The sequence below is a fragment of the Phaenicophaeus curvirostris genome, chromosome 10 (assembly GCF_032191515.1).
Source record: "Phaenicophaeus curvirostris isolate KB17595 chromosome 10, BPBGC_Pcur_1.0, whole genome shotgun sequence".
Classification (NCBI taxonomy): domain Eukaryota; kingdom Metazoa; phylum Chordata; class Aves; order Cuculiformes; family Cuculidae; genus Phaenicophaeus; species Phaenicophaeus curvirostris.
Genome location: NC_091401.1, coordinates 21,710,168 through 21,854,346, shown reverse-complemented (window position 1 = coordinate 21,854,346; position 144,179 = coordinate 21,710,168). Strand labels below are relative to the sequence as shown.

Sequence of the window (144,179 nt, the reverse complement as noted above, 5' to 3'; positions counted from 1 at the left end):
TCCTTGTGCTGCTGAGCTGCATCTTCCAGTATTAACTCGGCCTAAGAAAAAGTCTTTTGAATGCAATGAGTGATGTTCAGTATAAGAAACTCAAAACGTCTAAACCTAGGGTATTGTAACAGTAATGCTATTTTCTCTGGAAAATATATTTTCTCTAGCGATCTTAATGAATATTTTTATTCCAATCACACACTAATTTGAAAGTTTGTGGTTTGGCTTTTTTTTAACTATTATTATTCCTTAGTTTCTTTATGCAAGACCATTGGCAATATAAATCCAAAGTAGTTTTTCTGGACATTTCTACTGACATTTTACTGACAAAGGATTTGCTCATTTGGGTAGCATGTTCTTGAGATAATCTTATCAGAGACAGATTTTTTATAACATTGATTTTCTAACTATCCATTTAATGGAGGCAGAAGACAGTTTTGAGTTAAATCTGTCAAACAGAGACAAAGAATGCATGATGAACAACTGTCACTTCAAGGGATGATAACAAACACAGCTGCAGGCATGAACTAAGAAATCAGTGACTATTTAAACTCTTTTGGTTGTCCCTACAGGGCACACGGCGTTTACAACACAGATATTCCTGCTCCAGAAATGCAGGTGAAAATCCTGATAAGCTGAACATTACGATTTAGTTTGGAGAAGAAAAGTCTGCTATTTTAATGAAAAGCATTTGGGGCATTTAGAAGAATGCTTACAGAAAAGAATAAGAAAGATGCCTGGGAATCCTTTAAAAAAGGAATATAGAAATTACATCATTAACATGCAATATTAATATGTTAAGCATTTTAAAATTCATTCTGAAAGAGGTCTTTCCAAGTTTAGTAACTGTATATAGCAGTATGACAGCTTTGTACTTGTACTATAGGTATATATCTTTAAATACTTCTCAGGTAAACTCTGCCTCACGATTAATGACATTTAGTCCTAAAGCTCAGCAATGACCATCCAACAAGGATGAAATCCATGGAGAGCTTTGGCATAAGCTAGAAGAGTGAGGAAAAGCGGACTGTTGGGCAATGTCCTCTGATAAAGGTCCTCTAACCTCACAAGCCTAATCAGAGCTTTAAGGGAAAATGCAGTTTTGGGCTTACAGTACTTTCTGTAGTGTGTTAATATTTATTACTAAGGATTAAAGAATTTGTGGCCAAACCCCACTGTATGATGGCAATGCAGTATAGAGGATTTTATTTTTTTCTTCTTTCTTTTAACCAAATTTCCCCTGCACAACACATTCAAAGCAGCGTTTTTCCTTCCTATATTCCAGAAATTCATTCCAATACCTTAAAATATAATTCAGGTGATTAACAACTAGAAAAAAAAATAGGCTGTACTAATTTTTGAAGTGTTTCCTATTTTAAATGTGTAGCCATTACAGTGAATTGTAACCCCTATGAGCCTCGGTTACCTTGTTTCCCCCCTCAGATCTCTAGCATTACAGATCGCAATGCAGCAAATCATTTAAGAACTCCCTTAGAAATAAAGGGAATTTTCTCCACAGATTATTAACAGCGTCTTCCGTCCCTGTGAAAGAAGCAGGTATGGATAATTACGGAGTAACAGCAAGTGCATTTTCAGACACTTCAGAAAAGGTGAACAGCTGGGGAAGAAGCATCTCCCACCACCCACACTTTGTGACTCCACTGACCACCTTCTTCTAGAGTCTATAACTGGCTGAATTTGTAGAACACTGACAACAATGTGGAAAATGTCCGACTGGATTAAAAAAGGAAACTCTGGTGAGTCTATGTGGAATGAAGATTAGTTGCTGTAATGGCTTGAATTGTGGCACTGAGGAATTTCCATCAAATGAACGTGGCAAATGGCACATGCAGATACAAATCAAGACTTACCCACAGACATATGACAAGCAAGAAAGAAAGGGGCTGTTTTGAAGAGACTGCTTAAAAGATTTTGCTCATGACAGAAAATAAAAGATGATAGGACTTATGTTACCTAAAAAATCAAGCAAATTTGCTGAACAGTGAAAAAATACATTGCATGCTATTTTCAAAGAGGAATCATAGGTTTCCACTTTTTTTTCTTCTTTTTTTTTCTTTTATTTTTAGCAAAATGCTCCCTAGAGAAATGATGGTCATTGTCTCTTGTGGAACTTAGATAAAAGAGGCTACTTTATTGATCTGTACTCCTTACTGCAAGGTTATAATTAAAAATAAGTTTTAAAATTGGTTACAGTGTAACCTGGCACTCTATAGCTGGCTGTGTACAATAAAAATCACATCATGTTCTCCTCGTCAGAAAGGCCATCACCAATCCAATTTCAAAGTTCTGCAGTGGTAATTGAAGGCTGCAGGAGGTTGTTCAGCAAAACTTAAGATTAGGACTTAGCTGAGAATATGTCAGCATGCAGCTACATCTCTGCTCCGTCTTGTGCAAATTCTATGTAGGCAGCTCTGCAGAATAGGGATTGATATTATGATGTGCTGAGAAGTCTATCACTCTGCATACTCAAGAATTAAGAATGTTTAATTTATATGTCAGGCAGTGGATACATCTATTTTTTTATTAGCAATCAGTTGTATTAAAGAGAATTAACCTTTTACAACTGCTAACTCATGTACCCTTACAACTCCGTTGGTTATTTTTGGCTAGGAAGAAGAACGGTGTCACTGACAGATGAATAGTCTGTGAAACTGGAAGTTCATTCTCTGAATATATATAAACAGCATGAATATATATGATATAAATATATTTATAAATACAGTCAGGATAGTATCTGTTTAAACAGTAAAGGTCAGGATCAAGCCCTCAAGAATCTCATTTCAGAGAAAGCGAACCCTACACTTCTGTAACTGTTTACACCCGCTCACTCACATTTCACAGTGGAAATTGCCTGCATTACAATTACCCTAGGACATCACTGTGCAAGGATGTTGCATCTCTGAAAATAATCTTAGTCCTTTTGCAGTCTGCACTCAGCCCCAGCACTATCCCAGAACCTCGAATTCATCAACTTTTGTGCATTTAAAAAAAAAATGAGCGAGTATTCCATGATCCTATCTAGCTACTGATTTGTGGTAGCTGCTGATCTTATATGCTGTGGTGGTAGATGAATGATCCAAGTTGTAAATTATTAAGGCAAAGAAAAGGGTAGCTCATGAGATTACTAATCAATGTTCTAAAGAATTATCTAGTAGAAAGGCCAGTTTTAAATTGTTTCATATTTCTTTTTAATTTAAACAAAGCCATTTAAGGGCACCTACTGGCATCTGTCTATGTTGACTTTCATGTTTTTTATTGGTCTTTTAACGTTGCTTCTACTGCTCATCAGTGACTCTGAATGTCTCTGTAAAGCTTCCCGAGGAAAATGAAGATGCTTACAGTGGAAATTATTTCCCTCATTTTGGGACACATTACATTTATTAATCTAATGCTGAATCTCTTTGTATTACTACTTTTGAAAGACTGAATGGCAATTTAGGTGCTCCTGTGCTAGGTTCTCTGCTTCTTAATGAGACATATACTGACACTTGATCTCATGGACTGAATGAAAACGATAAAACATGGAAGAAAAATTATCACTAGTCTTTTTCAGAGACAGAGAGTTGAGGTGCAGCAGGATTTGTTCAAGTTCATATAAAATAGGTTGTGGTATTTTCAGGTGCTGGACTTTGATACTGGGCTTTTCATCTCAATGCCAGGTACACATTCATCCATCCTCAGAGAAATAAGGATGAACCATTTGGGAAAAGTTAGCATGAATTAAGGAGAGAAAACAATAATCTGTTTAACTGTAAGTCTGAAAGTTACTGACAATAGGAGTAACATTACAGAAAGAGCTGTTTTTCACTTACATTTTTAACATATTTAATACCAAAGATGCTTTGATATTAGAGTGTAGGGAACTTTGTCATCTTTTCTAAAATGTGCTATGCCTCTCAGACAAGAATGGAAAAAGTCTTGAGTTTTAAAGACAATAATTGAAGTTGGCTAATTTGCAGCTCTTCACTTTTGCCTTCAAGTAATTGTAATGTAACAGCTAAAGAAGGATGTGTGATAGTTCCTGCAATAATGACACTTATAAGGAAATGATTTGGTTTAGCTATTAATTTATCTAAAGAAATCTCAGCATAGCTTTCATAAAAGCTTATTGGACTTTTATATCCATTTCTACAATCCAACATCCAATTATCCCCTTCGTTTTTTCCATTAGACACCAGCAGTATTTCATGTTATTTAAAAATAGAGGGCCTTTCTCAGCTGCTTGGAATGGGAAAGTTGCCTTGGCTAACAGTTTCTTGATTACAACCATCGAGAATCTTGTTCCTATTTTAAAAAATATAAACAATTTATGTCAGTAACAAGATGCCACATTTGTTTAAGCTGGTTCAATATTGGTAAAATACTACTTAAATGATTTTATTTTCTCTTTAGCGTCCAATATTCTTTCTTTCTGTTTGTAATTTTATAAGAAAAGAAAAATCCCAGATAGGACAAATGGTTTAAATATCTAGAGATTAAATGTGTTGTTGTAAATTTACTTAATTTGCAAAAGCCAAACAGTGAAATGATGAAGGGAATTAGCAGACACCGAAAAAACCCGAGGAACAAGGCTTGGATAATGCAGTGGTAGTAATGCCAAGAAGTAAAGCTTGGTACTGCACTCCTGCAACCAAAAGATCTGCAATGATTAGGAAGTTTGGTTCATTGAACAATGACACCAAAAGCTCAGGTGATTTATTTGTAAAGGCTTTGCGTATCTTTTAAGTCAAAGGGAATGTTCCCTTGGTAAGGGCTTCAGGATGAGACCCCAAGCGACAAAGGCAGCAGATCAAGAAGGATGTAATAAGTTTGTGAAATGTGGAATGTCACTTCCATACATTCAAAGTCATTTCCTAGTCCTTGTCCTAGGCTTTGTGCCAAGCAAAGGAGTACCTTTGTTAAGAATAAATTACATATTTTACAAAGTAAAGATAATCTTTACACACTAGATTTATGGAAGAAAAACTCCCACGTGACTAGACTTTAGCTAAATATTACAATATTTACAGAAACGGATGTAAATCTTGGCAATGAGGTGATACAACTGACACCAGCTCTTTCTTTTCCTTTTAAACTCCAACTGCATCAGCAAATCTTCACTTTTATTGGACTTCAAGTATCACTTTCAAGCCCTTGAAAAAGAAGAGGGCTAGAAGTTTATCACAACAGGATCATAATGAAGGATGTATGCTTTTTTTCTCCAAAGATCTTGTTAACTTAAGGAGCACTTCTTGGTGGTTTTTTTTTGTGTGCCTGCTGTGGTATATATAGGCAAGAGAAAATAAAACACAATTTTGCACCAAAGAAAGTTTTTTTTTCCTCTTTATTTTCAGTGTTGCTTTCAAGGACAATAGGTTATTAGTGGCCTTTAACTCTCCAGTGCAGGAACTTTTCAAGCTTCAGAAATTTTACCTTGTGGACTGAATGCAATCCATTGAATTTTTTTATTACTTTCATGTAGCTAAGGTCTGTTTCAATTTTGGATAAAATAATTAACTGCTACTCAAGACAGGAGAATGAAACTGGAAGTATAAGAGTAACAACAAAGAGCTCTAACACACGATTAAAAGTATGAACTGATTTTTTTGTTTAGCTACCAGTTCTGAAAAATCAAGGTAAATAATTTTGGACAGCCTTTAGCAAAAGCATTTTAAAAGCTTTTGAACTAAATGTAAAGCTAAAGGTTTTCTTGGGAAATTAAAACCTTTGCTTGTTCTGGACTTCTAAGAAGTTTGAGATTGTATAATATTAATCTTTTAAAAAGATGAATGCATTTCATTTAGTAAAACTTTGAAATTATTAGCTTTGCATTTTTTTCCCCAATTTCCTGATTTAAAAAAAAACAACATAATGGATCTGGCATAGTATTATAGTAGCGATATGAAAGGACTTGTCTGTATTTTTGGAAAAGCTGTAGGCAAAAAAATTTCCTAAGGACAATTCTGATTGACTGACTAGAAAAGCAATGACAATATGCACAAGAGAAAAAAAGTCACATTGTTTTTCATTAGGAGCTTTTAGGCCTCTCCCTTATCCAGAGACAACAATAAGAAACACATATTTAATTATGTTGTCCCTGAAAAGCATTTCTGCGTGCACTATGAAACAGAAGAGAAATAATTTCTTTAGCTGAAAGGGCTGATACAGGACTGTGCATGTCCTCTTATCTTTGTAGGGATGAATTAAGAAACAGCGAGCACATTTCCCTCAGATGAAGCAGTTAGCATAAGAGGCAACTGTAATGATTTCACAAAGGTGAAATAATTTTTTATTTGGAGCAGAGGAAAAGAATTACAGAAAAGCGCTGAAGATGCTTTTCCCAACATCTTTTGAACATCTCTGGGTTAGTGCGTGACTGGCTTTGTGTGCCATCCCCACTTACATTCACGTATCACAGTAAAAAGTTGAACAGGCAGCAAGGTCACAACTGGCATCTGATATTCAAAGGGATCACTTTTCCAAAAACTGTGGAAAGGAAAAGTTTTCACCTCATCTAAGTTAAAAAGAACCAATGCTGTTTTTATTACTGGCTAAAGCTCAGTAACTGAAACATGCAAATATAAAAAAGTAGAGAGTACAAAATCATCTGAATTAGTACTGCGATATTTATGTATACTTTATAATGTAAAAAGCACACTATGTGATATCGTATTCCAAGAAAACAAGAAAATAAACATTGTACCTAGAAATGCAACCCAGAGGACGCCATCAGCAACAATTTTCTGTGTAAGTACATCAGGCAAAACAACAAAATTTTAAACATTCTTTCAAAGTTCTTTATATTACAGTATCTGTGATGGTCTCTTAAGAAACTCTGGAGAAGTCAACAGCCCTGCAATGTGCAATAAAGTGCTATGTTACTGCAACAGCAGCTGCAAGAATTACACCATTGATACTTCATACTCACACCATGGTATAAGCCACTCAGGAAAAGGTGAAGTCCATAAATTGTAATGACATTTGAAATTATGTCATAGCAAATAGTACTTCACAAAGGTGTTTCTACCAGAAGATCATAACTTCCCTATAAACCATCAAAGAAGTCTGGCTGGGTTTTTTGGGTTTTTTTGTTTGTTTGTTTGTTTGTTTTCTATTACATAGGCAAGTTCCCAATTGCTCCTGTTAAAAATCTAATAACAATGGCTACATTTGTTGACTTTTTTTTTTGAAGTGGTGAAATCTCTTAAATTTTGCTACTTGTATTGCAAAGGTACCTTTGCGCTAAAATCCTGCAAGTCACCTTCAAGAAACAAGTAGCACATCTAGGGAAACTCAAGTGTTTTTTTTCCATCTTATTGAAAAGTTTCAAAATATGATACACTGGAACTTACTTAATCGTGAGAAAAAAAAATGGAAAAAAACCCTATCAAAGAATGGATAAAAAGAATAGAAGATGTGATGCATTTATTTGATCCATAACTAATGCAAGACAGGGTCACCTGTCCTGAAAGCATTACTGGTAGATATTTATTTAACCATGTTTGAAAGCCTTTACTTCACATAAAATCTATATTTTCTGCAATCTACTCTAGCTTTTAGCCATTTTTACTGTTAGAAAACTGAAAGATAGTTCTAATAAGCTCCCTTTGGGATTATTTTATCCACGCAATGCAAAACACTTTGCTAAGAAAATTATTCTGAAACAATTTATCCCTAATGCAATATTTCTAGCCCCATCCTGCAAAAGGCATGGGCAGGACCTGGCCAGATCCAACCTGCTAGGCATGCTAGATATATTTAAAAAAAAAAATAAAAAAGCTTAGTCATTCAAATTTCTACTCTGTCCAAGCAGCACCATTAAAGGAAATGCCACCCAGCTTTGGACTGAGAAATTAGGGCTCCTGCAGCATAAGAATAATAAAAGCTGGGCCAAAAGGAACTCAAGCTGGGGAGGTGGAGCAGGAGACAGGTCAGTGGTGCTTCTCAAGACTCGGGGGTTGGCTATTAGTCACCGAGCAGCTGCTGAGCCATCAAACCACTCTGAATTCTCCTGGGTGTCTGCATGTTTGTCCCTTTTTAGAGAAAGTCTGCAAATCTTGTGCGGGAAGGGACCCTGAGCCCTCCTGCTAAGGGAGGCTAATTGCTCTGCCAAGTATTTATATCTCCCAGGGACCATGATCCACTACCTCGTGGGCCTACAAGCTTACACTGTGTTTGATAGATGATGATCTGTGCTCAGAAACATGCACATAAAACTTCATTGGACTTTGGATTATCCTTGTATGTTTATAACACAAAGGGCAGCTTCTATTGAAAAGTTTTATTTCTTGGAATAAATTAAATCCAGGCATGTAGAATGTATTTAAACTTTGGAACAGAGTAGACCGTTTGTAAATAGAAGCAATCAAAGCAGACAGTGTTTAGACTGTACTGGAGACATCAAGGGACAGCATGAGAGATAATGTATTAGAATTATACAGCGATCATATCACTGGTGACCCAAGAGTGTTTACAAAAGTTCTTTGCTGAAACATTTTGAACTGAAGTGCTGTTCAAAATAACCTTGTCATAAAAAAGGCTAATCGACTATCACTAATTATGGTGATGTGCAAAGACAATATAGATTTTTTGCAAAATCACATTGTTTAAAAAAATCAAAATAAAGAATATTGCTATATCTGCAAACATGTTCCTTTTACCTTTTTCTCTGGGTGATTTAAGATAGTGTAATGAGGTTATTGTGTACAAAAAGAAAAGGTCAAGTCCTCAGCTGCATAAATCAGGGCTCAAATGTCAGCAGGTTACTAAAGTTTAACAACAGAACCACTGTGAATGACTGTGTGCAGTCATCTGCCTTAAATGTGATATGAAAAGTGTTAAAACCTCAGACACAGGTACAGCATGACATAAAATGCCTTGTTCTGACATGACGTAAGAGCTAAGCAGGAGCATCTGTTTTTGACATCAACGAAAAAAATATTTCATAGCAATGCAGATGTTACTCTAATTAGTACACTGAAAGATTTTTTTTCCTTAATCACAGTGTCATAGTGCTAAACTATTTCATTACAATAGCCAGAAATAATTTGATATAGAAAAGACAATGTTTAAAAACGCTAAGCTACACATTTTAATGAATTAAATAATAGCAGAAAGGTATCATGCTTTATAATAGATAAAGGGATGGCATGCTTGTGGTAGTGGACATTATTGTTTAAGCTGGTACAGATATCATGGAGGATAAAAGATGAAGTAAATTCCTCAAAAGAAATTGATTTTTTAATATATTTTAATATTATCATCTTTTTTTAAAAAAAGAAATCTATGTTTTGCTTGGATTAAAAAAGAAAATAGCATTAGAAATTTTTATCCAAAGAGGAATTCCAAAATTCATCGAAATTTTACCTTGGTATTACTTAGTAGCAGAACTTAGCAAGGCTTTATATTCAAGAGCAGAGCTGATTTTTTCTTGCTGTTACTTATTTCTTTCCTTACTATTCGACCAGTGTCAGCATCAACTAGATGCACAACTGGAATATCTCCTTATATTGTGTACTGTATAAGCAACGCAAGCTTTTCTGGAACCTGAACTTTTTATAGCTGAAACAATACATTTGCCTGTGAATATTCTGTCTTAGTTACTTTCTCTCTGCTCAACAAAAATTAGACCACCTGAAATCCTCTTATATTTTTTCTGAGAAGGGCCTTCATTTCCTCCTTAAACTCCACTGTAATTGCTAGATGCTTTCTGTAGTGTATGAACAGAGTCAGCTGTAGAAGCCATCAATCAACCACAATTTTTCTGGCCCAAATGTTTATCATGAAATTTTCCTCAGAACTCTTTCTATTGTCTGTCATATGACACGTAAAACCTGATTTTCATTTCACAGCAGCTTCCTGCAGCAAGGCACCAGCTTTCATCCTCCTAATTATTCCGGACTGACATGTACTTTGGACTTCTTGCAATTCAGTCCTCTTCCATTTAGTAACAACGTAGTAATGGCATTTAACTCCCAGGCATGATGGTAAATTCAGATCGCATTTTCCATCACCGCTGCAGCTTCACAGTCTGTTTTTAAATGGCTCACTCCATTTTGGAAATCAATAGCATGAGATATATATATAGTTTTTCAATTTTTCACAAAGTGGCACTTTAATATGCCCCACAGGACCGTCAGGTGACCTACATGCAATCTCAGCCTTGGCTTGGCTTGACCTGAAATTAATAATTACCTTTTCCTTTCTCCTTCTCAGAAATAATGAACTTTTTCTTTGCCTGGGATATATTTGCATACTTCCACTGACACCAGAGAAGGAAAGGGGAGAGTCTGGTTTAGATCAAACATAGCAAACCTTTGGAAAAAAAAATTTTTTTTTAAATATTTCTATCTCCACTCCTTATAAGAGGAAAATTCAGATAATCAGTAAGTAAAAGAAAATGAAGCAATGGTGATCTCTGCAAGATATGAACGAGACAAGAAAGTGATGTGTGTGAAAAAGATCCACGTGACTAGGAGAATACTAGGTAGGAGAAGAATAGTTCCCACCCAAAATAGACTTTTCTCAATTAAAAAAATATTAGTGGTATGCAGAGATGACTATCAATGTCTGTAATTCAGTATTTATTAGCTGTCAACACTGAAGAATGTATCACTACTTCAGAAGTTCATGAGAAACACAAAAAAATCCCCCTAGTGACAGTTTAGAGATCAATTTTTAGGTGAAAATTGTACCAGACAAAACTTGAATAGGCCAGTGATAATTGTAAAATACAATTAGCACTTGTCTCCTAATGTTGCAGTTTTCCTTTATTTCACTTTTGCTGTTCAGCTTTTATGTGTGTTTACTTAATGATGGTATTCCCAGGAATTATGGGAAATACCAAATTTTTTTCAGCTTGTTTATGAGGAACATATACAAAAGCTCTCATTCAGTATTCCTTACAGTTTCCAAACTGTGTCAGAATACTTGCCTTTTAAAAAAATAATAAATCAATCACACTTGCATGAGCTTTGACAACAGTTACAGTGTAAATGTCAAGCTCAGTCTATTCTTGTGCTGTAATAGTTCTTCTAAACACGTTACCAAGGTGCTGTAAGGTATGTGCCACATAGGACACAGTCAGGAGAAAAGTATATTATGAAAGCAACAGAACAGATTATTCCAATGTTCTTTTGCTCATAGGAAGCCTGTAGGAGATCAGGTACAAGCATGCACTTTTTGCTTGACAACTCCTTGGATTCACAGGTTCTGTGGTCGTGACAACATTGGAATAAAGATTTTTTGAAAATGTTTTATAGATATAAATTGTGGCATAGATGACACGAAATTATTTTCCTACACCTTTCAGGCATAAAGGGCAGAAGCTTTTCCTCTAAAGATTTAAGAATTTTACAACTGAATTTTACAAGTAAAAGAAGCAAGTGCCTTTGGTTCATTTTTCTACTTTTCTTTCTTTTTCCTAAATAATCAATATTTTTTACTACTTTTACTACTGAAACCAGATTTAAGAACGTGAATCTGCTCTCACCTGTGCAAGCTCACTTCATCCATACAGTATCTCAGTGGTCCAGCTGATGGCTCACCGATTGCCTGGAGTTTTGTCTATACGTTTCTATTTGTACCCAGGTAATTCTCCACCATCAAATAACATTTAAAAGTTCGTTGCACGTGAATTCTCTGAGTAGTTTGCTATGTTATAGTTTTCTTCCAGATATCGATCTAGGACACAGAACAGTTGAACCAAACTAGCATCTTGCTATGTATATTTTGATTCCCATCATTTCCACTGCACAGCTTTCTTTGTTGCATTAACTCTAGCAAGTGTGGCCTTTATACATTCTCTCATTACTTTTGCCTGGCTTTAATTTAGATACTAACTCTTCAAAGCTCTACAATTCTCTGTAAGAGCCTACCTAGCATAATAGGGCTCTGATTTTCTTGGCACCCTGGTGTACTACTATGTAGTGTTATGACTGCTATCCAATGCACTGATGAAATCAGCATAAAGCCTGTCTGAGCCCGCTCTGACTGTGACAAGGCTCAGAGCTAATAGAAACAGATAAAATACAGTTCTGGGAAAGTTCTATTTAACATGCCAGCTATTAGTATCTAGCAGTAGATAAATATCAAATATTAATATTTTTATTAACTGAGAATTCAGAAATTAATCTAATTAGCACCCTAATGAAGAAAAATGTTTGCCAAAGAATTAATCACACCTTACTAGAGTTTAGTCTATTAGTTTTGACATCTTCATCTTAAGGAATTGCCTCTGCATCTCATTCTGGGCACCATTAAATGCAACTAATTGGGAGGAACAGCTGTTGTTGTATCATTTAGTATGACCAAGACAGAAATGTGGTTATAAAGCTTTTTGTCATAAATATTGTCAAGACAGATTCTGGTAATTCTGGAAGTCAGCAGCCCTAGTGAGAAAGTGTCAGGAAATATATTATCCCCAGTACAGAGATAGGAAGGGATTTCTTCACTCCCAGCTCTCTGCTGGCTCTAAGCCACCCCTAGAGCTTGCTCAGGGCTTGAGGTCTTCACAGCAGCTGTAATGGGCTTCATGGGAGCTGGAAATAATGGTTGTAAAAAAGGAAAGATATTTTCCATGTCACTTATCTAGACCTCTGTTGCAAGAACTTGCATGGCCTTGTCTCAGAGAACAACACAGCAAACAACAGGGAAACAAAGTGATGAGTTTTTTCCAGCCCATCCTGTGTATGCTAGCAGGGTTGTTTCCTAGAATAGAAACTGAAGTCAGTTTTCCAGACTAGTTTTAAGTCTCCCAAGTGATGAGATACCCTGGGGGATTTTTTTTATGATACCTGCTGTCTTGGTGTTCAACCTTCATTTTTCGTTTTCTTACTTTTCATGAAATTACCCCAGGTTATGAAATTAAGCATATTATGTCATTTAATTGCTCTCCTCTCTGACTCTGCAGCATAAAATGTAGGAAGAAAATACTAGCTAAAGAGAACTAACAGATGTTGCAGTTGAAATAAAGCAATACTAATTATTTATACTTTATGGAAAAAAATCTCATTTTATATTTGTAAGTTTAATGCCACACCACACATAAATATTGATAATAATAGAATATAGAGCCTTCATATTCTGCAGGCACCATTGTTTTTGCTTTCATGTTCCCTTAATTTACATAAGCTGAAAATCAGTTGCAGATTTTAAATGAGTTGTTTGAGGTTGGCAGTCTTACCTCCTGCAGAATGAAGAGTCAGAAAGTCATTGTCTGCTGCCCATCCCTGTCACTTTGCTGTAATTCTCCTCTTTCTCTTGGTTAAGTTATATACATGTGCATATATGTCAAACACAACATATACCATGATATAAGATGTGATTGTGTTTTTGATTACAAAAGGAGGACAATAAAAGCTAAACAATTCTAAAACCCTAAGGCAAGAACATGGGAGTAAACAGTATTATATGAGTATAGGTTTAAACAAAAAGAAAATGTTTGTATGAGATGACAGGGAAGTCCAATGAATTATCTACCCTGCCATGCTATAAAATGAAGTGGAAAGGAGAAACCATAAAACACTAAGTAGGAAAGGTGGTTTCATTTCTGCACAAGTTTGTAGAGCTTTTAAGTTGCATACCTTTGTTCTATCCCTGCACAGCATGTATGCTTCCAAAGATAGAACATTATTTAAATTTTCTCTAGCCTCCCCATCCTTTAAGCATCACTGATAGGCAGTGAAACAGTAATCCTCACCTTCTGTTTCTTGCATTTTCTCTGAATCTCTTTAGTAGCTCATATTCATGTGTTTCCAATAATGAAAGCTTTCTGCTGATAAAACTCTTACTTATTTAAATAACATTTTCAAGTGAATGTAGTCTTCTCTTCTAAACTTCCAGTTAAGACAAGGAAAGAAAACCCCAATTTAAAGGAAAGAGGTTATCAACCAGATGGTTAAAAACATGTTCTCTCTGTGCCTGCACTAAAATGAGAGAAGTTATAAAGCAGGATTAATTGGTGTTCTAGAACACATTAATGTTGTCTCTCTGATGTCCTTTTTCTTTCATAATACCAGAAAAATGTTTTTTTCTTATAGTAAATAGCCATGCTGCAAATCAAGCCTCCCTTGAACCTCAGCTGGTGAGTCCTGGGAATTATGAGCGCAGCAGGACTGCAAAAGGTATTCTTGAGAAATTTTGTTTTCAAATTGCCAGATCCCCAGGACCAGCAAAACCAGGGGTTTGGAAAAGTGACTCACACAGTCAGAACTTTGTGTCTACATTCAAACATCTAAATAAAAAGTCTAATTGATTGTCATGCTGAGTAACCAATGTCCTCTTTTGGACTTAATGAAACTATTCAATGAGATGCCTCAGTGTAACTAAGAATATAAATTAAGGCAATAATTTTTCAAAAACTTTGTTCAAAAGCATTGATTGCTTAGTGGAACCATACAGCTCTGTAAAGTTTACTTGTTCTTAAGGCTGTAGGGACTGTATGTAGGAGCATATTATCCAGTCGAAGTTAGCGATGGCATTGTGATGGAGAACCCAAATCACAATTCATTCTTAGCAGGAGCTAGTTCTGAACAGTTTACCCTAGGAAAGCAAGTGCTTCAGTGCTGTTTGGTGTTTCAGACATATTACTTGTTGGAAATGATGTGGAGTAGTAACCTGCCCCAGAGGAATCCATGATAATTCAGTCAGTTCTTCAGGGTCTCTCTGAGACCTGGGCTCAACACATAAAAATACAGACATTATTAGCTGAGTCACAAAGAGAAAAGATGGAATGATTGGAGTCTCCTCCAAAATATTGTTGGTACAAATATCCAGTCAATAAAGGTTAAAAAGAAGTATTGAAGACTTTTTTTCCACCCGAAAGCACAAGAATACTCCTAGTACAAGAGACTAATATATTTTCTACAACAGATGAATGTGGATTGAAATAAATAATCCATTTAAATCTAATCAAGCCTTAATTTATACTGCAGAACTTTTCGTACATCCGTGGATATAAGGCAAATATGCTGAAAGGAGAATAAGCACATCAAAATCAAGATCCATGCACTGGTGTAAAAACAACATAAATGACAGGAGAATCAGGCCAAGTGAGAAATGAAAGAAAGGGCAAAGTACAAGTTGGCTCTAGGGAGCAGGGAAGGGAAAAGAAGCTCCAAAACAATACTGAAATGTGTTTTTTCCTTTCCTATCTCTACCTCTGAACACACCAAAAAAAGCCTCCCAAGGGGATGTCAGAGGAAGAGATCATTGTAGGAACTTCACAATAGTTTAAAATACACTCTTTTTTTCATCCAAATTCATCTGAGAGACTGGAAAAATGGACATAAGAAGAGGAGAGAAAATAGGATGAGGAATTAAATCTTAACATATACACAAAATGACAGAAGCACAAATAATTTAACATCTGATATTTTGACTCTTTCAAGGTTCATGGTTCCCCAGAAGTACTTCTAGGGACATTTGTTTTTGAATTAATGAATTAAATTTACATTAATATCTTTCACTTTGTTTATGTGTGATCTTAAGGCATTTTTATCAGCTTGGAAGAGGGGAATCACGAAGTAGTGTGAAAGGTAGCTTTCTCATCTTACATGCTTGTTCTGATATTTCACTATTTCTCACAACTCTGCCTGGAAAACAACAGTGCACAGGTAAAAGGTCTAATTCATGTAACAAAAATTTATGTGGGATGGAAGTTTCTCTGATGGATCTCATCGTACCGGCAGGGATTAAGTTCCTGATTTTATTGTGGCACTGGGTGTACCATCTCCCACTTCCCATCCTTGCTGAATGTGACAGTTTATCATTAAAAACAGTAGGAAAACATTCCATTGGAGTCCTGAAAATGCCATCACAACATGAGAAAATGTGTTTTCTGCTGTTGTCTTTTCTCTTTAAAAAGAATAACAATAAATAATAGTGCTAACTGAGAAAGACTATCAGCTTGCCTGGTGGAACAAGAAACTCTCCAGAGAACATATATTAATCTAACTTAAAATTTTAAATTTGCATGTGCTGTTCATTTCTACATGGTTTTTCATGTAGCAAGCTATGAAGCAATGAAATTCACTTTAATTTCCTACTTCTCTTGGATACAATGACAAGCTTAGTCTGATTCAGCAGAGTAGAAATAATTTTGACACTTGCAGTTACCAGATGAGGTTTAATATAGGGATTCAAGCTCTCATGGGAAATCTGCAAGTGCTTGCAGATTCATAAGTTTATTCATAAATGTTTAAGAATTTGCCAGTATTAGAGGCCCTTTTTCAAAGAAAAAAGAAAAAGAGAAAAAAGAAGAAGAAGGAAAAACTCTTTTAAGCATTTTGGTAATTTAACATAACACGAACAGCTAGCAAAAAAATCACCTCATTGATAGTGAAGCTGATCCACAGACACAATTGTTTTTTTAGATATAGTACTTGTTCTCTTGTTATGAATAATGATTACATCTTTCTGGGAAGCCTGCAGTATATCTGTGTGCAGATACACATCTCCCTCTCTGAACACAAAAGCAGCCTTGTTTGAAGGCTAAGGGATTAAATCCTCCCCTACAATGTTTTCCCAGGTGAATGTGTTCTGTTAAAGCCCTCCAGCAAATCCAGATTAGGGTTTTGGAGAAGGATCTGCCAAACAGGGCTGCGTCTGGGGAAACATGTTGATATCCCAGCTTTCCTCCAAAATTTGTGCTGCCGGTAGCCTGTGGCCATGGGTGCTGTCAGCTCCCTCATGATCACCAGCATGTAGGGCATGAGTAAATAAACCATGCAAGGGAAAAAATCCAGAGAAACATCACTGTACCACAGTACTCGCTGATCTGAGCATGAATACGCACAGCTGATTTCTTTTAGGGCTGTGACTACCTGAGTCTACTGTAACCTTTCATGTTTCCCCTTCTCCCTTTATTTTTTGCCCCAGCTGGATACTGTTGTTTTGACAGGCCAGCTATGGAGCGTGGAGACATTTTACAGAGAAGAAGGACTTGATGCTACAGGCCTAGTTGATACCGAGCAACTCTGAGAAGGCCTTGAAACAGAGACAGCCTTCTGATAAACACAAGCCAGCTGAAAGGAATACAAGAGCTAGTTTGGTGGGAACAATTACCAACAGAAAGAAAAACAAAGGAAGAGAAATATCAACCTAGTTAATTTTAGTGTAACTTGGTTTCTTAGCATGTATGGTAGTTTAGCCAATAATATGTTAGTAATAGCTTTATGAACAGTTACCTTTAGCCAATAATACACTGTAGATACCTTTGTGGGCACCCAGTTATGTAACTAAAAAGGGTATATAAAGAAAAAGCTAACTCAATAAAATGTCTTTGATCCACTGGATTGAAGTCCGTGATTTAATCCCCTCAATGGAGCAGCTCCATGGCCGTGGGTGCCGGGGGCTCCGTGGGAATGTGGCTTCAGGGACTGCGTGGAAATCACCCATTGTAGTTGCTGTTCGGTGGTTTAACAGCCTTCAGGAACCTGCTGGATTCAAACTACTGGCACTCTGCAGAGTGACCCAAGTCCCTGGGGATAACATCCTTCTTCTGGATTGGCTTTCACTCCCTCTCTTAAACAAACTGACCTTGCAAACGTTTCCTGCCATGTGAAAGCTAAAGTCGGCTTTGGCTGCATTGCAATGTCATGATAGTCCTCTGAATCTCACAAATTAGTTTGAAATTACTTTTCTGGAAGAAGGCTGCATTTGAGGGTGGTGTGTTGCAAGACCCTGTACTGGGAAAGCATTCACATCGTGTCTTGTTTGTTTGCCTAAAGAGAAATGTTAGTCGTCTTACTACAATTCAATTTCTGCAGAAGATGCTGACAGGGCCTGAAATTTTGCAGTTCTGCTGTATTATTTTTAATGTTATGTAGATTACAGAAAGGCTTGGCTGAACTGTACCCCTCGCCTCTTAACTTCTTTTAAGCACTTTAAAAACACGCTGCTGGAGCCAAGCTCTGCCCTACATGGAGTATCTGAATGTCCTCTATGTACTCCAGCAAGACTTCCAGGTGATATTACAACCTCCTCAGACACCTAAGCTACTCGTCATAAGATACTTGAGGTGAACAAGTATCAGAATCTTCCCCTCCCTTTGGTCTTAATGTTATTTGGCTTTATTCACTCTCACTTTTACTATTAATTTACTTTAATGAGAATGGACCAAATAATTTCTGTGTTTTCTTTGAAAACAGCTAGAAATTTCTACATGTTGCTGGTCGCAGCACCTAGAGATTAATATTTGGGGTGACAGTATGTGAATGTATAGTGAAAGAGAGCATCTATAAATGTTCAGAAATGGAGACAGGGAGGACATGAAATGTGTGGTTAAGGAATTACTACTATCACCTATCGTGCAGGTGTAAAATTTATACATAGGGAGTGAGATGATTTACCTAAAACTATACTGCAAGTCTGTGGCAAGGAGAATTAAATCTCAGTCTCCTAGCCTCAATATATTAACTGCAAGCTCATCTTTCCCAGCATGTAAATATTTGTAAGCAGAATTTTTCTGTTTAATGGCTTGATGTTTTGGATGCTAAGAGATTACTTCCTATCTGTGAATTTCTGAATCCTCGCCCCAGAGTCACAGGGTAGAGCATCTTATTATGAACAAGAAGTAGCAGGCAAGATATTGCTACTTTTATCTTCTGCAAGATTTTCTCCAGGATCCATCATCCATGCATTCACCTATTCCCCAGTGGGAGCAGGTGGCTGTTTCTCACACACATGCAATAAATGATATTACCAAAAGCCACATAAATAAAAAATAAAAATCACAAGAAATTTCATGGCATCTTGAGATATACTGAAGCAGGGAGGGATTTGTAATGGAAAGGGATGAGCTGGTTATACTTTAGCAGTGAATAAATTAAAGTATTAATGCCTGGGGTATTGTGGCAAGGGCTAAAAGTGTTTGTCTGCAGCCAGAGGAAATAGGCTCCAAGATCATTATATTCTCCCAAACACAATGATAAAACACATGCATTCAGTCTCTGGAGATGTTTCCTGCTCATAACATACCTCCATAAAATCTGCCTTAGGTTACTTTGTTGTGACTGCCATTTACTAGGTAGTTTCTCTAGAAAAAGACATCCAGTGTTCCTATTTTGCTGAGTGTGCAGCATATTTACATCCACATGCATGATCTGAAGCCTTGTTTAGAACAATCTGGTGAAGGTTAAAGAGTTTTTTTCTAACCTTTAGGAATGACTTTAAAATTAAAAAATAAATAAGTAACTTAAGGATCCTCATAACTGTATTATTCTCAAAATGAGATTATATATACAGCAATAAAGTCAAAAGGCTGGTTTTTTTCCCCCAAGTTAATTTCTTTTTAATCTAGTGTTTCAGGCAAAGGTGGTCTTAATGCACAGAAATCCTGTTTGCAATGTTTCACAAGTGGTACAAAATATAGAGGGTGTCTGACATAGGTTAAGGCAACAACACTTGCTCAGTGTTTTATATATCAACTAAATTTTCGTCTGTGTTTTTATAGTGCTACGACTTATACATTTAAAGGACTAAGTGCAAATCATTTATTCTCTAGCACTGACTGTTCCTACTTATCATCTGCATTACCTTCTCTTAAAGTGGTCAAGAAAATGTTTAAAACAATCTCACAACCATACTGAATTGCTACTTCTTAATGCTCTTGAAAAGAAGGAGGAAAATTGTTTTAATTATTCTTGGCAAAGGCAAAATAATTTTACAAGACTTTTTAATGACTTTTTTAATTAATTGAAGAATTTATATGAAGCACTTCAAACAATAGTGCACTTGATTAAATATGCACAGTGCAATTGGCAGCTGAGCACTAGAGCTGAAAACTGTGTCCAAAGCTGACACTTCCATACTTTCCCATGCATGCAGGAATTTTAAATATGTCATACACTTGTGCTTATAAATTTCACTTTCATAATGCTTTGCTGGATGCTTTCAGACCAAATTAAGTCTCTGATCCACTAATAAATTCTTGGAAACCTCTATATACCCATTACAGATGAGATTTTTCAGGAGCACCCAGCATTTGCCTTGGTGTCCTTCTATCCCAAAGGAACTACCTATTCCTTTTGATGGGAGCAGAATCAGGGCAATCAAGTGACTTCTGAAAATGTTGCCATCTTAAAAAAAGGATGGACTGACAACAAAGCCTTGTGGTGAGAAGTGTATTATGACAAAACCCCTACATCTTAGAATACGAAGCCCTAATTTTGAAGGTTTCTTGATCTTATTTAGGAACATTTCCTGTCCAGTGAACACAGCAGGATTTTAGTCATCAAGCAACTAAGTGTTTCATACAGATGAACCTATAGCTTGATATTGCAGGTGGAAGAGGCAAGAATACCATTCTGTATCTTTTTCACACAGAACGTACAGTTTTATTTTTCTCCATCACTGTCATCAGTGTGATTCTTTCCATTGACCTTATGTGAATATTTGTGCCTTTTTAGTAAAGTTTGTAACCGTTTGGAAATCAAGGCAAGATTGTTTTCTTTTTCCAGAATTGTAATATTTTTTCTTCCTACCAGAAGACTGTTAATTATAAAATATAGTGTTTTCTGTGTACAGCTGAAAATCATCAAGGTTTTAATCAGACACTAGCCAGGTTCATACTTATTGTTAGGTTCATACAACCTAATAATCCCCCCCTTCTAAACCAAAATACTCACTTTATTGGTGGTGATACAAAAGCAGAGAAAGGTAATTCTTTCTCAAGAGAGCTTAAAAGCTGTATATAAGTATTCTGATGGTTTCTATCCTCCTTCAAATAGTTGCATACTGTTTAAAAATAATGCTATTCAAAACCTCTAAAAAGATTGTAGAGTAAAACATTGCCTTGCAAGATGCTGCAGGGTACTGCAGGTTGTAAAGCTTGCAAGGAAGAGAGGACTTTGAGATCCTAGAAAAAAAATGTTGATACAAAATTTTGGGTTCTGAATGCTTAAGGTTGAATAGAGCAGAAAAGAATACACAAAGTAGAAATTAATTTAACAGCACATAGCCTAGAAGTATAAAATAGTGACAGATTTGGCATACTGTTTTAATTTTTGAAGCAGTGGTAGAAACTTTTATGGACTATTTTGGCCTTGTTTTCCTGGTAATAAAAGTTTTAAAACCAACACTCAGCACTAGAGGAGTATCTACCTTTCCATTTCATTGGTTTTATTTTCCTCTAATCATCAAGTTTAGTAGCATCCTTCCACTGCCCCCAAAATATAAAAAACATAAAAACCACTGAGTTCTGAAAAAGAACACGTTGGCTCCTCTGGACCTACACTGTCTGATAATTTGCTTTCTGCCCTCTAGCCTGCTTAATCCACAATCTAATCCCCCACTACACTGAGCACCACGTGTGGCACAGTGAGGTATGTGAGAAGGACTGTTCACTCAGACCACAGAGCCATCCCAGAGCTGCTGCGCCTGGCGGCTCAGCTGGGACCCCATAAAGGTGAAGGACTCCTATCTTCCCTCTCACCACTCAAAAGAGACCAAAGCAATCACACCTTTTGGGGTAGGGTCAAAGATTGTCAAAGAGTTTTTTTGGATGCATATTTTTTTTTATTTTTAATAGACAAACACACTTCATCAGCTGATTATGTACAAGAAACTTTGCAACAAATATTTAAATAAGTCAGACACCTCAAAATCTATTCATCTCCAGCAAAAAAAAAATCAAGAAAAATGCATAAAATTTAGGGGATGCATAAAAACCTATCTGAAATATCCAGTCCAACATTGGATATTCGTCCTCTTTTGATATGCCCCATTACTGGGCATGCAGTATTTGGTGACAGATTTTAAACTAGGTATAGTTCAGTGGAGAAGAGTTTTCAATTCTATCGGCAGCAGAACAAGTGAGTTTTCATACAGCTTTTATATTCCTTGCTGAATTGGAGTCCATTTGCTTTTGATCATCATTAAGAAATATAAACCAGCTGTAGCATTCTTTTTGATTATTTACCCTTTAACACAGAACCCTTATCTGGAAGCTACTTGTGTTTGCTCTTGGTTAATTTGCTGTTGTGTCTTTTAAAGGTGTGTGTTTCTTGCAGATGGTTGTAGCAGAGATAACAGTCCTTTTATGCTGAAATAGTGGACAAATCATATAATAACCTCTTATTAGTCCCATTTCAAGAAAGATGCAGACAAGCCATAAAACTACCAGATTTTAAACAAATGAGTTGGGAACTTGTGGATATGAGTGGGTTTTATAGAGCAGCTATTATTTCCTATTTCTACTGAAAAAAGCCTACATTAATTCCTCCACAGTGCCCATAGGCACTACTAGAGCAGGAATTACTTTAAGTTAGCCCATTGCACATTAATTAGAAATCACTTGCGTTAAGTAAGAATTTTCTGGAAACTTTTTGACATATGGAAAAAGACTCTTAAAAAATTCAGCTTCAGAGAAAAAGTACAGAAACAGTTGCCTCCTTCCTGCTTAATTTACAAAATCCTGTAAATCCTGGGTTTAAGGAAAAATCTTTCAAAATGAGAAATGCAGTATTGCATTATCAGGATGAGAAAGGCTCGGTCGCTTTTATGTATTATGAAACAAAGTGGATGAATGCAGATGGGGATGGGAATGAGTGACAGGATGCTCAACTAGGGGGCTACCCAGATCTCTGTATCTCAAGCCCTGAGGTCTGAAGGTGGAGGAGCTGAGGCCACCTAATACAGGAAATATGGTCTCCAAACGGCCAGCCCTCCTTGCCTTAAATGAGAAAGAAAGGCTGCATAGGAGAGAGAAAGAAGGGATTCTGCATCTCTTATACAGATCCAATAAAACCGCTAAGACCTGGAGCTAGACGCTATGTTTCTGTCCTAGATAGATGCACATGGTGCTCCTGCTTTTGGTGCAATAAGTTAGGAAAAACCTTTGGTTTTTCTTGTCTCAATCTAAAATTATACATGACTGAATATTGAGGAGGTTTTGTTTGGTTGCTTTTTTTACTCAGTGGTGGGCAGAGTGACCATGGCTTTGGGTAAGAACAAAGACTAGTTGACTTTGTAGGGGACAGCATGTGTCTGGGAACTTGGAGATGAGAGCGGATGCTGCATTTCACTGCTAATACCAGCCTCTGGCGTCTGGAAGAGATTATCCATTCAACAACATCTGCAAACTCATTGAGAGTGCATTTGATCTTGCTGTTTATATCATTGATGAAAATATTAGACTAAATATCCATATTGTTGACATAAAAAAGACTATTTTCAGGTATGATATTTATTTTGTGGGCATTGCCTGGAAATGTAGAAAATCCTCCTAGGTCCTGTCTAGGTCTCTAAGACTAGACTTTTCTTAGACATCAACAACTGCCCAAAATGTGGAATAGGCAGGTAGGATTTTGGCAGTCAACCGAAACACAAGGAATAGAGTTTTTTAAAGTCTATGTTCAGCCTGGCAGGGATGTCTCGAAACTCACTGGCAGATGCTCTCATTGACTTATGACAGAACTAACCCAGCCTGGTTATAGTACCTTCTGGAAAATGACTCCTTGGGTTTTTATTAAAAGATTATTTGAACTTTCAAATACTTAAGTCTGCAGAAATAGTCCAAAATCTCCTGAGAAATAGGATTTATTGTTCACAAAAGCAATCGTCGTACTTCTTGCATTTCATTATGACAGGAAAACCTCCAAACAAGGTTTTGTTTTGTTTTGATTTTTTTTTCTTCTTCAGGATTTCTACAGAGCTGCCTCTGATCCTCCTGTCCTGAAGGCACTTGAAGCCCCCACCCATGGAAACACCCACAGCCATGGCTGCTGGACCAGCACCACAGCCACCTGCGACACCTGCTTTTGGCTTCATAGCAAGCTTTCAAAAAGACCTGAAAGCCTGTACAGATTTTTGTATATGAATATAAATAAAGCAACACTGTACCAATGGCACCTATTCAAAACAGTATTTCTGTGGTCCCCTGGGAGATGTAGTACTGTCATGTTTAAGTCACCCCAAATATTTGCATATTAAGCAGAGAAGACTAAGGAACCTTTGTTATCTCATATTTTCCTGTCTTTTTTCAGGTAAGGGGTTGGATTTGAGACAATTTAAATTTTTTTAATGACTGGACCAACGATTGTCCAACTTGCCACTCATTTATTCCCTATGAATACTATATTTTTTTAAGTAAAACTAAACATAAGTTAGGAAGTATTGTAGGGATTTTAAGAAAGATTTCTGAATACAAGGATGTTGTTTGCTAGTAACTGTGTGTTTTGTGGGTCAGACATCTGCCTCCACCAGCAGTAAGAAGAAAATACTGCAAGGTCAAGCGGTAATGGTGGCTGTTGCTACTTTGCAATTTCTTAGTGACAGTGAAAGATTTTAAAACAAATTGGTGTTTAGATTCCAAGAGAAAATTCCCCAGCAGATGACAGCACTATCAACAGGGGACAGAGCCAGAGCCTGATCTCCCTGACAGTACCTCACTACCCTCTACCTGGTGCTGTTACACGGCATGGGACAATGCTTCACTCCTGCCCCTGCCCAAACAACACAGACTATTGTCCCAGTCCTCTCTTATAAACATTTTAGTACATTTTTTTGTGCTTTTCCCACATGCATGACATATAGGGAAAAGAAGTGAAGAGGAATCCTATCACACAGAGTTGTTTGTCCTGTCCCCACCAGCTATTTGTTATACCACAGGCCAAAACCAATAAAAAGGGAAATAGATATCTTTTCTTACCTAGACAAGACCAAAATTGTCAGAAAGGCCATCTTGTTGAAAAACAAATCCACTGAGGACATCCAGTCTTGCAACAGATTCACTGGCAACATTGGAATCTAAAGACATTTCACTGGGAAAGGTCTTCTACAGACGTTAATGAGTAATTTGTGACACAGTGAGGAAAAGAGTGAATTATTGGAAAGCTTGTTTTTTTATTACATACATCTAGAGCACTGAGCCAAGTTCTGCCTGTTTAGCCCCTGCTGTACATGTTCTTTTACATAGTGCTAGTCTATATGCAACTTTCTGATACAATTGTGAGTTATGAATTGGCCATCACAGAAATCTTCCAGACATTGGTGCAAAAAGCATCAAAGATTGAAGAAGACATCTGGAAATTCATGGACTAAGTGAAGGTATTGGCTGTACCATGGAGAGAGATACCTGTCTGAAATCATAAATCTGCCATCAATGAAAATGCAGAATGTACTATTGCTGAGTTATAGCAGGAACATTAGTTATAACAGAAAAATTAGACTAATTACCTTATTTCTATAGATCAGACAGCACTGACGATTGCTATACTTAGATGTAGCTATTCAGCTTCACTGCAGCAAAAAGATAAACAAAAAAAATACCCTAAAATCAAATACTGGAGAAACTGAAATGATCCTGAGATCCGGGCTTCTCTGACACTGGCTGTCCCATCACTTAACACAGAGAGCATCTGCTTTCAGGTTACCTGTGCTCCACCGTATTCATAGAAACCTAAAAAGCGACTGGTGAGAAAAAATTATTCTCAAGGACAGGGGGAAAGCATCTTGTCTTACAGGGTTTTGATTTTATCAGGAAACAAGACAATCTCAAAGTTTACATTTTTAACCTGCTTATAATGACTCCTAACCACTTTGATTTGAAACTACTGCAAGCATGCAACAGAAATTATACACTGGTTGCAAGAGGAGTTAGCACCATCGAGCATCTTGTTACTGTTAAGTTGCTGCAGAATCATACGATATCCTTGGGCTTCACCTGCCCATCTATTTAATCAGATCTACTGTCATTTGCTGTCATTTCTACAAGTACTATAGTCCTGAATTAGAGGCCAGGTCTCTTCACCATGTTATTAAGGAGCTGTGAAAGAGCAATGGCCATGGTGGATTGTGATTATTTTGACAAGGGGATCATACTAAACCTCTGCACTCTCCCAGAGCAAATCATGCTTGATCATTATAATTGAGAGCTACATTTCTTTAGACTGATGACTTCTACATTTGTAGCATTGCTTTTCAGTCTAGATTATTACTTGTTTCCTTCCTTCACTGCCACTAAGCACTACACTAGCAAGGGCAGAGTTTTATCCTTTGCCATCCCTATAATCTGCTGTTATTTCTGCAAGATAACCCTTTGAATAAGGTATTTCTGTTGCAGTGATTTGATTCCTTTACCAATGTTTACATAAATAAAACAGGCCGTAACAATCCAATTTGGAGCTTACGTGATTGCATTCACTTCCTTTGATCCCCAAACATTTGAAATGTGATTCCTGTCCTCAGCACAGATACTGTCAAATAGAAACATCTCTCAGCTGTATTCAGTCCAAACCTATCAATTTTAACAAACCTTCACTGAAAAAAAAATCCAACCTTATTATAAAATAATAACCTTATTCCTAGCAAAGTGATGAGTGGAACCATTTTTTGTGGCTTAAATTATTGATTGCCCTTAAGCATCTAATTTCAAACATTTTCAAAGGGGAAGCAAACAAGGATGTATTTAACAAATAAAAATCAGTTTAATGAAAAATTCCATAAGACAAATTGATTCTTGCTAGGTTTTGATTAACAACATTGTAAAATTATTTTGGAAACTATTTCTTTCTAGTGGCATTCCTGAACTCTTTGTTTACTGAACTTTTTAAGGTACATATGGATGAAAACTAAAAAGAGAAAGTTGATTAGAGAATGACAGAGATTTTCTAAAATGGGGATTTACTGAAACGGATCCTTACTTGCTAAGACTGCAGAATGTATTTAGATAAGTGATTCACCATACGGATGTGGGAAAATGTTCAAATATTTGTGTATCATGATTCAGACTTTTATAAATGTTTGCTACAGAAAGTAACACTGACTATAAAATATCTTTTGCTATAGAAAGTAACACTGACTATAAAATGTCTTTTGGCTTCAAATCATACATTTAATTCGGGAAACCCAAAATAACAGAATGAACTAAATGCATAAACAAAATATTACTACTCTTATAGTAAGTCCCCATCATGAAACAGCATTCATGATGTGACCTTATCTGTGCCACTCCGTATGTTTTTCAGACCTTGACATTATACATCCTTCGAGGACTTGGCCCAAAAGATAGTATCAACAGCAGCTTGTGAGTGTCGGTGTCTGCCACAAGCAATCCCTGAAGGTTTGCTGGCAATTCCCCAATTCACCCTTTCTGCACAAAGAAAAGGAGGAATCCTTCCATGGTTGTGTAGGACTAGCAGCGCAGAATCAGTGCAGAGTGCTGCTCTATCATGTTCCTAATAAATAAAGTCCAGGTTGGCAAAGTTGGAGGAGCTCCTAATGAAAAGATAGATCTTAAAAGTCTGTGTTTTAACAATAGATGCTAAAAAGTGGTCTGTAGGGTCACATCCAACAGCTGAAATCTGTCCAGGTAATTGAAATAGCAATGCCACTACCTACTACTCTTCTCCTTCAGCACAAAGAGAGACCTCCCCAGACTCCAAGTGAACAAAGAGACTGAATGAAGGAAAGACTGACAGAACATGACCAGAATTGTATTTACACTGATGAGTAAATCTTAGCCATGGCAAACACATGCATATAAAGTTATTTATTGTTAGTTTACTCTTTTACTCTGTTTTTACTTCCATTCTTCCTTCAATATAATGGATTGTTTTTCTCAAAGCAATGAAGTTGAATGAAAAGGAAGAAAGTTCATAGCTGTTCCTGTTCTTTGTAGTTTGGAAAACAAAACCTTGTGGAGGAAATGCAGTATGACATACCCATTGCTGAAAAAGCTATATACTAATTTAGATAATTGAACAATGCAAGAAGACATAATTATCTAACATAGTTCATAGAAATGGCTGTGACTGTAGTGCTAACTTAAAAAGTGAGTAAATGCAGGAATACTTTCATATCTACAGAGGACAAGGAAGGGTACTACCAGCTGAAAATACCATTCATAGGGCTGCAGTTCAGCTGGTGTAAAATATGATGCACTGTCATTTAACAGACCCACAAAAATCATAAAAATCCACTTGAATTGTGTAATCACAGGTACCTCTGGGACAGCCTCTTTGTCCTAAAGAAGAACAGCAGGTATTTTGGAAAGCACATCTATTTTATGTCTTCATCCAAGGAAACAACCACAAATCAATTAGATTAGAGCAGTGACTGGGTGATACAGGAGTTAAAGCTGTGCATGTCAGCATTTTTATTAGGCTGATAAGTAACCTGCTGTGAAAAATCTAAACAGCGGCGTAGATGGTCTCTGCAAATAAGTTGTCTTATTATTTTCTCTAAATTTTAAATCACTGGTAATTTTGTACTCCTGTCAGCTTCATTTTGCTGCTGCGTGCCTGCCAACTTCAAGAATATTCTTGTGTGGATATTAAGACCAGAAATACCATGGGTGACTTTACCTTATCTGGTAAGGTTTTCAAAATGAATGCTCAGTTAGTCTCCTCTGGTGGTAATGGAGGAGTTAAGGCTCCCAGCAATTTTGTGGAATGTACGCTTTAAAAATTTATTAATAAGTAATGATCTAGCAAGTTTAGTCATCTTAGGTTTCCTCAATGAGAATATATTTATATATTTAAATATATTAAGTAAATATTCAACCAAGAATGATCACAGATGCATATTTAAAGCTGCTGTGGCAGATCAGAATATAAATTCTAAAAAAACCTTGCCAGAATAAAGCGTGTGAATATTGAATTTTTGGTTTTAAGAATATGTGATATGTTCAGTAACAGAGATCCACCCATTTTTGCAATATAAAGATCTTAACTAGGCCAAATTAGCCTGGAAGCAAAAAAAAAGGGCAAAGCTACACATACTATCAGTGGAAATGGACAACATTTAATAATTCACAGTGTCATTTCTTCATCACAAAGGCTATGCATAATGTTGCTAAGACATACAGGTAAAAAGTAGGAATAACATGCCCCACAGTAGACCTCAAAATAATTTTCCAGCCACTCACCTGCAAATCAGAACACTTAAGGTGTTAATATTCTTTGTCACATTCAGGGTCACAGAGAGGCGGGGGTTGGAGGCACATCTGGAGATGATCTATCCCAACCCCTGCTTGAGGAAGGGCAGCCAGAGCAAGCTGGGCTTTGGTTCTCTCCAAGGATGGGGATTCCACATCCTCTCTGGGAAACTGATCCTGTGTTTGACAACTTTATCTTATGTTTAAGCAAAATCTCCTGTATTTCACTTTGTCCTTATTGACTCTTGACCATTCACAGGGTATCGCTAAGAAGAACCTTTGTCTGAACAATCTTAGCTCACTCAGCCTCTTGGTCTGTTCCTTAATCATCTTTGTGGCCCTGGACCTTCTTCAGTATGTCCTTGTCTTTCTTGTACTAAGGAGGTCAGCAGCAGACTTAACATTCAAGCTGTCTCCCAAGTGCTGAGCAGAGGGGGAAGATCACCTCCCTTGACCTGCTGGAAGCACTTTGTGGCATACACCCCAGGGTACCATTACCCTCTATGCTATAAAAACACATTGCTGGCTTATGGTCAGCTCGGTGTCCACTAGGATCCTCAACGCCTACTTTGCCAAGCAGCTTTCCGGCTGTTTGGTCCCATCATGTACTGTTGCACAAGGTTGGTCCTCCTCAGGCACAGGACTTTGCACTTACTTGTTGGACTTTGCATGATGAACCTCATGAGGTTCCAGTCAGCCCATTTCTCCAGCATGTCCAGGTCCCTCTAGATGGCAGCACTACCATCTGGCTTGTCAGTCACTCCTCCCAGTTTTGTGTCATCCACTTCTTGCTGAGGTTGTAGTCTATCTGAAGTTTTTAGTGAAGAGGTTAAACAGTGTCTATACCAAAGAAAGAACATGCTATACCCTCTACAGTACAGATTTCAACGTAAGATAAATGCTCACTGAATTAGTGTGATGCATACATTTATTTCCCATTTTCCCCTCACTAGCAGTACAGAAGAGGATATAAGTGCACCTTGGGGAATGAAATTACTATAGTCACATAAGATTTTCAGCATCTTGAAAACAAGCTCTAAGTATCTTTCATAACACATTCAACCTCTTTTTAAACTTTATGGCTGTACCATGAAGGAACATTCAATTTGTTAGACAACTAACCAAGCAAAAAAAGAATTTACATATAACTTTTTAGCAATGTGTTTTGAAATTAAATCTTAGTTGTGTTAACCTCTGTGTCTGAGCTAAGCCTAAGGACTAGATCTGTTTTTCAGTGGGCCTGTAACACACTGAATATCACTACCAAGAGCAACAGTGTTTTTGGCAAACCGTCTTTGAAAATGCCTTTTAAAACTGTAGGTACACGTTGAAAAATAAAAATTTAATTGCTTGGCTTTCATTTAACCCTGTGGAATATTCATAATAATATTTTATCTAAGATAGTTATAATTATTTTGCTTCAGGATGCCGCATTATAATCACATTAAGACACTTCAGGGTGTCTGCCCTAACAATAGTATCTCCTGCTCTGTCTTATTATTTAAATGAGCTTGCAATTTGCTCTCCCTGCCAACTATTCATTTGTCTTTTCTAGGCCTAGATTGATAGCAACTTTTACCAAGTTGTATTCATTTTACTAAGAAAAGTGTTGATCAATACCATATGAACTGAGACAATCATATAACTCATTTTTCTAATGATACTGTTTTTCCCAGGAGGCCAGATGAGATGTATTTATTTGTACCACACCTAACAATCAATCACTCTATACAGATGGTTAGTGACATAGCAACCGGATGATCAAACAATGACTATTTTTTCCCCATTTAGCAAGACTAGTTACTCTGCAGGAAATTTTGAGCAGTCCTGGGAAGTTAATGTGAATCCGGACTCATGAGTCCTCACTGTTCATCCCAGAAAGACAAACACGTCCAGTCTGGCTGTTTTGAAATTGCTCTGAGACACGTTGACTTGCTGGGAACAAGGTATTTGGGAATAGAATACAACACTGAATACTACAGATGGAAACCTGCTGCTTATTTCTCTGACGGTTCTATATCATAAGTAGATATGAATTTGTTAATGTGGAAAGGGGCATAAAACACTTTGTAGTGAAATATAGGCAGTCTATATTCTTCATTATAAAGGCATTTGAAAAGGCAACCAATAGATTCAAAAGTGCTCAAACCACATTTTTGACATTTTAGCATTGAAATAACATTGATTTAGTAATTTTACTTAAGATTATTCTCATGAAGGCAGTAAGTAGCCAAACATGATAAAGTGTGTAGAAGAGCTTTAAAGCGGCTTTCAGCTACTTCAGTTCAAACAAATTCCTCAGTAAGCCACTCTGACTCATATTTGACATCCCTTCTGACTGGTAATTTCCCTGGGGGGGGGAAGCCAAAGGTCTGCAGCAATACTCTGTGGTGGGTTCCCATTTAGTCCTGAACAAGGATGAACAGTGTGCATGCTCTGTACATTGGCTCTGCAGGTGTACAAGTGTTGGATTAGCTAAAGCCAAAGATTTATTACCCTCAATGAATATTAATTTGATTGTAACAAGGTCAGGCTAAAATATGTACTTCTTGATGTCAGGGAAGAGTACATGAGGAGCAGATGAGCTCATGAAGGTGGGCTTTTATACCCACTTGGGTTCTCTGATGTCTGATAAAGGGTGAACTTATCTTTATTCTCACTGCTGGCACTAATATTGTTTCTCTCCTCCCACTTCTGGCTTTTATGAAATCAGAGGAAATCTAATATCTCTGTGGACTCCATCTTTTTATTAAATTTTATTTTATATGCTTAATGGTTTAAAAAGGCATTAGTACAGATAGCTGGACAGGTAAGCAGACATTAGTGTGCCAGCTTATATATATCCCTTATGCATGTAGTTCATACATATCTACACATAAATTTTTACTTGGTCATATTAGCAATCTTTTCTACTTCCCCAGTAATATTAGAAAGAAAAGCCTTACTAGCAGCACATGCATTTGAAGATAATTTTGTCTTAGACTCATTCTCTAGAATGACAAAGCACAAAGACTGCATTTTATACAGATGAACTACTAACAGTTTGGAAATTACATGTTTAAGTAATGAATTCATTCCCTCTAGGTTTGGTAACTCAGGATGACCTAAATTAGTCAGTTACCTCTCTTGTATCTTGAGCCAGAAGCATATGTACCAAATACACAGTAGTCTGTAGAAACCTGTAGCAAGCAGTAGAAAATAATTCCTTATATTACACTGAAGCACTACTGCTCTTTTAAAATTATCATCCAATACAAACTGCATTGCCTTTAAAGCTAAAAAGAGAAAAAAAGCATACTAATACCAGAATAAACAGTATTGCTTCTGAAAGTCTTCTACGGAGAACACAAAACAGAAGCCACACCTAATTAATGACATTATCTGGGAGTTTCCTTAACATTGTAGGATCCAGGGATCCAAATTCCACATTAATATCTGTTTTATGATTCCCCCTGCCCTAGGATGAACCATAATTTCATTATCAATTCCAGACACCTATGTCTGAGATGTATTTTCAGTGTTTACAATGCTTTTCAAAACAGAACTAATGAACTGTGTGTTTTAAAGCATTCTTTGGGTTTTGTAGGCAGGTCTGTTATTAGAGATAGAAAGCAAATGGGAGCAATAAAGTTGAAATGATGCCTCGTGTACAAATAAAAGTTGTAAGCCGCAGGTTCAATATCTTTGCATAATCGTGACTCATCTACCTGAATTCTCTGCAACCCAGAATGTGAAATCATGCAATGCTATTTTGTGAGAGAAAGGAAGATCTCCACGCCAGGAATATACCTCTCACAAATTGATGTCTACATATAACCTGGCGTTGGAGGGAGACAGAGAGTCCCTCTACGGAAAGAGTGGCATGTTCAGATTGTAGAGTCACCCATCAACTATATCCTCAAAATCAAAATGCATGTAGCAGGAAAAAAGCTACAAGTTTTTGCAACTATTCTAAAGAGTTCTTTTCCATTGATTTTTCCTAGAAATTAATCTACTTTAGTCTGATTTCCTCCACCGCTGTTTGTTTGTGGTTTTTTTTATTCCCTTCCTGCTTGTTTGACTGAGCCAGCTCCTGCAGATCTACCTTCTCTTCCATTGCTCCTTTTCTTAGACATATTGCTTAGATTTGATCACAGCTAATAACAGAGATCCTGCTTTCTTATTTTTTTTTAAATTCTGGTCACCGTCAGGTCCCTTTCTATCCACATCATCTTTGCATGTCTTCGTGATCTGACATCTACATGTGCCTCTTTGAAATTTCATACTCAGAATTTTCTTTTCTGGTACAAGAACCTATTCTTTCCTCATCTTCTCTAGAACAGCAAATCATATCTTTTCTTACTTTAGCATTTTATTTACAATTCTTATACCGCTTACATCCTTTTGCAGATCTAATTATTTTTTAGATGCAGAAGTGTTCCTCACAGCTTTATAATAAGCTATTATTGTATTTAATATACAGAATAGTGTCTGGGCAGATTAGATTTTTATGGCAGCAAAATAATCTCTAGCACCCAGATGCAGAATGATGCAGAATGTAAATGCATATTAGGGAAGAACATGTACGTTCAAATCAACAAGGTAAAAGAAACTTACAGACAATGTGGTAAAATTCTGACCTTGAACTGTCTATGATCTGTAAGCCTTGCAACAAGGTTGTAAAGCTTTGGCTGTGCAGTATCACAGCATGTACTGCTATAAGCACTTTTAGAGTTGATAGAAAAAAATATAGTTTTCAGGAGCAGCTCAGTCATCCTAAACTGGACATTTAAAATAGGTCAAAGAACTGTAAGTGAGGCACTGCTTACTAGTTATGAATTTCAGTGATTAATTCAAATGTATATGTCTGCACTGTCAATGTATAAAGTTTGGTGAGATGGAGCCTTACTTAGTAGGACTCTGCTCTTAGAAGCTTTTGCTTCTTTTCGGCTCATCCGCTGAATTTATACTAATAATTTTCCTTGGCTTTATAGTAGAAAACTTTATCAAGACAGACAAAATTTGATATTTCTACACCAAAATAGGAAAAGTGATTGAAAGTGAAGTGAGATACCACACAGACTTTGCCAAAAAAACTCCTGTGTGTAACATTTTTTTTTCTTCTTTCAAGTTCAATCCTAGATCTTACACTTGAACAGAGGGGTATGCAAGGCTTGTCAAACAACTCTGCGCTGCAGTCAATGTTATCATCTTCAAAGCAGATTCAGTTTTGCCTGCACAAAACCAGCGCTCCTTTCCTGAAGGAGTTCTGGCTCACATTTTGTTTTAATGTATGGCAGTCTGATTTTTAACTTAGCTAAAACCTGTGAACATGGTCAGAATAATGTTCTGAAACGTGGTGGGTCTATTTTGCCAGTAATATATTAGCTATTTCCAGGGGAAATAATTTTTAGGTTCATGTGTTTTCCCTGCTTGCTTAGCTACATAACTTTTCCCTGGTGGGCAAAGTCTTTAAAGGTCACTATATGTGTGTATAGAACATAAAATTGCTCCAAGATCTCACTGCTTGGTTCTCTGATATCTTTGCAGTGGGGCATTCTCCTCCAGGTAAAGCGAAGTCTCATTATCGCTCTCATTATTCTAAGGAAGCCAATTTAGCAATGCTTTCCCATCTGCAGCACTCCTTACTAGCTAAAACACAAAATCAAGTCTGAGACAGGATCATTTTATCAGATTAGGGAGCAGCCTGAGAGTACTTGAGGGTCTTCTTCCCTCTGTGTGAGTTTTGCATGAGAAATGTATCTTCTTGTATGGCTGGGATAGGTTCTCTAAGGTTAGAAGCTTATCTGCTGTCTACTAAATGATTTTTATTTTGTATACTCAGGGGTCTAAGTAGGAAAAGAAGTATAAAAGAAGTAATGGAATCTAAAAGGTAATACTGAAAAAGCTGTGCATGAAGTGTAGGTTACCAGTGCCCATGCCAGAAACACTGCTGAGGGAGAGTTAGTGATGAGTCCACATTGGGGTCACTCTACACAGAAAAACATCTCCTAGAGAAATACTGACTTGCAATAAATATTTTGGAGTTGGTGTCTGTATATTTTTCTTAATCCTTTTTCTTCGAAGGAGATTACTAAATAATCGTATCACATTGTTCCCAATCCCACTAGATGCAACCCAACACCAAAACCAGAGGAAGACTCCAGGGTGAGAATATTTCAGCCTGTGTACACCAGGTACATTAGAAACAATGAAGACACAATGAAGAGTAACTAATCACCCTGTACAGCTCCATTAGTTTTTCTTGGCTTTAAGCACTGAAAGCCTTTTAAAAATCTTGAAAAACATGTTTTGAGCATGCTTTCTAAATACTCTTTCCTGTTGAAAACATTAGCATTCAGTGTGTATTTGAACTTTGTGATGAATAACACCTACAAGAAAAAAAAAAAAAAGTTGATGGCAAAACAGCTCTTCATTTTGAAAGAACTTGCCCTGAATTTACCAGAGTTTGGATTCACAGCTCTGCCTTGTGTCTCTTCAGAGGTAACAGGGATTGTCCTCAACCTCACAAGAGCCTGAGGAAAGCATTTTTCTTGCAGTGTCTTTAGCTAAGAAATCCCTTGTTGGATATCACCCTGAGCTCAAACATATTAAATCCACATAACCAGTAATTTCTGAACTAAAATAAGCAAACAGGGAGAACTGGTTTAAAGAAGGACTTTGACCCTGTGTGCATATGTTATTGCATACAGGCATGCAATTTATATCACCATTTTTAAACAATAGTCTGAATGTCTTCAGAATGAATTTCTGGACTGAGGATAATTTAAGTTCCTCCTGTCTGCATGATGATTGGGATGTTTCCTCTGCCAGACTTACAGAAATATGATTTATACTGAGAAATATTCCATGTACTAAAATTCTCAAAAGCACAAGTAAACATTTCATTATCTTGCTCCAAAACAAAAGCCTGAAAACAACAACAACTGAAAAAAACAACAAAATAACCAGCTGGATCCATAGAGATACTTGAGGGAAGGGCACACCAGTAGAAAAATGAAGATGTCACGTGTGATAAATAATATTCTGTATTATCCATTATGTTCTCCATGCATACATCACTTAGTGTCCATTTTGACTTAGATGCTTTATTACAGATATTAGTTTGTTAATATTGCCAGTTTCCCTGTGAATTCCACAGTCTGCACAATGTGCTGTTGTTGGCTTAGGTCATTTACTGTCCTCAATTCAGAAAACAGTCACACACGGTGCTGAAGGGAAGTATATAGCCCTGAGACAGAAGTCTGGCAGAACTGAAAAATAGCTTGTTAGGATTTTTTCCAAAATAGGTGTGTCTGACCTACTGCAGATTACAAAGGGAGCCTTAATGGAAGCTGGCTGCTGTGTTTACTTGAGAAATACATTTGATAATGTTCTCATTATAAAAATAGATACTTTAGCTTAGTTGACCTGTCTTAACTTAATTATTTTTGCTTTCCAGAGCCTTTCCCAGGCAGCCAGGTGTCCTTAGCAATCAATGTCAAGACAGGCAGCTATCGCTCTCCTTATGGCCTCCTCTGGCATTAAATGTGCCTCCAGGTTGAAGTGACCTCTGCGCCTCCATCCACACCTGCTGCCAAGGATGTGCAGGCAGGAGGGGAGATTCTGTGATGCTCTGCTTGAACTCCCCATAGCTGTCCTCAGGATGTGAGATGTGCCAGGGCTGCCCCTGCTCCACAAGCTGCTGAAAACTGCTCAGAGGAGAGCAGAGCAGGAGCACAAGTTTGTATTGACATAGGCCTTATGAGGAACGGCTGAGAGAGCTGGGGGTGTTTAGCCTGGAGAAGAGGAGGCTGAAGGGACACCTCATTGCTCTCTCCAACTACCTGAAAGGAGGTTGTGGAGAGGAGGGTGCTGGCCTCTTCTCCCAGGTGACAGGGGACAGGACGAGAGGGAATGGCCTCAAGCTCCGCCAGGGGAGGTTTAGGCTGGACATTAGGAAAAAAAAATTCACAGAAAGGGTCACTGGGCACTGGAACAGGCTGCCCAGGGAGGGGGTTGATTCACCTTCCCTGGAGGGGTTTAAGGCACGGGTGGACGAGATGCTAAGGGGCATGGTTTAGTGTTTGATAGGAATGGTTGGACTCGATGATCTGGTGGGTCTCTTCCAACCTGGTTATTCTATGATTCTATGATTCTAACTATAACTGTGCTTTTGTGCAAGCTTGGGGCATGCCCAAGCTGAGGATTTTTTTTGAGTAAATCTGGAAACTACAGGAGGGATGGGCAGAGCGAGCTTTGCTGGTTGTTGCCCTTGGGGTCCTGCATCAACCTGGCTGCGCAAGTGAGAGCCAGAGCCAACAGCTGCTCAATGAGTGCTGACACCCAAACCTACCCAGAGACAAGGCAAACGAACACTGGATTCCTGTCCTGCCCCAGGATTCGAACTCAGTATCAAGATATTCAACTCAGCTTCTCGCTTACCGCCTTTACATGTCTGTAATGGTTATTGGTGGCAAAATTTATTTGCACAGTACTTCTGTTTGCAAGGTAAAGGTAGCATTTAACTGAAACCCGAGGAGATTCAGAGATTTATTTTTCTTCCACTTGCTTTAAAGCTTATTTTATTTTGCATGAGGTCTTTGTGGCATCCCAACATTCTTAATCTGCTGACTGCAGGTCCTTTAAAACTGAGGAGCTTAAATCTAGTAATTTAATTTAGGCTAAAATTGAAGGTTTCTGTGTGATCTCCTTTTAATTAATTTTTAATTCCTTTGTACATTTTTAATTACATTATTAGAGTGCTTGTGTTGAAATTCACCTAGAGTGCTGCACAGTGATAATTATTAGTGTATAACGAGAAAGCCTGTTGTGTTTGGTACAGTTGAGGATTAGTGGAATTCAAAATATTCTGGCTTTTTAACTTTAAGATTTTACACTAATACAGTCTAAATGAAAATTTGCATACAAAATATTAACCTGGCTAATGTGAATGGGAAAGAACAAAAAGACAAGCAAACACCTACTTTCCCTGGTAGTCATGTAATGCTCATTATTAGACCTGAACCAGTAAAGACACTGTATCTGAATCTGGATTCAAAAATTAATTGCTGGCTAACTATTAAAAAAAAAAAAAAGAATAAAGCAAACAAGAAAAGGGACTTTTAAAGAGTTTGAATTATTGTAACACAATGAATTCACAAATCCAGCAGTGTAATACATATTCCAGCCTTAACAGTCATTTCCCACTCTAGTCCCAGAGAACAGGACAACAAAATCTGGTAATAACAACAGTACCAGGTACATTCCTATTGCAAACAGAAAGTGCTAATTTGTTCTTTATTTACATATGCATTGAAAGCAATAATGTTACATTTATGCTGTGGAACTGTAAATGTTAGCTTTACTGGTTTCTCTCTCTGAGTTTTAGGGTGGCTCTTATTGAACAGAAGACAAGTTTCGATTCTGCTTCATCCAAGGGAAAAATATTACCTGGAAAAGCTCAATTCCTTTTAAATTCTTTGTCATCGTGATGGCCATACCTCCTACCTACATTTGAGATCATAGTCCTGTTATGCTGGAAATTGTGCAGACACATAGATGCATTGAGGAGCAGGCAGTCCAAACAGCAAGTGTAGAGAAAAAATAGAAGTGGGCAAAGGGATGGTGTAACCTGCTTAGTAGCATAACCAGGAAATAAAAGCCAGATCCTGTTAGTATTAGCTCAAAGCATTGTTCATGAGAGAGAAGTAAAGAAAAATTTGTATTGTCGAAAGGACTTCAGAGAAAGAGTGGAGTTTATCTTGCTGAAAGGTGATATTGTGCCCAGTTAGAAACTTTAATCCCCCTTTTCTTCGCTGGGAAAGCAATTGATTTCACCACAGTGTGATCCAAACCTGGAAGGATGAAACAATGCTCGCTTCATGGTTAGTTGCATAAATGATAAATTCAAAAAAGAAAGAAAAAAAAAATTGTACTGGACTGTGTTCTGTACAAAATTCCTCAGATGCTGTAGGGAGGATAGAATTTCCCTTGGGGAGAAAAATGACAATACCTGAAACGGAAGATATGAAAAACTTAAAATCCCATGTAACTTGTTACTTACTTATGTGATAAAGCACTTCCACAAAATTAAAAGCATGTGAAATCCTAACAGCAGCTGAAAAGATTTTTGGAAATTCAGACTTTTAACAAAAATACAAAAACCTGACATTTTGTAATCAGAATCTAAACACTGATTAAAGGACGCAAAGATGTTCCTTTGAAATTACAGTTCAAGCATTTGTCAGTCCCTTGATCTTCAGTGAGGTTTCAGTGTGTACCTAATTTATGGTAATTATTGGTATTAGTGATGAGGTATGTATGAGGCGACTTAGCAATTGAGTGTCTCAGAACTGAATTCAAAGTCCTAATTTTCTACTGAAGCGGTCACTTTGCTCAGAAATTTGAGACTATCCATTCCCTTCCTGAATGCATTTCCCTTGAACTTGTGTTTCTGGTCCATTGGTTTTATTATCTAGGCAGGTAAAATGGTTCTGGTGAAGAACTTACAGGAAAGATGTTCCTCCTCTCTGGTACCACACACTTGCCAAGCATAAAGATCAAATCTGGCATAGAAGGAAATTCTCTTCTCCTCAGAGGGTGTGGGTAGCTGTATCCCATGCAAGGATCTCAAAAATCAATCCTCCTTTGGGCAGTAAAATATAAAGATATCCTTGGAGAATGCCTTTATTAAAGATTTAGTATTTGTTTTATGTAACAGTCAAAAAAAGGCCAAAGGTCCACCTTGAGGCATGAAGTACTCCAAGCCACTATGATTAAATCCCAGCAGTTTATAAATCAAAAGCTTACTAGGAAATTACGTGGGTGGTATCAAGTCTCTTTGTCTGTTGATCACACCTCCCATGGAACTCTTAATCCCATGTATCTTTAGATCAAGTGAAGCACGGTCCCTGGCTTCAACGTCGAATTCACAGAAAGAAACTTCAAAAGGTACCTTCACAGTTCTGCCTACATGGGGAGCTTGGCTGATCTTCATTTTTGAGGCTGTCTGCTGGATCATGCAGCTGTGACTCCAATCACTGGTTTGGGCTCGCTCGAGGAAAAGAAAATTTACCTGCTTTTTCTTTCTTCATTTTTCCTGAGGTAGTTCACTTGAGCTGTGCAGTGAAATGTCTTTTACAAGGACATTACGTACTTATAGAGCAGGAAAAAAACTACTTTGGGGGGATGAAGGAACATATCTAAGATGGCAGAAAATCTCCAGTTCCTGAAGGAGCTTTTTAGTTTCTAATAGCCTCGTCTTTCTGAAGGGAGAGAAGAGATGGCGCTGCTTCTGTGGCATCTGAGAAATTGCAGGGACATTTTTCAGTCTGTGCATGACAAATGCTGAAAGATAATAAAACCAAACTATATTTGTTGTTGATGCAGTAATAATTACTATTAAGTTTGAATTGGTGACTTGGGCCCTATTCAGAACCTTTTAATGCCTTTACAAGGCCTGCTGTTGCAGGAAGTTGGAGAAGGAGATTGCTTTTCTTTTTTGCACATGTTCTTTTTGAACAGCCTGCTTTAGTTTTTATGTTTGTGGTGAAATGAAATTTCAGAAAGTCTCCATCAGGTCATGAACACATTATAACAATCCAACATGCTCATGGGTATGCTTGCAAAAGCTTCTAACACAAACAACGCGTACGCATTGTGTGCTTAAGATATTTTAGTAATTTGGTAGTGAGTTAAAATAATTTCTGTAAAAGTGTGATTATAGCTGAGGTCTCTAACCAGTCTTTCCTTAAAACACCGGGTAAATGGAACTTCTCGAGTAATTTCTACATGATCAGTCCATGCCTTTCATTTCATACATTGGTATTTTATTGAAAGTATCATTCCTGCCTCCTTAGCAAATACACACTACAGTCTTTGATCATTCTCCGCATTTTTTTGACACAGACCTGCCTGGAGCACTGCTCTAACCTCTCATTAGATACCCCTGCCATGCACACATGGATGGGCTACAGAGCAGCACAGTTTCTTGAGCCTCAGCTCCCAACTTCAAATAACAACAGTTCAAAATTCTAACTCAGAAGTTTGTCATTTTGGGTGCTGGCCAAAAATGATGGTGTCAAGCTGATATAAACCATCTGCTATTGTATTTACCCTTTTTTTCTGGCTCTATATAACTCTCTGATTCGGAGACAAGTCCTTCAGCATAGCCCTTGAATACCAGATCTTTGATGGAAGGGACAATATGGTCATAAGCCATCAATTCAACTGAGCACAGAAAAAGTGCCATTAAAATAATGAAACACCTCTGCAGCCACCTGTGAGATCATGGGCCTGTTACAGACAGAGGAGATAGCAGCAGAATCTTGGTTACCAGGGACTTGGAAGGGAAATTGTTTTTGTGATAACAACAAAGGCACAAGCACGGATTTTGAGCTTTATCTTTTCCATACTGAAATTTATGTCAAAGCTTCCTTGACCAGATAAAAATGTTTCAAATGTTTATCCGTTTGGTTCAAAGCCATTTCAGTCACAGGATTTAATCAGAATACTAACGTTTCTACAAAAAGGAAGATAGAGAATATTTTTATCATAATATTTTTGCATGATTTTTTTCTCTAGTTGGGTGGAATCAGAAAGGGAGAACACAAGCAAAAAGTAATAATGATGCTACTTGCAAAACTAGCTTTTTTCGAACTGTATCTGTCTCAGCCTAGGTATGTAGGTTTTCTAAAGACGTCTTTGAGTAAATGGATTATCACATCTCACCTGCCTCTAAAAAGGCAGATAACATTAGTTTGTAATAACTAATTATTTTTTCATATATCCAGGATGACTTGAAAATGTGTAGGAGTCAAATCATGATACAATTTCATTCAGTTCATGAAGATAGAGAAAGAAATAATCTCTCTGTTTTGTATCTGTGCAGTGGTTGCAGAACTGCATCAATGGCCCAAAGACATGACCCAAACTTCTCCATTTTTCATAAGCATGAAGTTAGAGTAAAGTGGTAGTCTAAGAATTGAAAAACTTGTTTTATTCAGACAAGTCACCTGGCTATCAGTTTTTGCCAGTGTTGACAGAAGGGAAAGGACAGCAGATGCAAGATGATGATTCTGGAAAATCCAAATAATAATCAAAATCCACTAGAAGTAATAGTGGTTTAGGTAATCTACTTCACCAGACTTTAGAGCATGTCATTCTATAATCTCCACGAAAATAAAACATCAGTATTTATCTGTCAATGCTGCTTAATATATAGTCAGCAAAATCAGAAATAGGCCTACATAAAATAAAGTCTGGCAAAAGCACAGAGACTGCTTTCCATCCGGCACTTTTCAAAATGTCACTGAATGACGTATTATTGTATTTTGCAGCAGAAACCACTGCTGTCCAAGTACTGAGATTTAAACAGACATATTTATTTGGCTTTCCTGATCTTATCCATCAGCTAATTAATTGTCCTTTTATTTTATGTTACAAAACTTTGAAGAATGTTGACAAATTTGGGTTTTTTTATCCATGGACTGTACTATGCTTTAGGCTAAACAAAATTTCTGGCCTGTAATGAAGGTGATGAAAGAGAATACAGGCTTTTGAACTCCCAATCCTCTCCATGTCATGAGATTATGCATGAAGCACAGAAATTATTTCAAACCCAAACATTGTCTCTGTGTGTAATAGATGCAAAGCCAGAGCCCTTTGGCATCTATAGCACTCATCAGCATCGTGGCTAGAGACTGAAAATCCTTCCACAAAATTTTGACAAACCTGATTACTAAAATCTGTCAAATCTTTCCATGTCACATGCAACTCAGCAATCAAATATGAGCCAACAAAAGCTTATCTGATAAATCCTATTTTTCAACCTTATTACTAAAGGATGAACTGCTAAAACAAAATACTCACTCTTTTTTTTTTTTTCACTATTGCTCATAGGTTTTAGAATATGTATTTTATTTATATTTACCTGAAAATAAATCATAATAGTGAATGAGGAGAAAAGGGGAAAGAAACAGTTTTAAATCTGAAGTTTCTAGAAATTACTCTGGCTAAATATAAAGCTCAGTGTCTCTTCTATTTCTACCTAAGGTCTCTTCCTTCTTCAGTCTTTTCAGCTCCATCTGTGTCTGTTCTTGAATCTGTGGATTTGATTAAGGGCCCACTAGAGCTCCAGCATAATTTAATGTCATTAAATCACACATGCAGTAATGATGAGACACACCAAGACCCTTGAAAACAGGGCATTGTGAAAGTTCTGCTAAGTGTTGTATTTAAATAAGCTTGTGTTAGTATTGCTTATACCTCATCGCTAATTGTTTAGGACTGAGGCTATTGGTGTTTGAGCAGCATTTTACTAAGACAAATGTCAATGGAAGCAATTTTGAAACGATCAGTGTTCAGGAAACTTGTTTGCTGATAAAAAGAATGGTTGTCCAGGGACTAGAAGCATTTGTATGTTCATGCTAATCAGGGAAAAGGACACAGCTGTTAGAGAAAGGCAGAGATAAAGGTAAAAAACTCAAATAGTAATTTTATTCATGATGTTGCTTATAAAAAGGCCCAGGAAAGTTATTAAAGTTGTTATGAGAAATATTACATTATTTTACATTAAAGACATGATATTTTTGCACTGTATGTTATCACTAATCATTCATTTATACTCCTACCATAGCTGTATCTTTGTTTCTTGTACACAGAACCTCTCTCGTTATGGGTTGGTTTTTTTTGAAAGAAGGCAAAGGATAATACTTAAAAATCTCATCTCAGGAAAACATTTTTCATTCTCTAATCATGCTAGTTTTATCCCCAAACAGTGTGCAGTACACATGAAGTAGTAAATCAGATTCATTGCCTGCACAAGGCATAATATATTCACCACATTGCACTCAATAGATCAGTGCTGTAGTGATTGTTTTATTAATATTAACATCATATTGTTACTGTACATTATAAGCAGCTTCTTATGCTAATAATAATTAATTATACTTCCATTCTGGAAAACACCTTACCACCAGTGGTGCATTGGAATAATGTTTGATGATAGCATATCTTCTGCAAAGCTTACAAATATTTTGATAAAACAGGTAAGTATGTGATGAAGTCAATCATTCTTAGTAATTTTTTTTCAGATCTGATAAAACCATTATTTTTCTAGAAGTCAATCATCATATATATTTTTTTACTATTTTTCACTGAACAGACTGTCAGATGTCGCCATTTAAAATGTTATCCCAGGTCTACCTCAACAACTTCATTGGAGTTACACTACATTTCATTTAATGAAAACATTTCTGAAGTTCTAAAGTTCTGTGACTACATATTTTTCAAAGGAAAGAGTGTGCAGAAATTTGTTGTAAAAATAATATACATAATATGGAAATATTTTTAACAGAAATTTAATACTTTGTATGCAATCAAGCAGGTTTCAGCCCTATAAGCCCAAACACCAGAAATTTCATTTGGATTCTGTGAGATAGGCAGAGAGAGTTGAAATTGATTAAGAATTATTAAATGCTCATCATAGGATTGGTCCATGAAATGGTGGCAAAAGGTTCATAAAAATTGTTTCTGCTCTCAAAAGAATGCTTCCATATTAATTTTATTTCTAAAATAGGTCACTTTTTGTTATTAAATAACTATTCTTCACTTGATTTCTTTTCTTAGAGGAAAACTACAAGGTTGACATGAATCTTGGGAGGTATTTTTGACTCAAATGTGCTTTTAAATGAGACCTACTTCTAATGTTTCTAGTTCTTTTCTGCATCTTGTACTAGTTCATCTTGTGGAACATTCAACTACAGGATGAAATTATGCCCTAATTTATTTCCTCTTGTTCTGCGTTGGTTGCAGAGACATTTTTCCCACTCTTTTCTCTTTCATCACTTTTTCAAAAGGAGGTGGGATGAAAACAATATATTTATGGCAGTTCTTTTTTGATTTATTTTATAATTTTTGAAATGTATTGCACACCGTACCAGACCCATGGATGTACACCTACAGACAAATTCAGGAAAAAGAGAATACAAAGTTGGCAAGTGAACAACGACAACGTTCTGTAACACATTGAGAGCAGGGGTTGAAGAAAGTTCTTTTTTACCTAATATATTCACAAGTGATATAATAAAAATGGAATAAATATCAAAACATTGAATAGAATGCTATAAGACCTAAAAACTCACTGAGCTTATATGTGAAAACATCAAAAGACACTCAGATGGAGACTATTTATGTTGCGGGAAGAAAATAGTCAATTCCTTTCTAAGATGACCAACATGTCAGCCCACACAGTCCCCACACCTCAAACTGCTGCAGGCACTGTGACCCCCTAGCTCTGTCCCTTCACCCTGTTCTCCACGTCCTACACCCCTCAGATGAACATCTACCTGTTCCTTCACACGTGCTTGTAGACAGCCAGACTCTCATTAGATTTCCTGGTGAGGAGGGAATTTATTGCCATGGGCAGCGTGTCCCTCTTCTACTTGCCACAGTGTGAGAACATCCACTGTAAAGATGGCAACCATGGTAACTGTAGCTATATAGCTATACAGCTCGCATTTCTGACAAATTGGAGACAAAGTGTTTCCCATATCTCTTTAAAAAGAGCAATTATGGTATCTCCTGCATTTTATCTTGCAATAAAACACCTGATTTTAGAAGTTTTAGGAAATACGAATACACACTAGTTGCCACTTGTTGTTTGTTGGGCTCATAAACTCTGTCATTATTCATTTTGCTTTGCATAACTACATACCAATTAATTTTCTGTTAGATGAACTTACCTAAGCAGAAACACACAGTCTCCAATTGAGCAATACCTGTTCACTTCCCCTTCCCACTTTCCTTCCCAAATGAGCTGCAGCCATTTTAGATACCCACCGTAACTGTAAATCTCCAAAGATGTCTAGGAGAGGTGGACCGTAGATATGAGGATGCAATCCAAAATTTCACCTGAATACACTGAGATTAAGCCATGAAGACAAATTCTTGAAAAGCACTTGTGTTTGACAGGGAAGTTCAATTATATTGCCTTTAATGACTGTGTTTAATCTTCTAGCTTTTGTATTATTTCCTAGTGTTGTCAGGTCAACTTTGGAAAGAGGTAACATATCCAGATATGGACAAGAACACATTTTCCTAGATATCTACCAGGTAGAAGTGATGAGAATGTATACATATGGTAGCTTTTCTCTACTTGTTATAGCCTATATCTGAACAAAAATATTTATTCTATGCAGTATCTTAGGAATTATATGTCCCTTGAGAAAACTGAACTGGCATTAGTGCCAGAATAAGTTATTTCACAACTAAATAAAATTACAAACAAAAGAAGATGACTGTGGCACAAGAAGCAGTGGGAAAAGGTTTAAGGAGAACTTTTCTTTCCCAAAGGCTTTATGTTTCTTCACCACACAACTTTACAATCAAAAAGTCTAATCTCTATTATCTCAGCAATCTTTTTTTTAAGATTATGCAAGTTATTTGTGTGTGTTTTCGTTTTGGTGGCCTTTTTGTTCTTTGCTTTGTTTTATGTATATGCGAAGAATTAATAAAAGCTAGGCAATAAAATAAAAATATATAATTAAAAGAGTTTTTCAGACCTTTACTTTATTAACCACTAATACCACTTGTCAGGGGGAAAAATATCCTTCAAAGTCAGAATTCCTAAGTGCTCTTAGACAGCAAAGAAGGGTCGAAAACAGCTGCATTTAAAAATATGGAAAGTACCAATCTACTTCCTTCATTCCTTCATGATTATGTTACTTACATTTATCTGATGAAAACAAATATTTGCTATAAATGTAAACCAACATGATCTGAAGCAAAAGTATTGGTAGCCTGGCACACAATTAAACCATTCACATCAAATATATTGCAGTTATTGCTAACATACCCTGGTTTTCAGTCATATTTTGTATCTTTGTGGCTAACGATGCACTAAAGAACTGTACACAAATGCTTCATTTAGGAACTTCTTATTTTTCATGAATGCTCTATAGCCATCAAGTGAATTGCTGAATATTAAAAACTTCAGCTGCTTCATCTAAGTATGAAAAAGAATGCCACATTTTATAAGATCAAATAATTATGTCCCTCTTCCTATATTCCTCTGTTTGCAATTTAACAGCCTCTTTCACACTAAGAAATGTTCATCTAAATTTCCTGTTCTGCATTTGTCACATAATTTTTTATCATTATCATTTACATATACATAATATTTGGCACTAACATACAGGAAGACAAGAAGCCATCTTTCAACTAGTGATCCCTACAGTAAACTACTTTTGGGCAGTTACTGAGCTCATCTGAAGCCCTGCTGACGATTTGTAGCATAACATTCTCATACACACTTTATAACTCTCCTACAAAATCAGTCTTCTCCTTTTCACATCTACAGCGGAGCATTTTAAGGGTGTAGGGGAACTCTCAAAAATACTCATTAAGTATTCTTAAAAGGAAGGAAGGTTGCAAAGGTTTGATGGTTCCATCAGCCATGAGACATGTTTCCTGTGAGATTGTTAAAGTGCCAGAGTGACCTCATGTCTGTAGTTAGTCACATAAAGGCATAAATGGCCATGCTATTTTGGAGACATTGTTTCTAAAGAAAAAGAGCCCCAAGCTGGGTAGGTCTCAGACTTCAACTTGTGCTCCATCCTGAGGCGTAGGATTTGATTTTAGATGGACTGGGACTCCTACGAGACAGTTCTCCTTGTGGTTGTAGGTAATTTATGTTTCTAGTCTTGTTTGATGTGAAGAAACTTGGGAAAATATCATGGAGAAAAGCTTTTTCTGCTCAAAAATGATTATGTGATGCTCAAAAAGATGAAGCATTTGCACCAGAATTGATGTGTCTAAATTGATAAAAAGTCTAAATGCTTCACTCATCTCTGTTTTACAACAATTAAATACTAAGCAATATTATGAGCAATTAAAATGAGTACTGTTTGATTTCTCTTGATAGTTAGTATTTCTTAATAGAAGACATTAGATATCAATGATGATGTTCTCTGACCCTTTGTACAAAAGAAAAAAATATATATTACAATATTGTGCTTCAATAGAGTTACCGAGGTTTAATGCATACATTCTAGACACTTCACTTGTACAAAAGCAGGAACTGATTTTCCACTGAGATAATTTTCTAGGTCTCAGTGGAGACATTCTTTTTCATATAGCAGTGAAAAAGAAGGTCCATGGTGTTTGCAATAAACTTTCTTTCTTGCCTGAAGATAAAGCAATCAGAATTATATCTACAGCAGGAATAACCATGGCCTCCATCCTATTGATTTTCTATGCTATTGCAGATCTCATATATTGTCTGCTCCTGCCCAGCTGGAGGTCCTCTCTGAATTTCTGAAATTTAAATATTTATTGTTCTTCCAGTAATTTCTCTAAGTTTCTCTGAGTTTTTCGACTTGCTTAAACCTTAGACAATCTACACCTATGGGAAGTAAAATTCTTAAATCTTCTAGAAGTCAAAGTATATTTGGAGAAGACATGATGTATTGATTACTGCCAAATCTCAGTGGACAAAGACACTATGTTATTGTCAGCATTTTTATTGTTGCCATTGCTTTTTCTTTTTTCCTGTGAATAGTTACAAGTGTCTGTCATATATTTTAGACCACACTAACCTACTGGCTAGTAGGCACTGAGAACTTCTCATAAGAATCATATCTAGCTTTAAGAGACAGTAAAATGAGTATGTTGCTTCATTTCTGTTTCTATCACACATTGTCAGTCCACAAGCAAAAAAAAAATACAAACTATAAATGTTGTTTCTGGTTTGGGTTTTTTTGATGGGCAAAGAGAATAATCTCATCTTTTCTTGATCCAGCTATCCTTTTTCAGACTGTGGATATCTCATATATAATGTAAAAACGTTATACAAATTGAAATGTGTGATGGGTAGACAGAAATAAATATATCAAGATGCATAGAAACAGGAATTCATCGGGGAACTAGGCCAAGAACACACACCGATAATTTGTGACTGATGAAGATTCTGCCTATCTAGAAAATGTTAGGAGAAGTTCAATTTGATGCATTCTCTGAGAGACAAAGCTCTCCTCCTTTCTGTAATTCTCTGTCTGCATCTCCATAAGTATTTACCCTCTTAAAATAACCTTGCACATAGCGTGAAGTCAAAAAGAGAGGCTTTGGCTCTTAGTCCCATCATATTTATGGTCCTATTGGAGCTGACAGGAAAGAAGCAGAGCTGGTGATAACTGCTAACCACAGAAAAATTAACTAAATTAAAAATTCTGAGAACAGTCTACCTGTCCTGCACATAGTAATACACCTTTTTGGCTAGCAAAATTTTATTTTGATATTTATCCTTGATAAACAGCTTTCTCTCCTACTTTAGGTAATTCAAAAAGGAAATCCTTATGAAATTTCTTGTGACATAATTTGGCATACTCTCTGACATTTTGCAGGGATTATGCATTATTTTTTCAGATACTGATAGCACATTTCTGTTCTCAAACAGACCCAGATAACCAAGGTCAGGGAGACGCTTATCTGTGGTGTTTCTGTCAGAAAATAGGCAATGCAATACAGGTCATGTAAGACGGGGCTCGACTGACAAAAAGGGATAATTAACTGAAAATCCTAGCTTACAACATATCAAATAATGAACTTGTTCAACTACTTGTTCTCTCTGATTGTAATGTTCAGGAGGCTCAGGCTGACCCGAACCTGCTGTGTTCAAGCTGTGCATACTGTACTCCTCCCTGCAGGCATGCTAAATAATATTTTTATTGCTTCCTCTCCTCTCTTCTAGGTCATACTGAAATAGGAGTGGTGTCAGGGGAGAATGGTGTGACAGTTCAAAAAGGAACCTCAGGATCCCCAGATTTCCTCCTGCATTTCGAGTCGTGTCATTCCTGTGTCTCGGTATCCCTTGTAAAATATACTGGAATGGAGGAAAGGCACTGAAATTGTCCGCAGGAGAGACAGAGGAGAGCAGGAATGCTGCAGCTGGTTTCCACCGGCACGTGAAGGGAGCAGAAACCACTCCAGAAATGAGGTGTAGAGATAACTGATCTCCACTTGAAAGGACTTTGAGGAAACATGCGACTGCTCAAGTTACTGGGGTCAGTGGATGACAGAGAAGAGCCGTTCCATGTCCGCACAAGGTAAGCACTCAGGAAAATGGGTACAAACATTATTAACACCAGGATTTTTTTCTCCAGAAATGTTTCTTCTTCTCTTCTCTGGTGTTTCCTGTTGCTTAAGAGAGATGAAGCATGGAATGGGAGTCAGAGTTATACAAATTCCAAGGATGTTTCTGCTTTTTACAAGCCCATTTGCTTATCTTCACTTGCTCTGGAGAGCACCTTTCAAATGATGTCTACAAAGTCAAAACCTAACATTGACACCATGCTCATCCTTCAAAACAGTGCAGAATATTTAGCAAAACTCTAAGCAATACTTAAAGTCTTCAATAAATTCTAGATAACCATAGATAAGTTACAGAGCCAGTATTGGGATCATATTGAGAGTGACCTAGCTAAACTCCTCCTAATGTACAGCACAGGTCAGCAGAACAATTCTGCAGGGGATTAAAAGAGCAATTCTCCTTTCTGCATTTGTTGCACAAAACCACTTCTTTGTACAAATAACATTATTATAGTTTTTACTTTTGCTTGGGTTTTTTTCTGGTAGCTGACTTTTTAATGCCATTTTGCCCTTTCTTACAGGTTTCTCTGTACTAATAATTACACCAGTGACATATCCCCCCTTTTCAAATATACCTTTTCTGGCACTGAAAATATTGGGACTGCACGAAGAAAGGTAAAATAATTTTCACAGAATTGTTTCAATTACCTCAGAGACTGCACATGGTGTTTTTACAATCCTCCATAGATTTTCTTTCTCCCTGTACTTGCACGTATTTGGTAGATATTCAAACAGTAAGATGTTCTGATAATCACAACATAGAAAAAGAAACTGCTGTACCTATATCTCTTATGAGCATACAGTGCAGTCTACATAGATATTTTACATGAGACAAGTGGTTATTGTCAAAGAGACTGGTAATGTCTTGCTTCAACATTTTCAAGCTGGCTCTAGGACTTCATATGCACTGCTAGCAGTGATGGAGTAGGTGCAATATACAGTAGCGTTGTTCCCTGCAGACGTCAGTAGGTTTTATCAGGCACAAAGGGAATGCCTGACCATTTGTTGCCCTGGTAAAGTTTTCCTACTTTGAAGAGCTCAGAACAGATCAGGTTTTTAAAAAATACTGACTCTTTAATTTTACATTTTATGGCCTTTTTGCTAGGAGTGGGTCTGAAGGCTTTTGCAAATTTTTATCAGAAACAAACATGCAAAACATTTCCCAGATATTGCTATGCAATCCATAAACTTGTATAATTTCAGGTTTTAAATGTATAAACAACACAATTAGGCAACATGACAAATGATGGGATTGTGTGTACCCTCAGCAAGTTTGCTGATGATGCCAAGTTGAACGGTGAGGTTGACACCCCTGCGGGACAGGATGACATCCAGAGGGACCTTGACAAGCTGGAGGAGTGGGCTTGTGAAAACCTCATGAGGTTCAACAAAGCACAGTGCAAGGTCCTGCACCTGGGTCAGGGTGACCCTCAGTATCCATGCAGGCTGGGCTCTTCAAGAGATTAAGAACAGCCCTACAGAGGAGGACGTGGGGAGTCCTAGTGGATGAGAAGCTGAGTGTGAGGGATGTATTTTTTCCCCTCTACTCTTCTTTGGTAACACCACACCGAGAATACTGCATCCAACTCTGGATCCTGCAGCATAAGAAAGGCGTTGACCTGTTGGAGTGTATACAGATGAGGGCCACCAAAATAATCAAAAGACCTTGAACAACTCCCCTATGAAGAGAGGCTGAGAGAGTTGGGATCGTTCAGCTTGAAGAAGAGAAGACTCCAAGGAGAGCTTATTGCAGCCTTTCAAACCTAAAGGGGGCTTATAAGAAAGATGGGGAAAATCTTTTTAGCAGGACCTGTAGCAACAGGAGAAGAGGTAATGGTTTTAACCTAAAAGGCGAGAAGTTTCAACCTGATATTAGGAGTATTTTTTTTGAGGGTGGTGAAAGACTGAAGGAATTTGCACAGAGAAGTGGAAGATTCCCCATCCCTGGAAACACTGAAGGGCAGGTTGGATGGGGCTCTGAGCAAGCTGATCTGACTAAGGATGTCCCTGCTCGCTGCAGGTGGATTGGACTAGATGATCTTTATGGTCCCTTTCAATCCAAACTTTTCTATTATTCTATGACAATTACAGTATAATGTGTAACTCTAACACTAAGTTTCTAAAACCCTGAGCAGACTTTGTGACTGGGTAGTAAATAGTTAAGCATATATACTCCATCCCTCTTAAGATAAACAAAAGAAATCCACCAAGGCTGGCTGCATCGAGCTACTGGATGGATATGCAGACATATCTACTTTAAAATATTTGTTCATCAGTATGGGAGGCCAGCTCTCTTGCATTAGCTTGGAAGTCTCCCTCCAGCAAGGTTATAGAGTAGCATTATAACTTCATAATAAGATGTAGTGAGGCATAGGATGAGCACAGTCTTCCCGATGATATGTATAAGACTGTTCTGAACTGAAGGCACAAGGAGATGCCTCACATTAAACGACAGGAAATTACACAGCCCAGTTAAAATATTGACTTAGAACTTGATGCAGCAAAGTGCTTCAGTTCAAGTCCATCTTTTATCAGCAAAGCACTTATTTTTGTGGGTAGCTTTAAGCACCATCATAAGTCAGTTGATCTTAATAGGGCTTTGCTGCATAGGCATAGCTTGTTGAAACTAAAAACAGAAAAACAGTTTAGCAAGGGCCATCCAGTTTTCCTGACAGAGACCAGGAGACATTAACTCTTTACATTAGCTCCCCTCTCTTGAGATGCCAAAGCAGAGATTTTGCTCCCTGACAGCACAGCACCTTTGCCATTCTCCAAATGCTCAGCTCATTTGCTGGCCAGGGGACAGTTTTGTCACTGTGCTGGGCTGGGGAGGACATGCTTCTACCAGAACAGCTTCATACTGGTATGTGACCCAGAGCAATGGCATTTCTTCTATTCCCTTCCGTTTCCCGCTTGCACGTACCCTAACATAACTCTTCTCATCACTCCTCAGAGCATGGCAAAGATGGTAATCAGATATCTGACTCCATTTCCTTCCAGGCACCTGCTTGCTTGAAAACTATCAAGGGCAGCAAGTGCTGCGACAGGATTAGAAGGATAACAAGCTAAAACCTTAGCTTGCCAGATCTGCAAGGCTGGTTATGAAGGAACTAAGGGGATTTAAACTGCAGAAATTCTGTACAACATATGATCCAGGACTGCAGTAATCCCGTTGATGGCAATTTACTTACACACACACACAAAAAAAAAAAAAAAGAAGAAAAAAATCCATATTCTTAAGTCTACTGTTACACAGCTGTGACTTACCATCTCAGTATTCATCACAGTAATAAAGCCATGGTGAAGCAAATAACATCCATAGGATAATCAGCTAACACACTGGACTTTATAGTGCCATACATCACTGTTTGTGAGAAGGCAAGAAGCATGGAGGAGTGGGTGTACCACTCTGTGATGATGTCTCACACCATGTCACTGCTCCTTACACAGGAATGAGCTGAAGCTGCTGAGATCTCTTTGGATTATAAAGCCCTTGTGCAGCAGTTAATCTTGCCTTATAGTGTATTATTGATATTTCCCTAAAGGAGAGGGATTTACCCTTTCTACTTAGAAGAAGCTGCTAGCAAATAAATGAAACCAATTATTAATAAAAGACAGATCTCAAGAGTGTTGAATCCAGATTATCCATCGCAGATGTGAACTGAAGGCAGCTAATGGCTAAAGACTTTTGTTTCTAACTTCTCAGCTGAAATATTACGGCTGAGTTGGTGGCTGTATTATAATGCTGTTTACAGACACTGTGTGAAATAACAGGCATAATAAATCCAGAGAAAGTGCTGGTGAAATTGAGAGAGAAATTTGCACTTCATTGAATTCACTGTCAACTTCCATTAAATTCAAAGGGACTTGGGAGTCTTCATGTGGTTACTGAACATCTGTAAACATTTCCAAGTATGCCCCAAGTTACAGGTTTATTTTTCACTTCAAAGAAATTGGCCAGGCAAAAGCATGTTTATTTCTCATTACAGAAAAAGGAGAGCAAAGAATAATTAGAAAAGAAGCTGGATGACAGTGAAAAGACATTAAAGATCAAAATCTTATAATATTTGGGGTGCTATACAGATTGGAAACCCCATTGGACACTGGGAACATAATCTAATATAACTTCTGCTTTTATATTTACAGTTGGGTCTCTTCCAACCTGGTTATTCTGTGATTCTGTGATTCTGTGATAAGTATTGCACAGACACACTCACACAAAAATAAAGACTATTTGACTAGATGAAATGATATTTCTCCTCTTTGAAGACTTTCTTTGTTGGTAAGTTTCTTCATTTACTGTTTTACACATCAAGTTAGACACAAATCCAGGCCTGGAATTCAGTAGGTGTTGGTGATATTGCTCCTCTGGCTGGAGGACTTGACAGTACTGAGTTCCACTAAAGGAAGAAGCAAAAAGTTTTCCTTCATAATGCAGGTGGTAGTAAAGAAAAACAATATTGTCAGCAGTTCTGACCATGTTTCTGGTTATGTTTGGCAAATCTGAGATCTACAATTAATCACTGAACTGAGCTTCTCCATATAGTATTGAATTATAGTGTCTCTCAGAAGGAGCTAAGATATCTGGCTAGGGAACTGCAAAGTGCAGTCAAGCAGATAAGTCCTGATTTCAAACACTGAATGAGAAGTTCCATAATTCAAACAGAAATACCCTTGAAGCAGTACGTGTATTTATTGCGAACTACAATTCTTTTTTTTTTACATTTTATTTTACAAATTCTCCATTATTTGCTTCAGTTACAGTGAAATGGCCTACTGTATTTCAAGATATTTCAAGCAGATCTTATACTTCACTTTTCTGTGTCAAGAAATATTCAGACAATTGAACAATCGTATTACAGAAAAGCTGTTAAATGCTTTGTGATGCAAGGAATTGTGAGCTATTTAAGAACTAATGTGAAAAATGGCAATTTATATGCTATCACGTAGGTCTAAAGTGGAAATAAAGGAGGAATCAGTCAATATGATTAGACAGATCTGTATTGAATAAGTATACCTTTGTTTTGAAATTGTGAGAGAAGAATGTTATTCTTAGGAGATTTTTCTTTGGATTGCAGAGGAAGACATCTCTCCACTGTAACATATATTTTGCCTTTTCAATCCTTGTAGTTTGTAAGAGTAATCTGATTGAAAAGAATTGGATGCACAGAAATGAGATTATTTTCTTTTAAACTAGAGAAGCTAAAATGAACCCTCTGTATTAAAAATTGCAAAGATTATTTACACAAGAAAAGAGGTGTTCAAATAATCATTTTTAAAACAGAAACAAGCTCAGAAAGAAAAATGTTGCATTAATGATAGCTATTTGGCAACTTTGCAGAGGTTTCTCTGGAATGAGAAGTTGTTGAGTTCATTTGAGTGAACACCCTGCAGCCCCATTACTTTAAAAGGCTGGCAGTTTTGGCCAAAGGACAAAGTAGGCATTTGCAACTAAGTGCCACATAAAAACTGGATAAAACTTAGAATTGTAGAGCTTGTGTTTTGCTGTGCTTTATCGATTGAGATTTCCCAAGCCCTCAGTACTGAACTAAATCTGCTTGCTCTGATGTTAAAGAAGTAGGTAAATATTAATGGATGAATTCCCACAACACCAAGAGGCAAACTGAGACATGGGAGGTTTAAATAAGATTCTTTTGCATGAGCTTTGAAGATACCCAACTTGCCCTCATTTTCTTTCCTACATGAAGGAATATCCATTATGAGCTTGCATGCTTTTATCTACAAGGTTTACAAAACGGATTATTTAAAGTGGGGGCAAGGGGTGTAAGCAACTTCCCTGTAAAACCACAGCACTGCACGGAACAAGGTATATGTGAGTGAGCAGCTTCTAAACTGACCTACAACATGTCCCAATGGGAACAGAGGGTCTGGGTCAACCAGGAGCAGGAGGAAGGATTCTGACATGACCCCATTCCTCTTTACTCCCAGGATGGCCCAACTGCCTGACCTGCCCAAAGGGAGCTCATCCACCATTGATTCTCAAACAGCATCCGGGAACACTGGTTTGTATCCCAAACTGATGCATGTTGAGTGTGAACCAGAGATGAGTGCTCATTTCCATCAAAATTTAAGCCAATTACAAACTACAAAGACAATTTCATGAAGCCCAAAGGCTTGCAAGTGAAGTATGAACATACTTTTAATTATAGCATTTTATATCCATATATATTTTTTCAGAAATAGACATAAGTTGATGGCAAGTATTTGTATGATGAAAGGTGAAAAGGATCAGAAAAAATGCACGTTCTACAACAAAACAGGGAATATGGGTACTGTAATTAATCAATCAAATTGCCAAGGAATTACAAAGAGGATCAGAGGGTAAAAAGATAATTAATAGATCAAAGGGTAAGAAGCCAAGTGTTGAAATAAAGTGGTAGTAATATAGACAGCTAAAGAGGAATTATTGACCAATAATTATATTGCTTTAGGCAGTGTACGCTTTGCTAGAACTGTTATTAACAAGGTTTTTAATGGACTAGTCTATTTTTCTAAACATGGAGTTATGAATGTCAAATGCCAAGAATTCATTGTAAAGCCAGAGTGCATTAACAGTAACCTAGTTTGTAACAATAATATCAAGGGGAAATAGAGAGAATTCAGGCTGCAGTGGCTGTTTTCATGGACAAGGGATGTTCTTTTGAATATATAAAATAACAGAGTGTGATTTTCAGGGATTTGGCATAAGGCTTGTTCTTATTTCAACATAAATTGCAAAGTTTATTCTGGAGTGGGTGACACCCTGGGCTAAAGCCTCTGTGAATCCTCTCCATTGCTCTGAATGAGTTTTATTCCCTCTGTTATTCAAATAAGTCAAAGGTCTGCCAACAGAAGTCCATCAATTTTCATGCTGCACCACACCTCCCTCACCAGTAATGAGGTCTAGATTGAATGAGTAAAAAGCTAATGGGGATCAAGGGGTTTTCAACTATCTCCTGAAGTACTGTTTGTGGAAAGAGCTAGACCTCTGCTTAAGTGGAGATTTCAGTCCTGTTTTCATCAGCCCAGTGGGCTACAAGCATTGGGTCCTACTATGACCAAAAACACAGGACACAGTTAGCCAGAGGTTAACTAGGTAGAAAAAGCAGGCAAGAACCTATTTGTGCTGTATGCTTAGAGACTTCAGGACAAAGCATCGTAAGAAATCACAAACTATTGCTGCCTTATCACTGTTTGAGGTAGCTAAAGCCATCAATCTAACATTTTTGTGCCCATGGATAGGAAGGAAAATTCCATGAGGTTCTCTTTATTGCTTTCCTTGCTCTGAAGTGTTGTCAAATTTCATTGTTTAGACTCAATTCATCTATTTCTTGGAGTAAGGATAGAGACCTGTATAGGCTGAGTTTTGACTAAGACCCCTCTTTGCAGTTCTGGACGACAGAAGATAGTTACAGGCTTGGGAGCTCCTGTAGAGGTTGGTTGTCAATAGAGCCCTCTAGAAAGTAGTTCTTGGATACACCAATTTTCATATTTTTAGTAATACATGCACAATCTGAGTGTGGATAAGGATAGGAAATACTGCAGTGGATTAGATTTATGGTACAGTTAAACTAGCCTGTTGAGAGCCTTGATAGAGGTGCAAAGGACCCTCAGGTGAACTGAAAGCATCCTGCTAGTTTTGCCAGGGATTGGCAGAGGAAAATTTTGGTTTCTGCTTCCATTTTTTTCAGAGTATTTTCATTAGCAAAATAGTAGAAACCAGTAAAACGTAAAGTAGATGAATTGGTGGCATTCTTTGTTAGCATTTAATGGATTTTCCTCTGCAGAGTGGAGTATGTAAACAGGTTTTCCACAGCTTAACTCTCCCATAAAGCTTATGGTTAAGAGAAAACTGTGAAAAAGTTATGTTCTAAGGTGTGTAATGTTTTTCTTAATGAACACCTCCCAGATTACTAAGTGATAGAGAAGATTGAAAATGTCAGTCAAAGGCACTCTTGTGCTTCTGCTGAAGGCAATGACAAAACTTTAATCAACTGAAAGTCAGCCAGTGGTCTAAAACTGGGAGTGTTGATGTGATTGCCAAGGAGAGATGCAGTGTAAAAGTCTTACTGAACAGAGGCAACCACATGTACGTAAGTATAGACTTCCAGGTTTGGTTTGTAATAATAATTCCTAGAATCAGAATAATACCTGTAGTGAAAGCTACAAGATCAAACTCTTTTGGAGAGCAGAGATGGGGAAGACTGCAACATTCCAAGTTGCTGCAGCACTGAAAATGAAACCCGAAATGGGATGAATGTCTAGATAAAAAAAACATGCTGGAAAATTATGCTCAGCTACATTTTTCTGTAATTCTAACTCCTAATTAGGACAAAAAGTTAAATATATTTGCTTTAAGTCAGGAAAAATGAGGCATGGCTAATGTTATTTAATAACTGATGTGACTTCAGCTAGCAGTATCTATAAAATTTGTAGCTCTGTAATTAGTAAGTGGAAAAAGTTTAATATTTCAAAAGTATCATTTTGGATGTGTAACTCCAGCTGGTTCTCACAGTCCTAAATACAGTCTACGTGAATTACTTTCTAATAATTCTTGAGAAATGATTAGGCACATCTCTTAGCATTTTTTTCTGGGTTAACACCCTAATTGTCTCACATACAAGCTAATAAAATAAGATCAATCTAAAAACTCAGTTAGAATGTATCTATTTTGTAAGAAAAGGTACGGCATAGCCTGTAATAGGGAGAGGATGATGAGGTACCCTGAAGTGATTAGACACGCTACAAGAGTGAATTTAATTTGGAAGATTGAGAGGTGTGGAGATAACTGCTTTCTGCCTACACACTTTTACCACTATTCAGTGTAACTGAGGACTTATAAATACTTTATAAATTAAAGAAATTAACCACAGCACTCCCAAACTGTGAGAACCACCTACACCATTTGTACATTGTTCTATTAATAACGGCTAAAACATTAGCTCCTGCAACCATGGCATATATTAAAATGGAGCAGAATTTAAAAAATCAGAAGCTTGTGTTCTTTTTCTGGCAAATATGTGGATTTGGAGGGACTAGATATTTTACAATTTTAAACCAACAATAACTTCTTGGCTATCTCCAAATCCATGATCATAATGGACAGTATTTTTAAAAAGATGATAATATACGTAATGACCAGATTCAGTAAATCCCAAAAGACAGGCCCCACAGTCCCTGCATCTATCCTCAAGCTGCTGTGATACAGTCAGGAAGGAAACATTTTCATTATTCACTTTGTGGTACAGAAACAGTCCTGGAATTCATTTCTCCCTCTAATTCTCCCCAAACTAATTGAAATCATTATACAACTAAACCCCTCCTTACCCCCTATCCCAGCATTTCTGCTTGCAACATGCCTAGAAGCCTTATTTAATCTCACCTGCAATCCAATTAAAAGCCTCTCAAAAATTCACACCTGTGCTAATTCTAGATTCACATCACTGCTTTGTAGTCATTAAGTCTATGAGTTAGTTTTTATGAGTGTAACTAATCTAGTTTATCAACAAAATGCTGGAAGGTTTACGTGCTAAAACAAGATAATCAGTATTCATGCTTCAAGATTTCAGCAGAGGTCAGGAAGGAATTATCTTGTCTTATGAAGCATTTCAAAATGGTTAATTATGTTTGTTCATAAAATTTGGTCCTAAAACAATTGAAATCAGAGTAAAAGCTTTTGAACTTTTAACTGTGAATGACTAATTTGGCTGAGATGTTGATTTATATCAGAAAGTCCTGTGATAATTTTATTCTTCAGTGAAGACCAAAAAGATACAGTTTGAAAATACAAACCCAGTAACATGTTAGCCTCCATCTCCATGCTGTTTGCAGACATTGCAAATGTACTGTGGAGAGGCAGTTACTGATGAACCTAGATTTATATGTATGTGTGCGTGGATGCAGACTCTCTAAGACACATGATTTTAAAGCAATGGTCCTCTCTGCTCAAGGAATAGAGTCAAGTTTGTTAAATATTCTTTACAGAAAGGGTCATTGGGCACTGGAACAGGCTGCCCAGGGAGGTGGTTGAGTCACCTTCCCTGGAGGTGTTTAAGGCACGGGTGGACGAGGTGCTGAGGGACATGGTTTAGTGTTTGATAGGAATGGTTGGACTCGATGATCCGGTGGGTCTCTTCCAACCTGGTTATTCTGTGATTATGTGATATTAACCTTGTGCACATAGCTTCTAAATACTTCTTGTAGGTCCCAAAGATACAGTATTCAAAAGTCTCAAATTTTCTGGTTTGCTAGAGATATTTTTTAAAAATGCACTGTCTTCACCCTCATACAGCAGCAATCACCTGGCAATGGAAAACCCACTTGGAACCTTAAATGAGGACAGATGAAAACAGAGCAATGAAATATTAGTAATTCAGCCATGAACCTTTGTTTTCTGGTTTTGTTTTATTTTTTTTCTCCTAATGGATTCTTGCTCCCAGTCCACCCAGAATAAATCAACAGTGATGTGGCCTGTACTACATATAGATCAGCTGTGGTAAATATATACACATGCACATATCTGCTACACAGGTGCTTGGTTTTATATCCACTGTCTAGCCAAAAGCAGAGTTTTTGGTATATGCTCATAGGTCCATGTATTGGAAGAGAAAAGACAGTGATGAAGCGGTCAGCTGGCACAAGCACTTTTCACAGCAGCCCCTAAGCCTGAGCCAAACCTGCCGATCTCATTCCTCACCTCATATTCTGAATCCCTGTCAAATTCCTGAACTTATTTTGCAATTCAGGGGGAGGATTTTTGGCTGGAGCTATTGGAACAGAGATAGTTAGTACCTCTGTGTATTCAGTCCTGTAATCGCTGATCGTTCTGAGGCAAAAGTGTTTGCGGGTAGGACTAGGTCTTTTTACTTTTCCTTGGGTTCCTCCTCCCTGCCCTGGTGTTTGGTTTTTTTTTCCCCCTTGGTGTTTTTTTTTTTTCTCCCCTCTCCTCCCACCCCATCTCCTAACTGTAGTGGAAGGAAGGGCAAGAGCTCTCTCTGGGCAAGTTGGCACTTGGCCATGGCAGCACAGGCTGCTCTTTAGTAGCTGGTCATGCTGCAGGTGTCACTGAAGTACGGTGACATTTATTATGTCCCTCTAAATAGCTGCTGCTGATGTTGCAGAACTGGTGCTGAGCCAGTAGAAATGCATGAACCATAATCAGGCCTGAGAAGACAACATTATGATGTTGACAGAGACAAATATATATTTCTCCCCTGCCAATGTCACGTTCAGATTAATCTGCGTGATATCAACCTATGACAATGGGCCAAATCACTTGCTGATGATCTGTTGTGTTAAGAATGTTAGAGAGGCCTACAGAGGTCGTATCAAGCTTATATATTATGATATAGATATACATTTTTCTGACAGTTCCATTGGTTTTTCATAATCTAAGATAATTTTATGTCTGATGGTCTTCTTAGAATAATAAAAAAAAACACTTATATTCCTTATGTTACAAAGATAGCTTTCCAGCTACAAGCTGATAGAGATTTGCCTCCGTTCCTTGCTATTAGGACCTATGTATCAGTTGTCTATTCATGAAGATCTAAATTGGGCACATATATCTATGCATTTATAGAGCAGTAATCTCTCCTCTATAAATAGTCTGAGCCTCTAGTGACCAACGAGGGCCAAAAAGCCAGGCTACGACTTAGGCAGAAATATATCTTTATCATTATGATAAACCTAGAGCAACAACCGGGGCTTAGGAGAGCAAAGTCTGAGCACCCATCCCAAAAAATCCAAGCTGTGAGTGTAAAGTCTGCAATTGGGAGGAAGCCTGGAAACCTTGGGGGAACTGGGGGAGGCAGTTAGTTCTGCTGGAGACAGCTTCTGGGGTCTGAGACCCCTTATGGAAGGCCAGAAAGTTTCAAACTTTCAAATGGTTAGTCCGGCTATACAGATATATCCTAGACCTAGATCAGGGTGTCCTGCACCAATACCCTGAACATCACAACTCCTTTAGTTGTTGATGCTCCAGCAGGAGCATAAATATTATTTCACTCCAATAATGCTTAACTTTACTTAAAGCTTGTCCAACCCAAATTTCTCTAGACAAAACATTTAAATGCAAAACCTGGTGGTGTTAATTAAACAGAGTTTTCTGGGAAAGTTCTGACTTTGGTCCTCTATCATTATCTCTAAAATATGTGTGAAATGTGTGTAATTTAATCAGCATGTTGTTAGCTTATAAATTTAATGACAACTGGTTGCAGTTCATTTTGTTATAATCTTTCAGCAACTCTGGGACTAAATTCAGAGTACTTTCTTTGGATACCAAGAATGGTAAGAAAGAATCAACACATTTTCTCTGGTTTCACAGGGAAACCTTGGTTTCTTGCTTCTTTTCAGCCAAAAAGAAAACATTAACAATATCACCTCTTCACTAAGACCTGGGTGAGATATGCCTCTAATAAGTAATCATCGTTTTAAGCAATGACATAGTATCCTCAAACAATTCCCAGTCTATTTGTTTGACCTTTAGTTTAAAACTACCCACAGCTAGTATTTTTTTACTCTTCATTGATTTAGTCATTTCCATCCAAATACTTAAGTATTTCCTATTTTTGTGTGGGTGCGAGATGTGAATATATGATTACATGATATATGGATTTTATATGAGTGATAAATGAAGATATTATTTCCAAGCATATGAAAAAGCTAGCATTTTGTTCAGACCAAGAAAATCAGTAAAATCACACTTAAGAAGTGTTTTAACATTTGTTTTGTTCTGCTTTATTTCCTCTTCCCTCCTTCCTTGTTCCTTCATTAGAATGTCACATGCTTGGTATGCATACAGTAGAAAGTATATTAGTCTTCAAATAGACCTTATCCAGCCTCGCTCACAGCACATAAAGACAAAGGATACCTTCCCAGCAAAATATTTTATGAATTTGCTGCAATCTGCCCTTCCCAAAGGTTATTTGTGCATTTTAATTAGCTCCATTTTTTTTTTTCAGATTAGACTGGTTAGACAGATAGATAGTGAAATACATTAAAAAGAGGAGATCAAACCCAACAAATGCTGCTTCTAAATTTTCTCAGGTGTTGCTGGTGCTGGCAAGGCTAACAGTGGCAGATCATCTCCCAACACTTCTAGGAAGCAGACCAAGAAATAAAATAGAGAGTGCCAGAACTGGCTCCATGATGGACAGAAAGCTCAGTGGCTTTTCCAGTAGCCCATCACTGGCATTAGGAGTATCCTATAAATACCCAAAACACTGTAGACTGACAAAGCTCTCCATGCAACAATTAACAGCAGTAACCATTCTAATGTATGTAGTTAGCTAATTACCTGTGGTATAAACATGAAGAAGTGCATAAAGAGGGCTTCTTAATCCCGGATAATTTCAGGTTTAGTCAGCTTGCTCAAATATGACTAAGCTTTTTGACTGTGCAGATTCGATCGTAGTTTTTGGAATTACTGTGCTAAATGTAGTCCCCATAACTTAGGAAATAATTGTAGTCTCTTTGAAATAGCTGAAAAGATGATAAGCCATCATCTCTTGCAGAATTTGGCCTTTCTGCAAAAATAAGTCCTTTCAGTGTAAGGATCCTGTGTGGTCAAACTGATTGCCAGAAAGTGAACACTCTGTTCGTTATCTACATCTCTTCAGTCTACTCAATTCAAGAAGGAATATTACAAGTGCTCCCAATCACTAGAACAGAAAATAGATGCACTGAAATGCTATTACTTGCACATTTACAGAAAGCTTCAGTATGATTTATTTATGAGATGGGTTGTTGCTTTTAGATACTCCTTACGTTTATCAAATTTTTCGGTTTTATTCTTTCTAGCTGGGTTGGTAAAAAGCAGCCAATTAAGGTGTTGTTCAGGCATGCAACTTCCAGAAGCAGACCAGTAAGAGGAATTATTCAAGGCTTTTTTTAGAAGCTTCTAATGGATTCAACTAAAGCAGGTAGAAAGGGATCCAGGAGCTGTCCACTCGCAAGGCAACCAGAGCTGACCTGATCATGTCAAAGAATTGAGTCCTTCCCACCAAGGCCATGATGTTCCTCAGCAGTGACATCCTTCCCAGCCTTCCCCAAGAGGAGCAAGGGCTTTCTTGCCAGGTCCCACTCTCCTGTAGAGAGCTGCTGGCTGGGTGAGCAGGGTTTTCGTGGTTGATTTCTGATGAACCTGTTGACATGCAAATTGATGCTCTTCTGCAGGTATAAAAGCTTGTCCATAATGTTCTAATAAACGGAGGGCTGACCCTTGGCTAGGAGGCAAGTTGGTGGAAAGAAGAATATTCTAAATGGAGCTTACCTCTATAGCAGAGCCTTTTACTAGCTGAGGACATTGGGGAGGCTGAGCAGGGAATGCTGTGAGTTCATTACTTTGTGAATCTGTATGTATTTAGCCCTTGAAAAATGAGGATAGCAGAAGCAGAGGCATCAGATTTTCCTGGCTTGTTTTCCTATTGCACTTGCAGATAGAGTGCCAATGATTTAGACCTCCAATATATAGTATGAATATTCTCCTACCACAGCTTTGTCCTACAGATTTCGCCAAAAAGAGGCAATGATTTGGGCTTTAATAGCAGTCTTAAAACTTTTTGATCTAACAAGCAAATACCATTTTGTATGTCCAGCAAAGTTATTATCTCTTTATGTTTATGTCAATTAAATTATATCTGAAGCAAGGTTTAAGTGCACTGACATTGCGATTAAATATCAAAAACGATTGTGTTTTACATGGCAATACTATGAAACACAGCTATTTATATTTAAAATAAAAATCCATTTTTCTATAAGAGATTACATTGTTTCTTTGAAGTGTGAATTTAAGCAGCTCGTGTTTATAATAATATGTACCTCATTAATCTTCAGACATTAATCTCCATAGTCCTATTTAACACAGTGAAGCTTCAAAGGGTACAGATGCCTTATATTGTTTATTTAGATGTGAGGTAAAATATAAATGAAAGATCTGAGGAATCAAAATTATATCCATAACATTTTCTTAATTTGCATAACACATTTAATGCTAGACATGTTAGAAAGCTACCTGTATATTTGCCTTGAAGAACAGTGATACAGACATACTGGAAAGGGTAAACATATTAATTAGAGCTTGCACATCTCTCCCTCTTGCTAGTGTAATCATTAAATTGATTTTTCCAGTCTGACATGTAATTGTTCCAGCGATGGAATCCTGCTTTCCACTCTCGTTCTGCTTCATCAATATTTCCTGTAAAACATGAAATGGGTTACATTAATCTAAATTTAAATCTCTTTATATGCTAATTGAAAAATAGTTTTGATTATCAATGTCATTTGATGCAAATACATCATAGGATGGTCTTTTGTCTCTTTTCTTAAACCTGGAAGAACCGAAAATTCAGTGTTTAATACTTTATGTTTAAATCGGGAAAGAAGGACTGCAAAGTTACCTGGCATGCTGCAGGGCAATAAATAAACTTATGTATGATGGTTTTGCTTATGGATAGCACTTCTGTCCATCAAATTTTTTATTTTAAATCCACCTTTTGAAAAAGAAATCTTTAAAATATTACTTTGGTTCACTATACACTACAGTGAAACCCACATGCCCTGCAGGATACGATATGCAAACTGAGACAGTTGCATGTAAAGATACAGTGAAATCACAGCTTTGGTCAAGGCAACAACGATATCGCCATTAGTTTCGATGGATAGCCATGATTTCACCCTATTGTAGAATAAATCCACAAGTTTAATGTATAAGGGGAACGAGTTTGGAGAAAGATACTGTAAAATGTGCACTATGTCAATATTGAACAATCTTCTCTCTTACTTTCATTCTAGTCTATAAAGCATTTGCCAACTAATCCTGTGTCCCAAGGCAATATTTATTGCCAAATTTGCTAGAGGCATCAGAGCAGAGGGTGAGGATGAGAAGAGTAATAAAAATATATAATTTTACAAGGTTTCCAACAAATTTTACAGACAGGGATCACTTCCTCAAGCCCCAAAGGCAGTTAAAGTTGGGGAGAAATGCAGTGACCTTGCAGGAACAACCCATACAACAACTAAAGGAAAAATAACATACATACACTGTATCATATAGTGTGGCTTATTATTTTGGATCAGTTGTAGACTTTTTCTTAATATTTAAACACCATTTACGATCTATGAATGCCTTTATTTATTCTGAACCTAATTATCTCACAGAACCATATTGACATAGCTTGGTTCCAAAAAAAATTTGGTAATTATGTTCATGAGATAACAGTTGCATGGTTTCTTTATGCTCTTTTGACTTTATGTTCTGCTGCAGCAAAGCACAGGCCCTTTCCCTCCATAAAGATGCCCCTACCCCTTTTTTATGATTTGCCAGCACTATAAGTTTAACTGGTTATGTGAAAATGAAATACTTTTGTGTTTTACACATCAGTAGAGAAAATATTGTGGAAAGAGAGTTAACAGATTCAGAGATTTAGTCTGGAGAAGCATCCAGTAATTTGGTTGCTTATCTGCAGTTTAGCTCAACATTTCTAAACCTTTTTGGTCTGGAAATCCAGATGGCAATTTAATGAGACTTTGAAATGAGATTTACATTACTTCTTGGTTTCAGTGACACCAGAAATAAAACCAAGATACTTTTTCTTGGGGAAGTCCTCTACTTTAGCTTGCAGTCAAAAGGGAAATCGTGATGAACAAATATAGGAAAAAATATTAAAAATTTAACCACATTCCTCTCCCTTAATTCAAAGATGTAAATAAGCTAGGTTGCGTCAGAGATCAAAGAAAAGTTCAGATAATTTTTTAAATTTTTTTCTGCAGGCCACAGTTGCTATTAACTCAAAGAGGATTTGTACATATTGGCAACAATAAAACCATGTTTTGATTACCAAGCAAAGAAGACATGACTCACAGAACTGTAAGGAGAAGACATGCACAACATTTTATTTTCTGACTCTAACAACCTAAATTTGCACATTTACTAAAGATGTAGTTGCGATTTCAGGTAAGTCATATTTCCTTTGTATGTCAAATATTTTGATAATTTAGCATATGAACCTGGTATTACTTGGAGGAAAAAGATGCCTCAACTGTATTTCTTGTTTTTTTCCTGACTGTGGGTATCTAGTTTTATTTATAAAGGCAAAGTCTCCACTTATGGATTTAAAAAACCTTTTTCCTTCTTTAATCATTCTGGTTTAGATAGTTTTGAATTCTGCCCAAAGACGTTAGAAACTGGAATACCTTTACCATACAGACATCTTGAATTAAAAGTCATTCTTCTAGAGTATAAATCATGAGACATTTCAGTGCTTCTTAAAGGATACGGTGCAGAAATGAGTCAGCTAGAGAAAGCAAATAACTAGAAATTTAGAGTAGCCATCATTTTGAATCTAAAGACAAAAGAGGGAAGGAAAACACTGAAATAAGAATTTGGATCCCCATTTGTTTGCTTTTTTTCAGTGATAAGATCCAAATTAAAGTCACAAGTCAATGCATCCCATTATCACCAACATCATCAATCTCTCTGAAGCAACCACCCGTGACTTAGATGAGCTGACAGCTAGAAGGCAAAAAAAAAAAAAAGAGTAGAGAGTTTGACTTGACCAATAATTACAGCTCAGAGCACTGGGTTACTACGGTGCATTGCAGCACTGTGGAAGTCAGAGAACAATAAAGTGAGGTTATTTTGTTATATGCAGTCATTTAGACAACTGCAAACTTTATAGTAATACCAATTAGCTTAATGCAAAGCACAAGGGAGCTTACAATGAGTAAAGGGGAGGTGTCAGTAGGCAATGAATTATACCTTAGTGTTCAGAAAGGTCCTGTTCTAATGGACAAAAAAAATTAAAGTTTTATTTTGAGTCTTTGGCAGTGTCAGTGCAGACAGATGGCATTTCTTTTCTTTTTGCACAGGCATACAGCCCTTACTTTAATTGCATTACAGCAAAGTTAAATTTATCTCCATACCATCATTTGTTGAACTGCTAGATGTGTCAATAAAGTGCTAATCTTAAATGTATTTTTGTTGTATTAGGGTTGGGACAAAAGCCATATAGCTGTTATGATATAGTAAAATTAATAAGGGATGACAAGTTAGAATTAATTTTTCTCTCCTGAACAGCTCATAAATCTGGGTACCCAAAAACTTCTTGAATCATTATTATGGTAAATGCCACAAGTTCATTTATGCTGTAGATTCTCACGGTGATAATTTCTACACAAATGTTCAGAAAGGAGAAAACAAATAATATTGATCCTTCAGTATCTCTATTCCATGTTATTTAATCACACAGTTTGAATTTCAATCCTTTTTTAACCGTAACAGTGTATTTGTTTTCATTTATATTTTACAGGCATTTAATTTTAATTTCCTTCTTCCAAAAGTAAAGCTCTCTGGGACTTGAAATGTTGTAAACACTGTTATCTTTCCTATGGCTTGAAATGCAAGGTATTGGAGTTAGAAAGAAATCAGATTGTTAAGGTATGTTAAGGTGCAGTGACTACAATCTGACTTTGCTTGCAGGTGCAGTGGTATTGTTGAGGCTACTTTTGACTATTTCAGTTTTCTGCATGAATGATGACTGCAGAATCTAGCTCTGGAAATTGAAAACTAATTCTGATGGTTTGTTTTCTAATTAATCAGATTTTTCATATTCTTACTACCTTAAGCATTTGGTTCTACAGAGTCCAGATACTATTTGGAGGATCACAGCGAATACAACTGTTTTGTTTATTTACTGGTCAAGAGGCTGAACTTTTCTCTGTCTCCACATTCAAAACCTTTTTATTGCTGTTTTAAAATACAACAGATTTATATTAGCTACTTTGATGATTGATTTGTCTATAGATGATATATGATGCAGTAGTATCAAATAAAATAGAAAAATATATTATGTGTATTAGGCACATAAAAATAATAATGGAACACAAATGGAAATCTCGGCTGCTTGCTGTTTTCTATAATCAGGAGGAAACAGGCATATATAAATAGTTAGGGATCTAGATGCATTAAAGATTACATTAAGGAGGTAGAGTCTAGCATAGATGCTTTTATAATTAACATATGATTGCACTAAAAGCTACTTAAGAGTCACTTACAGTTTACTGTCCCTCTGGTGTGTTTCTTTTAGAAGCAGTCATCAGAAAAAGTTCCGGTGATTGGCCCAGTGATCACACCCTTGAATGAAATATTAAATGCTAAATGCTCCCAGCTTGTCTTAGGATGAGTAGAAATAGAAAGTATTTTCATTCCCTCTGCAATGGGGTTGAAATCTATGTAGAAATTGTGTGTAGTTGGAATGAAGAGCCCACATAAAGCTTATCTAACTCCATTTTACCTGGCTAGTGGTTATTATAGAACTAGATGTGAAACTATACATTTTGACTCATATTTTCAACTATACATTTTTATATTGAAATTGAAGGGGAAGATGTTGAGAAATATTCCCAATCATACAAAATACTCTAGAGATATGAAGGTCAGTATTTTATATATGGCTGTTACTGTTGTGTTAGTGACTGAGGCTCATTTTTTTCTCATTAGCTTTCTCAATCCATAACCATTATAATTTTTTTTAAATCTATCTGGTTGCTCGAGGACTAAATACTTTCCTCTCTCATATACTTAAGTGCCTCAAGGAACCTGTCTTGCCCAGCCTGCTATGGGAACAGGCTTGCTCAGATTCTAAACGCATTTATAGCTGGTCATCACCTGCCAAGAAGAACTCAAGGGAGTAGCAAGGCTTGTGTCGGGAGAGGACCAGTAACTAAACAAGTGGTCCTTTACCAAGCACATTTATGTGAAATTCTGACCACTTGGCACAAGGAGAAATCTTGCAATTTCTGCAACATTAGTCGGTCTGATTGTCCTCTTCAGGTTCTAAAGGATTTAATTCCATTTTGTCTATCTGAACCCTACTTCAATCATAATTTGCAATAATGATAACATAAAATTTCCTTACTACTTCTCTGTCATCTTATCTCATAATAAAGGAACCTTCTTTTTCAAAGAATATTTCAGTGGAAGAAGTACAGAAGACAGACCCTCATAAAACATGGAAATACAAGTACTTATAGCATGCACAGTCCTTTGGGCATAAAAGGAGATAGGAAATGCAAAATAATAGTTCAGTAAAGAGAATTGATACAACATAAAGTATTCTATCATGTTTGTAAGCAGAATCTTAAATGCTTCCTTGTCAGAATTGTATAGATTTTATGGGGAAAATAAACATAAAACCATAATATTTCGGTTGCAATATTTAAAGGACTGATAGATATGTTAAAGAAGCACTACTTCTTGACAATATTATTGTCTCATTTCTATGTTAGGATCCAGACATGATGATTCTTTCTTTTTTGCTAAAAATATACTCAGGAATTTATTTTGAGTCAATTATGTAAATTTGTGTTGTAAATTAATGAATATGGCAAAGTGTTCGATTTATTTCACCTGGCAGATTCAGAGTGTTGCTGCACCATCCCTCACACCACTGGACCATGCAAAGCAACTCTGCTGTCCTGCCAAGATGTGTTGAACTATGTTGGGTGATGTGCTCTTTTCTGTTCCACCACCAAGCACTTGGTTATGCACAGTCCATTTGTAAGACGCAGATTACTCAAAAGAAGTTCACAGCCAGGTTAAAGAAATATTTAAAATAGCTCATTTCTCCTGGCTCAGCATAAAGGGCTTGTCAGAATTTGAGAAACCTCCTTAAAATCCATCTGTAATTTGATATACTGTGATTTTAAAATCACAGAGTATGCTTTATAAATTATTCATTTTACATACTAGTTTTGCTTCTTTTGATTTAATTGAAAGGCATCTATTGAATTAAGAGGGGATAAAAGTTGAGCCATTATGCAGTTATAGTCTCAAATGAGGAAGGAATATGTTATTTCAGAAAGAATCATCTGTGCACCATGACAGTTTACATATTTTTAAGACTAACATTCAAACTGGATCTTACAGAAACCTTGTAAATTAATGTAAATTAAAGATTAACATTTAAAAAAAAGTATCTTATTTTTAACTTTTTTTTTTTAAATCTTTTCTCTAGTCAAACTGCAGTACACAGCTCCAGAGCTGCAAAATCACTTCATAAAATTCATTCCTTTCAAAGTTGAGAAGCGCAGAGGCTTGGTCTATTTAGTGGGCTTTGCAAAATCAGTGGCATGGGGCTTTTAAAGAAAATCTGAGTCCTTTGTGTTCAACTGAGGTTAAAGGTTCAAACAGTTTGGGTAGTGAAATTTCATAAACCCATTTTATACACAGTCAGGCACAAATAAGTTCTGTTTGGCATAGGCAAATCCTGAAACGTCTTAGTTGTCATCAATGACTGACACTCTAGAAATAAAACACAAGGCACTCTCATGTGAGATGTAGAACAGAATTCCCTTTTGACAGCAGCAACACACTTAATATTCTCTGTGGATTAGCTGCATAATAATACAATCACAAAAAAAATAGATGATATCATCCCTATATAACATCCCACAACATACCTTAGATATGTGAAGTTTATAGAGTCTTCAGAAATCTGACACCTGAACGCATCGTGGAAATTCAGTTACAAATAAGAATGTAAAGATTTAAAGCATCGTCTTAATATTGCAAGCAAAGCATTATTGCGTAAAAGCTATATAAAAGCATCTACAAAACCTTTTTTACCTGTCATTTCCAAGACTTTAGGAAAAAAAACATTCCAGAATCGACACGGTTGAGCACGTAACTTTGTCAGTATCTCTGAAGTGTTGGCATTCAACGTCAAATATTTTTGTTCAGTACTAGTGAAGACTGGCCATATTGTTCCATTAATCAAGGTCCCATTTGGAGTTCTAGATGAGAAAAGAAACATTTCATCTGGAATGAGTCGTTATCTCAGTACAATAAAGCATTGTTTGTTTTTATTTATAGTCAGTTCAGCTTCAGTATGTTAGTTTGGGACTACTGGAATACACTTTTATAAATAACAGGGGAAAAAAAGAAGAATATTTCGATTTAATTTCATTTGAAAAAAAAAAGAAGAAAATTATATTCCTCTTTGGGGTGTTCTGGGTTCACTTAAGGGGAAAAAGTTAATAAATGACCATATACAAACTACACTTCTTGAATTTGGAGTAATTTCTTAATGATGACTTAAGAACATACCAACCAACTAATTTGGAAGGTTGTGGGGATTACATTTTAATCTGAATGTTGCTGATCTCTTCAGCTAGATTGGACTAAATAGCTCAGATTGAAGTGCAAGTGAAGGCACAGGTAAGGTATAAACTTTGGATGATAACTGCATTGGGAGAGAAAATGATTATTCCTAATTAAGAAGGAACCTTTCCTCCTTGAAGTATATTGAGTCCTGTTAGTAGAGTGCCATACAAGAACACTCTCAAAGCTTCTGGAAACTGGGAAGAGGCTCTTTATATAACAAGCTCGGCATGTTAAAGAGTCATAGCTGTTAGTATTATCATAATTGTGACAAATATTTATAATAGAATACATAAAGGTCTAGGGACAGGCATCCAGGTTTTCACCTCCAAAAAGGACAATACGTAGTACCTAGGTGAATAGAAAAAAAAAAAAATTGGTTTAAATGTGACAAAAGAAGAATTGCATTCAGGAACAAACGAGACAGAATTTTTGGGAAAAGAAGTAGATTTATGCTTTAAACAGTCACAAATTAACATTAGCTCAGAATAGTTTAAGAATACAAATTACACACCTTATAGCAGTGCAAGCAGAAGGACTTATTTTCTCTTTTAGAAGCTGGAATCTGGGGTTTAGCATAGAACAACAGTATCTGATGATTGTAGGTAGGATAAATTTAGAAACCTTTTAGGTAAGTTAATTTGGTTTTCTCTACTTTCCTTTTCACCAGGACTCTTCCCAGAAGGCAATGTTCAGAGAGGAGTCCAGGGTGTGTGGACCCACTTGATTTCTGCCTGTTAAGAGTGAGAGTAAGGTACTGGATGTAGGTGGAAGCAATCAGAGCACAAGATTCAGCTGCTGAAATAATATCAACATCTTTTAGTTAATTTGGATTGAATCAAGTTTTTGGTCCATGTGTTAGTATTCTGAACTCTCTGGCATTGGCTGCTTACAGAAACAATGTTAGAGTAAGTGGTTCAGCATTTCATCTCCTGAATTGCTCACTTCTTTACTAATTTTTCTTGGCTAATTCAGGTCTGATTAACCTATGGCACCCTTTTTAACTTCAGATTTGTTTGTGGATCAGGAGAATGATGACTTAAGCAAAGCTGACTTGCGCTTCAGTTCAAGATCAGAACACTAATGGTGCTGTCAGTATTCATTTAACAGCTTTTATGCTATGAAATAAATCATGACATTCCACATTACAATTTACAGGTGAGGGGGATTACGAAAAGGCTACAGATGTATTTTACTAAAACTGATTGCAAGAACTGTCAGATGAACATAGCATTTTGAAAAATGTGAACCTGGTAATTATGGCATTCTCTCTGCATTTCTGGGAAGCATACCATTCAAAGAAATGTCCAGTAATTTCCTTCTTAGCTCCATTATAAAAAAAAAAAATCTCAGGTTAAAAATTAGCTCCTAGTCATGATTATAACCTTGTTGTCCTATCACAATTACTGATCATTCCTTCTTGCTAATAACTTCATGATGATAATTGTAGTGCCCAGAATAAGCTGTAAAACCCTGTTCCCTGCACTAAACTCAAAGTTTAGTAATATTCATACAGAAAATTAAAGTATTGTGAGAATATCCTTACTGAACAGAAAGGAATCCAGTACAGAGCACAACTTTATCTCTGTCTATCTACAGCTGAATGGACAATCTTTGCTTAGAGATTATAAGAACTCATTCCACTGAAAAAAAAGAAAGCTTAAAATTTTCATGGTAACCTTCAGCTTACCGCCTTTATAAATTCCTCAAACCTCTACTCTTCCATCTTCTGGTACTGCTCAATCACCTCCTCTTCAGCACATTTTTGTTCACCTCAATGCTGTCAATGGGACCTGAAGATGTGTCCTTAGAGGCTTGGGCCACTCATCTTCAGGATAAACCTCTATCATGCGCATTTCTCTTGCCAAATACTAATCACCTCCTTAGGTCTCTACTGATATCTATAAGCTTTAGAGAGGGAAGTCCTTAATTTTGTTTGGAGAAAATGTGGGTTTCTTCACTGAACATTTTAGAAAGAAGCTAGCTTCTTTTCTATGTATTTTTAACATTTGCAGGAGCAAGTCTGATGGCAATTAAATACAATTATTTAAATTGCTCCCAGAAGAGAAGTGCAAAAGAGAAAACCAGCAAACCACTTGTATTTGAACTTTGATATAAACAGGATTTGTTTCATCATTTCAGCTATTCTTTTTTCTTAGCATATAATGTGAAGTTTTAAGCTGGACTCTGTGTTCTTTGATAGAAGTACAGTAGCTCAATGATAGTTAATTATTTTGTTGAGATTTGTCTTTAAACCATACTTATTTTCTCAAAACAGATTATCTTTTTGAGCTCAGACTCCAGTAAAGACGCTCTCCTGTTCTGCCTTTATACGTGTACGGGCTCTCAGTGAAGTTCACAAACCTTTTCTAATCTTATCATAGAATCATAGTGTCCTGCATTGGAAACCAGCCACAAAGATCAAGTCCAACTCCTTTCCCTGTGTAGGATGACCCCGAAATTCTCACCATGTGACTGAGGGTGTTGTCCAAATGCTTATTGAATACAGTTAGACCTATTTACTGCTTTCCTGGGGAGCCTGTCCCAGTTCTCCACCATTTTCTGGGAGAAGAACCTTTTCCTAATATCCAAACTCAACTTCCCCTGGCACATCTTCGTGTCATTCCCTCAAGTCCTTTAACTGGTCACTAGAGAGAAGAGGTCAATACCTGCTCCTCCTCTCGTGTTCAGTGGACGTTGCTTGGTATTATTATTACTAAGATCAGGTTCTTTCCCTTTGGGGTATTATACATCCACAACTGTCAATAACATTTAATTCTCAAGATACATTTATAGTAAATACGCTAGATTTGACATGAGGGTCACAAATAGCATTTTGTCTACTCAATGAAAGTAGAAAGGAAAAGATAATTTGTTTTGGATGTAAAATGCAACAACTTGATCACAGTTCTGGTAATCATAATAAACATGCATTACCAGTCTCATTAATATGATAAATATCACCTGAAATACAATACTAGCTCACTGAATATTTATTTATTGTTACATAGTGTCACTTTTTACAGATGATTTATCATACACATACACAAAAAAGTTATTCATCATCTAAAATTTTTAGTAATCATCTATGAAATAAACTACCTGTAAAACATTCACTCTATTTCTGTGAGTGAACTCCGAAGAGCTTTCACTCCATACTGATATCACCATTTAAAAGAGAGAGGCTCTTTAATGTTGTTAGGTCATATTTTGATACAGTCCACAAGGAAATTTTTTCTCTCATAAGTCTCTTGAAAATAGTTTTAGGCATCACTTACCTTCTTAACAAGTGTTAGAAACGCTAACAGTACCACAAGCTAGGTTAGAGTGTCCCAAGTTTTCACTGTATTCCTATACAGCTGCTCTATTTGTAAATGCATCAGGTTAACATGTTGTTGGTTTCTCCAGAGAAAAAGAAAAACAACCCCCCCATCATTTTACCTGTCTAACACAGATGAATTATACCAACCCAAACTCACTAAAAGATTCAGAGGCTAAAACATAATTTTACCTCTGGTCCCTGGTAGCTCCTTCCTTTAGACAGACAAATATTTGTTCTGCCTGGCTGAAGCTGTTCACAGAGGTATTGCTCTCTGAGAGCAAGCATACACTAATTTCACCTTAGCAGTGTGTTATTGCTCTTAATTGTCTCTTCAGTTGCAGCTAGCTTCCCTCCGACCCACTCCTCTCAGAGTTCAGCAAGCTCATTTGCCTATAGTTCACTCCATGGAGGATTTCCCATTCCTCCCCATCGTGTGGAGCAGCAGGAAGGTGGCCTCTCCATACACAGCCTGCCTCCCTCCTGCCTTCTCCTCATCTCATCAGGGTAGCAGCAACCCCACCAGTCACAGATATTTAGCAAAGCAATTTCTTCCTCAGTGCCTTCTCTGGGTTATAACCAGACTGGCATTCTGCTGGCATGTGTCTCGTTAGCTGAATGAGTCGCCTACTGAGATTAATGAAAAGTTATGATAATGCTGCTGCACCCTCTGCTTCCCCCATGCAGCAGGAACCGAAATCAAATGGAGACCTGCTCCTCCTAGGTGCAGCCTTATTAACTTCACCCAGGTTGTAACCAGTGATGTTCATTTTCAATTTGGCCACCTTTTCTTTTTAACACCTGGTTTGAAGGGAAGAGAGGGTGAATATGAATAGTTTCTTTTAGCTTTCATGATTGTAGCTGTCAGGCAGAACTGGCAATCAGCTGTTTTTCATGGGATGATTTTTTACAGTGTGTTGCCTTGGGCACGAGATAACAGGGAGAGGGAGTGACCTTAGAATGCAACAACAACTATAACGCTGTCTCTTGCACATTTTCAACAGTTGCATTACAAAGCCTTTAAGAATTATGGAAATAGTAAATTCAGCATCAAACAAGAAGGATGCTGTAAATGTTTCACCCCAGGGGTAGCTTTGGGAATGAGAGACAGTTCTGCACATGTCTATGCTGCAATCAAAAGGAGCTGCTGGAATTCACAGAGTTGCACCTGGGGTGTGTTCGGAGCAGACACCTGAAGGGTATCAAGAGCACAGCATGGTTCCCACCCCTGCAAACACGTGTGCAGCACCCCAGTACATGTATGAAACCTGATAGGAGTGAACATAATTAATAATGTCTTTGTTCTTGTAGAACTACATAGTGAACTGCTTTTTCTGTGGTGTTGTAAACTTTGGTTTTGTTGTCTACTATATACATTTTCTGCCAAGTGAAAGAGTGAGAATGCACAGGGTAGAGAAACCCAAGAGTTAGGAAAAATGAACAAAAAGATGAGAAGACACCAACTGGGCTGTAGCATCAACAGTTAATCCCAGTGAGTAAGGTGCTGGAAGCACAGTCATGTGGTTTACAACAGAAGCAAAGATGCCAGACTAACAACTGGTACCACAGGTTAGGCTGTCCCTGTGCCACTGGTAAACATGCACGCTTGCTTTAATGAAGATACAGGTAAATAAATAAATTAAAAAAAAAATGATAGCATGATAAGGGCTCCTGGATAACATCAGCATGAGACAGGTCCCCACCAAAGCCCGGGCATCCAACTATTTACTCCTCTGAGGGACAGGCTATACCAGCCTCCTGTTCTTTCTGCAGTATGGCCAAAGTCTGAGTTCCTCCTGCTGACGCCTCAGTCAAGAAGAGATCCCATTGGCTTCAGAGGACTCCCAACGGGAATATCACACAAATTGAAGCAGGGCAACAAGATTTGTATCCTAAACATTTATTTCAGTTTTAGAATTGTTTATCAGTGGTTGTGTTGTGTAGAATACCTCCACTAATCATTTTGGCTCTAAACAATATACCAAATAAAATGTCTTTATTTATCTAATCTGAATGGATGTGATGTGGGGTTTTGTTTCCCCAGCCTGAAAGAAAACATTTCTTTCTTTTCCACTTGGACAAAAGGTCACTCCTAAGTAGCAAGAAAGCTGGCAAGGAGCGTCAGTCATGCCTGTGCTGCCTCAGACCTCTGAAGAGTCACTTGCTGCAGAGAGGCGGGAAGCGTTTGCAGGGTTAGTCAGGCAAATGTATCCAGATGTCTCACATAATTCCTAAAGGCCACAATACATGTTATTTATACCTACATTCATTTTCTTGTTGCAATACAACTGCCAGGTTAACAGCAGTTTTAGCCCGTGGTGTGGTTCCCAGGGGGAAGATGGAGTAGTGACAATGTGTGTTTGTGTAAGGCTTTGCTCAGATGGTACAACTGGGAGCTTAACAGATACTTTCCAGCCCAGTCCTATTAAAAAGAAGAGCAGATTTTACAGCTAAGTACTGGTTGAATCTTCTCAAACCTTTGAACAATTTGGCTTAATGCCAGTTGCTTCATACCAGGCTATTAGTTTCAGATGACTCACTGTTAAGTAGACACCAGAGAGGATCATGAAGTTGAAGACTCAAAGTCCTTAACCTGAATCCTAGGTATAGGAACAAAGGAAATGAACCTGTTCTGGAAACTTTCCTTAGAAAAGTTAGCAACTGAAGAAATATCTGTAACTCCTACCGAAAACTGTTAGCTGTACAAATATCCCCAGAAACACTAATTCCTCTATCAGTTTTCTGTTCAAAGATTGAGACCTGTATAATTCTGAAAGGCTCTCACTGCATGAATATGTGGATAGCATCTGATGCAGTATCAACATCAATTAGGTCCACCAATGTATGATTCAGTATAATGAATTTATTCTCAGATAGTTTTTAATTCAGTTACCCAGAACACATTCTTAAGTCAGCTAATAGTCTACCACCTACTAAAATGATTTCATGGACTCCCTGGATGAAATCTTTATATTATGCACAATATTTCACATTCAATCACAGACTTCAAGGCATTTCATTATTAGAAATTGTAAAAGTAAAGATAAGATGACTGGGGCACTTTTCCTTTATCCAAAATTTATGAATTGGCCCATCAAGAATAACAAAAGAAAGTGCCTCCCCTAAATAAATGAATGGGTAAGCTGACATACTATCACTTCACAAACACATATTTTACTTTTCATATCACTACTGCTACCAGCTGGTGTTCTTTTTACATTATACTGCATAACAAGTTATCTTGTAGTTTTTATTTAAATGAGAGTTTTTCAGTGTTCCTTAATATTAGCTAATCAGTAATCATTCTATCTATGGAACGGATAGACCCACAGTATAAATGCATTGTCACACTTAATATTTTATTTTAAAATATTCTTGCAAGGTCTTTATTGTCTTAGACTAATGGGAAAGACAGAAGCTATCTAATCTATCTCCTGAAAAGGGTGAGTGGTGCCATTTGTAATAACCAAGCTCTAAAAGCTACCATACTGAAAGGTGACAACTCAGGAAGGAGTATTGTCAATCTGTGCAACACAGGGTGAATGGAAAGCATCCATGATTAGCTGTATCATACACTGAGCACCCTTGCAGCCTGATGGTATCAACATTCTCAAGATACATGGCCTGTGCTCCTGTGGCACTATGAAGAACTGGGGAACTTAGGAAAAAAAGAATAGAAATCACCATTTTTATAAACAGTGTTTTATTTATTAGAATTTAATTATTGCAATAAAATAGCAACCAGTTGCTGCAAAACTGTAGTAATTAAAACTTCCTTATCTACTTATTCCTTAATATGATAAGATGAAAAAACCGTTGGTCCAGATTCTGTGACATTCAAGCCTTACACAGATTCCCATTGTAATGGGTGAAAGAACTAATGTGACTAAAAATCTGAGAAATGTTGCAGATTTGAATCCTTCAAATTCATTTTCTTAAGCAACTGTATGTGGGAAGTTAATTATATTCTGTTTTGCTTGGTTCTTACTCACTGATCACACACATGAGCTCATAATTTAGTGACTATAAAGCCACAGGAAAAGGAAACTGCCTTGCAAGATGTATCATAGGTAAATATTATTTTTTCTACTGATCCTTGAAGAAACCTGTAGGATCCAGCTGGCATACTTTTTAACTGACAGAAACTGGAGAAGGACTTTCGCAGCCAGGATTTCTTACACCTTCGCAGGCTAAATAAAGCACAGGATATTCCTTCCAGATTCCAGCTTGGTGACAGCAGTTGTGTGTTTAAATGACTTAAATGATAAATTATCGCAGTATGCTCTATTACAACTGATATCCGTTTCAGGAAATGAAGAAACAAGCTATTGCTTCTTTTTTTTGGTCTTATTGTGTTCTGCTGAAAAGGGCCTCATGAAGCACTCATCAAGTTGAAATTATTCTTGCTTGTTCATGTCTTAGTACTTATTTGTGAATTCTTGCTATATATAAGGGATTGACAAGGTTGGTTTTAAGGTATTGGCCATAAATAATATAGCATTTGAGACATTTATATGCAGGATGTTCTGCCTTAGCTCTTTGGTCATGCTTGAAATGCATTTAGGAATTCAGTGCCTCAAATCCCTGGCTCCTAGATTGGAATCTGCTCAGTATCAGGGGTAATAATGAGCCAGTTCATTCGAGCCAGAGCTAATGAGCCCTTTGGACTCTGACTTTGTGTTTCTAACCTCATGGGCTCACACTGGCACTTCTGCATATGGGTCTCCTCCTCTCTGAAAATGTTGCAGCAAAAAAAATCACAGTACTTGAATAGCAGATCCAGTAGAAAATATATCTTTCTGGTGTAAGTTTGAGGCAACACTCTTTTAAAAGAGTCTGTATAGTATGAAATTAGGAAGTAGTCTTATGCTTCCAGTAGAGAAAAGGTAGAGAACACAGATGGTGGCTAGAGATGTCTGGCAAAGCAGACGATAGCAACTTGTAATTTTACATCTGTGCTAAGATATAATTGTATGAGTGTAAGCATGAAATACCTGATTTGTCCTTATGCAGCTTCTAGATTTGTGGAGACAGAATCTCATATATCCAGTGACTTAACTGCTAACTACATTTACCCAAAAATGACTCCTGTTACAGCTGATTGAAAAAAAAAATTAACAGCATATTGAGCTACCTTCAAAAATATGGTGTGAGGTAACCTCTGTTGCTCCTCATTTCCTCTTTTCTCCCCTTTGCTACTCCCCTGAAACAAGCCAATCTCTTGCTTGGGGGAGTAAATTACAATGTGTACCAAACAGTTTCCATTCTTCATGTGACATTACTCAGTAGGACTTCCAATTATTGTTCCAGAACCACCTAGAAAAATGGGGTTTGCAGACCTTTAAACCTTCAATTTCTGGGTTTGGGTTTTTTTGGTTGGTTTTTTTTTTTTCATTGATGAAACAAGAACTAAGCTGCAGAAAACAGCATGGAAGAGTACCCCTAAAAAGAGGATTAACTGTGGGTGAACAATAATTAGAATGCCACTGTGACTTTTGAAACCATGTGTTCATATGCCTGCAAAAGTTATGACATGTGGAAAGTAATCCCTAATCCTAGATTATCTCTCAAGTCTATCACTCTTATATGTGTACCTGCCTTACTCATAACTCATAATAACTTCATGTATGCATGTACTATATACCACCATTCACAGATTCTTTCACCATCCAAAATTGTTAGTAACTGTCTCAGGGATTTTTTTCTTTTGTCTTTCCATCTCTTTTTGTTCTTACTCTCTTATTTATGTCCTTTCTTGGTCACTAAGCCCCTTGTACCAGCTAACACTTCCTTCTCTTTTTTTCCAGTCTTCCTTGCTCACGCACTTCCCATCAAATGCTAAACCATTTCCATCCAAGCTTCTAATTCCTACCCTCAAATCTGAGGGAGAAATCATACCATGATTTCACTTCAGCTGTTGGAACAGTTATATCTCTTCATTCCTCTCCTTTCCACGAAACATTTCCATGTAGGCTCTTTACCAGGTTCTGGGCACAGCAGGGAACTGTGTCCAGTACAAGCTCTTCTATGTATTTCTGTTTTAAGAAGAGGAAAAGACACATCCCAGACGTTCTGTCTCTTCTTTTACATTATCATCTAAAAGTAAAGCAGTTTTACAAAATCCAGCCTCAAATAGATCCTCTTTATCATTTCCTTTCTTGTGCCCTTGTGTGCATGTTTGCATGTCACTGTCTCTGCTGCAGACACAGAGTTCATCTTGCTCAGTCCCAGGACTCGTAGTTTTGATCCTGCTGGCTTTGACAGTTGAATTAGAGCCCACCTTTTTCTATAAGGCATTATCGGTGTTATATTCAAGGTAAACCTTTGCATTACAGTTTTAAGTTTTAGCTTTATTTCTCATTCAATTATTCCTACAATATTTGGACATTTCCTTAGGAGATGTTCTCATTTCATGTTTGAAAATAATAGTTTGACTCATCTGTTGTAGAGAAAAAAAAACTGTGTGGAAGGAATTGAATTTGCTGAACATACGGAAAAAAGCAAGACATCTTGTAATTTTGTTATATTTATAATAATATTAAGCCAATCTAAACAATTTGTATCACAAACCTATTTTCAAAAGATGACTGAATCAAATACTCCTGATTTCAATTTTGAAATTCGATGACAGCTTGTCAGCTTGCAAGCCAGAGAGAGATGACTGCCAAATGCAAGTCTCTGGTTACTGATTTTTTCCATGATGTACTATTTCCGAATAGATTGCTAAAAAGATGTTTCCATTACTACTTCTGAATATAACAATACCTGTGGGCCTTTGAAAGATGACGAGTCACTTTTAAGAACCCACAAACTGAAAGTAAAGGTGGGGAAATAGGAGTATATTTCCTAAAATTTGCCCTTTTCTGTTATTGACTATGATTTCCACTTTTTTTTTTCATGACTCAAAAATGATTCCTCTGAAGGAGAATAAGTGTGAAAATGTATGTGCCCTTGGGGCTCAAAAATAAAGCTTTTCCCTGTCATGGGAAATTATGTTTTCTTTCCATATATGCTTTTGTATTTTTTAGAAGCATTTTTCATGCCTTGTTTATATTCCTTTGTTTTTTACCTCACACCCAAAAATCTTCTGTTCTGATTTTTTTACCTGATCCAGTCAAATCACTAGTTGAAATGATGAAAGAGTTATACATGATAAAAATGAGACGCCAGAAGCAGAAGGCTCAGGGGGAGCCTCCTCTTGGTCCCTCACCTGTCCTCTTGACCCCAACAGTTCTGGTGCATTTGAAGACCCTGGGAGGACCAGCACTAGGTCTCAGGTGAGTAGGTCAAACCTAGGTTCCTGCCTCTGTCTCTGTGAACATGGTCTGTTCTCAGAAAGAAATACAATGCATAGTGAATTTCTTACCATGAAATGGCCGAGTGATACATAAAACTCCCTGGTTTCCAAAGAATTAGAAAATTAAGAGTGGTTGGAGATGTTTATTTTCTTTCTTTTTCCCCCAGTATATTCATTCCTTTCTATACACAGAGTATTTCAGTCCCCAGTTCAATCTGCTGTCTGGACTGTATATGAGGCTGTTGTTTTTATTCTCACTGTTCTGAAACTACTCTCTATAAACATGTTGTGATAAGTTGGTAACAAAAGCACTGAAATTTATTGTATGTCTACCAGTGGAACATCAGGAAAAGGCAATAATAACCAGGCAAAGTGCTTTAGAGCTTTGGTGGGACAATCAAAGCCTCACAAATTCCCCTAAAACGTAGGAGGAAATATTTCAAAGGCTTGACTTTATAGAAAAAGCTGCAAAGATTTGTTTCAGCGGTTGTAAAACTGGCAGTGAGACAAGTTTTGCCAGTTTCTTTTTATCCAAAACATTTTTCACAAAGCCTTAAAAATATTGTCTTTGTATGTTCCCCTGCATTCTTATTTGAGTGTTTGTCTCATGTGATTTGTCTGTCTCCTTGTCACTGTACCTCACTCATGTCTAAAGAATTCAGTTACCGAATCTAATGAATAAAGTAAAGCAAAAGGCATAACCTAGCAACCACTGATTTGGGATGCCATATATTTTTTCATAATAAATAAAACTTCCTCTTACTAGAGTTGGTAAAGCATTCTGCTGCTTATGATTGATAGTACCAGTTAGTGTCACTTGCTTACTTTCAAAAGATTTCTGAAGACTAATAAAAGTGCAGTGGAGGAATGAATTTTAAGAGTGTTTAAAAAGAGAAATTTAAATTCCTTCACCGTGGGTTTCATTTAAAATAAAGGGTGCTGGAAAGCATTCAGGAGAAGGCCACTGAAAACTTATTTTTAAACCAAAATTTACTTATACACAAATGTAATCATATTGAGACTGGTCCAGTCCTTTCCATATAATATCATGCTTTGGTTTCTTGCTGAACATAGTGTGGTCATGTCTGTTTGCCTATCTAATTTTGATGATGTCTGGAAATTTTTTTCAATTGATTTTAAGGCTAAAAATTGATATTCATATAATCATAGAATCACCAGGTTGGAAAAGACCCATCAGATCACTAAGTCCAACCATTCCTATCAAATACTTAACCATTCAACTGCCAGCATTCTTAAATGCAAGAATTATCTGAGGAGACCCTAGGTCAAGGTAAATGGTAATTTTCTGCTCGGATGTTTGTGCTTTTATCATGCAAGATTTTACTATAAAGTTTATGTCAAACGGGGTTTTGCCAGTTCTTTATAAATGTTTACTTCGTACTCAAAAATGGTGGGAAAATAAGGAACCTTTATTACTGTTGGAATTGTTAACAATTTTTGTTGTTCTCCCACAATGAAGTGTTAGAGAATATAAAGGATCTGTGTTCTGAATGATGACGAAAGTGTAACATAATGGGTTAATACTGATCTTATCTTTTACTAGTACATAAATTGCATGATTGTACTGTCTACTGTAATAGTGATGGTTTTGAAACTTGTGGTGGAAGCAGAGAGAGGGGTTATTTGTCATTTGCTGTAGAAACCACTTGAAATTTGATCTGCAGACTAATGTAATTATAGTACAAATGATAATCAGACTAGATGACAGGACTGTCTTCTATAAATTTAAATGTGAATGTACCTTGCATTGTCAAATTTTAGGTAGCTATAGTGACAGGGACAATGTACTCTATTTTGCACAGTAGGTTTTTGAGGTTATATATATGTATCAGAAATATATATATATCATGTAGACATTTAATGCAGAGGAAAATAATAGTTTAGAAAAATATAAATATTGTTCAGTAAAATCTAATATAGACCTGGATTTCTGTTTTCCTTTTGTTTTCTCTTTTCTAAGAAATAGTTCTGTTTAATTGAAAGATGCACTATCTTTGGTATAAGATCCTGACTGCAAACTCCTGTAGGGCAGACTGTAAAGCCGCAGTATGTAATAAAGAGCCTTCACTCAGTTTGCTCTTCAATAAGGGCTTAATGGGTGCAGCTTCAAAGCAATGTTGAATGTTGTCATAGCATGTCTTCATGATGCAGGAATAGTTACCAAGTTTTATCTGACTTCATTGTTTAGATTTCATGTTGGGAATATATCAGATGCATTTTTGGCATTGATAAACCAACTGCACAGCTCAATTCCAGAACTTGCAGCACCTCTGCTGAATGCTTTTGTCTGTGCTATGGCCTTTCACATCAAATTAATATGGAGTGGTGCCATCAGGCAAAAAGTAAAAAGGGAAGCAGGAAGATCTCATAGAATAAATTTTAGATTAAATTTTGCAAGAATAAAACTTGTATTAAAATATTATGTGTTAATATTGCTATCTGTAGTTATGTTATGAGTTTTAATATGCTCTTTGTGTACAGTAAAAAAATATTGTAGGCTCCAATATGTAAAAGGAATAGAATTTGTTAATGTAATTAATATTTCTATATATCAAGGCAAAAAACCAATCACACCTATCAATAAGCAAATTTGTTTTTAAAAAAAAAACTCCACATAAAGAAAAGCTGTTAGTCCACCTTGAAGTGTAATGTAAAGGGACTAAACAGGGCTTGGGCAGAACTCAGGCTGCCTGCAGGTTGGTGCCATCCACTAGATGCACTATTTTAGGACTAAAGCAGAGCAGAAGCAGGGAGCATAGGATTGGGGCTCATCACAGAGCTACTGTACACAATCAGGCACACAGCAATTCCTACTATAACACCATGGCCAAGGTCAATAGTACTTTCCTTAGATGAGTAAAATGGGAAATATCAGGTTGAAGTAAAGCGGATGGATGTCATCTGTAATGGGAACTCTTTGGGGATGATAGTGTTTAATTGCAACATGGAAAGTTCTAACAAGTTGTTGATGAATCACAGGTTTAGAGAAGATGCATAGTTATTATATAAGGACTGGGAAAAATGCATTATAGTGAAAGACTCAAGAGTATAACCTGTTTTATTTAACAAAATAGGAGAAAACGATTAAGGGTTTTTGAACAGAGCCTCGAATTATCTCTATATGGAACACGAATGATAATGCAAGGCTTAGAAATTGTCAAATACATATAGGGCTTGGAAAACATAGAAGAAGGATAAGCAAATTCAGACAAGGCACAAGACTTCCTTTTATAACTGTAACCCATTTTAAGTGGAATTAAGCTTTAGAACAACCTACCAACATTTGTTCGGTATTTTTCACTACTGGAAATGCTTAAGTCCTATCTTTGCTTAGCGTTATGTACAAGGTTGTATGAACAGTGGTCTCCTCTGATTTCTATTCTATTATGAAAAAATATTAGATCCCGTTCCAAAGTTGATTTCACCTTTTACAAATCTATGTGTCCTTCACAAATCAAAGGAATAGTTCACTATAGAAGTAAAATTAATGTAAGATTTAAAAAATTAACTTAATTAAACACATTTAAAGTGTAAGTGTTTGGTTGTATATTTTCACAGGTACAGATTTTTATATCTTATTTTCTCAGAAGGGAATGAAAATAAGGACCTCCTCATCCCATCAGGCTTGCAGCCTTGCAACTGACCATGCATGATTGTGGTATCAACTTTTTTATCTTACCGCACTGAAATGTTTTCACTTCAAACTGAATATTGCATTGGGAGCCCCGCAACCCTGCTGTGCAGAACAAGGGCTGTCTCACTTCTCTGGGACTCCAGCTAAACAGACTGAATGAGAAGTTGAATTTAATCCCTTTCGAACATCCAAATGAAATATGCTTATTTGCTTCTTATAGAGGCTAGGACATATTTCACTTAAAGACGAGTCTAATGGAAATAGCAAGTGATTTGTCATTGGCTTCAGTGAAACCCAGGATTACGCTTACAGTACACATGGGAAGACAGGCTTTCTGAAAAGTACATCTTGCAATTCCAATCTCTTTATCATGTGAACATAATATACCTAGATATTATACAGCTGCATATTCTGAGCAAATTATATTTTTGAGGAAATTAGGCTTTTTTGCTCCTACTTCTACTGAAGCGTCGAAGTCTTTTGCAGAATTTGAAATATTTTGTTTCTAAACCTTGAAAACATTACTTTCCTTTGTAACGACCACTGCCATTGAAAAAAAAAATGTTTTGTGTTTGTTTTCGTGGGTGGATATACATTTTTTCTTAAGATCATCCAATACAATGAGCTACACAGCAAGAGTTTGTTTTACTAAGGCGTTGTTTTTATCAGAACTAAAACAGGTATTCTGGATAGCTGAACAATTAATCCTTCCTCCACCACAGTCAAGATTTTTCCACCTCCTCTGAAACAACAAGCACCTGACCAATCAAACAAGCTTCCACAGTGAACTTACCCAGTTTTTGCAAACGTTGCCCAGTATCTCATCATGGACCGGCTTAAGATTTCTTCAGCTTTGGTGTAATTCACTCTTCTTTCTAGGGGCAATCCGAACACAAACTCAATCTCAGAAGCATGCATTACTCCCATCCACTCTGGCCAAGGGAGCTTTGAGGATCGATGTTCAAAGAAATAGAAGAATGCTTTATGTCCTACTTCTGCAAATTTTTTTGTGAATTCCATTGCAGGACATATTATATTGTAGTCACCAAGAATATCATCCATGGCATCCCGGTAACGTTCTGGCTTTTGGTCATTTTCCCAATCCGTGTATTGAAACATAATCGATTCTATTGCAAGTTGGCTTGCTTCTGGGAAGGACAGAGTTAAAGTGGCTTCAAATTCTGTTTCATTTATCAAGTTATCACTATCCTTACTGAAACCAGGGGATCCATATACTAGAAATTCTGTTCCTTCATCTTTGTTAACACCAACTAAGATCTGTGTTTGTTTGAAAAGACCATTCTGAATCAATGTTTCTGGCATGTCTGAGAGAAAATCACCATCCACAGTTGGACAAAAATATATTTGTAAAAGAGGCTTATATGTTACAGCAAAAACTTCATTCTCCAGTATATCCTTTGGGTCCTTGTCCTGGAGGCAGAGAATTAGCTCTGTCTCGTTGCTGGTGGGACAGTGTAGTTGTTTAGCTAAAGCCACTGTTCTGTTTCTGGCTTCAGATGCTGTTATGGCAGCCCAAGGGGCATTTGCAGATCCACTTTGCATGATGGCTCTTGTGAATAAAGGATGACTTTTAGGAGAAAGGATATGGTAGCTGACAGAAGCCGAGCCAGCGCTCTCTCCAAATATAGTCACACTTTTTGGATTGCCTCCAAACGCTGCTATGTTCTCCTGGACCCACTGAAGTGCCAATCTTTGATCAAATAAACCTGCATTTCCAGGAGCTTTCTTGTTTCCTGGCAAAGCTAAAAATCCTAATGCACCCGTCCTGTAGTTCATGGAAACTACAATGACCCTTTCTACCCTGGCCAGAAACTTGCCATCATACACAGGTAAGGAAGTCGACCCACTCTCAAAGCTACCACCATATATCCACACCATGACAGTTGCATTCTTAGGTTTGGGAGAAGGAATCCATACATTAAGGTACAGGCAGTCTTCACTTAGATTAGTTTTTGGATTCCACATCTCTGTCCCAGGAAATCCTGGGTAAGACGTATCTATAGGCTGGTAACAAGAGTTTGCATGTTTTGTGGCATCCCAAACATCTGACCACTTCTCACGAGGTTCTGGTTTCTGAAATCTCAGTTTACCAATGGGTGGTTGTCCATAAGGTATTCCAAGGAAGGCTGTCACAGTTCCCCCCAGTACCTGCAGGTTCATCCCTCTGACTCTGCCTTGCTTGGTTGTAATGATGTTATCTTCAGGCGTTACTTTCCTGATGAACATATACAGGAGAAGAAGCCACATAAGAAATCTGGTATAGAGACTTGTACCATCCATCCACATCATGATGCCTAAAACAAAGATTAAAAAAAAATTCAGACTTAGTATTGCAATGTGTTAGTATCTGAGACAAAACAGTTTATTCAAAAAGGGTGTAGGTCACCCTAAGGGTGCTGAAAATAAGGTGGCTCTGCTGCATAAAGCTCTGCAGCCTTTAACCATAAGTTCTTGTTAGTTAGTTTTGTTGCAAAGACTGAATCATAGAATCATAGAATAACCAGGTTGGAAGAGACCCACCGCATCATCGAGTCCAACCATTCCTATCAAACACTAATCCATGCCCCTTAGCACCTTGTCCACCCATGCCTTAAACACCTCCAGGGAAGGTGACTCAACCACCTCCCTGGGCAGCCTCTGCCAGTGCCCAATGACCCTTTCTGTGAAGAATTTTTTCCTAATGTCCAGCCTAAACCTCCCCTGTCGGAGCTTGAGGCCATTCCCTCTTGTCCTGTCCCCTGTCACTTGGGAGAAGAGGCCAACACCCTCCTCTCTACGACCTCCTTTCAGGTAGTTGTAGAGAGCAATGAGGTCTCCCCTCAGCCTCCTCTTCTCCAGGCTAAACACCCCCAGCTCTCTCAGCAGCTCCTCGTAAGACCTGCTCTCCAGCCCCCTCTGTGTTTAGTATTTAGTATTTGGCGCAGTGCTTCAGAAAAACACTGTTGCTAAAACACACAGAACTAAAGAAGCCAGACCAGAGAAGGCAATAAGTCATATAAGCAGACTCTGACTCCTTCAATTAGCAGACGACTTAACTACTCGCATTTCCACTGGCACGTTGAACAGGACATTTTACAACCCATTACTCTGTTAGAGGTTACTATGGCAATTTGTATTCTCAAATCATAAAAAGTGATAGCAAACATCGCTAGGCACATGCATCCCATGAACACTGAAAAGGAGCTTGAAGCCAAGTTTTAATCCAAGGATTTTCAGGTCCACATAACTTTTGAATTGTATTCTTATGTCTCAAGGGCTGAAACAAACCACTGAGATGTCACTGCTATAAACTCAAAACACTGGATGATTTCACTGTTCTACTCATATAACTTAAGATCTGAATGTGTTTTAACAAGTAAAGTACATGAAGTATCCCTGAACTGACTGGGAGTTCATCAGCTCCTCTGGGTTACTGCAGAGGTACACAAAAAACAAAATGAAACATTTCTTCCAAGAACTTTTTTCTCTAAAGCAATTTAACCAAGTTTACAATCGTCATAGTCAGAACAAGAAGTTCTGCTACTTAAAATAAACATTAAAATGCTAAAAAGCCAAGGATTTTTAATACATGTAGATGGCTCACAGCTATTTAAGCATGGCCTGGCCTTTGTCTTCCTGACAACTTTTCAAACAGATGATTAATATTACCTTAAAGATAAGGGTACCACATTTAAACACAGTAACAGTCATATTTACTAAAACTTTTTCAAAAGTTATAAACAACTTTGTATCTTCCCCTTGAAAGTGAAAAGCCAGAAAAAGATTATCTGCATAAACCCGTTTCTATGGCTTACGCATTTGAAAATGCCCAACAAAGCTTTCTTCTATTTTTTTTCTCGCTGCCCTGTTGTACACAATGTACTCTGTCCTGCCACTTTAAACAGGACATTCTTTGTTAATGGGAAGCACTTGTGTCCTTAAAAGGAAAGAGGCTAATTTCTATGGAAAGTACAGCTGTGGCCTAATCTGAGCTCCTCCTGCTCATTTGTGTACTCTTGGAAATCAGCTAAGAAAATACAGGGAGGAGAAAAAGACTTTTTTGTGCTAAGAGGTTCCTAAATTTGAGATAGCATCAAAAGAGTAGGGTAGAAGGAGCAGGAGACAATGTTTATAGCATTCATGTAAACAGATAGAAAACAGATAAATTTTAGAAAATGTGAACATTTACATTTATTAAAAAAAATAAATTAAAAAATGAGGGCAGTAGACTTCAGAGCTGGTCTAGCCCTCTACCTAGCCTTCAGCTTGGCTGCAAATGACTCTATGTGTGCTACCCTTTAGAGATATGAGTAGTTAATTTATATGACACGTGGTCCAGCAACTCCCAAGGAGTCTAGGTAAGCAGAGGCTCGCTCCATTGCCAGGTTTGGTTGGTTTTTTTTTTCCCCTGTATTCATTCCCATAACAAAATCTTTTAAAAGAAAAGCTATGTAAACATTAGCTTAGAATTAAAGTCTTTCACCCTGTCTCAGTCAAACAACTGGGGTGGCTGTGAGAAATGCTAATATTAGGAATCTAGTTGAGTATGTGTGCATCCAATGCACAGCACTGCAAGATGGCTCAAGTAATTTCTATAAGTCTGTTTTTCCACTGACACTGTCTTTTTTCCACAAACTCACTTCTAACACACCACTCAGGACCAAGCCACCACAATAAGCTAAAAATAATAAATTTCAAACATCATCATTATGAAGAAGAGAAAAGCAAGAGATGTTAAAGTTCCCAAACCTTTTAATATCTAAAGAGTAATTAAAATTAATTCCCCTCTGCACTTTCCTGTTAATTAAAAAGGAATGGGATGGGAGGAAAACATTGCAGCACTGCAAAACAGAGGCATAACTTTTGACCGTAAGAAGCTTTAGACAAGAATTTTACAACAAAAGAAAGCTAGCAAAAACTTCAGTTCTGTCCCTTTATAATTAGCTCTGCAAAGAACAGGTGGCATTTTAAAGAAAAAGTTTGAAATAAGTCAAGCTTGGAAAACACAGAAGGTTTGTATTAGTGAATGGGAGGATGTCTAGTCTCAAGTTACTCTACTAATATTAACAAAAGCAGCAAGTGACAGATTACGACTGTTACACCCTGAATGTGTGGCATATATTAATTTTAATAATTTTTTTAATGCTGCATTAAACTAAACTCAACAATGTGAAGCGCATTGAGCATAATTTGTTCATTACTATGAGAGTAACAGGGTCAGAAGATTGCTTTAGCTCATCAACCTTAACTGAGCAGAGATAAATCATATAATACATTTGCATACTTTAAAAAGCTGGTTCTATTGTAGTTTCTACCAGCAAAAGTTAAACAGCCTATACTTTTGTATTCTTATTCGGCAGGGGAACACAATTTATTTCAATGACTGTTTCTTCTCCTCGCAAATCTTTACCCAGCCAAAAAAATCTATACACAAGACTATATAATCACTATTTAAATAGAAAAGATGGTTGAATTAATAAGTTATTTCTAGCTCAGCTTAATTTACTTAGCCCAGGATCCCTTGAATAATACCAAGGTCTGATACACATGCCTGCTTACTCGTTCCATTTGCAGAACAGAGTGAGTTTTCCCGAGAGAGCAACAAATGGGCAGAGCGTAACATTTTAAAAGATCCCAATCCCCGTGCAAATCAAGCTGAACTGTAAATTATCCTGGCAGACAGAGACATGTAAATAGAGAATCACTTACCCCACTTCTATTACAAGAACTACAAAGTTTTTAAGTGTCAGGATCTTTGAATACTTCAGGGAAAATGCAGTATGCAGCTGCTGCTTTGAGCCCGTAAATTGGACAGTACTGACATTATAATCAACTGTTTCTGACACAAAGCTCGCGAGAGTTGGCAGCAGGAGCAACTTGATCTGCAGGCAGCCGTTCCTTACTATCTGACATCTGCTCAAAGGCTAATGGTATAGTTGTAGAAATGCTACAGAGAGAAACCCATTTTGGAGAAAATCAGGCATGAGCTTCTTATAGGAAAGGAAAGATTCAGGGGCTTGTTTTTAGCATGGGATGACAATTTTATAATGTAGAAAGATAAACAGAATTATAAGTGTAATAAAACTGGCTTCTTTTTTCTCCATCTTGCTTAGAGCACTGATGTCACCTGTACTTTTTCCTATTGCTCAGCTCAAGATTACAACAATTTTAAAGTACCTAAAACTTTTCACTGTAAGATAGTTATTTTTGGTTTTAAGCAACAGTGGCAGATAAAAAAGGAGTCCTCTGCACAGACATGTCAATAATTGGCAAGCATCAGTTTCTTTACTTGAGCTATGGCCATCTGCAGGTTTCTGGAGGAATCTGAGTTGTCCACTCCTTATTTCGGGGTTAAAAATGGTGCCATATGGTGTCACTCACTATTTTCTCCTTCTTCTTAGGCTTCAAATAGGAAATCATCCATGCTGCTTAGTACATCTGATAACCTCGTTTTGCCTGAACCTCTTAGGCATTTTTTCCATCAGAATTCAGCACTGCAGGTGGAAATCCATACTAAATCATAGGTCAGAGTCATCAGGGAACAGTGCAGCTGGGGACATATTCCACAATCCAAGGTGGATATTTAAATTACAAATAATTCAAGGTACAAATGAAGACAGAGAACAGAGGTGGAGAAGATAAATAAATTATATATACCTTCCTTTACAAAATTGCAAACCCACATGTCTAAGTGATTACATGAAACCAGAAGGCCATCATAGTACTCTTTACCTCTGCTCTGAAAAAAGCAACATTTCCACAATTTAAGATTTTCTTTTACTGAGCGACTTTGCTTCCCCTGTTAAAGCTGAAGACAATCAGTTTCCCTCTGCTTAATAATCAAACTACAGCTCTTGTTTCAATTACACAAAAGCAATATTTGGGAAAGCATAGAATAGGAATAAAGCAGAAATAAAACATTAACTATGAAGTTTATAGACCTTAACATGGAGACTACCAATGATTTTTAAAAGCTAGCATGTGAAATAGTATTTTAATAGAGAAAAGCTCAAGAAAGCAGTTTCTCCTGGTAATTTTACAGTCTACCTTTGGGATCAGACATTTGATAGGAATATTTTAGGGACATGTCCATAGGAGACAATATGTCCCAGGCTAAATCTAAACCAGGTTTTAAAACCCTAAGTTTTCAACATGGATGTCCAATATAATTGCTAGTTGAGTATTCAGAGTTCTTCGATAAAATCGTTAGCACACTAATGTAAATAAATCTATTTAATAACAAAATAGGATTGATTCAGAATCAATTCTAGTGGCAGCTCTTGTTGATCAAAATTTTCCATGTGCAGTTTCCTGCAGGAAATGCTAAGTTATGCTTTTTAAAATAAGGCAGTTTTCAGTGTTCTTTGCACATTTGCTTTTTCTCTAATGCTTCTTCAACCCGTTTGCAAATGTGGCCAGGTGACACAAATTTGCTTCATTTCCATCAGAGGAATGAATTATAAGCCCCAAATCTAGTTAGTGGCCATTTTTAAATAAAGTATTTCCGATGCTTATACCAAACCATTGTATTCTTAATTCTCATCACTGCCTTTAACAGTAAAGAAACAGCAGGAGACTCAAAACACTAAAAATGCTCTTACTGGCTTCATCCATTTTCCAGCATTGGCCAAGTTGCCCTATATCTGCTGTCACCATCACTTCTTTTCTCTCTCCTTGCTCTTCTCTACTTCGCTTTACAGTGATCAAGGCACCTGAAACAGCCTCCTGCTTTGAGGCAGACAGAATTATTAAATGCAAAATGTAGAGTTTCTATGGACTCTGACAAGGTGACCCTGGGATAAGTGAATCAACAGTCTCAGGCTGTTTCTCAGGTGGTAGGAAACACTGAGTTCAGTGTCGAGGCCACCTGGATATTTTCAGGGAAGCAGGGTATTAGGACAGACTCTTTAGACTGTTATACTTTGCAACTATTATCCTTTAGTCTAATGTTAAACTATTATGCTATACTTCTAAGAAAACTAAGCTCTCTTCTACTTTTTTCCTTTAATTAAAAAATTAACATATAAATTAAAGTTTCACAACTGTGTGCTGTGCGAGGAAACACCTATTTAAGTTATTACTTAGCTTACTAAAAGTACCTGTGAGAATATTAGAGATTAAATACATATAATGCCTTTAGTAATTCTGTGTGGAGTGGTCATTTTCTCAGTCTCTCTCTGGAATCTTGAAAGGAAAGGAGGTACAAACATGCAGATGTAACACCATATATATCAGTGTGTTTATAAGAGTTGTTACGCATACATATGTACACACATAGATATACTGGTACTTCTAAATATCCCTATCTTTGTAGCTAGCTATAATGTTCAGAGCTGGGGGGTGGGGGGGTGGGGTTGAGGTTATGTAAATTTCTATTTAAGGCAACGTTCTTAAAAGTTACCACCACAAAAGCATCTTTTCATTATTTAATGTGTACATACGAAAAGATGTCACTCTGCATAGAAATTAAGATAGAAGAGGTATCCAAGTCTCTTAAGAAATGAAAGCAAAGCCCGGCTCTAGGAAAGATTGACATTTAGTAGCTAAAAAGCTTAGAGAATTTAAACAATATGTTCTATAGAAATATCAAATATTTTTGTTATGATTTAGTTCATTATTATTCAGGATATTGCCTAAGCATATGCAGGTGTTTACTCTTATGAATATCCTAAATTATGTACATTCTGGGTTATATTCAGGACTTACCTAATAGGGCTGAGAAATCTATGAGAGATAAAACTGTTTGGGAAAAGACATAGCTCAGACATTCCTAATGGAAAACACATGCCTCTGTTCCAAGATGTCCTCTGAGTTTTCAAGGTCTAATTGCACTTTAAGAAGCCCATTCACCAGATTTGATCGTACCCTTACAAGCCCTCCACAGTCTCACATAGAGCACCTGGGCTCTTGTAAGGACAACTAGATGAAAAATTTTGCAAATGTCACTTCAAATTAAAGAATATCATCTATAAAGTGTGTGCACGTGCGAGGAACTATTTACATGCTAACAGAATGTAAAAATAACATAGCTTCTTATTCAGTTGCTGAGATGAAAAATCAAAAGTAAAATTATAGATGAACTGTATGAAATACTTTTTGTATGAAAATGTTGGGAGGTTTTATTTAAACTCCAGCCCAGGTAGGCTCCTTCGAGGTGGAAGGGAGGGGGGCTCTCATCTATCTCTGATCCCCAGCTGAGTTTTCGTATTGAGCACCTGTGTGACCTTGGCTCAAACCTCTGAGAAAACTGCTACATTGTGAGAAAAAGCTGTGAGGAAAACAACAAAACTCAAGCTGTACAAGATAGGAAAGGTGAAATTGCAGACAGGGTTAAGATTGCTGAGATGGGGACAGTTAGCAGCTCAAGGACTCACAGGGAAAATCACGAAAGCTGCACACTGTGAAATCTTCAGGTAAAAAAACCAGAAGACAGGAGCTCAGCAGCAGCAAGGAACTACTAATTCTCAGCTTTGGGGCTTGTATTCATGTCATTTTATTGTGTATATTAGGAAATTAATCACTGCCTTTACTTTTGAGTGGAGTATACCCTGCTTGCAGAGCATTTTTCCACAGTAGTTGCCCAAATACAGTGACCCTGAGAAGTTACACCTTTCTCCTCTTTATATAGTTCTTTTGCAAATCTCACACTTGGTACTGCATGGAACACCTCTGTATGTCCAGGAATGTAAAACAGGGTCAGCCTAAATAAACCTGGAGAGTGCTTAAATGTTGCTGCTGGTGATTGTTGCTGATGGTCAGACCCGTCTGAAATTCAGTAATTCAAAGAAACTCCAGAGGAGCTTCCAGGACTAGCTACCAATAACAGATCTGAAGGGTAATTTGATAATATTAGGGAAGGCATCTTAGATACATACCATGAAAATGGGTACCAATTTATTAAGTATGCAGAAGACACTAATACTCATATAAGCCATTAAACATGATTATATTGTCCTCTTAGTGGTTCAATTATGATCTGCTGTACCTTTTTCCTTATTACTCTGATTACAAGTTGGTATAATTTCCTCGTTATTAGCACAGTTATGGTCTGTACTTTTGTAAAATTCTTGGAGAAACCAGATTCAGTGAGAATATATAGCCAGTTAGAAGATAAAGTTATTATTATTAATTCCTTTGAATGTTCACTCACTCCTAATTACTTACGGTACTCTTATGTAACTCACTAGTTTTTCTCACATAGGATTCAGACTCAATAAAGAAAATAAAAATTATTAATGTATACACACTAAGTCTTGTATGATATTGTTATAACCTGGTGTTTAGCTTGTAAGAAAACAGGCAAAATGGAGTGTCAGCAAAAAGCTGAAATGACGTGTGAACAAGGTAAAGGTAATTAAATCATGAGTTAGGTTTTAGAGATTGCTGCAGAAGATTAATTAATTGACAATATAGCCATTTACCATTCCTGATTCCTTTTCTCTTTCCTATAGATAGTAAAATTCTAATTGTTTCAAATTGTGTAATGATATCTGAATAATCAAGTTCGGTTCCTGATAATCACCTACCAAAAGCCATGTTCACAATAATAATAACACGTCCTCTCATACACAAACTGTTTGAATAATTACATTGTTTGATGGATAAACAAGCTCATTTCAATCTGCTAAGTAGAATTTATATCTGGAAGGCAGGAACTCTTCTCAATTCCCAGTTTTCCCAATTCTTACTCTCTGTTATAGGCCTCCGCTAACAGGATCCTCCATCTTTCAGTTTCTGCATCCACAGGAGAGATACACATCTCTAATGAAAAATACCATAGAGATGTTCACAGGTTTAGCTTAACCCACTGCATTTTTTCAGATTTCGATTTGATCCAACATCTTGAAAATAGGAATGAAAGAATTAAGCCTTACATCAAGACCTGCTGAGACCTGCGGGTGGGATGTTATAGAGGAAACAAGTTCAGTGTGGCTTAGTCCACTCTCCAGTAAATGGGTCACAGCACCCGATCATGTCACAGCTATGGATTTTAGTGGAAATAATTAGGTGTTTGTCATGAGATAACATTTGAGATCCACTGGTGTTCTGCCATTGCTCTGCGTGGGTCTGAAGCCCATAAGACAGGAAGTTTGAGAGGTTGCTACAGCTCACGTGCAACAAAGAGTGATGGACCACACATTTCCAATAACTTCACTCAAGTAGGAGGAAAACACTATCAGCTGGTCAACATTAGGACACATTTTATCTTTCCTTGCTATGACTGCATTAGGGCAAGCCCCAAAATATTCCACAGCCATTTTTCCTTTATTTTCTATAACTCTCAGTTGATTTGATCTCTGTGCCTGTGTGTTTCATGAAAAAAAATATAACTTCTGGAAAAAGAGATGACCCTGGAAGAGGTTGTGCTTATTTTGTTACTACTGCAGCACAGTTCGCATAAGCACACACTGACCTCTGCCACAGGGTAATGCCCAGTGACCATTAGGCTTATGAAAGTACAGGCACTGCTGAGCACTGTTGTAGTCCCATCAGTGAAGCAAACTTCTCAGGCTGAGTGACTTATTGACAGAGGGCCCCTTCGTTCTGTGGGTGTGCGAGTGTTGTGTAATCATGAAAATCTTATTATAAACATCTGTACAATTTTTACAGGAAGATACTGTGATTGGTGAATATCGAGTAATTCATCACGGTGCCATCTGCTTGAAATACTGCGTTGTCAGAACAGGTGGCTTAGTGGTAAAGTACGGTAAATTCACTCGAATCTTGCTATGTGTCTGTATATTATGTATATCATAAAAGTAATATGGTGGTCAAAATATTATACTCAATGAGAAGTTCCATGATATGAATCAAAATATTAAAGGAATTTTGATTCCAACAGTATCCTTAAAACATTAATCAAAAATATTATTTTATATGTTGGAATTGTTCTTCGTCAGTAATCTTGGTCAGTTTATTAACAATACATTCTGCTCGTGATTATTCTGCCCCATGCAGATTCCTGATGGATTAATCCACCCTATAAACTTACCTTTTCTTCCTTTCACCTTTGTATGCACCAAGGAAATCATACAAGTCTGAAAAAAACACTGACTTTTCCCAGTCCCTTTCCCTCTCCAATGTAGCAGGGTTTGAACATCAAACTCAATCTTTAGGTCTGTTTTCCCTTGGCAGAGGTTGCAGCAGGTTGAAAGAGAAAAGGAAACCTTCAGTGCATTGATAGAGAACATGACACCATGGGCAGACCCCGCGGATCTTGGTTGGGGAGAAGAGGCATTTTTAGCAGTTGCAGGAATGTTACGATTCTCTGCTCATTCTCTCCCTTTTACCTGAAGTAAAAAATGCACAAAGATAGTCTGCAGTCTGAAAGACTTTCTATTTAAGTTATCAGACCCAAGGATATTGTGACATTAAAGATGTGCCCGAGGTCATAAGGAAGACTGAATTGCAGGGAAACACACAGAACATGACACTATCCTTCTTAGTTTGTTTTAGAGCTGCAGTGTGGTAGGATTTCTCTCAATCTATTGCTAAAAATTGAAGATATTTTTGATGGTAAACTTAAATAAAAGCAGCATTTCCATCCATTTTTCCACAATAAACAGAAGTCAGCCTTTGGGATTTAGAGTTTGTGTTTTCTAAAAGTCGCCATAGGCAATAATCAAGAGAAGTTACTGCAGAATACTCTTGGGCTTCAGAGCTGGTATACATACCATGGGGAAGGAAAGTCACTTCAGAGCAGTCTGCTCAGGAGCTGCCAGTGCCTCTTACTGGAGCCACTAGCACATCTGTGAATCTTCTGCTCACAATAATTAATCATAATAAAGGTTGCAGTGAGGATTTGGTTGGGAAATTTATTCAGAATGCACAGATGGAATATCATGGCACAAAACCATGTGCCTTCATTTTTGCCAAAGCAGTAACCCAAGCGCATTGAAGAAAACCCACAGGTAGTCAGGTAGGTGCTGCTGAATGAGTTTTACATGGTTTGCCTTTTTTATTTCCTATCCTGCAGGAACAGAGCTTTAATAAAATGTCAGCCTATTTCCCAGTGCCGCTGGAGGAATAAAGAGCAATGTCGAAGACTTGCTCAGTGAAAACATTCAAGTGATTTTAATTTTTATGTTCATGCAAAAAAATCCCATCACCATTTGATGAAAACATTGAAGATTTTAAATGTCGCACAAAGAAATGCAAGTGCCTATGGTGTTGCCTTTCTGATTAAACACACTTGTACTTACATCAAATATGAACTGTCTTCACCAGTGAAAGGGCATTTGCCAGTGTTTAGGATTAAACTAAGTGAAAACTGAAAAGCAGTTTGCTACCTCTCTTATACTGCCTTCTCTCTCCTCCGCTTTTTATTCCCCTCCTCCTGTTTTCAGTCAGCTAGTCTCAGTGCTGCCAAAAAGTGTGCAGCAATGTTCTTACATGCAGAGTATAAAAACCAGTTTTTCTAATAAATGTTAACAGCAGCCATAAAGCAGCAAAATAAAATAACACTAAGAAAAATAATCAATAAAAATCTGTACAAGAATTAAGTATTGGTTCATGTAATAGGAAGAGGGGCTGAATGAGATTGCTTTATAGAGGAACCTGGAAACTATTTCAAGGGAAGATTGGCAAGGGATAAAATTTATCAAATGCTGCTGAGATAATATTACCAGAGCAGACAGGAAACAAGATGTTTGACCAAAGGGAATGTAACTGAATGGATCCAGCTCTTTTCTGTGCTTCCAAAATCACTGTCCTTTTGGGCTTAAGTGACCCCAGTGTGTCAACATGCAAATGATTTTAAGCTAATGCTGAGAGAGATGTTTCAGCAATAGGTGTCTGGACACTAGGAATTTAGTTTGTGCTATGCAACTGGCGCATGGGCAATGGGGATTCAAGTTTATCAGATAGATTTAGAGCTTCTCCAAACTGCACTGAGGAAGGCAGGGAGGTGTTTGTCCGAGATAAGGTCACCAGAGATGAAACCTGGAGGTTTTGGCAGGACCTGGCATCTCAACAGCAGTAAAGATAAGTGTTAGGTTGAGCATAGGCAGTGAGGACAAGTCATTCAAACTTGTAGTTCAAGCATCTTCCTGCTAGCTCGTGTTGTCCCTGTGGTGCATCAAAGTTGCATGGAAAAAGCCTGATCTTGGCTCACATTAACTCATTTACTACAAATCTTTGACGTGGCATACAAAAAAAGTCAGTATGAATGGAGCTGTTAATGCATGGAGTGTTCTATACAATACTTCTGGAATTACTGTAGTGTTGTTAGTAGGAAGGACTGGCTCCTTCATGATGCAATGTGCCAATGCCTACTGCATTTATTAGCCTGTCTACCTTTTCCCACAAATCCAAACCCACACAGCCTGATATAAAAGGTTCTTTCTACCCAGTTAAACAGGACTGAGATGCCTGTGTTTTGGACGCAGCCTGAAGATGAAAAAGTCTTGCAGTCTCAGGATCAGCCCCCACGTTGGACAGGCACTGCCTTTCTCGATATCACTAGTGGCTTCTGTCCTGTTCTATATGATCAGTAAATGAACTGAATATGTAGTTTACAAGAATTTTGTTCAGCATCAACACCAATGCCAGCTGCATTGCTAGTAATAATACAGCCCGTTCTTCAGAATAAAGCAAAATAGAAAATGTAATTAATTTTATTCGAAAATTCTGTCTGAGCACATTTGGCACCCACTTAATTTCCCTGCCACATCAGAAAATATACTCTGACCAACGTCACATATCCTGAAGACATGGAAGAAAGGAACAAATATTATTATCGGTGTTTGAATATTCAGTCTATGTAAATGTATTATATACTTTGCCTGGCTTTGTCATAATAGAAAAACCAAGCAGGGCAAACTTGTATTTTTTCCGCACACACTTTTCTTTTATCTTTTTTTTTCAAATTTTGCACAGTGCATTTTGCAGGCTTTTCTTTTTAGTTATATGCCTCTAGCTATTAGCTTGGAACCAAATATTCAGACATATACAGCACAAAACCACATGAAATATCTCGTCACAACAGTGCCTTGAGGTTTGAGAATCGTAGATGCTGGAAAGAAAGAGACCTATTAATTTATCTTTTTGCATATGCCCTTGCAATCTATTTTTTTCTATTTATTTTGAAAACCTCCAGTAATATGGTATCTTACAAATGAATTAACGAAAAACAGCTTCAGTTTTCTACAGGCAATGAGTTGATTTCTAGGGAAGGGAAAGTCCTGTGTTTTCTCGTGCAGACACCTGATCTGATGCATTAGAATAACCATAAACCACCAGGTTGTGCTGTTGCCCTTAAGCAATATGCATGATCACAGAGCTGTGCTACTGTGCTCGCCTGATAGCTGTTATTCATCTGGGAAGACCCTAAACCCCCAGAAAATTAGAATGAAAACAAGTCTCCCAGATAACTTTCCTCTCGATTATACAGCCCACTATTTTTCATAGGACTTTGGCTCACTTTGTAAACAACTGGCAGTGTACATGAAAAAAAAAAAGAAAATCCATCTGCACAGGTTAGGATACAAACACTGCAAAGCTCATCTGAGAGCTGATGACACACTCAGTGCAATTTCCAATGAACAAGATGTTAACGATCATCACTGCAGCTTACATTCACTGCTGAACTTCCCACCCCAGCATAGACCATTTCAGTTCTTCAAAACCATATGCTATTTCAAAAATGAGGAGTGTACTGTGGAGAAACCTTGGAAAACACCTTAGAGTAAGTCTATTTGCAGTTGAAACCTCAATGCTAATGGCACTAGGCTAACCATTTCAATCTTAAGAGTGCCCCTGATATGCTGGACTAGGCTATAATTTCTTCAGAATGTTTTTCAGATTACACTTTTTGATAGTTTATACGTGAGATTTTCTTTCCTCACTGTATTCTAAACACACTAAATTGTTTCAGGTTCCCTATGACACAGTTTCTAAGTAAATCATCAGTAAACTGAGCAGGTTTTTTCTTACAGAACTAATCACCTCAGACGGTTGTGTGACTCAAAATTACTTTTCCACTATATATGACTGAAGAAATGTTAGCTGCAGAAAAGTATTAACATCTTCCATTAAGTAACAGAAAATTTACATAAGAAGAATGTGTAAAGATGTCCGTGCCAAATCTGACCAGAGGTAAATAAACAAGTGCCAGGGAAGTTTGCCAAAGCCAAGTAGAAGAGTGGCCTAAACAAGTAATGATACATGTAAAACCCAGCTAGCAAATAACTGAATCTCAAGAAGAGGTCATGTTTTTGTATCTTATTACCACCTAAAGATTTTCTTTCCTTGAGTTTGTCCAAGCACTTTTTGCAACCTTGTAAACATTTGGCCTTTCCAGCATCTGGAGACAAGATTCATTGCATAAGTATATGAGGTGTGAAAAACTGTTCCTTTAGGATAGTATAAAGAAAACTGGCATAATATACAAGGCTGGATCCATATACTTTCCCTCATAAAACTACATGATTAGATAAGGTCAGTTTTAGGTGTTTGTGAAACAAGAGACAAGACCATGCCACATCACAAAACTGTACCAGGATGCCAAATTTTTAACCTAAACAAAATAACTCAGAGCTGCATTTGGACATCATTTAGTTGAATTTTAACTTCCACATCACTAAATTTTTGACTGTGTATTCTCTTCTAAATACTCCTAAACCTTTTAGTACATTTCTTCAACTATGCTTTTGCTTGGTGCTGGAGTAGCTTTTCAGATTGTGTACATTCCTCCTCCACTGATGTAACACACAGTCTTCTATCTTCCCTTAAAGTACTCCAAGAGAAAATAGCTTTTAGCTCCACTTAAAAGTAAAAAGGGGAAAAAGTTCCTCTTCTTTCATGCACCTTGGTGGGAAAGCACCAGATCAGGAAAGCTCTAACACTTGGAACACAACTCAAGTTATTCAATTCCCAGTGGGGATCTGATACTGTCCTGGCTTGTGGATCACACTTTAGTTGCAGATGATATGTGATGCAGTTACTTTCTTTCCCGAAATAGTTTCCCAAAGAATACAACCAGATTTTTAGCAACTGATAATCATAGTAGCACTCAGAGCCTGCTTCTGTGCACCTATTTAGCTAACATCTAAATATGTCCCCTCAGAAAGAAGATAGACATTTTCAGATTTCCTTCTCTTTAAATTATTGAGAAGCAACACTGTCTAGTCCGGTGTTTTAGATGGAGTTAACTGCAGAACATTTACAGTCATAAAATAAGGCACCTACCACCCTCATTCCCCACCAAACACTCCCCATTTGAAAAAGCTGAAAACCTTGTCCCACAGATCTGTAAGGTAAGATGGAAATTTCTGCCATGGATTAAAAACTATTCATGAGACAGAGAAAACAAAGGAGAAGAAAAAGATCTAATTCTTGACATATAGAGAGGTTAATATGGAGTGCCCCAAGACTTGCTGCTGGGACTGATTTTTGTCACTTTCAATCCCCAGCATAATGCAAAAAGTACTAGCTTACTCAGCAAATAATCTAAACTTTTCTATAGCAATAAATACCCGTACTTGCTTTAGATCAAGCTCCAGAGTCCATATGCCGTTATTTGTAACAACATCCACAAGACTATCTGAGCACACAAAGAGGAAGCTAAATCTCGATATGGTTGAGGAAGCTAAATCTCGATATGGTTACACATCAGTAGAAATGTCCCTAAGGGAGAAGCTCTGTTGCTTTTGAGTGCTCATAAATCAGAACAAAGACAGCATTTCTGTTAAAACATTCAGTGAATCTGAAGCTCTGCAAGGAAGCTAGAACATATTTTTCCCTTGTATACTGGAGGAAAAAAAAAAGTGAACCATGCCGCAGCTCTGGAAAATGTTGCTATTACATCTGAATGAATGACATTCAATATCAAAAATATTCATTAAATCCCAAGTAAACTCTGTCTTAAAGGTTTAAGACATACCATAGATGTATGTAGGAGTTCAGCATGTAAGTAAATGGTATACAACTCATATCCCAGTAGGTAAGAAGCCAAAAATTGTCAAGGTGTTGCAAGCAACTGCTAGCAAATAGAAGAAGTCCAATTAAATAGCTTGTTGTTATTTCATATCCTCTTGGTTTTTAATTCAGTTTCAATCACGCTATAGAAAACATGAAAAACATTCAGAAGCACAACAGAAATGCCTTCTAAGCAATAGACTTTCGAAAGTGTAAAAGCAGTTTTACGCATGGTTCTGCTCCTCTATTTGACCAGCAAAATTGGCAAAAGTCTTTTAACTGTGCAGCAACTCAAAAGCTGAAAAGCTGCCATGGTCACACTGGTTAGAGAAATCTGACTCAATTATGCTCTACACATATATCAAGATAAAAATATTAAGTACAATGAATACTCATAATTCAGAACATAAATTGATTAACAGTCAGTTCAGCCAAAAAGTTGTCTTCATGGCATATTTCATAGTTAGGCATCATGGCAGAAGAAATTGGAAGAAAGCAAAGTTGAACATTTAAATTCCATTGTCAATTGATGAAGCAATGATCTCAGAAATTCAGTTGCCTTGTGCCAATGCATATTGATATATGTGGCTATTTTATATTTTCATTTGCATTATGAATAATGCTGCCTAGTGTAGGCCACCTAAAATATGTCATTTTTCTAAAAATGTGATTGGAAGCCTTCCCAGCTTACACAGTACATTTTCCCTTCTGAGAATAATGTAGAACTGAAGTCAATAATTGTATTTCATTTCAGGTTGTGTGTAGCACATGCAAAGCATTCTCCTTCTATTCACAATATGCAATTAGCAGACTTGAAATCTTGATGGTTCCTGTTGGAGAACTGATGGAAATCAAGAGTCAATATCCACCTAGAAAGGTATTTGGAAAATTTCCCTAATCTGCATTGATAAGGATATCTACAAAATTAAAACAATAAGGTCACAATATTTTAAATACATATAGATTTCACGGTATCACCTTTGCCTTTCTCTTTTTCTCAAATATGTCAATTAAGGTGAGGCTAAGGACACCGGTTTATTGTGTTAGAAATGAGGCATCTCAGTTTCTTTACATTCCTCAGCATAACTTAGGTGATAGGAACACAGTTTAATTAAGATAGAAGGCATACTAACCATAATAATCCCAAAAGCATCTGTTTTCTGGAGCAGGCTGATAGCTTCTGCCCACTTTCTTCCCTTCTGAACATGTTGTTTAACAAAAATAATTTTCTTTGCAGCAAAATTCCTGCTTATAATATCTAGACCTCTACTGTTTTAAGAAACCATTATATATAATTTCATTCATTGCTTGATTAAGCATGATCTTGTGGTTTCTTGCCCACTTTACTCCTAATGTAAGAACATTTAACAATCTCAATCAGTTATGATTAGAAATCTTACTCCCATTTCAAGCATAAATGTGTAAAAAACTAATTTTATTACAAATGTCACAATTTCCTATTACATTTCCCCCTCTTGGATATTTATGTTAAGGAAATATCTGCATCAGCTTCATAATTTTTCTAAGGTAAGTCAACCTGTTTTAGCCTCTCAGAATTCTAGGGAATAGCAAAGAATTTACTTTCTCCTTATCATTCAAGTAAACCTTGTCCACCCTGCCCCTATTTGAAAGCATCACTCTTGACACAGAGGGATTAGAAATATAGGCATCATTACTGGAAAGTACATAAATATTTTACACTTCGTGTCTTATTTCTAAACAGTTATTCCAATGAAACTACCCTAGATCAACCGCAGCAGTCAAATTCTACTGCATGTCTTCAAGTACACGACTTGGTTTGAAACTCTGTGAACATGGATAAAGAAGCAAAGGAAACAAAAGCAGAGCAGAGGGTGCAAAATAGGGCTGGGATGACCTGGAGTGAGTATCAAGAGCTAATTTGTCCATTATTTGTGAGGTGGGAATTCAGCACCATCACTAGTTGGTCTACAGATGCAGCTTCTTTGCGTGGCACTGGGACAGGAGGAATTAGATACCCACACTCTTTTTCTCTGGTTTCCTTCTCACTGCAGCTTTGCACCAGTATTCTCCTCTGCTAGGTGCAAAGTAAACTGCTTTGTCTCAAGGCAAGAGGCAACCACATTTGTTCCCTGTCCACAGCACACATCCATGCACACACATACACACATACATCTCTCAGTGGAAACCTCTTCACATAATTTTTCTCTTCAGAAAGCTGCTTTTGAGTGCTTCCACATTGACTGAAAGGATTTTCAGGGGAAAATATATCCAAATTAATATCAGTCACTTTAAAAACATGGAAGGAAATTGCTGTATAGCAGTCATAATTCTCCCAGAGAAAAATAGAACTAGAAAGGGAAGAAAAACCTTTCTGAAAGTTTTTACAGCTGGGAAAGCCTGGGGAGTTGATTTTTCAGAATTCTTAGAAGTGCAATGATTTAGCGCTGTTGCTCACTAAAACAAGCATGCAAGTTATGATAGAAGTGCAGAGATGTTTATGCAAAGTTTGTAGAAATGAGGAGCCTAGGGAGCTTGGGGCAGCCTAGCAGACCAGTCTGACACCTCCAGGATCCAAAGACCTGAATACACATGCAAACTGTCCAGAAGCAAATGTATAAAATGTATAAAAAGGTGATCTTGAGTGCTATCATGAAGCACATGCAAGAGAACCGAGTGATCAGGCCCAGTCAACACGGGTTTACAAAAGGCGGGTCTTGCCAGACTAACCTGATCGCCTTCTATGACAAAGTGACTCAGCTGCTGGATGAGGGAAAGGCTGTGGATCTGGTCTTCCTTCTTCAGTAAAGCCTTTGACACAGTTTCTCACAGCGTTCTGCTTCAGAAACTGTCACCTCTGGCCTGGACAGGCGCACACTCTCCTGGTGGAAAACTGGTTGGCTGGCCGGGCCCAGAGAGTGGTGGGAAATGGTGTGAAATCCAGCTGGAGGCCAGTGACAAGTGGGGTTCCCCAGGGCTCGGTGCTGGGTCCAGCCCTGTTCAATGTCTTCATCAATGACCTGGATGAAGGCATTGAGTGCACCCTTAGCAAGTTTGCGGACGACACTAAGCTGGGTGGAAGTGTCGATCTGCTGGAGGGTAGGGAGGCTCTGCAAAGGGATCTGAACAGGCTGGACCGCTGGGCAGAGTCCAATGGCATGAGGTTTAACAAGGCCAAATGCTGGGTCCTGCACTTGGGGCACAACAACCCTATGCAGTGCTACAGACTGGGAGAAGTCTGTCTAGAAAGCTGCCTGGAGGAGAGGGACCTGGGGGTGTTGGTTGACAGTGACTGAACATGAGCCAGCAGTGGCCCAGGTGGCCAAGAAGGCCAATGGCATCTTGGCTTGGATCAGAAACGGTGTGACCAGCAGGTCCAAGGAGGTTATTCTCCCTCTGTACTTGGCACTGGTGAGACCGCTCCTTGAATCCTGTGTTCAGTTCTGGGCCCCTCACCACAAGAAGGATGTTGAGGCTCTGGAGCGAGTCCAGAGAAGAGCAACAAAGCTGGTGAAGGGGCTGGAGAACAGGCCTTATGAGGAACTGCTGAGAGAGCTGGGGTTGATTAGCCTGGAGAGGAGGAGGCTGAGGGGAGACCTCATTGCTCTCTACAACTACCTGAAAGGAGGTTGTAGAGAGGAGGGTGATGGCCTCTTCTCCCAAGGGACAGGGCACAGGACAAGAGGGAATGGCCTCAAGCTCTGCCAGGGGAGGTTTAGGCTGGACATTAGGAAAAAATTCTTCACAGAAAGGGTCATTGGGCACTGGAACAGGCTGCCCAGGGAGGTGGGTTATTCACCTTCCCTGGAGGTGTTTAAGGGACGGGTGGACGAGGTGCTAAGGGGCATAGTTTAGTGTTTGATAGGAATGGTTGGACTCGATGATCCGGTGGGTCTCTTCCAACCTGGTGACTCTATGATTCTATGATTAACCTCAGGAGGAAGAATAAAAAGATTTAACCAAGAAGTACTGCAGGAGCACATGTGTGAATTAGCTTAGTTACCTACAGGATTGACCTCACTACTCTATCAGATAATTATTAACTTCACCAGTGCCCCAGCACTTCTCTTGTTCCTGCAGGTGGCCTTGGGATCAGCAGGGAAAGAAATGGGAGGGGGGCACAGCTCGTGTGTCATGTGGAAGCTGAAGAAGAAGGAGTAGCCACTCCTCAGTACTTGGCTGCCAGCAGCGAGCTGTCAGGCACATTACATTAATAACTGTAATTTGTAACTGTGAAAGCCCCAGGATATCAGCAGCGCCTTGACGAGCTGTGTCCAAGAATTTTCTGCAACCAGCCTCCTCATGCAGGAGGAGCTTCCCCAGCGCAGGAAGCACCCAGCTCGCCCAAGCAGAAGCAAACAGACCTTTGCAAAGGCACCATCAAGTGACGGTAAAGTTCAGTGACAGAGTTTTGCTAATCTCATGGCACAACTGCAGTGCAAAGAAAAATACATTTGAAGTATCAAGCTTGGTGCCAACAGTTACGTGCCAGTGGAGTAGCAGGAAATCAGCTGGGAAGCATTTACTCTATTTCTTCTGTTTATAACAAGCTTTGCACAAAAGCAAAAGAAATCTGACAGAATTATCAACCAGAGAGAAATAGCTACAAACTGTGGTGTAATTTCATGTGCATTTATTATGGCTGGATTTTGACAATTGGAATATTCCCATGGGGATCTAGGAGATGCAAGCAACTGACATTTAGAACACTTTAATTCCACCTCATTTTCCCACTAGCACTTAAAAGAGAAAAGACTACATGCAGTTTCATTCTTCACTGATGTATAATTTTATTTTACTCAGTTTGCTCAACCTAGTACTAATTCTCACTCCAGTATTAAGGTGCAATTTTAAGGATGATATTTGCTTCTTTGGCCATGATAGATTTAGATGGTGTTTTTTAACTCCTCCATAGAACTGCTAATTCCCACATCGGTCTCCTTTGCATAAGGGTGATACCACAAAAGCTGGGTACAAACCATCTCTTTATGTTGCATTCCCATGTGTCTGCACATATTGTAGAATCACCCAGTGCCTTTTCCCAGTGTGACACAGAGGTGTCTATATACTCTCTTTGTGGTTATTCAAGATGATATTATTTAGTAGTAAACTGTATAGTAAAGTAATGAAATATGTTTAACTGCTTATTTATTCTCCTAGAGCACATTTCGCATTTTCAGCAGTAAAGAGTACAGAAAGGACCAACAGCATGTCAATTTTAGCCATCAGCAATTAGTTAATTCTCTTTTGGGGCTCCCTTGGTGAAGGACACCCAGTTTCCTTCTCAGAATCTTTCATCCATTCTCTGTGCACAGCTCTAAGCACAGGACAAGATAGGTCTAGTAGTCTCTTCCAGGATCTGGGTGCAATCCAGTTTGTTTTCCCAGAACCACACTTCAGGATTTTCACAGCTGACTGGAGTTTTGAACACCCTGCAGCTGTTTTGGTCCCATGCCAGTGGCAATTGGTACATGACCGGTAGCCACAGAGTGGACAGTCTAGAGTTCCAGACTAAGGGACACCAGAGTGCCCAGAGCCCCTTACCACAGACCTGGTGGGTTCGGCTGGTGTGGGTCTCATCATCTGCCCATGAAATCATCAGATCCATGATGCTGGTAACAAGTTAACATGGAAATGGTGGAGGGAAAGCCGCAGAGATTTGTTTACCTATTCAAATTTCCCTGTCTGATCAAATCAGCACTTTCACCTCTTCTGGTTTTAACATTATTTTACCTGAAAAGGAAAGAGAAAAGACCAACCTTAAAAGCTGATTTTCCCGTTTTGCTGCTTCTTTCTTTGAATAAAAGAGCTTTCTTAGGTCAAGAACCGACTACCAAGTAGCCAAACTACTTATATCCACAATTACTGGTTTATTTACCATCAGATGAACATCAGATTAAGGAGCCAGGAATACCACATGACTCAAAAGATATGCTACTTTTCATATATAAATAATGTGCTGAAGTAATGACGCTTTGGCAGACAACTGAAGGAAATACACACATTTCTGCTGAGCTTTGTTTACACATCTGTGCATTTCCCACTTTGCTGAGACCTTTGCCTATTACAGTTTGTTTTTATAGTTGCTGATAGGACTAGAGGTATTTTTTTTGCTTTGAAACTCTTTCCAAGACCTAGAACAAGTACACTTAGATTTAGGTTTTTTTCTTTAACATTTTGCAGTTTTAACTCACAAGGTTGATTTATCATTTGAGCGCAGTGCACTAGATGCCACATTGCTTTCATTAGAAATAAAGAAACATTAAAGTCTAATGTAACATTAGGGTAGCAAACCAACTTAATTATCAAGTTTTCATATTTTATTTCACTGGGCTGTGGGAGTGTGGGATGTTAATTCAATGCTTGGGAGTGAGAAGGGGCTCTGCCTTCTGGTCAGCTAGCAGCTGTGGCATTGAACTGTTTTCTTTTCCACTGGCAATTTTCTGATGAAAAAAGAAAACAGTTGCTGGTAGGTTTTTGTGTGGGTTTTTTTCAAACAGTATTTTCTATTAATATTTTAATCAAATTTAAAAAAGTAATTTTTACTCCAGAAATGAAATGTCTGAAAAATAAGTCAAGTTGAAGAGACTTCAGTTTTTCAGTTCTTAACAAATCTGCAACATTGTCAGTCTTAAGTTATCACTTGTTTGTACCCTCAGTCCTGCATGTATTTGTCATCTGCATTATAAATGCTTCAATCTGAACTATTTATGTCCTGGGTTTTGGCCATTTGAAACTACATAAGGAAGTTAAGCTGCAGATAATATTTGACTTGCTCCAGCTACTCACATGAGTATTTCCAAGTTAAAGAGGATTCTATTATGGTCTCAAATCAATGAACTGAAACATTTAATATCTTAAAAGGTTCAAATGTGATCATGTCCTAAGCTGGAGAGACTGGAGCCACACTTCCATCAGTAGTAGACTACAAAGGGTTGTTTGCAGTAGAAGTAGGCACAGCCACACCATCACCACATTTAGCTAATTGGGGTTATACTAATGATTAATTGGTAACACCAGAAATTTTGGTGGTAAGAGGTAGTGTGGGTGATACAGACTATGAGCCTTTCGAAGGAGAAAGTTGTTGGCATCCAGGTGCTACCAATTTGTTTTCCAGTTTTAGATCTGTGCTGCTAGGTCTTAATTGATGCCTGCTCTTCTAGGATCCTTCACAGAGCACGGTGAAAGCAGATAAGTCTTTTCTCTGCATTGCAAGATTGTGCTTTGCTGTAGCAAGTAGAGCTGCATCCTAAACATAGTCGGTAGGACTACACAGAATCTGACCATGCCCACACATGAATTTTCCTGCTTGAGGACAACCTTGTTCAGTACCAGCACATCCAATCAGGGTGTTTTAATTAAAGGTATGTACGTTTAAGATGTAAAAATGCAGATTCATTTTTAGCTTTCAGTGATATTGTGCTAAAAAGAGCTAAGGGGCAAAAAAGGAGTCTCTCAGGAGCAGAGTCCTGGCTGAAGCTGATGGGTGCATGTGATTTCTAAGCAAAGAAATGAGCACGCTCTCAGAGAAAACCTAGACCAGGAAAAGGGGATTTATGTTGAGAAACTCATTAGATGACCCAACTGAAGTTTCTGAGTTGGGGATTCTGGTTTTTTTTACAGTATTTAAAAGAACATAACCTGGTTTATGTAACTTGTAAATATTATTACACCTAAGAAACACTTCACTATTTCCAATGGTGTTATTATTTCATAGAAGTAGACTGCTGCAGTTACTTACTTATTCATATTATTACTCTATGAGAAATGTTCACTGAGGCCATGATATTTCATCTATGGATATTAGACTTATTCTATACACATTAAGAGTGCCCTGGTTTTCAGTATTCTAACTTAGAAATACAGTCTACATGCACTTCAATAGATTTTGCTAGCACTTTTGATCCTGGACTAGTTTGTATGGTAATTATTAACTAGCTTAATTCTGAGAACTGTGTTCATGTTATGTTTTTACACAAGATGTGCTGGCATGCTAAAACATTGCCTAAACAAGTCAAGGTTGTTGTTGCTCAGCCAAAACAGTTACATTAATTGTAAATTCAGTGTAAACAAGAAACAGAATAAATGTTTTCCAAGTAGAATAACAAACCTGGCAAGGAATAAAACATATTCATGCTTTTAAGTGCATAATAAAAGTGTGCGAAATACAGAATTTCACTTTTGAAGAATGTCAAAACATTTTACAGTCTATGGTTTATGTATGTTTTCCATTTCATTTTTAGTTAATTCTTCATTTTAACCAGCCTTAATCCTTAATCTGATTCATTTCAGGCATTTATAATTCGTGCATGTATCCAAGCCTGAACTTCATTTGAGTGTGAATTGGGACCGATTCTGAATGTGTTTTCAGACAAGCATAAATCCAAGAAGTCACTGACTGAATTTACCTGAGGATAAACTAAAGGCACAGAAAGCGCCCCCCACTACTAACTTAATGTGACTCACATAACAGCAAAACTTCATTGGTGTCAATGATACTAGCTTAGTTTGTAAGCATCACAGGATTTGTTAGTTTGTTACTCTTTGCATTTCAATAGCTGGCGTTCACTCTGATTTTTAAAAGTCCCAAACCATATGACTTCCATCTCTTCTATTATTCAACAGTTTAATATGCTGCGTTTCCTGATATTTACATCAATTGTCTTTCATCTCTTATAATATATTCCCCTTACGGGTTAAAATTGTACTTAGGTATAATCATTTCATGCTTATTCCTTATTTAGTCAAATTCTAACGACTTAATTCTCTTCATTTTTCTTCCCACTTCATTTCTCGCAAACCCTTTAATTTTTTAGTCTACCTCTTCTCTGATCTCCTTCCAATTTACATCGTTCTGGGAGGGTGTTTCGTATAGTTGTATGCAATGGCCACAACAAGCTTCCAGAAAATCCTTGCTTTGTGACTGCCATCCATGTCCAAAATCCTTTGAAGCCCATGGCTGAGTATCCGTTGGGTGCAAAGGACACTGTATTGCAAAGCTGCCTTCTAATTTTTGTAATTCTTGTAACATTCTCTAACTTGCTTATTAATTACGGCTGTTCAGTTTCCTACACTGTTCATCTTCCTATTTGCTGTATGTTTTAGGGTTTCTCTTTACTTGGTGAATATTTTTTGGCCATGCTTCATCTATGTTTCTTTACAGTCCTTTTTTATTTCATTCTCCTTATTGGCATGTTGAATACTCTAGAATGAGCATAATCTGTGCATTTTATTAAGATTTTATTTATGTCTTTTTATCTTCCTGAATTATTTAGAAAAAAGTAAACCCAGACTAACAATCAGTTAGAGTTACCCCACTGGACATTTCCAACCATCTTGTTGAACAGCTGTTTATCATATTTTTTTTTTCACTTGTATTTTAGCCAATATTCAATCCACACAGAATTGTCTTCAGCCAAGCTGACCTGAATTATTTTTTCAATTAAGATTTCATGAGACAGTGTCAAATGCTTCACCAAAATCCAAATATTTCTCACCTCCTATACTGATTTTTCTTTCTTTTTTTTTCCTTTTTTTTCCTTTCCTTTTTTTTATTTTTCCCTCTTTTTGTTTAAAACTCATACTTTCAAGTCCTTCACACAAGGACATTAACAGCTATTCCATGTGTGGAGTGCTTTAAACTTATGTTTATTCACAGGTAAATTTGAATATTCTCTTTATCCAAGGATGTTTTGGCTCAGAGTTTGCAGACCATGGAGGAGACATCTTTCTCCTCAGCTCTTTGTAGTGTGATTGGTGTAAGCTGAAGGAGTTATAGGGTTGTTTTAACTAAAGCCACTGATTCCCAATTCCATTAATTTAGTTTACACAACTTGAAAATATCTTTTGTCTGTTCCTAGTCACCATACAAAACGCAGCAGATGAATTTGTAACTGCATGCACAGATTTTTATGTCAATGAGGGAAATTTGTTTCTTTCTACAGCAATCATCTGGTGTCTGTGGTATCCCCAAGGCAGCAAATGCAGGCTCCTTAAAGCCAAGGTGCTGTTCCCTAAAGAGTCCAAGTACTTGAATTTTGCCAACCTCATTCCTGTATTCTGGTATTTCTATTGCTTTCAGAGGGACTAATCATGCAATGAAGAGCTGGTTATTGTTTAAATAAATTTTAGACCCACTCTATTTTTCTTAAGTAAAGGATGGTATGGAGGTAATGGAAAGATAGTAGCCCAATGTATTTACATATTATTTAACATCAAGTTAATTGTTCTTGGTTATATTAATTCATTGTATCTTGGATCCTTGCACATTACAAAGGAAGTTTTCTGTCATGAGAGAGACAGTAGCTTTCTCTGAACTAGACATATCATTCATGTCTAAGCCAACAGAAACACAAATCAGTCACTAGGATGGACTTCAAATGAATTCATGGTGCCTAACTACGAGGTGTTTTTCTTTTCCTCGATACTAGAGGCTTATTTCCATAAAATCATTTTATAATCTAATCAAAATTCTACTGATATAAGGGAACAAATAAGCAATTTTATAAGGATTAAAATACCTTCTCCTTCAATGAGGAAAATGCAGAAGGACCATCAGTACCCTCTTTTGCAGTAGCCAGAAACTTAGATTAATTTCTGAAGGATTATGTGTTTCTTTTAAAAAAAATCACATCTGAATCTATGAAAGATTTAAAGAAGCCTTTGAATAATGAAGAAAACCATCGAAATTGAAGAAACCCAATGGCTTTTATTTTATTGCAAACATATTTTAAGACTTGACAACAGTTGCAGTGTTCCCCTAATTTTTGCTATAAAAGGGAAGTAAAACAACAATTTATTGTAGCAATACTTCATACTGCCCTACTTCTGTAAATTGTCTTTAAGCTCTAGGGTAAGGATGGAACATTCATGTTTTTAAATTGGATACAGAAGCAGTTTCTATGCTGTGGCTGCTGTAGCATAAATTGCTACACAGAGACTACCAGATATATCTAAACATACTGATGCTCAGCAAATTGTGAACATTTTTTTGCCTTGCTTTACCTGCAGTGCTTATACTTTGTGCTCCTTTTAAATGCCTTCTAATGTTTGGAAAGTATAACGCAGACCTTGAAAATGTTTCCTGCTTGTAGGAGGTTGCATAATTTTCCTTGAAACAGGCCCAAGACTAACTGAGCTGTCTTAAAGTTTTAAAATGTTTTAGCATAATGAATTTATAATATAAATTGGCTGACCAGTGTGAACTTGAATCTTACACTGCAATTTTTTTATGAGGACATAATGTTCTAGCCACAATAATGGAGAGAAAATAGTACTTATTAAACTTTCATTTGAGAGCAACGGTGGGTCATGCACCATGTCATGGGGGTGATGCACTCTCCAGACCTCATGGAGGACAGACTAAAGTGTTGCCTTGCCTCATACAGTCTTGGAAGGGTAATAACAAATTGATGTGTTTGGCATGCTAGCTAGGTGATGTGGTTTCCTCACAGTGACTCGGCAGGAGCAGAGTCAGTGTCTCAAAAAAGGTCCCAGGACTGCTAGGAAGACAACAAAACATTTTGCAGGTGGTAGGCGGCTGCTTATATCTGTTCAATATTCCAGATGGCATCTGTAATAATTACAGTTAGTGAGATGGCTAGGAAGGGAACTGTGCCATTAAGAAGCCCGTGCAAAAGCCATTTGAGCTGACTGCTGTATTTTGCAGACAAGTACATAATGTGATACTGAGCAATTAGACATTGAATTAGCAATTAGATATTGAATTGAGCAGATATCTGTTGTAGATACCAAATGTCTCTGGAAACTCCTTCCTTGCTTGTACCTTCATTACACTTCCTTTGCTGTTCATTACAGAATAGACTTTTACATTCTCTGTAGGAAGGAAAATACATTTTAAGGCTATTAAGTGTTAATGATCACTTTGTAAGGTCCTATTACATGTTTATTTATTTATTTTAAGATATTCAGTGAGTGAGAGCAAAATGGGCAGCACAACATTTACAGCAGTATCTTTGAGAAGTTTGGATGAGGTTAGCAGGAGGCTATTTGCAAGAACAGACGTGTGGCTTTTACATTCACTTTGGGTAGAAAGACCGGTTGTTACCTGCAAGATTAGTAATGCAATTGCCTGATATTTTAAATAATATGAGATCCGAAACATGAAAACAAATTAAGCCTTGCTATGGATGAGAAAACATTACCTAAAAATATGTATGTATTTAGAGCTTAGCTACAGCAACAGATGCTGCGTCTGAATAAAAGGTACTTACAATGATGTACAAAGCTGCCTCTGCACCTTACCTCCAAATTGCTATGAAACTCACAATAATTACAAATTAACTTTTAAGACAAGAAATGTGTGCATGCACAAATGAGCAATGTGAAACATCTTTTTCTTGTTTCTGAAATTAACAAATGTTTTGAGGTTTGATTGGCAATGTTTTATAAGGAGAATAATTTTGAAAGTAATATAGCGTGTTCCTAATTCATTTTAGTGCTTGGGTACTAGATTTCTTCTTTTTTATTATTTTAAACTGATGTTATGAAACCTTAAATTTTTTATAATAGGAGAAATGACAGTTTTCTTTATTGCTGTTTTCTTGCCTCAGAAAAAAAACTGACAAACACGTCTATCATCCTGTTCAGTTCATAAGACACAGCAAAATATGTGTGCAGGATGCAGTGGAAACTCATTATATTTTTTGAGGTAGCAAACGTAGTTTCCATATCTCCAGACTAGTACCTGGTTTATAAGTAAACATTAAATTTACAGTAAAATGTTCAGATTATGGTCTGGGTTATAATCAACTGCGCTTTTTGAGTCCTTTGAAGACAGCTCCAATTTCAGACCCGTGGGCAGAATTAGGCATGTACATTATTCATAATATTATGTATCATTTTAGTTGTTTTCCAAGCCATCTCCAACAATTCTTGAGTATCAACTTTTATTTTTGTCAGCCTCAAAATTTACCATTTCCTTAACTGGCTTGTAAGATGAAAATTAGAAGATCGTCAAAGTTAATGCTAAATGCAATCCATTGTCTTCTACACAGGACCTAATCTTCTTTAACCTATCTTTTCAGAATTGTATTTTGCTCTGTATAGAACACTTGGTTGTCCCTGGTAGTAATAATCTGCAAAAACTTATTTCCAATAGGACTGGAAAGACTTTAGATGTAAGCATGCAGTCATGATATCTGGTTAATAAGTGGATTGTGTCCTTGTCTCTCTCTTGGAAAACATGGAGGAGGAATTTCTGAATGAGACTTGAGAAACATTGAAACCTAAGACTAGGTCTGAAGAAAAGGCATCTGTGGTAGATGTAGCTTTTGTTATTGTCATAAAAGATAAGGTCATACAGGTAAGAACGTGTGAGAAGATGAGATATCTGCAAATAGGAATATAAGTATACCATCTCTTTAAAAAAACCTATTTCTTAAACTAAAGGAATAAGTTTCATCAAGTTATTTTTCTCTATATTTAAGTATATTTATGATGTACTTCATAAAACAACTTACCTAGACCTCCAAAGAAGTCTGACAAAACTGTGCTTTACTGTCATAGAAGTCCTTACAGGGTCCATTCATTTCTAATGCTATCAAAAATACTTGAATTATGGGCAGCACTATCAGCAGAATAGTCTTTCCCAAACAGTCAGAGTAGAAATGCAAGCATTGATACCTTATGTCTGCTTTGTGTTAAGAAAGTTTGGGCAGGTGTGTAGTGTTCTTTTTTTGGTCAGAGTTGGGGGGTTTTTATGTTATTAGAGTGATTTCCACTTGATTTTGGATGCACTGTAGAGAAATGTATTCATACAGAACAAACTAGGTACTCCACTCATCTAGAAGATGATAACAACAGCATAGGAGATGCTATTAGTTTGACACTTTGTCTTAGTTAAGACTTTTCACTAGACAGATGTCCTCATATCTTTGTGACGATCAGGAATCAAATAGATGTTGTTATCTAATCTTGGCTGCTTTGGGAAGATAAAATGGAAAGAATGCAGAGACATGAGGCTTCATTCACATTAAAAAAACTGGCTAAGCAATGTTATATCATCCCACACTTACCACAATACAGGCTTTTTTTGCAGTTTGCTGTAAAGAAAATGAAGATTTGTACTTAAAAATTTTATTCAGATGCAGATTCCAGGAGACGTTAAGTGAATATAACAAATGTGGCAGTTTTTCTCTTCATAAAATGATGATTCCAATCTATTTGTTCCTAACATAACAAGAATTCTCAGAGTCAGATGATGATATATTAAAGCTCATTCTTGAGTTATCAAAAGTTATTTTCCCAGTTCTGCATGATATCTAGATTGCAAGGTGTCCAATGAAATTGTGGTAAAATCAGAATTGCCCCTCTCTCTGGACTTCAGCAGGAGGCAAAGTGTTTTATGAATTCTATGCAGAATGGAAACTAAATATGGTAGTAGTGGCTTCCATAGTCCACAAGAAGATGAGGTACACATTTCCATGATGGTAGAAGGCACGTATGCGATACTCAGACTGTACCTGGTGTTGATCACCTGGAACTGCAGGTATGTGATGAATCTGTGAAATTTGTCTCCTTCATTGATATATTGTAGGCAGCTAGAAAATTCCTATACTGTTTTACTTCGTGCTTTCTAAATAATACCCAAGAAGCTGTTAGCCCATGAAGAGGTAATTTTGTGTTTAACTTTAATTGTGCAACAGTTTATATTTCTATTGTGACATCGACTTATGTATTATGTCCAAACCAGAAAGTCTGTATTGAAAGAACAGCAACTTTGCACACAAAAGCACTCAGTTCAAACATTACTTAGCTTGTAAGGTAAACAAATATTGAATTGCCTCATGTATTTTTTTTGCTTGTTGACAATACCTTTCATTACAATATAGTATTCTATTTTTTCCACCATATCCTGCCACCTTCAATTCATACAATTCTCACTGCTCTAACAAATATAATCATTAAATATTGCATCTAAGCCTTGCTTTTTAGTGCATGAATTGTCACTATTTACTGCATATTTTTCAAAATTACGTTGTTATTCCTAAGTAGATGAGCTAAATCTGAGTGCTGCCCCTGAGGGATCATGGCCTATCCTTTCTCCAAAGCAGAGATCTCTTGACTTGTAGAGCATGCAAACCCAGGTTCATCCCTCCAATAAGAGGATCATCCTCTAGAGGTTTTTGTCAATGCAAAGTACAGGCTCTTTCACACACACATGTGCACAGACACACAGGGAATAGTTTCCTAGCCTGGAGCACTTACATGTCTCCTTAGCAATAAGTGCAGAGTTGCTCAGACAGAGCTGGCTTGTGGTGGCCGGACATATGAGGAACCATAAATCAGTCGTTTCTGTCTCTGAGCCTGCAAGAAACTTAACCTGGTAAACAGTCACAGGATTCCTAGTAGATAAGGCTCTGTGCACAAGACAAAAATGAAATGAGGGAGTGCAGGCTCTCCTTTATAATCTAAAGAAGTACCTGCAGTATGCAAAAAAAGTTTAATTCCTCCCTTTAGCTTGTTTATAACCAGGTCCCTACATTCCCATTTAATACTCAAGTTACCAATCTATAACTTTAAGGAAGGGGAATAAAGAACAAAGCAATGCATGACTTGACAGGAGGCTGGAAAGGGAAGGTTGTGTGCTTTGCTGACAACTTAACATTAGAAAATTTAAGTGGAAAGCTGTTATCTTGTCTGTGAACCTGCTGGGAAGGATGACATGAATTGGCAGGCAGATCACAGCTATTTGCTAAACAAATAAGAGTGCTAAAACTCAGGAATAAGTTGCCCGGTTCTTGCGGAGCTGCATGTTGCAGTGACTAAATACCTTATGCTTCTCTACTCCAGTTGCTTCTACTAGCCCTAGATCCTGGGGGTCTTTTCCAACCTAGGGATTCTGTGATTGTGTGATTAATTTTGTGCAGGTGATTAATTCTGTGATTAATTTTGTGAAGGTTTGGTTTACCTTGTATACCTACAGATATTTTTCCTTAGTTTTTTTTGAAAGTGACTTTGAAGTTTTGATAATTATAACCCACTTGCTTCCCTTCTCCCTTTCTCCTTTCTGTCTTTACCTCCACAGACCCTCCATCCTTTCATGACCTTTAAGTTTCTATTTCTCTTTTTCATTTCCTTCTGCTCTTCCCAGCTTTTGTCATTCTTTGTTCCTGTTCACTATCTTTATTCTTGATCCCTCCCAGAATTTGCTATGCTTTTCAGGTGAGCAAGAAGATCAGTAAGAGCCCCTTGTTTTATTTTGTGCCCCTTACCACAACACACCTGCCAACAAGAAGTTACTAATGCAGGAAAAATCCTGGTCAAGTGTTGCAGTAGAGTGCTGATTTTGGTCACGAGCAGTGTAGGAGGTAAGAGAGGGACACCATGGAGAGTGGAAATGAACTATCAGATGTGTTAGTATCTTGTCTGTGTTTCTAACAGGCATCTGTGTGCACACTGGGATTTTAGAAGTTTGTTAAGAAGCCAAATTTGGATTTGGGAGATATTTTTTTTGAGGGTTTCCCAGCACTTAAAAAAAACTTATTACATTAAACAATCCCACGTTAGCTTTCCATGCTGGGAAACATTTAAATAAAAGGTCCTACATTTAACAATTAGCACTATTACTGACTAATACATTAACACAACGTGACTGATTTTGTTCTCTGCATCATAGTGCTACATGGCTTCTGATCAGGGACAGAGACCAGCTGAAATTGGCTGTACAAGTACCGAATCTTGCGCTGCAGGTATCTTTTTAACCATACAGTAATCTGCATCCATACTTATATTTACAACTCATTCCAATGCCTAAAAGTGAAATTTCTTCATAGTACAGCACCGAAAACAGTTTTTCCTTTAACTCACAAATATTTGAAATATGTCAAAAACAGATGCTTCCCTATAACCTCCAAGTTTCAGCCTGACATAGAATATAACCAATAATGATTTGGTTTGCAACATTAAAACCAGAAAAGTCAACACTTACGGTTAAAAATAAATAAATAAATGAAATTCCAGACAAGCACAACTACAAGGGACCCAGAAAAGAAAATGATAAAGTGCTTTTGAACTCTGTACTATCATCTGGTGTTTTATTACTACATGTTGCCTTAGATATTTTTCCCCATACTTAGTGTTGCAATTAATAAAAATCCCTATATAAAGGTAACTAGATGTCAGCTTCATTTCCAGTTAAGATTGTCTGTTGATTAAAAACTACTTTTCAATGACATTAAGCTGCAAAGAATAAGTCAAAAAAGCATGAGCCCAGGACATGCACTGTCAGTCCCCATGGATTTAAATTTAATTAAATGAGAAAACTGCAGGACTTCTTTTGTTCACACTGAAGATTCCCAGAGCTATCCCACAAATGGTATTCAGTTATTGCAAGCCATGAGCTCAGCTTGGAATATTGTTTTATCATTAATGCCGCCAATCATTCCCCATTAGGTCTAGTATCTAATATGCCATGCCACTGTGATGAAAATAAAAGGCCTTGGCCTCGTACTAAATGTGTCCTGAGGATGTAGCCTATGTAATCACACCAGTTTATCAATTTATTAACACAGTAAGCCAGCTGTTTCAGATGTGAAATTCAACACTGAAGTGGTGTTATTTTGAGAGCTGTTGACCACCTGCTCCTGGATGAAACTGAGCCTTCCATTTCATAACAACTATAGAATGATGTTATCGCCCTTTAAAACCAGAACTCCATGGCATGCACTGGACCCATGGCTATGTAAAGTAATGCTCCCTGTGTCAACCTGATCTTCCCCCTCTGCAGGTGTCTGTATTCCCCAGGCAACAAGGAAAAGTGCTACATGTACTCCTACTACATCTGATATTTTTCCCACAAACTATGAGAAAGAACTGGACATTTCTTCCTAACCCCTGCAAACAATTTGATGTCCTTTCAAGTGCAGAATTATTCGTCTGACATTTTATCTTGTCTGTCAGCACCATCAAGTCAGATGTAACATCTTTGAGACCAGTGTTCAGTTTTTTTAATTTTTGCTTTTGTATTTGTCGGTGTTCTGTTCATAAAGATAAATTAAGAAATAAATGAGCCCACAGACAAAGCTGAAAGCATACTATATGATAACAGTAACGTACAAAGATGAACATTAAAATGCTATTGACATCATTGCTGGATATATTCTTGTTAGTATCTTTTTCCAAAAGCTGGTTCATAGCATGGGGAAGAGAAATAAAAGAGGCTGGAGAGATAAGAACAGAGAAAAGTTAGGAGGCTGAGAGCTGTATAAACATATCTCCCCAGTGTGTCTTCCTTGCTCCGAAAAAAGGGCATTGTTGCCTTGGTAAATGCTGAGTTTTTTTTAAATTGGCCTTGTCTGTGTGTGAGAAGCTGTCCTTTCAGGAAAACATTGTGACTTTTTGAGATTAAAGGCCAAACCATGTGTTCATGAATTTTAATATAAACAAAATCAGCTTTTTTCCAGTTTTTAAGATCTCTCTTTACTTGCTGTGTAGGGTGAGAGGCAAAGGAGAAAAATGGCCAAAGGGTAAGCTGCAGCGTGCTGGTACATATGTTTTCATCTCCAGCTGAATCTTATCCTCCATGCTCTAAAGAGATCACATTCACTACAAAGAGACCTGAGAGACTGAGACCAAATGTGTACCTGGAGCATGGCTTTTCTAAACCACCACTAATATATGAAATGTGATTAGCCCTTCTACCTCTTCACAGGTTTCTCTGAGTTTGCTGAAGCACGTGTTTCTGCTGCAACAATAGTCATTAATAATACTCTTCATTTTCAAAGCATCTTGCAGATATTCTTTTTCTTCTGCAGGGAAGCAGCTAAACATTTCTGTCTTTATTTAGTTACTTGGGAAGAAGCATAGAGAAGGCAGAGCTCACTTCTTGCTCTGCAGCAATGCATTGACAGACCTTCAGCTAAAGCGTGGTAGTTCCAGCTCTGTACCAATTAGCCTCAGCAAATATTCAGGCCAAGGTGACCTGTCAGAGGAATTCAAAAAGGAGTTTTGCAATGTAGCACCTGCAGAAGTTTAGAACCCATATTGTCTTACATCTTTTCTGTCCTGTGGATTCCTCAGTCACAGAAGTGAATGTGTTCATAGCACAGACATTTTGAAGGGGAGCTGACTTTGCAGAGCACCTTCCATCCCCAATTTTTTTACTTTTGAAGCTCTGCTGCTAACTAATGACACTTACACACCAAAAATGCCATCTGCCATTTCTGAACTGACACCTGCCCTGCACATAGTTTTGAGCATCTCATATGGTAATGCCAAACAGACATAAAGGCTTTTAATCTTCATCCATTTTTCTCTCAATCTGACTCAAACATAGATCTCTCCTGGTTAGATATTTTTGTACATACATCTCTATATAGCTACAGCAACACCTAGAGATGCGTTCTGGGAATTAAAAATACAGACTCTATGACTATTTTTGGGAAGGAGCATAACTCCTATTACTTCACAACTTCACTTTGAAATCTGCAAGGCACGAAGTACATTCAATTTATTTTATCACTGTAATTTAAGGGTACATATATTTTTCTTATTTAAAATCAGAAGCCTGCATGAATAACTACACTTTAAGGTATATTTTCTCTAAAAGAAAGGAATCATGCGACTGGTTTTAATACCTGCAGTATAATGGTACTGAAACTCCTAAATTGTAATAAATATTGTACTTTCTTGTAATACATTGAAATAATGTTGCTATAATGAAAAATTGTGTTCATGCCTCCAAAAAGTTACTGAATTAATGTTTGACCCCTTTGAGCTGAAAATGCTCATTCCAGCCTGAAATTCTCCAATAAATGACAGTACTGTGAGAAGAGTTTTAAGTCCTTTTCACAATCTTCTACTTGCATCGCTTTAGATATTAGTGTTTTGGTCCAAATTCCACTTGACACAATCCTACAACTGAAATATGCCTATCTCCAGAAAAACACTGCCTTGGCTCAGCTTCCCACTGAAATAAAGCTTTTGTTTACAGCCACGTGTTACGTTGTTCAGCACTGCTCACTCCGCTGCATCTATCGTGTAGGAGCTGGAAAAGCCACTCGCATGATTTGTAACAAATTCAGTTGAATGCTTTTCTGCCAAGGATCAAGTTATACCATGCAGCACTGCAGTACAAATTCAGGCTCTTAGCAAAATGAAATGCAGCAGCACCATTTGATTACTCTTCTGCAAAGGTACCACTCGAGAACACAAAACTCTCTCCATGACTCAGTACCAGCACAACGGGACTGTTTCTTATGGTTTCTTTTTCAACCAGTGCTTGAAATTTCTGTGCTTTATCTCAACAGCTAAAAGTTAAGATTACTTGCACAGACTCCTATCTTTCACCTGTCATCTTCCTTTCATAATAGTAATAGAGGTTTTTGTTACCACACCTAATACAGACAAAAAAATATTATTTTTTTCTCCAAGCTCAGCCACGCTTGCTCACAGAAAGATGCCAGGCACACACACAAGAAGGAGGTGGTAGACTCCAAAATGTTTGGGCCATATGGGGGCACCAAGTGTGAGGATGCACAGGAAACTTGGTGCAGCTGGGAAGCAGCATCTGGAATATGCAACCTTCATTTTATTGTGTGGCTGCTCAGATGTGAAAGCTCAGCATGGGAGGAACCCAATTGGGGTGCTGCATTCAAAGCTTGCCTGCTATTTAAAGTTTCAGACCTGAAATATCTCCATGACTTTTTTTTGGTTTTGTTCTAAATAGGCTTAGAAGAGTGAATTTCAATTCCCATCTCTCTTCCCTTCCCTGAAGATCATTATTTTAGTTCTGTAAAACTGATACTTTTAAAGCGAGGGGGACAGGTGTTATCTGTTGTATTACACTTCTATACTCTGTTCATCAGAAATGTTACACAGAATGTAAATAAATATGATAAAAAGACATTGTAAACATACAATGTCTGTATGTAAACATACAGTGCCTGCTTTTAAATTACTTTTGCTCCTTGTTCCTGGCACAAATAATTGTCAAAACACAGTGCTTTTGCATAAATCATTTCCATTTCAATGAATCAGCTGTTGCCAACAGGAAATATTTACATCTTTTCTTGTTCTACCAGCTTCTAGATTGGATATATCATCTCAAAACAACAATTAAGCAAAAATCTTTTGTGTAGCTACAGAATGATAAAGATTTTCTTGGCCAAGAGGGAAAACTTGGAAGATGAGATACTTGAACTCTGACATCTCTCAGTTAGTGTGGCAGCGTGGCAACTGTGTAATGCTGAATTGACAAAAATTACTTCCATTCAGTTCAGCAATCCAAGCTATTTTGGTTCCAATTAAGCAAAAGAGAAAATGCAGAAAATTGACGTACAAAATTGACAAAAAATACAGATTAGCTCAACTAAAAAGGCCTATGTGAAAAAGCTCAGCTATGCTATTAATAGAAATTACACAAGCTATGGAGTAAAATGAGAGTTGGTTGTATTTATTTTGTTTTCCACTGTTCCATTTTAACTTAAAATGTTTTGATTGCAAAGTCTAGGAAAGATTACCAGCAAGAGGTTCTGTTTTACTTGCCAATTATTTAGTTCCCTTATAGGAAAAAAAAACACAAAACCCCACAAAAACCCTGGCCTTTGATCTCTCATTTTCTCTATTGGAAAAATATATAATCATTTTATAAAATGCACCAACTGTTCTTTTATCCCTTCATTATATCAGCTGATTCACTGTGCCAAGAAAGTGATGGAACCACAAGTTGAAATGCAGTGTAAATTAGGAAATTGGTCTATATTACAAAATCCCTTTGAGTATCTTGCTGAAGCTGTCTGGCAACAACCACCCAAGATATTCTGTCATGTTAGAACAGCCTAATCCGTTTCAGTATTGAATGTCTTTTCTGTTTGCTTTTCACTTCATTGATGCAGTTGTACCCGACAGAAAGTTGCCATGAAGCCTCCAGGAAGACATGAAGATGTGGTCTCAATGTTCCTTTAAGCGCAAAAGTCTTTTAAAAGGAAGAAGGAAAAGAAAAATGAAGAAACAGTTAGCTGGATCTATCAATCAATCTATGTATAGCACATCTATAAAATCCCAGATTTTGTTAGGAATTAGATAGTGGTATTTCAAGATGAGCCTTACCCAGGTGTCATTGATATTACATTCCTGTTATCTACTATGGAATCTGAATTCAATGCAAATATGCTGCTTGAAAATAAGTGTAAAATATTGCAAGAAGAAGACTGCCATTGGAAGTGTTATACTCTCTCTGCACCTGCTTTTTGCTGTGCATTTTTGTCTTGACCTTTTATTTTCTTACTGACATTTTGGGAATATGGGTTAGTGTTCAGCCACAGTGTTTTGTCACAGTGTGTGCAATGAATAAAATCCAGGCATAAAAATAGGAGTTATGAGCAGATGCATACACTATAACAAATCTAACTCCTTCCTGGTACTGACTACCCTTTGAAGAAAGTGGTTTTACTTGAAAATTGCTGGGATTTATACTAAAATATTCCAACTGATCACCTTAATCCGTTACGCTGATTGCTAATTTTGTGTGAGGCAAATGCTTCACAATCTCAGTTTCAAAGCAGAATGCATAGCCTGGCCACATATTTACAGGAATACAGAACTGAAAATTTATCCTTGTTCTCAAGCATTCGTGTTTCTACCTTTATTTATATGTTGTTATTCACATTTTTATAGTATGTTATTGATTTTGTATGATACCATAATCTTTCATTTCTTCAGCATTCCTGGCCTACGTGTTGCAAGACATTTGATGCCTCTAGCTTGCAAATAAGTATTGGCACTTGCATTGGAAATGAAAGTCTGGACCGGTTGCTGTGGCAAGAGTAGCATTTTTATTAGTTTATTTAATATGCCAAAGAAGTAGGTGCACTCTGATTGAATCATAGAATCATAGAATAACCAGGTTGGACGAGACCCACCGGATCATCGAGTCCAACCATTCCTATCAAACACTAAACCATGTCCCTTAGCAACTCGTCCACCCGTCCCTTAAACACCTCCAGGGAAGGTGACTCAACCTCCTCCCTGGGCAGCCTCTGCCAGTGCCCAATGACCCTTTCTGTGAAGAATTTTTCCTAATGTCCAGCCTAAACCTCCCCTGTCGGAGCCTGAGGCCATTCCCTCTTGTCCTGTGCCCTGTCACTTGGGAGAAGAGGCCATCACCCTCCTCTCCACAACCTCCTTTCAGGTAGTTGTAGAGAGCAATGAGGTCTCCCCTCAGCCTCCTCTTCTCCAGGCTAATCAACCCCAGCTCTCTCAGCCGTTCCTCATAAGGCCTGTTCTCCAGCCCCTTCACCAGCTTTGTTGCTCTTCTCTGGACTCACTCCAGAGCCTCAAAATCCTTCTTGTGGTGAGGGGCCCAGAACTGAACACAGGATTCGAGGAGCGGTCTCACCAGTGCCAAGTACAGAGGGAGAATAACCTCCTTGGACCTGCTGGTCACGCCGTTTCTGATCCAAGCCAAGATGCCATTGGCCTTCTTGGCCACCTGGGCCACTGCTGGCTCATTTTCAGTCAGCTGTCAACCAACACCCCCAGGTCCCTCTCCTCCAGGCAGCTTTCTAGACAGACTTCTCCCAGTCTGTAGCACTGCACAGGGTTGTTGTGCCCCAAGTGCAGGACCCGGCATTTGGCCTTGTTAAACCTCATGCCATTGGACTCTGCCCAGCGGTCCAGCCTGTTCAGATCCCTTTGCAGAGCCTCCCTACCCTCCAGCAGATCGACACTTCCACCCAGCTTAGTGTTGTCTGCAAACTTGCTAAGTTTGCTAAGATTGCTGCCATTCTGCTACCGTTACTCCCTGAGTGCGCTTCAACAGGGGTGAGGTATGGGAAGAGGTGTAAGGAGATTGATAACTACACACCCACAGACTTTCATCTCTAGATCGTTGTTCAATAGATGGGTTTTGACTAAAACCACAACAGTTTGACAGCTATTTTGTCATTTATACAAATTAAATTGGTGGCCTTCATCAGTGCAAGTGCAAGTAGGCACCTGCATACAAATATTTAGATTAAATTAGTATCTTTATCTGGAAATCTCAGCAAAGTTGTCAAGATTGGATGTCTTGGAGATAGGTCTCAAGAACCACACCACTGCCCTGCTAGTGCTTACCTGGGTCTTGCTGGGTTTCACAGATAACTTTCCAAATATTTCTAAGATATGGGATACACGTCTTCTCAAAAACTATCTGTTTGCCTGTTATGGAGAGAATATGACAGTGATCACAGCCAGAATGCTGGATGGACCAAAACATCAGCTTCTTGCTTTGCAACTCATTTAGGGGTTTTGTGCCTTCATCTTCTAGCTCTAAAATTCAAAAAAGATAGTAGCACTGAGGATAACATCAGTATCTCTCTATGCTGACACTATGTACGGTGTTTCTCATTTCAGCACCTTTTGCACCTCAAAAACCCCCTCTGATTTCACAGGCTGGTGTCTTGAGTATTTCACCATGGCAGCATCACCGGGCATGCATCAAAACCAGTGGCCCCACATATGTCGCTGTTTGCACTCTCGCTTAATTCCTGAACTACAACATTATTTTCCATACTGTGTGCAAGAATCCACACCAAATTTTATTTAATTAAACATTTATAGCATACTAATTTAATGGTGCTCTTGTAGCAACGGTCCTGGCAATGATCCAGTTCCTCCATTGAAATAAACTATGCAGCCATCGGCTTCATAGTTTATTCACATGGGGACTGTGTTACTGCCTCATAAAACAGCGCGATAGTACTATTATCATTTAATTATACAGCAAGCTTTCTCAGACTTTGGTGTCTGCCATCCTACATCAGCCACAGCGTATTTCTATGAACCCTAGAATGTGCAGGAAATGTAAATTGGTCTGTTCGAACATGCATAAATACATGTCAGAAAGCTGGTTTGTCAGTATGTGGAGAATTATTAATACATTATACTCAAATATGATAAATTACTGCTTTAGAACAAACCAATGAATATATTCCTAATAGAATTAATTCTAGCAGGTAGTTCTGAGTCATCACCTGTAATTCCTTACATAAAAAATCCCAGCAACAAAAATGGGCTGCTAATCTGGGTAATGAATATTCAGTGAGAAAAAAAAAAGACAGAAATGCTGAAATTTAAACTGCATGATTATTATCAGCATTTGCCAATATCTGCAATAGGTGTTTTTGGAGGTGATTTCAATAATAAAAATATCTAAATGTCACACATAGACACGACTTATTCCAGGAGGTGAAGATTCCTAGTGTTTTTTGTCTTTGATCACTAATAGACTTTTTCTGTGTTGAAACACTTGTTAAAGTGAGAAAATATTGCTAAAGAAGAAGAAAATACATAAGCTAAATTCAAATAATATCAACATTTACTAAATGGTTAGTATTTGAGGTAAGTTTAAGCCACAATTTCACATAAATTAAACAAGAGTAAAGCGTAGGATTACTTATTTTATTCCTTATTTCTATAATAGTTGCATTTATTAAACATAATCACTTAAGCTTTTTAAAAAAAAAATCTTCATACTGATTTAATTAATGCCCAGAATGAAATTTGAGCTAGGTTTATATTAAAATTAAAGGCTATTTTAAAAGGCTATTACAATGTAAGGATATTAGATAATCCATATCTGTCTCTGAATTAACAAAATTATTAGAAGCGCTGAATGCTTAATTTATCTTGAAAAAGGTTTGGAAATAAAAATGTTTGAGGTATGTAACTAAACAAAGATACACACACTTATTTTCAGAGATTTTAGATGAATTTTACTTGTGTTTTTTCTCAGATAATGGAACACATCGGGGAAACTTCTGTTTTGTATTTTGTTCTAACTGGCTTTTATAAGACACCTACATATGTGGTGGTGAAGCAAAATGGGACACCTACTCCAGATGTGACAGCTGCCTGGAAAAGAAATATTTATTTGAACATATGGGGCTTTATTTTTTATTTGATTTTGAAGTGTTTATTTGGATAACCCACACAGAATCCATGATAAAAACTTTACCATTTTAAACCTTATAATTATGAATGTCAATGAGTTAAAAGTTTTCTTGAAGAAAATCTAAGACAAAATGTATTTCATACTTTCTTTATCCAAAATACATAGAAAGCTTAACTCATATTTTTGTTTATCTCAGCCACTTACCAAATAATTGCATTTTATGTTGCATTAACTTCTATAATGATGTCTACGTCAATTAAAAGTAATGTCTAGAACATAAAATAATGTTGTTTATGTGTCATTAGGTATCTACTTAGCATTTAAATACCATCTTCAAGTGGATTTTTTAAAAAATAAGCACTGATGTCTTTTGAAGATTTGAAATGACAGTCTTTTCTTGGGTAACAGGAGAGAGATTAAGTGGAGGTGTCACACCAAAACCAATGACAAAGAAGTTCTCTTGCCTTTACTGATAGGGAAGGGATGTAAAGACTGCGTAATTTGTATCTACATGAGTAGAAATTCACTCCTGAGATATTGTAGGAACTGGTCTTCAGTGAACCTTGAACAACTAATATCCTATGAATCATAATCTTTCCTTTCCATCAATTTCTGTTATCCAGACTCCAGTTTTCTTATTCATTCACAGCTGAGAAATAAAGAGAAGATACTGGGACTCTCCACTGGAGTCTGTGACTTATCCAGGATTAACTGCAAAGCAAAGCCTCCATCTGTTTCCATCACAGTTGATGGCAGAGTCCCCATCCCTGCACCAGAACTGGGTAGATGCTCCTGACGCTTGTGCTTCCAGCCCCTGAAAAATATCACTGAAAGGAAATCCCCAAAGTAAATGGATGTCTCAGAGCACATCTCATTTCCTGATTTGTTTTTCTTCTGCTTATTTTTGCATGACCATGGAGTGTAAGCATCCTTTTTATACAGATGGTAATAACAAGTGGTTATTTTGTGTAGAATGAAATATTCATGACTCCTCCTGCGAGAAGTAGGGTAGAGGAGTACAGGTGGCTGTGCCAGCAGAAACAGCAAAAGAAGGGGCTATAAGATGCTTCTTATACAGTAAATTCTGCCATGCAGAGGAGCTGCAGGGCACTCACACAAGAGCACGGTGCACAGCATGTCACACGTGCACCACTGTGATACACCGAAATTTCTCAGCCCTGGTCTGTTAAGTAGGGAAAAGATCCAGCCTCATCTGTGCCCTGCTATGAAATCTAGGGCAAGAGCCTTTGAAGGTAACTGCTGATACTGAATCCAGCTGCTTTTTCATAACAGAAAACGTAAAAATAAAAATAAAAATGCTGAACTACAAACTTCAGCAAAGAGTAAAGTTCAGCTGCTTCATATTCATAGCCCATCTCTGAGTAAGCCTTCTTCCATTGACACATACCCTTCCTGCATACCAAATGCTAATGCATATTTATATATTCATAAACCATACCAAATATTTCAGCATTCACAATTATTTACTATGCACAGGTATGCAGTCAGAATTCAGGTGATGTCTAGTTTCCCATACTGTAAGTTTGTCTTCAGAACATATTATTATACTCTGTGCACCTGCAGAATCATAAGGTATTTCATCACTTGAAGATTTTATCTTCAACTATTCCTCAGCCTCCATATTGCAGCTCTTCTAGCATTATGCAATACGCAGCCAAATTTATCTCCAAGTACATATGATCTAATCTTATATGTTATAAGCATAAATAGCCTGTCATAATACTAGCACTGATATTAGAATATAGGCAGGAAACAGAACTCGCAAGATACAAGGAGGTTTGTGTTGGGTTTTGGTTTTGTTTTAACGCAGCAAAGAGTACAACTTCTTTGAGTATTTCTGAAGAACTTGGAAGGGGAGTTACTGGTCTTCAGATAAGCCAATATCAATAGCACACTTGGCAGAAATTATGAAGTATTTTCTAAATTCATCTTTCTACATAAATAGACATTTAGCTGTGAATGAAACAGCCCACACTGCTCACTACCATGATTTTTTTTTTTGATCTTTTACCCTTTCCAGCACTAAATATGGAAATGGTAATGCATGAAGTGCCTAATTTTTACACTTTATTTAAAGAAATAGAGGTATAAAAATAACTGAGAATAGCTAAAAGTTATTCTCTCGTGCACTCCTGTTAACTGAGTTCTCATCGCACATCACTGTCAGTACTAGTCTAATCTTAAAAATTGAAGCTATATAAATAAACATTGTTCTATTCTCTGAAAGTTAGCCTGCAAATCTAAATCCAAATCTAACAAACTACTATGTCATGGTTCCTAAATTGAATTGCTATTCTAGGCAAATTCTAATTTGAGTATTTGTTCTCATGATGGAAGAAAAAAAAAAGGCATTTGTTGCCAAATAGAACATGAGGATCTCGTTTTTCCTCTGTATCTGAGAATTTATTCAAAAAGAGAAATTCAGGCTGTAAAACAAGATTTTGAAGAAGTAACAACTTCAGGTTACTGTTAAGACTAGCATTGTTATACTGTAGAAAGGCACTTGTTTCATTCTAGGAGGGACACACATTTCTCATGAGAAAATTCAGTAATTGCTTTCAGATAAAACATCACAAAGGGAAAATAGAAAATGTTTAGTAAGAAAATACATAGATTAATATGGAGATGGAGTGAACTAATCTAAACAGAATCACTTCTGGAAGAAATAGATGCTGTTAAGGATGAATGCTCCATATATATCTTACCACTGAAGAGAATACATTAAAAAGATGTGTGGAAGATATGTACGTACTCAGGTACATTTGAACATATCTTCCTTTAAGATTAAAGTCAAAATACAGATACATTCCATTGTACTTGCTGAAGTTTTGTGACAAATGTGAGACTGAAAAAAATAATACAATGCTAAATCACAGTTTTGCAGTTTGAATATATAATCGTCTCCTCTTATCCACTGGAAATCTAAATAATTCCTTGCTGTTAATCCTATCCAGACAACAGGTAAGACGTTATCCTGTAAGCAGTCAAAGATGCTTAAGTTATTTATTTTGCAGTTATATATCATACTTAATCTTCAATTCCTTGAAATAAAACCCTTTTGTTTATTATAAGCGTTGGCAAAGCCATTGCTGTAGAGATTTGAAAGGATGCATGCCTTCCCTTTCATCTGTAATTGGAATATTTGTTTACTTTATGTTTTAACTCGAAAATAAACATTTAATGATGTCTATAAGGACTGAGATATATGCTTAATAACTTGTTACTCTTTAACACTATTTTAAAAGCTCTCATTGCATATGAATTAGTTATCTTTTTTTGTGGTATCTTATTTCCATAACTAGAAAAGCTAATTTATCAATGAGTTATGGTTACTTTTCCAGGTGGCAAATGATAATATTTTAATAATAAATATAATATTTCAGTCATGATTGTAGCACCTGGATCATGTAAAATGTGTACTACAAAAGTGTTAAAATGCAAGTCAACAAAATGCTTTATCTCTGAAAAATATTGTTTAAAAGTAAACTTCACTGAATAAAAATAGTTTACAATCTAAGGCTATCTCTACAGTATTCACAATATGGTGACTTTATATAAAGATCTTACTCATGTTCTTAGCTCAAACATTGTCATACTATTTCTGTACATTTCTGTAATTCCAAAATTTTCTCTGTCCAGTGTCAGGTGTTACAGTTGCTATTTTTGTTCTTTGAGCAAAGACTGTTCAAAATGAAGACAGTTGGGTGAAAGATATCTACAAAAGCAAATAGAAGCCAGAGTGCTGCTATAAATGTGTACTGAAGAAAATGGAGTTCTTTTCATTTGTACCTTGTAAAGACTTAGTATTTTGTACTCTGGCAAAACATCAAAAAAACCCTTTTCTGTGAATCATCTACAACCTGCAAGAAAACTGCCTGAGAAACATGTGTCTTCTTCCAGATATTCATGTCTCACTCATATAAATAAAACTTCCACTAAAAGAAGTTATAACTTGAGGAGTAATGAATATTTAAAGTAAATATATGTCTTGAAATTGCTTTAGAAAAGCAAAACTACCCAAATCACCAGTCTATAAGTTGTTGCAAGACTTAACCTTTTATTTAGGATTATGGACTTAGACCTACTGCCGTTACTCACATGAATAACTTCTCCTTTAAGTGAGTAGTACAACTGCATTTCAAGGGGTTTTCAATAAGTAAAAGAAGTTGGGCTGAAACCTAACTGTGAGAAACATGTTCTTTTAAATTAAAACATGTTTGCTTAGGAGAAGAACGGCCAATAAATTCCAGTTAAAATCAATTCTGTTAAAACCTTAAATGTCTGATATAATAAAGACTTCAGTGAAAATGAATAGAACCAAATACTTCACAGGAGGGTTCAAGTACTAGGTATATTTCCAGGTAACTAGACATGCTAGTTGCCTGGAAATATTTGCTTCGGGTAAAATGTTTTATAGGTTTTTACCTATTCTTGCAAGAAGCCCTTCCCAAAAAGGGCAAGACATTTGGATTCAAGCTGATTTGCCAAGTGTCCAAGCAGATTATCGGGAGCTTGCTTATGGAGATTTTCCCGGCCTCCAAGAAAATATTTATTCTTAAAAACATTTGTATATTACATGAGTATTCAGCCTTGGCTATGCATTTCATAGGAGTCTGGGAATGCAATGGACAGGGCAACATTATTTATATGCCTGCATCTAACAGTTCGATTTCACAATCTGTCCAGTTTACTGAAGGTTCCAGGATTTTTTTTTTCTTAAGACACTTTGGAGTCTTTTAACTGATTCTGATAATCATTAGGTTAGATTAGTGCCTTTTGTGTGACTTAAAATGAGGTATCTCAATCCTTGCTAGGAATTTGCTCACCCTAGAGTATTTAGAAAATACCCTACATGACAAGAGTGGTCAGAAAGAGAAATAGTCTTCCACTCAGTGGGTGATGATATTCAAAATGTATTTGTGCTGGGAAATCAGGGTGTTTCTCATCTGAAAACACAGCAGCACAACCCTTACTTCTACAGGTTTTTTTCTACAATATCTTTCTCCTGTGCAGACAGTTCAGGTTGCAGATGGATGTGGGAGAGTCAGACTGAGCAGGACAGCTGTTGCTTCTCATTGCTCTCACTATGATCCTGAGTGTTTGTCATTTTTATGTCAATGCATCTTCAGTTTGCTTGGTTTGAGGTTTTTTAAACACTTTGTTCATTGAAAAAACAAGGAGGAAGGAAGGGCTGGCCAGCTGGCAAAAAAGACTGAGCCCGAGAGAGACAGAGAAGAAGGAATCAGGGCAATGACATCTCTGCTGACTTTTAATATGGGGTTGGAGATTTTGTGGTTTTGTACTTGAGTACGTAGCAATAATCCAAGTAGGGTGATGCATGTAATGCAAAATTAAAGATAGCATTTCACAGTTACATTGCTTCCTTTCATCTTTTGAACTGTTTACCTATTTTCTGAGCACAGACTGAAGCAATCACTAAAACAATTACAGAGAACATGAAATCCAGATAATATCCTGATTTTGCAGAGAAGGGGGCACATACTTTTAAAAAGGAGGCTTTGGTGTTAGGAAGTTTTATTGCCGTAGTATGGTTCGGTTTTGAAAACCTTCTAGGGGAAATATTTAGCTTAAATTCCTAAACAATAAACAATATTTTAATGCCAATAGAGCGTACTTGACTAAAATAACTATAGGTACCAAAACTTGCTAAAATTGTTACATTTTATCTTGATTTTTTCAGTTCCCCTGACAAGGCAGGTTTTGACTGATACTGATAAGCTGGAATTGATCCTGGGCTTGTGCAACATAAACAAAAGTCAGTGCTAAGACTTTTGTCTGTGGTGTGGGAGAAAACAAAGAAGGACATAACACAAAATTCAAAGTCGTGGTTTTGAAACTTTTAGAGATTACATAATGAATACATACAAACCACATCCTTCAGTTACTAAAGAACAAATGAAAATAGCAAGAATATTTTCTACTTTATTCTTTCAATTATGATTTAGGCTAGTAGCTCATTTATTAACCATCATGAGTAGCTGCAATATGTCTGTTCTTTATGACACTGAGATTTGGTAGTGTTCTCCCTGATAAATGTAGGTAGTGAAGTTTTTAAGGCTCAGAATTAAAAGGCTGGATTTCCCTTATGTTTACTCTTGTGAAAAAAACATAATAATTTTGCCCAGGCTATGACTTTTGGGGAATCGTCAAAAACATTAGTCCTTATTTTTAAAGGCAACTTGAATTTACATTCACAATTAACTGCAAGCACAAATATTCAGCTAGTTACCTGCCTGCTTTTAGCTATCAAGCACAGTAAACAGATAACTAACCACGGTTTTTCACTCCTTGGATCCAACAGTGGCTGAAAAAATATGCAATCACTGCAATGATAAACCCATACACACATACATATTAGGATCAGGTTCTGCCTCCTTTCCATGATCAATAATAGGGTTTTTGTGGGGTATTTTGGCAATCAGTACCACTGATCTCAACGGGACCAGCAGGTAAAAGGAGTGCTAATACTGGTAGGGAAGTGAGATTCAAGAAGGCAATCCTATGTGTATAATAACCTAAGCACCCATTTAACTTTAAGCACTTCTTTATGGTCCTAGAAGTTAATAGCTTTATGCATTTGGTCAAAGTTAAGCATATGCTTAATGATTCCCTGAATTAGAAATTAGATCTTTGAACTATAGTTCTGCTTACACTGTGTATTATTTTGTTGGGAGATTCATTTTAGGAAGATAGGAAAATAGCAGTCATTGAAAATGATATCTTTTTGCAATTAAATGTTACCCATACAGTATATTCAGCACATCAGCAATTAACATTTTTCTTCTTAATGTATATTTGACTATATAATGGCCATTAAATGAAACTAGCTATACAATTGCTTCAATTAGATTTTCTAATGCTCTAATCCAAGTAAAACTGCTTAATGAGAAAAAAAAATAACCCACATCTTATTACTGACTTTAGTTTTCTATTAATTATATCAATGTTTATTGTTCAGCCTTAGTTTTTGCTTCATGTAACCTGACAACTCATTATCATTTCTTCATTTGACTTACACTTGCCAAGTCCTATGTAGCATGTGTGTGCCACCAGATCTTATACCTGTATAAAGCACTATCTATTAGAAGTGGAAAGGGACTGATTTACTTCATATACAGGTATAATCTGGACACCTTCACCAGCATTGTACTTACTGGTAATTATGGCAAGACACGTCTTTTTCAATAGTAAAAGACCATTCCACTTGTTCATAATTAATACCAGTTATATCAGTCTTCACACATCATTCTAAAAGTCTTCTCTATATAAGTAGTAAGATTGCGGAGCTCAGATCCCATCAGAAAGCCACGTTTAGACTTATCAAATAAACCAGAACATCATGTGCTGCTAGACAGCAGATATTTCTCACTCTATGAACACAGGAAACACAAGGTATCCAAAATTGCACAGGGGCAGCTGCATTCGAAGGCTTCAGTTCACCCAAACGTTCACTTGAGAATTACTATACACCAGTTTTCTGGTAGCACTAGATGCTCTGGTGAGTTAGGACTGTTGTTTTGTGGCAAGATCCTGTTCAGAGATCTGACAGCAGTGGATCTCTTAAGTGCTGCCAGCACAGCGGTGCGGAATACAGCATGCAGAAGCAGTTGTCATAGATACAGATGATTCATCCTCATTAATTTCAGTTAATTAAAGCAAAATCAGCAAATAAGCCTTGTAACCCTTCTACTCTTTTCAATGAAAGTTAGATCAAGTACAAAATATTTTAGTATTGGCAGTACTCTTAAGATTTTATGAAAGGTAGCTATGGAAGCAGCTGTTATATGGAGATATCGCGGAGGCCAATTTCTACGATAAAATCTGGTAAATCAGAATTTAGTTCATAAAATCAGAATTTAGTTCATAAAATTTATCAGTAGAGGAGTCTTGCAAAGCAAGCCTAAATATTAGCAGGAAAGCAGACTTCAATTTTCCTTAACTACAACATTTCCAAGTCTCTTTTCTTTTTCTTTTTCTATTCCTACCATAATGCTTGTGTTATCTCATATTAATATTAGATAAGTATTGTTATTCTAATAACTAATTATAGGACTCATAATGCTAATGACAGCAATTTAGTTTGTAATCCCATCTGCTTACTTTACCAGTGTTGTTTGTTTTCTTCCCTGCTTTCAAAATACCCTTGATTTGTAATTAATCGTGCATTTTTACTTTTTTAATTAGAGATTTTCAGTTGTGGTGTTTTGGTTTTTTTTTTTAAATATCAGAAGTAGTAAACAGGAACTGGCATGGCACTGCAAAGAGAAAATATTTCTATATTTTCAGTGACCAAAGAATTAAAAAAATATGGCTATCAATGACAGATGGAACAGCTGTGTAACTTCTATCATAAAGAATAAGTTGGTCCTTAGCTGTTGTAAAATATTCCTGGAGAAGCATGAACAAATGTTTCTCCTCTTTATGCACTCAATCCTAGAGCAGTCCTTGCATATGGTGTATGTTGCATTTTTAGTTCAGCGAAATTAGTATTCATGCTTATTCCTACTGCCTGATGTCTTGGCCCATTACTTTGGAGAAAGGACCTGTTGAAACACTGCACAGAGAAGTAATCTAGGAAAAGAAATATACAGTGTATCGAAGATCCTAAAGTGCTGCAATGTGCTTATATAAATGATCAGGGAAGGAATGTCTTTATATTTCTGTACTCTATGACTCTCATTCATGTTAGATCAGTAAGTATTTACTCATTTATTTATTTCTTAATTTGTGGAGTAGATTAGTATAACCATGAGACTCTGAAGACAATATTGTACAGACAAAAAAGGGGAATTGAAGAGCTTCCTGAAGTCCCATCTGAGTCAACTGAAAGTTTTGCTCATTTCAGTGTGAATTTTTAACCACAGTCTCAGTCCTTCCTGAAGGAAATTCAGCATTTGGTTCAGCATTCTGTGATGCATATATGTAAACACTTTCCTCTGCCATTAGTCTTGAAAGAAATCTTTGAATAACTGTAATCCTGATTTGTATGATATTGTCCTGAATTGCTCTAACACTTTCCTTTGCACTTAAATACTGATACAATGCCTGTCATTAATTTCTTTAAAATCTTCTCCCTTTCACTAGATGTATTTGAATTTAAAATTATGTGTTTTGGTGGCATATTTCTTGGTCTTCATTTGTCTGTCCAGACAGCAAAGGTGGTGAAAACAATTAGCACTCTGATGGAGAAAGTTTCCATTGATTTCTCAAAATAATTAGGTTATTTTACCTTGGATATCTTATATGAGCACTGAAATAAATTGAGGATAACAAAACCAATCATTATCTAATTGCTTTATATATTTAACTTAGATGTTATTTCTAAAATGATAATACAGTCTAGCAATCTTTTTTCTGATATTCTTCTTGCTCTTTACAATATTCTTTTTCTAACTTTTTAATAAGCAACAACTTAACCATGCTCAAGCTTAATCTTGTTTTTATTTTAAAAATGTTAATTTATTTTTTTATTTGTTCAGGGTTTTTTTTTTCTATCTGTAAGTTTTGCTTTGCTAAATTCTCTACACCTTTTATAAACTGTGGTTTGTTACAGTTATACTTTCTAAGGTGTGCAGCTATTACTGTAGAGACCAACATTTCCATCCAAATGGTTAAAAAACCCTCAATATGTATTTTTATTCTGTTGAATTTTAAGTGTATTGGGTTTTATCTGAATAATTGCAATCTGCAGGTTTTTGTTGCCTAGTCGTTGTGTTATGTTATTCTGATTTTGAGTGATTGTTTCTACAGTTGCTTTCTTGACAGCAGACTCTACATTGGTGATCATGATGTGAGAAAGTGATTACTTAAGAAAAAATGAATTCTTATAGTGTTTATTTTTATCAAACAAACACAAGATATAGACCTTTCCTTCAGCCAGTGTTATGATCAGAAATGTTTTCTTGTGTCTGAGAATTGGATTGAGACCTTAGTCTACATTCCCATGTCTCAACACAGGATCAAAGCAATAAGTTCGCTATTTGTTACAGATCTTTTAACAGTGGTGCAATGTGCAACATCAAACAAACTCCATTTGTTTTCTTTTAACACATACATAAAGAGACCAAGCCGTTGTAATTATATGCGCGTAACCCAAACTGAATTCATTTGGAGTTTCATCTGCACAAGTAAAGAGTATTCACACTTTCAATATTCCCAGCTAATGCACAGCCCTGTATACTGATGAATGCTGGCCGTGAGACATTAAACACCTTTACAGCTGATATTTTTATTTTATAAGCGTTTTTCAGTGCCAAATACCCAGCCCAAGTGGCTCCACTAAGAGACATGAAAGAAGTATGTTTTGTTTACTTAGCTTTCTTTGCTACAGTTTTCCACAAGCCTCCTCTGTGTTGTAGTTCTGCCCCTTCAGCTGTCTGTGTTGCTAATCAGGATTTCCAAATGCTAAGTGTTAACGCATAAAGCTTAGAGTTGAGAAATTCTGACTGTCATCACCAAGGGATTAAACAGAGATTTATTCAGGTACCTCAGAACAAATATTACTCTCAGAGGTCTAAAACAAGTCATGCATCTAAATTATTGAACTTTCCCTGCATAACAAAACACCCTGCTTGTGTACTGCCCTGTTGGCCAAAGGACTTTCTTATGTTGTATCCTCATTGTTTGTATCATTTAGAAGCCTGCCTGGAAATAATGATACTGACAAATTGAAAGCTTTATTTTAGCAAATTACTTAAATCAGGAGCATTCACAGGCAGACCTGTCATTCTGAGTTGTCTTCATAGCAGTCGGCACTTGAAAAGGGTTTTGAGTCTCTTGAGCAATGCAAGCAACATATAGTTACTTGGAAGTACTCCTCATATCTGCCTTGGCTATACATTCTATACATTCAAAGGGAAAAGTGTTTGCTCATTAGTAAATATGGGGTTTCCACAAGTACTACTCAATGGGAGCAAGCATGTGACAACAGTCTCAGCGCATGTGACAGTGAATGACAAAGTGAACATCAGAAATATCTGCATGCGTATTCACTAAAACCAGTGAAGACAGCAGTGAGAAAAAAGGGTAAACACCACACTGCTGACAGAAAAGCTGTCCATATTGCATCACATACAGTCTGTCCTTGCCTGGGTGACTTTCCTAATTTTGAAGCCTCAGTGCAAGAGGTCAGTGAACACTTTAATTGCGTGTAAGAGATGGTCAGATTTTGGCACAATTTATAGCTAAGGTAACTAGTTCAGAAATACATGGCTCATTTAATTTTAAAAAGAGGGTCTAGTTCAATTATTTATGCTGTATAAATAATGAGATTCCAATAGTCTGAGAAGTCGCTGAAACATTATGATTTTAAATCCTTGCAAAGAGACAGGAGGTGAAGGGAAAGACTCTTTTGTGTCTGTTATAAAGTGTGAGGATTAGCAAAGTGTGGATTAGTAAGGGTCTGTTGCATTCAATACAGAATTTAGGGTGAATTATTTATGGTTCGTATCACTTGCTTTCAGCTTATTAAAATTAACTCTATGAGTTGGTAAATAATAGAAAACGTCTTTGATGAAAGAAAGGCTATGTTTTTTTCTAAGAATGTTACTTGAAGTTATTTAACAAATTCTGTTTACTATTATCTTTTAATCAACAGTAGGAAATATTCAATGACTCTTGTTCAAACCTTGAAGCATTTTAAGCAGATGGATTATATCTTGGGTTTCATCATTAATTATTTTACATATCTATTCAGAGTTCTTTGGCATGAAACTCATGCAAGATAAAAGATGTGAGAGAGGAGAAATAGTTTTTGTCCTGGGCTTCTAAGCTGAGAACTCAGCATTTGGTTCACTCTGTTCATACTAAAATAAATTCCAGAGCGCTCTCCTAAAATAATATGTGGCTTATTATACAGAAAATTAGGGTGGAGTCTGACAGCCAAGGGAAAAACACATATCTATTCCCATTGCAATCAGAGAAAGTCCAGGAAAGCCCAGTGGGGATTGAGAGATCCATTGCTTTATGTTAGGGAAAGCACTACCAAGGTCCTTCACAATTACCAAGGAGCTATAAACCTATATACAATGTGACAGAGTACGGGGAAAAACGTGGGGGAAATAGGAACTGACTGCTTTGTTTTACAGGAGGCACACAAATTTAGCACCAGAGACAACCAGCTAACTATTATTGTTATGTCTAAATCTTGGACTCTTCCAGCAGAATTACTGAGTCAACATTTGTTCATATTTCATAAGTCCTGTTCTATGTTTTGTTACCTTGATCCTTTATTGCTTCCATTTAATTACAGCGTAATCAGTGCTGAAGTTTATGTTCCTGTCAGTTGTTTTTCTTCTGCAGGAATATCCATCAGCAGCACAGAAATCTCAGACACTCCACATGTCAGCTTACGCCTATTTTTCATTTTGACATGGTTTATAGAAAATGTCATTATGGGATTGCATTTAAGCTGCTAGTGACAGCATGTCGTTGTTCAATTAAGTTTTTAGACACCTCTTCTAATTGTATATTTCAGCACTTCATATTCCCATGATTGCTGCTGTTTCTTACTTTCCCCAGTTGTTTAATAGGCAGTAAAATCTCTCTCCTTACCTCAAAATGTGAAGATTGTTTTGACTTTATTTTGTAAATGTGACATTAGAATTGCACTCACAAAATTTACAGGCTGACAGGCTTGCTCAATGCAAACCTTTATCGTGAATCCAAGGGATGGGGTAATTCACCCATTGCCGGAAAACTGTAGCAGCATCTAGAAATTTCTTCACAAATGCTATTTTGGGGCAATTCCTATATGGATAAGGGCATGTTTCAAACATCATTACAATGATGTCCTTGACTGCTCTGCTGAAGTACTTATAAACCATTCTGATTTCAAGGTGTTGCTCATCCACAAAAGAGATGTCAATTGTTAACAAAGTGTGTATGTATATATAAGTGAAAAGATGCGGAATCCAGAATCCGCTTGAATTCTCTTGCTGAACAGCTGAACTGAAGTGGTTGGCTGTTTTCAACATAGCTATAAAAGAAAAAGAAAAGAAAAAAAAATAAAAAGCCTGGTTTGGCTTTGTGTGTATATGTAGGTTTGTGTTTAGATCTTTTTATTATTTTAGAAAAAGCTCAGATTTTCACAGAGTATCTCTTAAAATGCACCAGAACAAGTCATTTTGGATTCCAGAAGAGGAAATCTTTTAGTGCTGAACTTCCGTGGGATGACAGACCTTGAATTACAGTGATTGTGAATCAGCTGGAAAACAAAGTGAACAGTTTTAATGACTGAAAAGTTGGTTTGTGGATGTCCTTGAAGGATCCTTTATTTTGACACCTATCTTCTGGATTTGCTAGGCAGGAGTCAGACATGATTTTGGGGATCACAATGAAAATGCTGATCTTCTCTTTTAGGTTTTGCTAGATGTATGCAGGCAGTTACACTCTCCTTAGAACTGAAACAGATGGTCCTTCCTTGAACAAGAGAAATGAAACTAGCTGTATGTAAGAAATGTAAATCCATTGTAACTGTGAATGTACATTTCACAACCATCACAAAAAATATCTTTCAAAAAACTAGAAAACATGTAGAAATTTTTTTTTTCTGTATGCCAGAACTCCATTTAATACCTAAGACAGCATGTGCAAGTAGAATGCAACAAGGGAAAGGTTTTACATCTTGGATCTCTGTTTGGAACAACCTGGTCAGTGAATAGAAACATCCTGAATTCCCTCTTTAAAGTTGATTCATGATACTCAGCAGTTTGATTTTCCTTACGCTTTCACAAGTGAGTTAGACTTTGTAGAGTCTTCCCAGTCCTTGCAGTAGCACTTCACATTAGACAATTTTCCCATGCAGTGTGAAAATACTTTGCATGGCACACTATTTGACAGGGTGAAAAAACACCTTTTGCCCCTGTAAGAAAAATAAATTAATCCTTCAGAGGGATAAATTTAGATAAAGTGCATCTTTAAGG

The 144,179-nt window shown here is 37.1% G+C and overlaps 1 protein-coding gene across 3 annotated transcripts; it reads right to left on the bottom strand.

Annotated features, from left to right (window-relative positions):
• Nucleotides 1–64,874: 64,874 nt before the first annotated feature.
• Nucleotides 64,875–110,231, bottom strand: BCHE (butyrylcholinesterase). Of its 3 annotated transcripts, XM_069864491.1 has the most exons (5): nt 92,133–92,286; nt 87,217–88,738; nt 71,619–71,785; nt 69,047–69,125; nt 65,052–65,189 (listed from the first exon to the last, which is right to left on the bottom strand). In XM_069864491.1, exons 2-4 carry the CDS (start codon nt 88,731–88,733, stop codon nt 69,088–69,090), a joined length of 1,722 nt encoding a protein of 573 aa, XP_069720592.1. In that variant the 5' UTR covers nt 88,734–88,738; nt 92,133–92,286; the 3' UTR covers nt 65,052–65,189; nt 69,047–69,087. The 3 variants fall into 3 exon arrangements, with proteins under 3 accessions (XP_069720591.1, XP_069720590.1, XP_069720592.1); XM_069864490.1 differs by lacking the exons at nt 69,047–69,125; nt 92,133–92,286 and adding an exon at nt 110,078–110,231 and having other exon boundaries at nt 64,875–65,189; XM_069864489.1 differs by lacking the exon at nt 69,047–69,125 and having other exon boundaries at nt 64,875–65,189.
• Between the last annotated feature and the right edge of the window lie 33,948 nt (nt 110,232–144,179).

Excerpts from the sequence above, each read along its gene's own strand:
- BCHE (XM_069864490.1), bottom strand. The coding sequence starts at position 88,733 with ATGATGTGGATGGATGGTACAAGTCTCTATACCAGATTTCTTATGTGG. Across the intron at positions 71,786-87,216 it reads GCAACGTTTGCAAAAACTGG|AACTCCAAATGGGACCTTGA; the intron begins GTAAGTTCACTG and ends TTTCTCATCTAG. Across the intron at positions 65,190-71,618 it reads TAAAGTCTTGGAAATGACAG|GAAATATTGATGAAGCAGAA; the intron begins GTAAAAAAGGTT and ends CATGTTTTACAG.